The sequence below is a fragment of the Carcharhinus amblyrhynchos genome, unplaced genomic scaffold (assembly GCF_965287045.1).
Source record: "Carcharhinus amblyrhynchos unplaced genomic scaffold, sCarAmb.v2.hapA scaffold_45, whole genome shotgun sequence".
Lineage (NCBI taxonomy): Eukaryota > Metazoa > Chordata > Chondrichthyes > Carcharhiniformes > Carcharhinidae > Carcharhinus > Carcharhinus amblyrhynchos.
This window is the reverse complement of record NW_027649786.1, coordinates 888,668-1,032,846: the sequence shown is the minus strand read 5'-3', so window position 1 is coordinate 1,032,846 and position 144,179 is coordinate 888,668. Positions and strand designations below refer to the sequence as shown.

At 44.9% G+C, this 144,179-nt stretch overlaps 2 protein-coding genes across 2 annotated transcripts; both read left to right on the top strand.

Annotated features, from left to right (window-relative positions):
• Window positions 1–7,436: 7,436 nt before the first annotated feature.
• Window positions 7,437–32,247, top strand: LOC145337287 (zinc-binding protein A33-like). Its single transcript, XM_080182078.1, has 6 exons — window positions 7,437–7,811; window positions 10,225–10,320; window positions 20,245–20,478; window positions 28,718–28,740; window positions 28,834–28,949; window positions 31,659–32,247. The coding sequence occupies exons 1-6, from the start codon at window positions 7,437–7,439 to the stop codon at window positions 32,234–32,236; spliced, it is 1,422 nt and encodes a 473-aa protein (XP_080038204.1). The 3' UTR covers window positions 32,237–32,247.
• Window positions 32,248–64,364: 32,117 nt separating this feature from the next.
• On the top strand, window positions 64,365–142,122 carry LOC145337233 (butyrophilin subfamily 1 member A1-like). Its single transcript, XM_080182024.1, has 8 exons — window positions 64,365–64,430; window positions 69,219–69,282; window positions 83,720–84,064; window positions 88,395–88,676; window positions 103,501–103,623; window positions 105,037–105,069; window positions 120,712–120,738; window positions 141,545–142,122. The coding sequence occupies exons 1-8, from the start codon at window positions 64,365–64,367 to the stop codon at window positions 142,120–142,122; spliced, it is 1,518 nt and encodes a 505-aa protein (XP_080038150.1).
• The last annotated feature ends 2,057 nt before the right edge of the window (window positions 142,123–144,179 follow it).

The window sequence follows — 144,179 nt, the reverse complement described above, 5'->3', positions numbered from 1 at the left end:
TGAGTTTGTGTCTTTGTGTCCTGTTTATGATCAGAACTCCCAGCCACCTGATGAAGGGATAGGCTGTCCCGAAAACTTGTGGCTTTTGCTACAAATAAACCTGTTTGGACTTTAAGCTGGTGTTGTGGGATTTCTTTCTGGGATACCTGGTACTGGCAGCAATCCCAAAAACACAAAATGCTGAAACATTCGGCTGATCAGACAATTTAGCAGCACCTTTCTTCACAACTGAAAGAGAATTAGATCAGAAAGAAAGGAGGGAAAATAAACATGAGCCTGGACTTCCCAATTCCATGTTCCTGTCACACACCGAGTCCCTGTCGGGAAGTTCCACACTGCCAGTCTGGACAATGTTCAAAAAAGCCCAGGTTGGGAGAGTGAAATTCCCCAGTTTGGGATCTTGCTGTGTGTCAGGAAGTGAATTCAAAAATCTGGGCCTGTTTTCCGAGTACAGAAAAGATAAGAAAGTCCTCCTGGATTAATAACTGGGGGATTGGTGGATAGTTAGAATGTGAGAATGAAAGTGAAATCAGACAGAGCAACACCACCTCCCCCTGGCTCAGAATGGTATTGCAGCAATCAAATTCGATTTTTAAAATCCATGCAGCAGCTCCACCTAATGGCTTCCGGTGAAACTGCAACAACATGTTTCCTTGTTCAATTCACCCGCAGATCAAATTAATACCAAAAGTGCTGGAAAAATGCTCAGCCGGTCTCGTCTGTGGAGAGAGAAAAACAGAGTTAAACAGAGTGGAATATGAATCTTTTTCAGACGATTTCCACCATCAGCAGAATTTTGGTTTCATTATAACAGATGAAATTGTTTGTATAAATACAGTTGACATGATGCAACAACATTACTTGTCAACAAAATAGTAAATCTAAAACCACAAACTGTCTGTGGATTTATTTTTCACCCAGTAATTTCTCAGAATCTTTATGTTATTCAGGACCTCAAATTGATTTTAATATTCAATTCGTTCACACAACTTCATTTCCTGCCTGAAAGGCGATATCAGGATTTTAGTCAGTACTATCTGATTATATTTCTCCAAGGTTTTCTTTGTATTGATGTTTATTAAGGTAAATCAATAAAAACGCTTTTAACATAAAAATCCTATTTTACATGGAACAACACCGCCTCTTGCTGCCTGAGATCGGGACTCCACAGATTTATTTTTCCTGCATTACTGACTTTGGCCACCCGGTGGTGCTGGAACACCGTTGTTTCTTTACGGGAAGCTGATTCTGTAACTGGTTTACTAACTTACAATAACTAGTGAAGGGTGCATTACAGTTTGTGTCAGTGAATGGCTCCATTAGTCTGTGTAGATATTAGGGATGGGCAACAAATGCTGGCTTTGTTATTGACACCCCCTGTTCTGAGCTGTCACCATGTTCTGAGGTTGGGTTCTTGGGTTTGGACTTTGGGTCTGGAACTTGATTCTTAGGCAGACTGTCAACAGATTTTAGGATCTGCTTCAACACTTATTTATTAGAACTACTTCTAAGCAGATGGGAGGAAACAGGAGCACCCGGAGGAAACCTACGCTGACACAGAGAGAATATTCAAACTCCACACAGTCACCCAAGGCCAGAATTGAACCTGGGTCACTGACGCTGTGAGGCAGCAGTGCCACTGTGCTGCCGTGCCATCCATTTAGCTAATTTGCTGGAGTTGTTTGAAGAGGGACCAGAAAGGGTCGATGAGGACTTGGCAGAACCCTTAAGAGTATTGATAGGCAGAGGGATCTGGGTGTACAGATACACAGGTCACTGAAAGTGGCAATGCAGATGGAGAAGGTAGTCAAGAAGGCATACGGCATGCTTGCCTTCATCGGCCGGGGTATTAAGTTTCAAAATTGGCAAGCCACGTTGCAGTTTTATAGAACTTTAGTTAGGCTACACTTGGAATATCGTGTTCAATTCTGGTCGCCACAGTATCAGAAGGATGTGGAGGCTTTCGAGAGAATACAGAAAAGATTTACCTGAATGTTGCCTGGTATGGAGGTCATTAGCTATGAGGAGAGGTTGAAGAAACTTAGTTTGTTTTCACTGGAACGACAGACGTTGGGGGGTGACCGGATAGAAGTCTACAAGATTATGAGAGGCAGGGACAGAGTGGATAGTCAGAAACTTTTTCCCAGGGTGAAGAATCAATTACTAGGGGGCACAGGCTTAAGGTGCGAGGGGCAAGTTTTAAAGGAGACATACGAGGCAGATTTTTTACACAGAGGGTAATGGGTGTCTGGAACTCAATGCTGGGGGAGGTAATGGAAACGGATACAGTTGTGACTTTTAAGAAGCGTGTTGACAACTACATGAATAGGATGGGAATAGAGGGATATGGTCCCTGGAAGGGTAGGGGTTTTTGTTCAGTCGGGCAGCGTGGTCGGTGCAGGCTTGGAGGGGCGAAGGGCCTGTCCCTGTGCTGTAATTTTCTTTGTTCTTTGAAGCAAGGCTGCCGGGAGAGTCCAATCAATTCGCTCACTCTATGTGGTGAGTCGGTGGGTCACAAGGGTTGATGACATGGAGTGCGGTGACTTGGTGGCTCTGGGGATGATTTTGAGACCATTGCCAGTGAGACAGTGGATTCCCTCATTCCCTCACCATCAAGGAATTCTCAAAGTTTCCTGGGAGCTGCCAATATCACTGATAACTGTTAATCGTTGTTCTACCCACACCATCAAGACATTGAACAAAGGTAAGTCTGTTGAGCAGGTTGGGATGTGTCGGCTGATGTAGTTTCTCACTGAACTGCAATGGGAATGGAAGTCAGGTTCCAGTCCCACCCCACTATCACGTTAGGCAGAGGCTGCATTTGCTTCTACAACCACACTCAATATTAACAGGAGCAGAGAGATTGACAGCAGATTCAGACTTCAGACCTTTGGGAAGAGAAGTATGCAGTGTGTGTCCGTAAGGCAATGTATTATTTACCCTCTTGATGTCCAATCACTTTTTGACCATCTAATTGTTTCTGTATTTTCTGTACAGTGATTAATGTAAACCAGTTGGGGTGTAGTCCTGTGTGCGGAGTTTATCTCATGGTGGTAACATGGAACATTGAGGTAACATGGAAATATATCGCTGTTCCTTCACTGTCGCTGGGTCTGAATCCTGGAACTCCTGTGGTGTTTTTACAATCGTAACTTTTACAGGAAGCCAGTCGGATCCGGCTCATTGTGAAACTCACTTTCTCAACTTCAGTCAGAGGGAAGCAAACTCCAGGACGTGTAATTTGGGTCCACAGTGTCGAGCTATCTCTACACCCAAAGGAAGAAAGTCAGTCCAGAATGTTACCTTCCACCCAATAGCCTAAAATCCAACTGCATTCTTAGCTCGATTGTAATTTCCCGGATATTGTAAGGATCCGGAGGAGAACTCCTCAGAAATTATTTTCTCCCCAAGGAAATAGGAGTTGGGTCCGAGGAGTGTTTGATACAAAAGATTAAATGAGACAGTTTAAATTTTAAGTAAACAGATAAATTTAATATTATGAAGAAGCCTGTAACAGAGTGATTATACAGAGAATGTAAATTGCAACACTTAAATAATATTCCGAATAGATAGTTAATTCTAATATCTATCAGAGAATCCCAAATGTAAACTCTTACTTAATACAAATATTAGATTCTAAAAGAGGAATTGGACATCCATCAAATATCAGAGTAATTTTTCCCTGATCCCCGAGAGTGTGAGACTTGTTAGGATGGATCTCAAAGGGAGCTGATCGCTATCACACTCTCCCCTAACAAATCTGATCATTCAAATTTTGTGGAGATATTTACAATGAGTTTTTGGTGTTGTATAATTAAAAGGTGATGTGGAAGATGATCATTTGCTAAATAATAGACCACCCAACTCATTACCCCATATCAGGTGAGAAAACCCTCCTATTATAATTAAGTTGACCATCCAATTTCTGTTTTTCTGAATTTATTTATGAAAAACTCGGGCTGTGTTATGGTCATGTTGGTCAAACTGTTTGGTCAACATATCGCGTCCAATGAGACAATAAGACTTGGGGCCTCGTGTTCCTTTACCTGATTGTGGTTTTATTTCTCCCAGCTAACATTGTATTTTAGTGAGAGTTGACATTGTGACGACCCTAAGGACAGTGACTTGTAGATGTGTGTAATCTTTATTAGCAATGTCACATTGATGTGAAGGGAGTTGACCATGTATCTGCTCAGTCAGCTTTCACTCTTAGAAAATGCAGCTTGCTGTAGGTTTTACTGAAAAGTAATTTTGAAATGAATTTCTTGTATCTATTCCATATATTAGAGTCCCTATTCCTTTCCACCAGTGAAGAGAATGGAAGAAACCAGACCAATTCTAAATAGGTTTTTTATACTCCATCCCCTTGCATTAAAGACCAATAAAACCATGTTGACTCTGCCTGTGTGTGTGACTTATGAAATGTTTTGCTGCAATAAAAGTAGAAAGTAGAGGCTAACTCAACTCGGCTTTACTAGAATTCTGACTAGAGAGAGGCAAACTGACAAATGGACAAGTGGAGCACAGCTCTGAGCTCAGTTAGAAAGAAGTTGTGTGTGTCGTGGGACAGTTGGAGCAGAATGAACCAGTGAATAAGGATTGGGAGACTAGAGACGGGAGAAAGATTCATGAGGAGAGGAATTGAACTATTGAATAATAATTGAATAAATTCATCAGACCATTTCAGGTCAGTACAGTTCGAAATTTGATAAAATAATCAAAGACTGGATAAAACTTGAGGTTGGGTTGGAATCACATAAAAATACAGAAAAATTATTGTAAAAAAAAATTTAACACTCAAATTCTGCCAGAGATCCTGTGGCCAATGAACGTTATTCCTATATTTAAACCAGAAATAGATCAGGGTAAAAAAATCCATCCAGCAGGGAGCCGAGCATCAGTGTCAGGAAAGACACTGGGATCCTGACTCAGTAATGATTTTCTCCATTGCTCTTTCCTCTCAGTCTCTTATAGACTCGACTGTAAAATATATCTGACCGTCAGGAAATTGAGCAACAAAATTAAAGTGAAAGGGAGCAATGGGCTCAATATCGTATCAAGCCAGTTAAATCTCACCCACACGGGCTCAGTAAAATCGATTGCTTTTACTTGGCAGAGAAATGGTACATTGTCGATTATCCCTCTGGTTTCTATTGCAAATTAGATGGGAATGTTTCTCAGACGCAGCAGAATACTGGTTGTTGCTGGAACCACAGCTGCAGTTTCCTTAGTTCAATATTTTCATTTCTCCTTCTGACAACAAACAGCAACAAATTGATCAAAGGAGGAAGTGACGGTGAACCAAACAGAACAGTCTCTGGCTGCATAATTCAGGACAATGTCTCAGATGAGTCTCAGATGATTCTTTCCTCTCTATTAACTGCATTTCCAATTCGAATTTCATCCTCAAATTCTGATTTTCAGCTTCCTAACTCCTCATCATTGATTCAAATTATTAACAACTGTCGTCCCAGCCTTCATCCATGTGGAACATCACTTCGCACCTTCCACCAGTCTAAGTAAAGATTTTTAAAGTTTTGACAGCATGTCTCTTTATTCAGCAATGCTCATGTTTGTATTTATTAGAATCCTGGCCTGGTAATAGCAAATAAAAATTGACACTTTGAGTTTATAACACAGTAAAATGTGACGGATTGAGTTTATTAATTTCAGTTTAAGATTGTGCACCCAGATTTGGAAATGACTTTGAAGTACATTTAAAGATTCAGAGTCTTAGACCAGTCTTAACATTTCAAACCATTTTGTCCGAGTTTATTCTAAAATCAGCCCAGGCTCAGTGACAGTAGAAAGACAGAACAGCGATAAAAGATTGGGAATGGAATGGAAATGTAGGCTAGATAAATAATATCAAAGTGAAACATCCCCTTTGAACCAATCAGTGATTCCGGGTGAGACTCTGTCCAACCAAAGCTTCTTGTGTGGAGGATTCACTGTCGCTCTCCTCCAAAGAGTATAGAACTGGAGCCAATCTTTACACACTTTTATCTGCATTTATTTACAGAATTACACATTAAAAGCATGTGCCTCCGAACCCAACAGTGACAGTTTCAGTCTGTATCGATTTATTCCTCTTTTGAGAAATCTAAACAATGAAGTGTCCCATTTGAACGGGGCAGGAATAACCCACTGGAGCAAAGAGCCAAAACTTAACATTTGAACTTTAAGAAAGTTTAAAATTTTGAAACTTTAAAATTCAGATTACGGATACTTTACAAGGCTGATGTTGCACTGAATCACCACTCCTCCACATTGCCCCCACCACCCTCACAACCCCTCCACACCACATCCCCCTCCATCTCCCCCCCATTCCCCCCCTCCCCTCCACACCCCCATCTCCACCCCCGCTCTGTGGTCATGGAAGGCCACAAAGGGGTTAAAAACCATGCACTAACAGGGTATGAAAATGCCCTTTGAATCTTTCATTTTCCCGTGGTTTATGGGCCGGGGTGACGGAGCCTGGGTGACCTGATTGGTGCCATTTTGGAGCAGCCTGTTCCGTTACCTGAGATTCTGTCCCAGTCGCTGCTTCCCTGCCTGACTCTCCAGCTTGTTTTCCTTTCACCCATTTACTCCCTATTGCCCATCTTCCACTTAGCCCTCGCTCAGAGTGGAGGGGTTTGGAAAGGAAGCCATGATTGGGAGGGTCAGGATAGGGAAGCAGTGAGTGCAAGGATTGTGAGAGGGCGAGGGTCAGCAAATGAGAGAGTCAGTGAGTGAGAGAGAGTGAGTGAGGGAGCAAGGGAGGGTCAGCGAGTGAGGGAGAGTCAGCGAGTGAGGGAGAGTCAGCGAGTGAGGGAGATTCAGAGAGTGAGGGAGAGTCAGTGAGTGAGGGAGACTCAGCGAGAGAGAGAGTCAGCGAGTGAGGGGGGTCAGCGAGTGAGGGAGATTCAGAGAGTGAGGGAGAGTCAGTGAGTGAGGGAGACTCAGCGAGAGAGAGAGAGTCAGCGAGTGAGGGGGGTCAGCGAGTGAGGGGGGTCAGCAAGTGAGGGGGGTCAGCGGGTGAGGGGGGTTAGCGAGTGAGGGAGGGTCAGCGAGTGAGGGAGAGTCAGTGAGTGAGGGGGGTCAGCGAGTGACGGGGGTCAGCGAGTGAGAGAGTCAGCCAGTGTCATCAAGTAGAAATAGAGTTTGAATTTTTTGGCTCGATGTTGTAGGCTGACTTTTACATGAGATCGACAATTATGGTAATAAAAATCTACATTTTTACAAGAGCCGGCCTGTCAGGGTGGCAGATTCCCGAACACAATTTGTGACTAACTTGGGTTTATCTGATTTCTGTTACGTATTTTCCACACCCTTTTCTGGGTGTGGTTTATAATAATATTACTGCTGAAGTCAGGAAATGAAACTGAAAGTATTTCACTGAACGTTGATCACCATTTTACTCAGAGCAGAGACAAGGTGATCAGTCTGTCGAGATGGAAGATGAACTTTCCTGTGCTGTTTGCCACGATCTGTATAAAGATCCTGTTTTAATCGACTGTGATCACAACTTCTGTCGATCCTGTATAACCCAGTACTGGGAGGAAGCTGTCACTGCCTCCTGCCCCATCTGTAGAAAGGAAACTTCCTCCAGGGACCTGAGACCCAACCGCACTCTCTCCAACATGGTGGAACTGTTTGTAAAAAGTGACAAAGGTGATAAAATTCAGCTGGAATGCAGCCGTCACCAGGAGAAGCTGAAATTATTTTGTAAAACTGACAATCAGCCCATCTGTGTCGTTTGTCAGACTTCAAAAAATCATCAAAACCACGAGATGCTGCCAGTGGAAGAAGCTGCTGAAGAGTTTAAGGTGAGGAGATCCTGTGTAAAATAAAACACAGAAACAGATAACAGAATCCTCAACAGGGAACAGTCATAGATTTGGGTTTGAGTATCTCTCAATATTTATTATTTAATTCCTCAGGGTGCAAGTTTACAAAAGAATTCAAAGTTACAGGCAAGAAATGAGAGAGAATCATGATGGTTGTTTTCAGCGAGCTGCCAGTTGCAATCTTATGGCACTTAGTGCAAAAAAAAAGCCAGAATGCAGTTCTTGCCAGTAGCGGGTAGGAGATGGAGCCTGAGCTCGCTGGTAAAGCCAGCTGCAGAGATCTTGGCGTGCCATTATACAAGGTCCCCGATCTCCCAGTGCACTGGGAAATCTCCTGCCTCCCAAATTGGGGTGGCACGGCGGCACACAGTGGTTACACTGCTGCCTTGCACTGCCGGGAACCAGGGTCAATTCTTGAGGGACTGTGTGGAGTTTGCGCATTCTCTCCATGTCTGTGTGGGTTTTCTCCGATGCTTTGGTTTCCTCCCACATTCCAAAGATGTGCAGGTTAGGTTGGTTGGCCATTCTAAATTGCCACTTGGTATCCCCAAGATCTATATGTTAGGGGGATTAGCGGGGTTAATACGTGAGGTTACGGGGATAGAGGCTGGGGAAGATGCTCTGTCAGAGTGTCGGTGCAGGCTGATGGGTCAAATGGCTTCCCTCTGCATCGTAGGGAGTTTATGATTCTATGTGATAAGGGGATCTTACGATAGATGGTCAAAACTTTGGTCACAGAGGTAGTTTCTCTGGAATGTCTCTGAAGAAGAAAGACAGAGTTTTAAGGAGGAAGTTGCAGAGTTTGAGGCCTAGTCAAGTGAGGGCACTACTGTCAATAATAGAGCAGATTCAGAGATATTCAAAAGGCAAGAAATATACAAGCTGCTGGAGAAAAATAATGATCACATGAAAATATCAGGTACATCCAGTAAATTGGAATATTTTTGACTGGTTATATGTTTTAAAAAACGATTGGACTGCTTAAAGTCAGGGGCGGTTTGGATAGGTTAGTGCAGCTAGTGCTCGTACTTTTGATGAGACTAGCAACAGGTCAAACAGATGCTTTCCGAGGGCAAACTGGTAACAATGTGAAATCGAACATAAAGGGTCTGAAGATGTATTAGCATTTCAAAGGAGGAGACTTTGCATTTACATTCTAAAATGGAAACTCACGAAATGAAGGTAATTAAGTTTCACTTCTGAAGAATGGTGGCACAGTGGTTAGCACTGATGCTTCACAGCACCAGGGACACTGGTTCAATTCCCGGCTTGGGTCATTGTCTGTGTGGAGTTTACATGTTCTCCCTGGGTGGGCTTCCTCCAGGGGATCTGGTTTCCTCCCACAGTCTGAAAGAAATGCTGGTGAGGAGCATTGGCCTGAACAGGCGCCAAAGTGTGGTGACTAGGGGAATTTTACAGTAACTTCATTGCAGTGTTAATGTAAACCAACTTGTGACTAACAAATAAACTTTACTTTAAGAGGCTGGTTCAGATACGGGAAGATCGAAAAGGAAAAAAACTATATCAGAAGCATCCAACTGTAGATGTTTTGAGAACTCAGCCAACAGCAAGCTGCATCCACGAAGAAAGCCTGCCTTGTAAAACCAGTTGATTTGTTCTATTTCAGAAGCAACCCAAAATAGATAAAACTGCCTGGTATGGTAACTATTGCTGAATGTGTCACACTTTTTGAGATATGACCAACTCACTCGGTTAACATTTTATTACAAAAAACAGAACTTCTGTGGTAATCACTTCTTGACTTTATGATGTCGGCATCAGAGTTGTTTATTAGTAAGAGGCAGAAACAGAAAGGCAACAAGCTGAACAGTTGAATGAACACATTAACAGTAGAGATAATTTCTGAATACTACATAAGAACATAAGAAATAGGAGCAGGAGTAGGCCATCTAGCCCCTCGAGCCTGCCCTGCCATTCAATAAGGTCATGGCTGATCTGAAGTGGATCAGTTCCACTTACCCGCCTGCTCCCCATAACCCTTAATTCCCTTATCGATCAGAAATCTATCTACCTGTGACTTAATACTATTTTAAATCAGTTTCAGTTTAAATCACAATACTATTTTAAATCAGTTTAAGACATAAAAATCAAAGCATGGTTGAACTTCATACCTTGAGCAACATATTATTCTTTGATATTCCTAATTTCAATGTTTAGAAAGTCAGGTGGTGCCTAAATCTGGTGACTGATCCCAAACACCAGTTTTACACAGACAGCAAACTGAAAGTCGACATCAAACTGCTGCACGTGAAGAAACTGAAGCCTCATAAAAACCTGAGAGCTCAGAGAATTTTAATTTTAACCAAGTGTTATTTAATTTTTGGGTGTGTATTTCTGAAAATTGTACAAATTAACTGATGTTTTTGTTTAGGAAGAACTGCGAAACTCACTGAAGCCAGTCCAGGACAAGAAGGAGGAATGCTGCGCTGTAAAAAGTGATTACGAGAAAACATTAACCCACATTCAGGTATTTCTGATTTTATTTTACTTTCCATTCTATACACTTACAGAATTACAAGATGCAGGATCCTGTGTTCATATTATAGATATAAAGAGAGAGTGGAGATGGTGTATAAAATATTCACAAGGTTGATCCTGGAACTATGTGGGCGGCACGGTGACACAGAGGTTAGCACTGCTGCCTCAGAGCACTAGGGACCTGGATTCGATTCGTGGTTTGGGTCACTGACTGTGCAAAGTCTGCACGTTCTCCCCGTGTCATAGAGTCATAGATTCATAGAGATTTACAGCATGGAAACAGGCCCTTCGGCCCAACTTGTCCATGCCGCCCTTTTTTTTAAAACCCCTCAGCTAATCCCAATTGCCCACATTTGGCCCGTATCCATCGTACCCTTGTAACTATCTAAATGTTTTTTAAAAGATAAAATTGTATCCGCCTCTACTACTACCTCTGGCAGCTTCTTCCAGACACTCACCACCCTCTTTGTGAAAAAATTGCCCCTCTAAACACTTCTGTATCTCTCCCCTCTCACCCTAAACCTACGCCCTCTAGTTCTGGACTCCCCTACCTTTGGGAAAAGATATTGACTATCTAGCTGATCTGCACCCCTCATTATTTTATAGACCTCTATAAGGTCACCCCTCAGCCTCCTACGCTCCAGAGAAAAATGTCCCAGTCTATCCAGCCTCTCCTTATAACTCAAACCATCAAGTCCCGGTAGCATCCTAGTAAATCTTTTCTGCACTCTTTCTAGTTTAATAATATCCTTTCTGCATGGGTTTCCTCTGGGTGCTCCCATTTCCTCCACAGTTCGAAAGATGTGCTGACTAGATGCACCCTCAGTGTACCCGAAAAGGTGCCGGAGTGTGGCAACTAGAGGATTTTCAGAGTAACTGCATTGCAGTGTTAATGTAAGCTGACTTGTGACACTAACAAATAAACTTTAAAATTTAAAAGAGTTTAAATTGGAAAGATTGAACTGGCTGTGGCTCTTTTCTCTGAAAAAGATTATGGGGAATGGCGGGGGGGAGAGGGGGACCTGATAAGGGTCTTTCAAATGAAGAAAGGATTGATAATCTGGAAGTGGGCCAGAATTTTATGCTTGGATGTGTATCTGACCTGGTTCGAGAATAAAATTTCATGAAACGACATTGAGTACGATTTCCCGACATCACCACGCACGTGTAAAAATCGTATGCGGCCCACAGAGCAGCAACACTTTCTCTCATTGTGAGCTCATTGTTGTGTGAGTACAGAGTTGTTCCTGAGTTTCTCAGTAATTCTTTAGCTTTTATTAGCGTGCCCTTTCAGCATTTCGGGACTGCATCATCACAAGAAAATTTCCGTGAGGATTGGAGCAAGTGATCCCTCTGTATCTGCTCTAATGGGGAGAATGTATTCAGCTGGTGTGATCTCCTCTGAAGAGGAACAGGAGGGAGAGGAGGGAGAGGAGGCAAGGCGAGTGCAGGCAGGATCCCAGCCAGAGACCGTTGAGAGGCACAGGCTGAGTTGGTGGTGGGGCTCAGCAGGGAGACCAAGGCAGGTGGGGATGCCACAGACACCATTACTCATTGGTTAGAGTATACAAGCAGAGCACCAACCTGTAATAATGTCTGAGGTCCATGACATTGGAGGTTACGCCTCTCCAGGGATAGGGACTTATGCATCCTCGAGAGTGGTGGTGCAGAGGTCCAGTGGATTGCTCAAGATGCGCTTCTGATACTTTGACTGATCCAAAGGATTGCAAACACTATACAGTTACAAGCCCATGCAGCATCTGGCGACTGTTCAAAACACCTCAGCCCATTACAGTAAAGAAAATGCTTACATTAGCTTAGATTAACAGGAAAAGAACGTATACATTTGCCATCCCTAACACACACTTCAAAATGACAAATAATGTCACCCATGACACGTCCCTATTGTGCTGAAGGTGCCTTAGATTGACGCCTCTGGGTGCTGTGTCTTAGTGCACCCCTCACCATGACTTTCCCCTTCTCCCCTCTCTGGCAGTGACATTGGAGGCAGCCTGCTGACTTTGCTGTCCAGGTGTCTGTTGGTGGTAGTCCTCTGACTGGTGGAGCCTGAGTTGTCTCCGGCTGGGAGGGAGAATCCAGCCCCATGGCTGGCCATTCCGCAGGAACTGTGGCTTCATCACGGCAAAGAGTGGAGAAGCTGCTGCCCTCGTTCGGAATGCCCTGTGAGAACAAAGAACAAAATCAGCCTGGGAAACGGGCCCTTCGGCCCAACGAGCCCGCGCCGCCATCTCAACACCACCAGTCCCCCTCTCCACCTACGACCCCTGTCTATTGTTTTATGGCCATCCAGATTGAGGGAAACTGATTTCGGGACAATTTATTCCTGCCAACCAGCCGAATAGCACATCTTTGGGGTGTGGGAGGAAACCGGAGCACCCAGAGAAAACCCTCGCGAGCACGGGGAGAATGCGCAAACTCCCACAGACACCGGCCCAAATCCATGTGTCTGCACGGCAATCAGCGATAGTCACTGAGCTGTCGTCTTGCCCAGTATCTTGTCCAGTTTAGGCACACACTAACGACATGAAGCATGAGGCCAATCTCGAACAACCAAGAGCAGCCCCAGTACGATCCATCACGTGTATGTCCCTCGTTGGACACGAGGTGGACCGACTTAAAACCTGTGAATGAAAAGAGAAAAAACATTATCATACCATACCCATTTACATTACCAGGGACACCCCAATGCTAATGACCCTTATTTAAAACAATCTCCAATATCCACCCATCTCCAACCCAGTCATGTGCCTGTCCAAGTTACTCTTAAATGACTCTAGCGTGTTTGCCTCCACCACCTCACTTGGCAGAGCATTCCATACCCCCACTACCCTCTGTGTGAAAAACCTCCCTCTAATATCTGTGTTGTACGTCTCCCCCCTAACCTTAAGTCCATGGCCGCTTGTCCTACGTGTCTCTATCATAGGAAATAGCTTACCTCTGTTTACTCTATCTATACCCTTCATAATCTTATATACCTCTATTAGATCTGCCCTCAGTCGGCGTCTTTCAAGGGAAAAGAGCCCCAATTTCTTCAATCTTTCCTCATACCTGAGTCCTTCCATACCAGGCAACATCCTGGTAAACCTCCTCTGCACTCTCTCCAGAGTCTCCACGTCCTTCCGGTAGTAAGGCGACCAGAACTGGACGCAGTACTCCAAATGCGGCCTAACCAATGTTCTGTACAACTGCAACATTAGACTCCAGCTCTTATATTCTATACCCCTTCCTATAAAGGCTAACATACCATAGGCTTTCTTCACCACACTCTCCACTTGCACTGCCACCTTCAAAGACTTGTGCACTTGCACCCCTAGGTCTCACTGCGATTCTATACTCCTTACAGGTTTACCCTTTACCATATAACTCCCCCTACATTATTCCGGCCAAAATGCATCACCTCACATTTATCCGGATTAAACTCCATTTGCCATGTATCTGCCCAATCAACCAGCCTATCAATATCCCGCTGTATTGCCAGACACTGCTCCTCACTGCCCGCCAATCCAGCCATCTTGGTGTCATCAGCGAATCTGCTGATCACACCACCTACTCCCTCTTCCAAATCATTTATATACACTACAAAGAGAAGAGGTCCCAGTCCTGAGCCCTGCGGCACACCACTAGTGACAGACCTCCAGCTAGAAAAAGACCCCTCCACTACTACTCTCTGACTCCTCTTTGCAAGCCAGTTCTCTACCCATCTAGATACCTGACCACATATCCCATGAGCTTTAATCTTCTGTACCAACCTATCATGAGGGACTTTGTCAAATGCCTACTGAAATCCATATAGACGACATCAACGGCTCGTCCTTTGTCGACCGTTTTTGTCACCTCCTCAAAGAATTCTACCAGATTTGTAAGGCAAGCCTTTCCCTTGACAAAGCCATGCTGCGTATCCTTAATCAGATCGCAACGCTCTAAGTGCACAGACATCCTATCCCTAAGAGTCTTCTCCATCAACTTACCTACCTCTGACATTAAGCTCACCAGCCTATAGTTACCCGGGCTATCCCTCCTACCCTTTTTAAACAACGGTACCACGTTTGCTATCCTCCAGTCCTCTGGGACCTCACCTGTGTCCAAAGAAGAGACAAAGATTCGCGTCAGAGGCCCAGCAATCTCATCCCGCACCTCTCTAAGCAGCCTAGGATAAATGCAATCAGGCCCCGGAGATTTATCGGTTTTAATGCCATCTAAAAGCCCTAACACTTCTTCCCTCGTAATCGATAGATCTTTCAATTGGTCTACTGCTCCCTCAATGACCGTACTAGACATCAAGCCCCTCTCCTTCGTGAATTCCGACGCAAAGTATACATTCAGGATCTCCCCCATTCCCTCTGCCTCTAAGCACAATTCCCCACGTCTATCCCTGAGAGGACCGATTTTACCCCAGCCATCCTTTTGTTCTTAAGATAGGAGTAAAATGCCTTTGGATTCTCCTTAACCCTACCTGCCAAAGCCATCTCATGCCCCCTCTTTGCTCTCCTAACTCCCCGTTTGAGATCCCTCCTTCTCTCTCTGTATTCCTCCAACGCTCTCTCCGTTCCCAGCTGCTTAGACCTGACATATGCCTCTCGTTTCTTCCTAACCAGGTCTTCTATATCTCTAGTAATCCACGGTTCCCTAATCCTACCTTTCCCATCCTTTCTCCTAACTGGCACATGCCTTTCCTGCACCCTTTGCAGTTTTCCCTTGAAAGACTCCCACATGCCTAACGTGGTCTTGCCTTCCAACAGCCTATCCCAGTCTGTATCCCTAAGCTCCTGCCTAATCCGGCTGTATCTAGCCTTCCCCCAATTTAGCACCCTCCCCTGAGGACAGCTCTCGTCTTTTTCCATTCGTATCCTAAAGTAGACGGAGTTGTGGTCACTATTAGCCACATGTTCACCTACCGCAACCTCAACCACCTGACCCGGCTCATTTCCCAGAACTAAATCCAGTATCGCCCCCTCTCTAGTCGGGCTATCTACATACTGTTGCAAGGATCCTTCCAATACACATCTTACGAATTCCTCCCCATCAGACCCCCCAGCTCTAGGCACCTTCCAATCCATCCCAGGGAGATTAAAATCTCCCACTACAACAACCCTGTTCTTCCTACACTTATCCAAAATGTCCCTACGTATACCCTCTTCCACTGCCCGCGGGCTATCGGCCTATAGTACACTCCTAGCATAGTAATGGCCCCCTTCCTATTCCTCAACTCCACCCACAGAGACTCAATTTCCAGCCCCTCCATGTTATCCTCCCTCTGCACCGCTGTGATCTGCTCCCTAACTAAGAGTGCCACTCCCCCTCCTCTTTTCAACCCACCTCTATCACGCCTAAAACACTTATACCCTGGAATATTTAGCTGCCAGTCCTGCCCCTCCTTTAACCACGTCTCTGTCACTGCCACCACATCTAAATTCCTCGCGAACATCAAGGCCCGAAGTTCATCCGACTTTCCCGTCACACTCCTCGCATTAAAACAGATGCACCTAAGACCCTCAGGCCCTCTCGGATCCTTCTTCTCCTGGGGGATCTTCCTATCATCTAGACTTCCCCTGACCTCCAACTCACTCCCAGTGCCTGAGCTGTCTCTCTCCTCCCCACCCCACCGCCATACTAGTTTAAACCCTGCTTAAATACTCCAGCCAACCTCCCAGCTAAAATATGTGTCCCCTTCCCATTTAAGTGTTCCCTATCCCTCTTATACAAGTGCCCTTCCTTTGCAAAGACTTCCCAATGGTCAACAAAACTAAAACCCTCAGTCCTGCACCAATCCCTCAGCCACGCATTCAGCTGCAGGATCTCATTATTCTTATCCCTGCTATTGCTGGGCACTGGCAACAGCCCAGAGATCACCACCCTGGAGGCCCTGCACTTCAGCCTGGCTCCCAACTCCCTGAACTGCATACGTATTTCCCCCCTACTCTTCCTTCCTATGTCCTTCTCTCCTACATGTATAATTACATCCGCCTGGGTCCCTTGGCACTTCAACATTCCCTCTACCCTCTCCGACACATCCTGTACCCCTGCTCCAGGGAGGCAGACCACCATCCTGGAGTCCCGCTTTTGCCCACAGAACCGCCTATCAATTCCTCTAACCCTCCCGTCCCCCACCACTATCTCACATCCAGCCCCCTTCCTTCCCTCTGAGGCATTTTCCTCTTCCCCTTGTGCCCTTTCCACCTCAGTTGGTGCCTTACCCCTGCTATCTTGAGAGACTACCCCTGGGGTAGTCTTTGGAACATTACTCCTCTTCTTTTTCCCCTTCCTAACTGTAACCCACCCATCCCCCCTCCTTGGCTCTGGGATCCCCTCTTGAATCTGGTTCCTATTCATTAGTGCCTCATTTTCCCTCACTAAAAATAAATCCTCCAGCCTCAACTCCAGTTGCCTAACCCGGGCCCTCAAACGCTGCAACTCCAGACATTTGGTGCAGATGTGGACTCTCTGGAGATGCTGTGTCTCCAGGAACTCCCACATATTGCACCTTACACAGCTGACACGTCTCCCTGCCATTTATTTGACTACCCTTAGACCTATGGACACACTTTGAAAAATTTGACCGGTAACTCACCTTGCCTAACCCTGAGGAACCATAGAAACAACAGGAAGCTCAGCCAGCAGCGTGAATTGCATTTGGACCTCTCTGCTCATCAGTGATGGACAGCACTTAGCAGAGACACTTGGTTCCTCATCCATCACTCACACTGGCAGTGATCTCCTGAGGTCGCAGTCAGTGCGCTGGTTTGCAGGTTCAAACACTTCCCCTGGAATTCCTGAGGGTGTCCGTTAAGCTGTCTCTTCAGTCGTCACTCTGTCAATTGAGGAGGCTGTGCACTCAGTGCTCAGGGTTAACACAGTGCTCAGGTTCCACACAGATTCCTCAATGATGGAGACCATGGCATTCAGATCCTCGTGGATCTCTGCCCTTTCTGCCCACGCATCCCGCTGGATATGCAGCTTCAGAGGCTCACCATCTGCCCCGGACTCAGCATGGTCCTGGTCTTCAGCAGTGCTCCCAATGTCAGCATCCTGGGATCACTTTGCCTCTTCCACCTCCTCATGTGGGTGTGCTGGACCCTCACCACTGTGCACCACCTGTAAAGGTGATGACCTAACACCCACCAACATGTGAGTATCTGAACTGATGCCTGGCTCTGAGGTACAGCGTGACACAGGCGCCGGAGCAATGTTCCCTTGGCGCTTAGGGGGAGGTGCTTGGGGTGGACTGCGGCTGGTGCAGTTGGCTCATCTGTGGAAAGAAGCCACATCAGTCAATTCCATCATCAACGTCACTACACATGCAAGGCTGCCTGTTGAGACACTGGAGTGATGTTGTACTGTCTGTATTGGAGCTTCAGAGGCCACTCTGGCTGGGGCAGCTCACTTTCTAATGAGGGTCCCATGACATGTTCCTATGGCACACACATCTGGGACCTGCACTCTTACCTTCATCCCAGATCTCACCAGGACTGGAGGAATGAGCTGGCTGGTGGAAATTCAACTCGAGAGCATTTCTCTCACTCTGAGTGAGGACCAGCAGATTGGGGATTCCCCCACTGGCTCAGCGGCACTCTGCAGCTTTGTGACTTGTCTTCTCCTGACAGGGGAGACTTCCATCTTTCTTAAGGTTCATTCACAATGTCCCCTCCCTCACATTGGCAATTGGCAGACCATTAAACACTGGCACACCTTCGCCTGCAAAGCACCACAGCCTATTGTGCTGACAGTCCAGCCTTAGCAGGGCAGGTTTCAGTGCAGTTGATACACATACTCAGACCTCTGAGCACTGAGGAGACTGAACACCTAACTACACCTCTACACAGGTCCATGCCATCTCTGCACTAACCCTTATCAACCACAGAAGATTATCAAACCTTTTGCAGCACAGCAGCTAGGTACAGCACCACAACCTGGTGTCCACTGACCTGGGTGGTAGTCACCGACCAGGCCTTCTTTGTCAGGTGGGGCACTTTCTTTCCCTGAGCATCCAAATGTGCCACTTGGCACTGACATCCTGCACTAGCACATCCAGGCACGCATTGGTGAAACAGGGGGCAGGTAGCCCACCCAACTTGCCCACACGCTTTCCCTGCCTTCCTGGTGCCGATGGAGTGACTATACACAGCTATTTATAACTGTTAAATAAACCTCACTCAGCTTCCCCCACAACTCCAGCCAGTCTTCAGGGAATTGTCTCCTCCGAATTAAACCTCCTGCCCGTTCCTCATTGGACCCAGTGCCCGACACATTCACACCTGCGCACAGTGTTAGCCCAACTAGCAGACGCGTTACACTCTGGCCAGGCCTGAATTGGTCACCCAGTGTAATCTCACATTAACAACAGGAACAGTTTCACATCTGCTCCCACCCACACTGACTTCGGGTGCACCCCGAGAGGAACATCAGGCCATACAGGAGGTGTTTTTATTTGAGAAAGAATCTAAAACCTAGATTTTAAATCAAAAAATAGTCCCTACTAAAGCAAACAGAGAAATCAGCAACTCGATCCCCCAGTTAAAGCTCCCTCTCTTGAATAAGTGACCATCTGGTAATCATTTGTCTAAACATCTAATCGATTAACTAGATGTCACTACATTAAGGAATAATATTCTTTATATAAAATAAATCAGATAAACAGCCCCACTGGCTTGGTCATAGAAGACAGAGGGTAGCAGTGGAAGGGTGTGTTTCTGAATGGAAGGCTGTGACAAGTGGAGTTCCTCTGGGATCAGTGTTGGGACCTTTGCTGTTTGTAATATGTGTATAAATGATTTGGAGGAAAATATAACTGGTTTGACTAATAAGTTTGTGGGCGACACAAAGGTTGGTGGAATTGTGGATAGCGATGGAGACTGTCAGAGGATACAGCAAAATATAGATTGGTTGGACACTTGGACGGAGAGATGGCAGATGGAGTTTAATCCGGACAAATGTGAGGTAATGCATTTGGAAGGTCCAATACAGACGGGAAATATACAGTAAATGGCAGATTCCTTAAGAGTACTGATAGGCAGAGGGATCTGGGTGTGCAGGTACACAGGTCACTGAGAGTGACAATGCAGGTAGAGAAGGTAGTCAAGAAGGCACACGGCATGCTTACCTTCATCAGCCAGAGCACTGAGTTTAAAAATTGGCAAGTCATGTTGCAGCTTCACAGAATCTTAGTGAACCTGCCCTGCGAAGGCTGGACTGTCAGCACAATAGGCTGCAGTGCCCTTGGAATATAGTGTTCAGATCTGGTCGGCACACTACCAGAAGGATGTGAAGGTTTTAGAGAGGGTACAGAAAAAATTTACCAGGATGGTATGTAGAGCATTAGCTACAAGAATTAGCTTTGGAGAAACTTGGTTTGCTCTCACTGGAGCGACGGAGGTTGAGGGGAGACCTGATAGAAGTCTACAACATTATGACAGGCATGGACAGAATGGTTAGTCAGCAGCTTTTTCCGAGGGTCGAAGAATCAATTACTAGCGGGCGTAGGTTGAAAGTGCGAGGGACAAGGTTTAAAGGAGTGTAAGAGGCAAGTTTTTTATATAGAGGGTGGTGGGTGCCTGGAACTCGTTGCCAGGGGAGGTAGTGGAAGCAGATATGATGGTGAATTTTAAGGGGCATCTTGATAAATACATGAATAGGATGGGAATGGAGGGATATGGTCCCTGCAAGGGTAGGGGGTTTTAGTTCACTTGGGCAGCATGGTCGGTGCAGGCTTGGAGGGCCAAAGGACCTGTTCCTGTGCTGTAATTTTCTTTGTTCTTTGTCAAATTATCAGGATTGGAAATTAACAGGATTGGGAAGTTTTTCTCTCTAATATTCTGATATGGACAGAACTGCTCAGGCTGAACAACCTTTTAAACATCCTCATTTGATTTTTCAATCTCACTGATATTTTCTAAAGGATCAAAGTGTAAAGACAGAGAAACAGATTAAAGCTGAATTTGAAAAACTTCACCAGTTTCTCCGTGAGGAAGAGAGGATTGTGTTGGAAGATCTGAAACTTGAGAAAGAGAAAAAGAGTCAGGAGATGAAGGAGAGGATTGAGAAGATAACGGAGGAAATCTCATCGCTTTCAGTCACTGTTCAGAATATTGAACAAGAGCTGAGTGAACAGGACAACATCAAGTTTTTAACGGTAACTGTTTCTTTATTTTTCTCTGCTTCACCGTCTTGAAGAATGAGCAGGTTGTGTCATCAAAATCTAGAATATAAAACTCACTGACCAAAATTACCCCAATCACCTGTGACATTTGGATTTCTCTGTCTCACACTAAGATCACTAACGGCTGTCTTTAACATGGAAATGACGAAATCTGGAGCTTGTTTAGAGTAATATTATAGAGGGATAGTTTCATCAAATTAAACAATGAAGAAAATCAGCTTCATACAAAGTGAGAAACCCTCAGAATGATCAGACCATTCTCCCCTGAGTGTACATTTCCAGTACAGCTGTTGGTCTGAGACTGGGAACAACAATCCAGGATCCTGCCAGGCTTTGCTTTATGATTGCAAAAATATACTTTATTCATAAAATATCTTAAAGAACACGCCAAACATTTCAAAATGACCATCACACAAAGTGCAATTATTCAGCTTCTTTATCTACATTCTGTTAAACATTGAGCTACTTCAACACAAAGAAACATTATGGACATTTCAAAATGGCCCTTACAGATGGTGCTAAGGTATTGAAAGATTATCTGCAGAGATCAAGTTGCACCCTGAGTTGCATGAATACAATTGTGAGAAGGATAATATTTACTGTATACATTCAGTGACTCATTTGGTCCAAGAGGGTTCTGCTCCCTTCACTTTACTGTGGTTGAAAGGTCTTAGACAGTGACCTTCCCCAGTGGGATTCTGCAGCAGCTGCCCCAAGCTTCAGTGCGTCCCTCAGCACATCGTCCTGAGCTTTGGAATGTGCCAGTCTGCAGTTTCTTGCGCTGGAAGGCCAACAAGTTTCGGGCAGACCAAAGAGTGTCTTTCACGGCGTTGATGATTCTCCAGCAGCAGCTGATGATTATATTGGAGTGTATCCCTGGGAACAGCCCGTAGAGCACAGAGTCCTGTATCACGGAGCTGCTCATGATGAATCTTGACAAAACCACCTCATCTTTCTCCACACCTTCTTTGCAAAGGCTGATTTCACAAGAGGGTGGACAACAGTCTCTTCAAGGGCAATGTGCAGATGGGGTGAGACTCATGCCTGTAGGAAGGATCTGACGGGAGGGCCTTTCTCACTACCAGCCAAGTTAGGTTTTGGTACTTGTTTGAAATTTCTGGTGATGAGGTGTTCTGCCACATGACCTTAACAGTCTGCTCAGGGAACCATCCAACAGGATCCACCATCTCCTTTCCCTTCAGGGCCTCTAGGCATGCTGACCACTGCCAGATGGGCTTATCATCAAAGATGTTTCTCCACATAAACGTTTCCATGAAGGAAGGTGGTATGGCACAGTCTAAGTACTTGGAACGTTCTGTGGCAATGTGGCCAGACCCATTCTTTACAATACTGAGGACAGATAGAACCTCAGTACGTAGAGGCACCTAATGTTTGCGTACCGAGGATCTACGCACAGCTTCATGCAGCCAGACACAAAGGTGGCCATCAGGATTCGGACAATGTTTGGCATGCTTTTCTCCCCTTTATCTAGAGGTTTGTATATCACTACAAACATGGTCCATTTTTGACCCCCAAATGCAGCAGAAAATGGCTTGCGTGATTGCCACACACAGGAGTGGGGAACGAGTCTGACCTGTGCCATGTACACCAATACTGAGAGCACCTCACACCTGATGACCAGCTTCTTGCCTGCAATGGAGAGGGAGCATCATTCCCATATACCCAGGTTTTGGTTCATTATCGCTACTCGCTCTCTCCAGATTCTAATGCATGCCCTGATCCCTCCAAACCATATTTCCAGTATCCTCAAGCTGCCTGATTTGACAGTAAAGGAGACTAATTGTTGATCCACCCAGTTCCCAAAGAACATGGCCTCACTCTTCCCACGATTTACCATGGCTTCCCAGGCCTGTTTGAACTGGTTGCAGATGTTGATGTTTGTGCATCAACAGCGGATCCGAGCAAAAGACGGCAACATCATCCAAGCACAGTGCCTCTGCTGCCTGGGATTGTCACTGCTCTTATATTTGAATTCTTCCTGGTGGACTCAGCAAATGATTCTAAACAACACACAAACAGGAGAGAGGGGCAGCCCTGCCTGACTACAGATTTAATTGGAAAGCTTTCTGATTCTCACCCATTAACTGAAACTGCACTACTGGTGTTTGTGTCGAGCAGTTGGATTCAGATTCTCTCCCAAACCCCATTTTGGAGAGCACATCCATCATCTAGGTGTGCAATATTCTGTCAAAGACCTTCTCCTGCTCCAGTCTTATGACCTTTTACCTTCACCTGAACAGACAGCAGAGAGCTCGGTTTAACATCTCAGCTGAAAGCCGCTCCCTGTGACAATGGAGTTCCCACTCAGCTGGTTGCTCATTGAGCTCAGTGTGACTCACAGCAAGTGTAGCTGACATTAGAATTCATTCTGTATGCTTCAGCTTTCCAGCTTACACTAAGTGCTCTGACACTCTATCTGAACAAAAAACGAGGAACAGTACAGTACAGGAACAGGCCCTTCGACCCTCCAAGCCTGCACCAATCACGTCCTATCTAGACCAACTGTCTGTATCTCTCTATTCCCTGTCTGTTTATGTGTCAATCCAGATGAGTTTTAAATGTCGCAAATGTATCTGCCTCAATCAACACCCTTGGCGGTGCATTCCAGGCCAATACTGTCCTCTGTGTAAAAAACCTTCCCCCGCACGTCTCCACTGAACCTTTCCCCTCTTATCTTGAACTTGTGTCCCTTATAATTGTCATTTGTGTCCTGGGAAAAAGCTTCCAAAAATTCACCTTATCTATGCCCCTCATAATTTTATAAACTTCTTTCATGTCATCCCTCAGCCTCCGTCTTTCCAGGGAGAACAATCCCACTTTATTCAATCTCTCCTCATAGCTAATACCCTCCATACCAGGAAACATCCTGGTAAACCTTTTCTCTCTCCAAAGCCTCCACATCTTCCTGGTTGTGTGGTAACCAGAATTGGACACATATTACAAATCTGGGTGAACCAATGTTTTATATAACTAACATAATTTGCCAACTTTGATACTCGGTGCCCCAGCCAATGAAGGTAAGCATGCCATATGCTTTCTTCACCACCTTTTGCATCTTTGCTGACACTTTTAGGGATCTGTGGACCTGCACACCCAAACCTCTCTCTGTGTCTATGCTCCTGATTGTTCTGGAATTTATTTTACAGCTCCCACCTGAATTGGATCTACCAAGATGCATCACTTCGCATTTGTCCGGATTAAATTCCATCTGCCATTTCTCCACCCAATTGTCCATCCTATCTGTATCCTGCTGTACTCTCTAACAATCTTCATCACTATCCACAACTCCAGCAAACTTAGTATCATCCACAAACTTGCTAATCAGACCAGCTATGTTTTCTTCCAAGTCATTAATATAGATTACAAACAACAGAAGTCCCAACACTGATCCCTGCGGAACATACCAGTTACAGACCTCCATTTAGAAAAGCATCCTTCCACCGTTATCCTCTGTCTTCTATGGCCAAGCCAATTCTGAGTCCATCTAGCTAGTTCACCCTTGATCCCATGTGGTTAAATCTTTTGCACCAACCTGCCATGAGGGACCTTGTCAAATGCTTTACTAACGTCCATGTAGACAACATCCACACCCCTTCCCTCATCAATCATTTTTGTCACCTCGTCAAAAGACTCAATTAAATTAGTGAGAGATGACCTCCCTCATGCAAAACCTTGTGTCGGTCGCGAATAAGACCATTCAGTTCCAAATATGTATAGATCCTAAGAGTCTTCTCCAACAATTTCACTATCACTGACATCAAGCTCACTGAACCATAATTACACAGATTATCCTTGCTACTCTTCTTAAATAACAGGACAACATTGGCTATCCTCCAATCCTCTGGGACCTCACCTGTGGCCAACGAGGAAGCAAAGATTTATGTTAAAGGACCGGTAATTTCATCTCTTGTCTCCCTCAGTTAGCTGAGATAGATGCCATCTGGCCCTGGGGATTTGTCTACCTTAATGCTTTTTAATACAGCTAACATTTCCTCCCTCGTAATGACGACTTGTTCTAAAGGGTTTACATATCCCTCTGAGACACCACCGATCCATGTATCCCTCTCCTTTTGAACACCAATGCAAAGTACAAAATAGGATAACTGCAGACAAAGATTCAAATGCAAGTTTGATGAGCCCCAAGGCTGAACGTAAAACTAACTTTGGAGCTTTATCCATCTTTCTCGGATAGATAGTGATTTAAGAACATAAGAACATAAGAAATAGGAGCAGGAGTAGGCCATCTGGCCCTTCGAGCCTGCCCCGCCATTCAATAAGATCATGGCTGATCTGTCGTGGCTCAGTTCCACTTTCCCGCCCTCTCCCCATAACCCTTAATCCCCTCTCTTATCAAAAACCCATCAACCCGCTTCTTAAAAATATTTAGCGAGGCAGCCTCCACCACTTCAACGGGCAGAGAATTCCAGAGATTCACCACCCTTTGAGTGAAGAAGTTCCTCCTCAACTCCGTTCTGAACTGCCCCCCCTTTATCTTGAGGCTGTGCCCCCTAGTCCTACTGTCTTTTTTGAGCGGGAAGAGTCTTTCCACCTCTATCCTATCCATCCCATTCATCATCTTATACGTCTCAATGAGATCTCCCCTCATTCTTCTAAACTCTAACGAGTACAAGCCTAGTTTATTCAGCCTCTCCTCATAGCTCAACCCCCTCAACTCCGGTATCAGCCTAGTAAACCTCCTCTGCACTCCCTCCAAGGCCAAAATATCCTTGCGCAGGTGCGGCGCCCAAAACTGCACACAGTACTCCAGCTGCGGCCTCACCAATGCCCTATACAGCTGCAGCAAGACCTCCCTACTTTTATATTCAATCCCCCTCGCTATGAAGGCCAGCATCCCATTCGCCTTCCTGACCACCTGCTGCACCTGCAGGCTGGGTTTTTGCGACTCATGCACAAGGACCCCGAGGTCCCTCTGCACCGTCGCCTGCTGCAGTTTTTCGCCACGTAAGTAATAGTCCTTCCTACCATTCTTCCTACCAAAGTGGACCACCTCACACTTGCCAACATTAAATTCCATTTGCCATTTCCTGGCCCATTCGCCCAGCCTATCTAGATCCTTCTGCAGACTCTCCACACCCTCCGCACAATTTGCCTTTCCCCCAATCTTGGTGTCATCAGCAAATTTCGACACCCTACACTCGGTTCCCTCCTCCAGATCATCTATATAAATGGTAAATAGCTGAGGCCCCAGCACCGACCCCTGGGGCACCCCACTAGTCACCAACCGCCAATCCGAATAGCACCCATTGACCCCCACTCTCTGCCTCCTATTTGACAACCAATCCTCTATCCACGCTAACACCCTACCCCCAACTCCATGTCCTCTGACCTTCTGCAGTAACCTCTTGTGAGGTACCTTATCAAACGCCTTCTGAAAATCCAGAAAGACCACATCCACCGGCTCTCCTCTATCCACCGCCCTAGACACATCCTCATAGAACTCCAGTAAATTGGTCAGACACGACTTCCCTTTAATGAAACCGTGTTGCGTCTGCCCTATCAAGCAATTCCCTTCAAGATGCCTCGCAATTTCCTCCTTAATGACGGATTCTAACATTTTACCTACCACAGACGTTAAACTAACCGGCCTGTAATTCCCCGCCTTTTGCCTGGCACCCTTCTTAAACAACGGCGTAACATTAGCCGTTTTCCAATCCTCCGGCACTTCCCCGGAATCCAGCGACGTCTGGAAAATAACCACCAAGGCATCCACTATCACCTCCGCCATTTCTTTCAGAACCCTCGGATGCATTCCATCCGGTCCTGGGGACTTGTCCACAATCAGCCCCTCCAGTCTGTCGCGCACCACCTCTCTAGTAACAGTAATGTCATTAAGACCCTCCAGTCCTACCACCTTTCCATCGCTAACACCCGGCAAATTATTCACGTCCTCCTCCGTGAAGACAGAAACAAAAAAGTTATTCAAGACCTTAGCCATATCCCCATCCCCTACCACTAGGTCCCCTTTCTCATCCGCTAAGGGACCAACGTTCACCCTAGCCAGCCTCTTCCTTTTTATATATTTATAAAAACTCTTGCTATCCTTTTTTATATTAAGTGCTAGCCCAGCTTCATAGCTTCTTCTACCCTCCTTTATCAACTTTTTTGTCAATCTTTGTTGACATTTAAACCTTTCCCAATCCTCTTCTCGCCCACTGCTCTTAGCTACTCTAAATTCCTCCGCTTTTAATTTAACACTTTCCTTCACCTCCTTCGTTATCCACGGCTTATTACCTCTCTTCCTACTGTCCTTTTTAACCATCGGAATAAATTTCTGCTGAGCACCAAGAAAGATCTCCTTAAAGATCCTCCACTGCTCCTCAGCAGACCTACCTTCCAACGCGCTCCCCCAGTCCACATTCGCCAATTCTTCTCTCATCCTACCATACTCCCCTCTATTCAAACAAAGGACACGTGTCCGGGAACCCACTTTCTCCTCCTCCATCTGCAACAGAAACTCCACCATACAATGATCACTCTCTCCAAGAGGATCCTTCACCTCAAGGTCCCTAATTCTACCCGCCTCATTACATAGCACCAGATCCAAGATAGCTCGCTCCCTCGTCGGCTCCAACACACACTGTTCCAGGAAACTATCCCGGCAGCATTCCAAGAACTCCTCCTCGAGCCCACCTCGTCCAACATGGGTCGACCAATCAATATGCAGATTGAAATCCCCCATAACTACTGCCGTCCCATTCCTGCACGCCGCACTTATTTGCGCGTTAACAGCCCGCCCCACCTCCAGATCATTATTCGGGGGCCTATAGACGACACCCACCAGCGTCTTCCTCCCTTTGCTGTTCCTAATCTCCACCCACAACGATTCCACTTTCTGCTCTTTGGCTCCGATATCATCCCTTGCTACCACCTTGATGCTGTCCTTAATCAGCAGAGCTACGCCACCCCCTCTTTCCTCCTGCCTATCCTTCCTAAACACTTGATAGCCCTGTACATTCATCTCCCAGTCCCTGTCACCTTGCAGCCACGTCTCTGTAATGGCCACCAGATCGTATCCATTTGTGTCGATCTGCGCCACCAGCTCATCCACTTTATTCCGAATGCTTCGTGCATTCAGATAAAGCGCTTTCATCCCAGCCTTCTTCTGGACCCTATTTGCCGTAACGCCACCACTTGGGACATCCTCAGCCTCTTCCCTTACCTGTACCCTATCCTTAACTGTAGACCTCCTAACATCACCTACCCTCGCACCCTCCCCCCCCCTAATTAGTTTAAAGCCCTGTCTACAGTTCTCTTTACTCGATTCGCCAGCACTCTGGTCCCAGCACGATTCAGACCAACCCCATCCCGCCCGAACAAGTCCCACCTACCCCAATACTGGTGCCAATGCCCCATAAATTCGATCCCATTCCTCCCACACCAATCTCTGAGCCACCCATTCACTTCCTTTATCCTGTCAACCCTACGCCCGTCTGCACTCGGTTCAGGCAGTAGCCCAGAGAAGACCACCTTGTCGGTTCTACTTTTTAATTCCATTCCCAGCTTCTCATACTCCCTCCCCAGATCCTCAGTCCGCACTTTGCCTACGTCGCTGGCACCCACATGTACCACCACAACTGGGTTCTCACCCTCCCACTCCAGATTCCTCTGCAGCCCAGCTGCGACATCCTGTACCCGAGCACCAGGCAGACAACACACCCTTCTGTGCACTTTGTCATTGTGACAAAGGACAGTGATTTCTATTGGATAACACTGGGAAAGGTTCACAAAAACATTTGTGTCCAGGACACATACAAATTATAAAATGAAAACATTAAAGTGAATCTCTTCAAACAATCAATTAATTCCAGTTATTGGATATTGATCAGGACTTTACAATTGGATTGTAACTCTGCAGGGGAAAGGTTCACATCCTGCCCACCATGGGAATTGTAGTGGGTGGGGAGCAAATCATGCACAAGTCCGTTGACCTCGGGTGGGATTTTCTGGATGAGGGGTGAGTGCAGCTGGAAAATCCCACTCTGTGAGTCATGTTGAGCAGGAAGATCGACTCATTTGTAATATTGTGGAGTAACTCACGGTCCAGGAAGAGGCAGTCCCATAACTTTCTATATGTAAAATGTACTTTTCTGTGGAATCCAGTCTCTTACTTTACTTTTTGTGATAAAATGTTCTCCAAACATAAACAGTAATAATTGTTCTTGTTCCACAGAAATTTCCGGATATACAGAAAAGGTAAAATTTACACCCTTGATGTGATTTTTATTTCTAACATATTTCTCCCCCAGTCTGGAATGATCCAACACTGACCTTTATCTCCTGTTTCAGAGTGAAACAAACTCTCCCAGAGCCACAGAGGGTTTACCCTTTAATAAATGTGGGGAAGTACATTTGCTCACTGCAGTACAGAGTGTGGAAAAAGATGCTGACGGTGATTAATACAGGTGGGTGTGAGCTTCCTGACACCAGCTATTAGACAGCTCTCTCGATCATTAGTAGAAAGGACTGGTCTTTTTAAAATAAATATACAATTGTATTTGTAACGGATTAGATTTTACTTCAGTCAATTTTCTGTTAAAATACAGAATTGACAGATCAGAGAGTCACAGGACCAGCTCCACCTGCTGAACACACAGTATTGGGAAAGGATATTGTCCATTCAACCTCCCTTTGTGGATCATTAATCCAGCATTCTGTTTTTCTTTTTCCTTCTTCCACAAAACTAGAGCCATCAACATAAATATCTCATCCCTCAGGGTTAATTCCTGCCCTGAATCCTCCCCCAGTTTCCCAAACACCCTGTACAGTACAAGTATGGGCTTCTCCTGGATAGTTGAGATGAGCTGTGAGTTTAGGGTCATCCATTCTGTTTACTTTCATGTTTTTCCCACTTAGTAATAAAGTCCAGCTGGTTATTCTGACACTAGATCCTGTTCCTTCTGTGATTTTTGTGTCTCACAATAGTTGGATTGGATTGTGGTGGGTCAGTAATGTAAGAGACTGGGTGCGGGCGAAAACAGTAAAATGTTTCACTGTCCAACAGCTCACTAACAGATGTCCCTCACAGGTGGAAAATCCCTTTTCCAGGTCTGCTGGGACTCTGCTCACATCGGTTCCCGGTCACAAGTGACTGTTTGTTTCCTGCAGAAGGACTTCACTGAAACTGATGTCAGTGGCTGCAGCTTCCAGATAAAAGTCCTTGTCGGGGTCCACAGCTCCCAGAGCTGGGCCAGTCTGCAAGTCCATTTTCAGTTTAATGAAAGCCTTTTCACATTTGTCATCTCAGTCCCAATACTCCCTGTTCCACTCGAGAGGCTACTGCCTTTTCCAGCTCTTTCCCCACGACCTTAAGGAAAGTCTGTTGGTTTTGTGGCTGGGACACGGGGCGGGATGATTTTCCCCAAAAACTAAGCTCCCAACAGGCGGGAATACGGGAGATTTTCCCATCTGTGTTTTGGGCGAGTTTAGTTGAATGAATTTTCGGCACTGAGTGTATCACAGAGTCAAGGGATTTCCGTTGGTGGGGCGAGTGCACATGCATTGATTTCTCAGTCTGCCGGGAGATTGGTTGACAAGCGCATCCCCCCCTCACCTCCCCCGGTCGCCTGATGGTCAGACCCGGTATCTGTTGGCCTCCCGATGACCGGACCCGGCCTCTAATCGCCGATCCGGCCCCCCGATGGCCACCATCTCACTAAAACCCATGTCCACTTTGTCTGGAGGGGGTCCCACCCTAAAACCTAAAGGTTTGGATATCGCTCCAGCCCCTGTATCAGCTGTAAATCTTCCCAATATAATGGATCCTCCTGTAGATCATAGGAGAGGGTGAATCTACTCCCGTGTTGGACACTCCTGTCTCTACTACCTTTCTCTCCCTCCACTATAATATCTACACATTGTCTATCACACTCATCATACCTGAGTGGACAAGGATACTCAGGCTGGGTACAGTCCCTTCCTGCTGAATTTCCCGGGACACCCTCTCCCTGGGCCACATGGACCTGACCCTGGGGAGTGTTTTCGTGCTGACACCATTTCATTCATCTGTGGGATTTCCGGAAACTCGGGGTGTTTGTCTCGGGTGTCTCTTGACTCCGAGTCCCCTGACTCTGGCCCTTCATTGGTTTCCTCCACTCTCGGACAAACTGTCCACTTCCCCCACAATTGAAACAGGTCGGGATGATCTGCTTTTCCCCGGGTTTAAAGCGCTTCCCCTCTCGCTGCCCCCTCGGTGGGGCCCCGTCATCAGTGACTGGAGTTTCCCTCCGCTGTACAAGGGGAGCCACAGGTTTTGGTGGATCAGGGGCTTCTAACAGGGGCTGCCGGACTGTCCGGTTTCTAACTCACTATCCCTCAAACTGAGGAACACTCACTTCTCCAACCAGCCCCGGGGACACGGCACAGACTAAACCACCATTGACTTGACTCTCTCGCTCTTTAATCCGTCTCTTGTATTCAGCACGGTCCAAGTGTGGCTGCTTGTTTCTGTAACAACCTGATGTTGCTTCACTCCGTCTCTCTCTCTCTCTCTGTCTGTCTCTCTCTCTCTCTGTCTCTCTCTGTGTTTCATGTCCCTGTTCTCCCAGTCCAGCTTTCTCTCTCTTGCAGCCATTGGACAGGATGGCAGGTCCCTCCGGGTCGCATCAGGACACAGGAGGGGAGGCACCTTCAGGGGTCGCATTCGTGTCACCAGCAGACGAGCCCCCCTCTCTCTGCCTGTCGCTCTGTCTCTCTCTCTGTTTCTCTTCCATCGTTTTTACAGATCCCTCATTCAGTTCTCCTGGGCCCCGGCCCCGCCCCCCCACCCAGAGATATGACCCGCCCCTGGCAATGCCACACCCCCCATTCAGGCCCTGCCCCCGCCTAGTCCCGCCCCATCCTGGCTCCGCCCCCAGTCTGACCCCGCCCCCCCAGCCTGTCTCCATTTCTCTCTCTCTGTCACGGGGTTTCCTCAACCTCACTGCAGGGTGTGGTGTCCGGGTAAAACCTTCCCCCCGGGTAGTGTCTTCCCCTTTCCCCTGTGCGCTGTTTAAGCTCTTCCCCGGGGGATGAATTTCTAATTCTGGATCATTGCTGATTTTCCCAATCACTAACCGGCTGTGAAAGTTACAATGAGTCTGACTAACATTTTATCCGTGTCCATCTGTTCCCAGCTCCAGTCACCTTCGACCCTAATACAGCCCATCCTGAACTTCTCCTGTCTGAGGACCTGAGCACCGTGAGATACACCGGGAAACGGCAGCAGCTCCCTAACAATCCGGAGAGATTTAATTACTATCTCCGTGTCCTGGGATCAGAGGGATTCACATCAGGAAAACATTCCTGGGAGGTGGAGGTGGGAAACAAGACAAAGTGGAGTGTGGGTGTGGCCAAGGAATCCATCAATAGGAAAGGGAAAATCACCCTGTATCCAGGTTCCGGATACTGGGCAATGGCACTGAGAAAGAGGAATAAATACTGGGCTTGTGAGAAACCATGGAAACATTTAGATCTGAGTGTGAATCCGAGAAAGATTCGAGTCTGTCTGGATTATGAGGGAGGGAAGGTGTCCTTTTATAACTCGGATAACAAGTCCCATATCTACACTTTCACTGGTACATTCACTGAGAAACTCTATCCTTATTTCAGTCCATATCTCACTGATGGGGGTAAAAACACAGAACCCCTGAAAATCTGTCCCCGGACAGTAACAATCCAGGAGGATGAGGGTTTTAACCCTTCATCCAAATAAAGACAGTTTCATGTCGGTGGGGGTGGGGGTGGGGTTTGTTCCTCTGTGGAAGAGGGGTTGGTGTCCTTAGCAGATCCTGCCCCCCTCCCATTATCACACACTGTCAGCGGGGGTCGTCCATTCCTCGGGAGGGTGAGACGGATCCCTCCGGTCCGGCCTGTAACTCCCGGGGATGTGTGAGGACCCCTGCCTGAGGGAGGGCCGGAGGATCCACTCGATATAATCCAGTCACTCGTCACCAAGTCGGACACACTGGAGGCTGGGACGGGCGAGGTCGATGAGGCTGAGCCCACCCGGACACGGGCTGATATCCCCCAGGACCTGCTCGACCTGATCGAGGAATTGATTAAAAAGACCCCACACACTGGGTCACTGGGTGGGGGAGGGGAAGGCCCCACACACTGGGTCACTGGGTGGGGGAGGGGAAGGCCCCACACACTGGGTCACTGGGTGGGGGAGGGGAAGGCCCCACACACTGGGTCACTGGGTGGGGGAGGGGAAGACCCCACACACTGGATCACTGGGTGGGGGAGGGGAAGGTGCCACACACTGGGTCACTGGGTGGGGGAGGGGAAGGCCCCACACACTGGATCACTGGGTGGGGGAGGGGAAGGCCCCACACACTGGGTCACTGGGTGGGGGAGTGGAAGGCCCCACACACTGGATCACTGGGTGGGGGAGGGGAAGGTGCCACACACTGGGTCACTCGGTTGGGGGGGTGGGGTAGGGGGAAAGCCCCCTTTCTCCATCTCTGATTTTAAACCTGGGGTTGCTTGTTCTGGGGTTAGAGCTTTTCCCTCAGTCACTGTGTGACCCGGTGCCTGAGGTGGAGCGGAGCCCAGAACCACTGTCACTCTCTGACCCAGAACCTCCAGAGCAGCCCAGGGAGCGGCTCTCTGCCCTCGATCCTGGGAGGGGGATGGTGACAGAGGCTGGTATGACTGGGGTGAGGGCTGGTGGTCACTGATAGTGAGAAGACTGAGGAGGACTGGGACTTAGTGGAGGGCACCGAGGAGGATTTAGAGTCCATCGTCAGTGGGGGACTCCCCTTCATCTCCCTCAGGGAATTCTGGGAATTCCGAGCTGACAGCTCGTGGCAAAGTCCAGCTGACCCTCAACCGATGGTTGGAGCTGACGTCTCGCAGAAGGTTCACATCTTCTGTCGGGAGACTGTGAGGGGTTCAATGAGGGGACAGAAGACCAGGATCGAGGGGTGGGAGCAGGAGGTGCTCGACCTGGAGTTCACTCTGAGTTGAGGACTGAGGGGGAATAGTACCCATACTAATAATTATAGAAGTGAAGAGTAGCCATATTAATAACTGTGTCAAGTGAAAGGTTAAACCACAAAAAAGCCTGCACACAGTTTAACAGCAGAGACATGCATATCAGGATAGTAAGCTGCTATTGCCAGGCAAAGGCCGAGTGTCTGAGTTACAGACCTTTCATATAAACAGAAGGGGAGGAAGATGCCTTTGTCTGGGACAGGCCATTGAAGCAGACATTTGGAATAGGAGGATTGATTTGTGTTCTCACACTCAGACACAGCTGGAGTGTCCAAAGATAGTTGGAACAATAACCTACAATCAAAACTCAACTCTGATTGGATATTACAATTAAGCAAGCGTAATGTGATTGTGATTTGTTTCAATATCTGTATCTTATGAATGATGTAACCTTAATCTATAACTGTGAGTGGATAGAGATAACTCCTGTACATTGATTGGTATATGTTAATTACTTGTAATCAAATTTGAAACTATAACTGCTTGTGTATTTCTAAATTCTGAACTCTGTCTGGCCTTTATGGTCTAAAGAGGGTCCGATCGCTACAGTCTTCAATAAATCATTTTGAACCATTCTGTGACTTTGTCTGGCTATTTAAGGGGAATGGTGATTATAAGTACATTAACGAGCAAAGCATCCTAGAAGCCCCACAACAAGGATCCGGCCCCGTGGAAGGTGTACGGAGAGAACAAGGGCGCTCTGAGGGAGCAGCAGATTATCGACTTCTGTGATGTGTTTGTGAGATCACAGATCCGGTTCCTTCAGAACCTGGACCTTGTCTCCCCATCTTCTACTCACTGGAAAAAAGGCAGCGACTCCGTAAGCAGCTCCTGAGGCTGCTTCATGATGACGGATCCCTGGTCTTGAATCAGAGAGTATCAGCGTTGAGGCCCCAGCCTATTCCCGAGCTCTCTTCTCTCTGGACCTGTCCAGTGATGATGCTGACAGAGGTTTGTGGGAGGATCTGTTGAGGGTCAGTGCAGAGGGTACCCCTTAGCCTGACTGAGCTGACCAGTGTCCCTGACCGGCTCTCGAGGGGCAAGTCCCCGGGGCTGGACAAGCTGACCATAGAGCAGGTTCTGGGATGTCCTGGGGGGTGGGCGGGGAGATTACACACTGGTCCTAAGGGAAAATCTAGTGACCGGAGAAATGTTCCTCTCCATTATTGTCCTCCTGCCCAAGAGGGGCGATCTCCTCCTGTTTATGAAGTGGTGCCCAGTCTCCCTCCTCAGCACGGATGACAGGATATTTGTCAGGACCATGTCTGCTCACCTTGGCACTGTGCTGGCCCACAGGATCCACCCTGACCAATCCCACCTGGAAAGAGTTTGACGGTGGATGATCAATATTGTGGACATCAGATTCAGGGCACATTTTGTTGGCTAATCCAGCTCCTGTCCATGGTTCCGGAGTGTCTGATTGAGGGTAAATCCCCTCTCTGCCATTCCACTCTATCCGGAGGGGTTTCCTGTACGGGCTCTTGCACAGCTTCCACTCCCTCGATCTCATCGCCCATCCAGACACTCTGTGAGGTTCTGTCCTGTTGTCCGGAGGAGGCAGAGTCTCCCAGTGGGATGCTGTCCATGTGGGATCCTCCTTCTGTCCATCGGGGATTTGGGGTGAAGGGTGTTACACACGGCAGTCCCGTGCAATGGAGAGTGAAATCAATTCACTGATTCCCAGGCTGCCTGTAATTTCTGTAACCTGGAGGAGTCTGTGTTTAATATTTCTATCGAGTGTGAGAGATTCCAGCTCCTCTTCCATTATCTGAAGGGGCTGCTGCTCAATTTCTGGCTGCACTTCAGCCCCACTCTCCTGATCTTTGAGCAGACGGTGCTGAGGAGAGCGGGCAGAGGATCTCCTTATTGGTCTGTTCCTGGGCCTGGTAAAGGTGACCATTAACAGGTCCAGGCAGTGAGCAGTCAATGGGATCATTTGGTGTAACTGCCTGCCTCTCTTCCACAGCTACACCTGGGTGTCCCTCAAGGATGAGGTGCACACCTACCCACTGGTACACTTGAGGCCTTCCATGACCACAGAGTGGGGGTGGAGGTGGGGGTGTGGAGGGGAGGGAGGGAAGGGGGGGGAAGGGCGAGGAGATGGAGGGGGATGTGGTGTGGAGGGCTTGTGAGGGTGGTGGGGGCAATGTGGAGGAGTGGTGATTCAGTGCAACATCAGCCTTGTAAAGTAACCGTAATTTGAACTGTAAAGTTTCAAAATTTTAAACTCTCTTAAAGTTCAAATGTTAAGTTTTGGATCTTTGCTCCAGTGGGTTATTCCTGCCCTGTTCAAATGGGACACTTCATTGTTGAGATTTGCTCAAAAGAGGAATAAATAGATACAGACTGAAACTGTCACTGTTGGGTTCGGGGGCACATGCTTTTAATGTGAAATTCTGTAAGTAAATGCAGATAAAAGTGTGTAAAGATTGGCTCCAGTTCTATCCTTCACCACTGTCTTTCTGAAATATCACTCTTTGGAGGAGAGTGACAGTGAATCCTCCACACAAGACTGGCCTAAGACTCTGAATCATTAAATGTAATTCAAAATTATTTCCAAATCTGGGTGCACAATCTTCAACTGAAATTAATAAACTCAATCAGTCACATTTTATTGTGTTATGAACTCAAAGTGTCGATTTTTATTCGATATTACCAGGCCAGGATTCCAAGAAATACATACATGAACACTGCTGAATAAAGTCACATGCTATCAAAGCTTTTCATCTTGCACTCATCAGGATAAATGTAAGAGTATCAAATTTCAAAAGGGAGCAGCAATTTGTGCTGCAAAAGAGAAAGTTTTGCTGATTGGTTGGCAAAGAAACTCTGATTGGTTGAGGCATTGCCATGGAGAATACACCAGGGAAGTTACAGTTTTTGCTAAAATTCAAAAAAGGCGAGTATTTGTGACATTCTTGTGTTGTCTTGATGAGTGCAAAATGAAAATGTTCAGCAGTATGGGTACAAACTTACCAAAAATATTCTAAGTGCCTTAGTGGTGAGAAAACGGGAGTTATTTGCTCTGGTTTTTTCGGCTCGCCCTGCACTGCAATCTTTCCTCATTTAGTGGAATGGAAGACCCTCCGTGTGATTCTCGCTGGCATGGACTGTCCGTGTACGTGATTCACCCAAAGTGGCTGCAGCTGAGTGCCGTTAACAAGGTGAGCTGCATATAAGCATTAACGATGGGACTGATAGTCACGACAGGAAGATGGCAAAGATTTTAAGGTTTTGAATGATCAGATATGAATGAACCCATTCTGCTCCAAGCAGGATGGATTTTCTGTGGCAGCGAACTCCAAATGGAACAAGATTTGCAGCAGCTTCAAGATATTTGAGAATTTAATTTTAGAGTTCCAATATTGTACCAATCATCAGCCCGATTTCAAATCTGGAAAAAAGTTGGGGAGGGCATCTGGTAAGGAGTTACAGAAGACAGAATGGGTGGGGGAGTGCAAGGTTTGCATTCACTTCTATTAAACAATGTCTAGCAACATCCCCAGCTCTGGGATTACCAGACCTGACTCACCATTCCACATATATTGTCACAATAATGGGAATTACTACACTGCTGTAGTAACCCAGCAGCATGGAGACCAAAAGCGACCCGTAGCATACTATTCAAATAAACAATCAGCAGGTGCCACAGGGGTTTACCAGATGTATTCAAGCCCCTGGATTATTCAGCACGGGCAGTCAGAGTAGGCAAACCAATTTGCTCAATGTTGGGGGAAGTATCTTTGCACACAGAACACACTCTGGTGTAAATTCTGAATATGGGAAGGTTGAAAACCGTGTCGGATGTGAAGCAGACTCAAGAGGAAAGCCTGCTCCTGCCAGCAAATAGGTGAATTACTATAGTCAGGGATGAGGAAAGTAACCCAGTGAGATAGATGAACATTGAAGGACCATGTGTGTGGTGTGCAGATGAGATGTGAGGAAGTGAACAGGCTCATAGGGGAGCTGATGTGACCCTGTTTGTCGACAGGTTACAGTACAGTGAATGGAAAGCCAAGGGCAGGGTGAGCAATGGTTGAACAGGTCGGACAGAATTAAAGGTGGGATTTATTTGATGGATAATGAGACTAACTGGTGATTAAAAAAACATTTCAAGTTATTTTAAGGAAACATACACACTTTATGTGGTATCTATGGATGTCGGAACAAAGATTTTTTTGAAGATGAGATCAGATAGGTATTAATGGACATTTGAAAGGCAACAACACTGTTTGAATTTGGGAGAATTCTGACATATACACTGTTAACAAGCTAACTTAAAAATGATGCTATTTAAGACAAAAAGGAATCAAAATGGTAACTGCCTGGAATCAAATAGAAATGTTTGATTTCTGTTTTTAAAATGTTGTGAAGCAAACTGGATAGGATTAGGGTAGAAGATAGAGATTGGAAATTAAACAGCAAATGGGTGTTGGGAGATTGAGTGCAATTCAATTCAATGGAACATTTTGATCTGGCACTGATGTGTATTCCAGCGAAAGGAAAGTATAAATTGGCTCGTAACTTGGTAGCCTTCTCTTGGCGATATTTGTGTCCTTGTCTATGTTTTTTAAGAGAACAGAATTTGATACTCTGACCAATACCTGAGGTATCCGGACGACATTTGCAGAGATGAGGAAAGACTTCGACAAGATCACCTGAGAGTCAGGAAGGTGTTGGTATGATATTGAGATACTGAATAAGTGTGCAGATGAGTTACATACTAAGTTACTAATATACAGGAAACCAGTCCAAAATAAACCCATTCAAGGGTTTGGAAGTTCTTGTATCTATACACTTAAGAGCAGGTCACAGGCATGCACACTACTTGACAAACAACATGACATGAAATGGTTAATGGGGCCAAAGTGATCAAGGCACTGACACACACTCCATAGAGAAACCAATTTCAAAACAATTGGGGCAGAATTAAATGCATCAGTACCTGTCAAAAATGAACAAGGACCAAAATTATCCTGAAAGGATAAATAATTCGGACAAAAACAACGGAGGGCCGGGTAGCTAATAAATTTGGCAAGGAATATCCATCAGATAGATACAGATAAATGGAGAGCTGGAGAATATTTGAAGTCCATGTTGTTATTTTGAATGATATTGAGTGAGGTGATCTGCAGGTGGGGAGTGTCAGGGAGAAAAGAGCATCAAGAGACCACATTCCAGTTAATATTAATGGAATTGAACACAAATCATGTGAAGATGAAGCTGGAGTTTACAAAAAGGGTGGATTGTCTTGTTGCACAGATTGCCCCACTGGAGGGTGAGAGAAGAGAAAGAAGTGATTGAGAATAATAATGAGACAAGAGTGGAAAGAGTTGCGGGGGCATCCCCAGATAGTGAAGGAGTGTGGAGGAAAGAAGGGGAAAGTGGTTGCCCCAAGAAGCATCAGAAGACTCTGAATGGGGATTTACATCCGGACAGGACAATATATTAGATTTAATGGACATAATATATTAGATGTATAATATATTCGATTAATATATTCGATTGGATATAATATATTAGATTTAATTTCAATTGTTTTGAAATTGGTTTCTCTATGGAGTATGTGGTATTGGAAGGGAATAGGAGGGGAAACTGCACAATTTTGCCAGCAATGCACTTTGTGTCCCCAGTACAACCTTGCAAAGACAATAAAAATTAAACTCGATCACCAGCCTCGTCCCAGAGGACCTTGGGATCAGATACAGATTGAGTTTACAGGTCCACTACCCTCATCAAAAGGGAAGTGATCTTGCCTAGTAATTATAGATCAATTTACCAGGTGGGTGGAAGAATTCCCCATGAGAGATTCCTCCGCTTTAACAAATCATAGAGGGTGGGAGCAATGCAGGGCCACTTAGAGGCAGGATCCGAGAGAACGTGAGAGAATTAAACAACTATATTTGATTCAGAAGTTAGAGACTGACAGGCAATGCAGGATTTGGAGACACATCAGCAAGTTGAAAAATGAAGAATATCTCTCAAGGGTGATGGTAAAGGTGGGGCGTGAGGGCAGCGGTCTCCAACCGTGGTGGCATGGACTGGACAAACTAATTCTAACAGGTGATACGTACAGATTTGTAGATACAAAGAGAGGAAGTCAGTGGAAGCATTATACTCTGCTAAAAATGTACGAGGACCCGAACAAACCTGATGACCACCCGTCTGGTGGGGACCAGCATTAATGTTTTCACAGGTTCCAGTTTACTCTGATGACTATCGTGGAATGGTGTACGTTCAGCTACTCACCGGAGGAACAGGAGAGTGGATAAAGAAACTCAATATCTGGATATTGCATCAAGCCACCCCCACCAATCATCGAACACAAGTAATCGAGCCATCATGGGGAGGAACTGACAGAGCATGAGGTTTTTGTACCCTGAGGAAAACCAGGCATGCCAATTCGAATTGCTGACCCAGGGGGTGGATGGGTTAAAAAAGGATGGGGCAGGAGTATAGTGTTCACCCTCGTAGGATGGAGTTTTGAAAAAGGTTTAAGGGGAGCATATTCATCAAACCCTGTGAGTTGGGATGATCAGTTGAGATAGACTCAGAGGGTAATTTAGTTATCAAAAGGATATAATATGATTCAAATACTGGATTTGTGGAGATATTTATTCAATGTCACAGAACCTGGCCAACATTGTCAAGAACTATGTAAACAAGTAATAGATAAGACGTGATTGTAGAGATATTAGATATTACCAGCTTAATACTTGTGGATATCAAAAACCTACCCAATGTCCAAACATGGTCGAGCCTCCCCCTGATGGGTTAGTTAGGACTGGGAAAGCTAAAACTTTATTACATGATGTGACAATGGTGTCTCCAGGGGTAACCAACAATACTTACAGAATTGCTCCTGAATCACAGATATGAGATGTACTGGGCGATATTGGGGGATTGGTTGGGAGTGAAAACTCGGTACTTAATTCAGTACAACTGTCTGAACTGAATGACTATTCCTCCTGGGTTGCCATGGAAAGGGATGACAGTGTGGAGGCTATGGAACCGAGAATGCACTCACTGCCACAGACCTACAGGGTGATGGGCTCATAAAAACATTGAATCAGGTAACTGAAGGGTTAACTAAGACCACTGGGGCCTCAGTCAAAGGGTGGATGAAGGGTGAGATTCTTGCCAGAGATCTGATAGATGAGGTTAGGTCTGAAACTAAAGATTCGAGATTTGGAACCAGTCCTCAACCTTGATTTGAACTCTGCGATTTGGTCTGGTTATTTGAAGGGTACAAATTAAAAGGCCTTCAACAATTAATAATCTTTCCACCTTGTTGTATTTAATTGTGGTAACAATATGGGTTATTAAATGGAAGACGGAGGTAACCAAACAGTTAAATGCAGAGTTATAGTGGTGTAAACAGGAATGCTTTATGTAATATATTAAGTGATGTATGTGATATAACACTGATACTGTGTAATTTGAATGAATTTATTTGATTGTCTTGCGGTTTGATTTTCACTTCCATGTTGATTTGGTCATGGGTAAGTGATCCATTTTGCCTGTGGCTTCAGGGATCAAGAGGAACGACTGTAGCCGAATAACTTTCAGAGATTCAACTTCAATCAAGCAAAGCAGGTTTTTGGTCAATGTTGTAAGCACGCTAGGATTTCCTGTGGCCAAGCTGGCCTGAGACTTATTCCAACGAAAGAGCTGAAGGCGGGGAGCCAGTGTCTCCTTATCTGGGCACTGGAATGCGGGCTACATGCAGTAAGGCATAAACATGATGGGGTCTGGTGGGTCCTGGCCCTCTGTGCTGGGTCTATCTGATTGGCTTCATCAAACAGTTTTTGATCAATTCATTGGCTGGCGGCCAAAGACCCATTGAGGCGTAGGAATGCTAACAAAGAGCTTGTGTTCAGGCAAAATCTGGACCAACATTCACAGAAAACAACAAAAGAAGACTGATAGTTACGTGGCAAAATCCTGGCCAGGTTTCGTATGCAAGTGGAAATCAGCCTCAATTTCAGTAACGGATAGAGAGTATTTATGCATTGCAGGAAATGACTAGTTTCTAAGTAGCTAAAAAATAAAGAAACAAAAACAGAAAAATGCTGGAAAATCTCAGTGGGTCTGACAGATCTGTGGAGAGAGTTAGAGCGAACATTTTGAGTCTGGATGAACCTGTGTTAGAGACCAGAATAATGAAAGTTGTGTTTAAACATTCAAAGACGACTTAGTGTTTTCATTCGCTATTAGAGGTTAAAACACACAAGTTTGAAGGACAAAATAAATTAAATATCTTGTGTCTCTCCTTCCTTCATTTACTCCCTGCTTCAGTCAGTCAAACCACCCAGTCCCATCCTCCATCTCTTCCTCTGTTTCCCAGTCTGTAGCTGGGATTTCTTCCCCGTTTCCATTCCTCACTCTGCTCCCACACTTGACTCCAACGCCTGTTTTGTGAGCGGTGATCACAGTGACCATTCAGCCCACAGTGTTGAACTTTCCCTTGTAGTTCATTGTAGTGCCGATTTCAGCCAGAAGATGGGGATGTCGAGCTGTTCAAAGATCAGTGAAGTTTAACAGTGCAATGTCGCCTCCTGCTGCTGGATACCTGGTACTGGCAGCAATCCCAAAAACACAAAATGCTAAAACACTCGGCTGATCAGACAGTTCAGCAGCACCTTTCTTCACAACTGAAAGAGAATTAGATCAGAAAGAAAGGAGGGAAAATAAACATGAGCCTGGACTTCCCAATTCCATGTTCCTGTCACACACCGAGTCCCTATCGGGAAATTCCACACTGCCAGTCTGGACAATGTTCAAAAATGTGGATATGCCGGCGTTGGACTGGCGTAAACACAGTAAAAAGTCTGACAACACCAGGTTTTAGGTTGGACGAAAACCTGGTGTTGTCAGACTTTTTACAATGTTCAAAAGCCCAGGTTGGGAGAGTGAAATTCCCCAGTTTGGGATCTTGCTGTGTGTCAGGAGGTGAATTCAAAAATCTGGGCCTGTTTTCCGAGTACAGAGAAGATAAAAAAGTCCTCCTGGATTAATAACTGGGGGATTGGTGGATAGTTAGAATGTGAAAATGAAAGTGAAATCAGACAGAGCAACACCACCTCCCTCTGGCTCAGAATGGTATTGCAGCAATCAAATTAGATTTTTAAAATCCATGCAGCAGCTCCACCTAATGGCTTCCGGAGATACTGCAACAACATGTTTCTGTGTTCAATTCACCCGCAGATCAAATTAATACCAAAAGTGCTGGAAAAATGCTCAGCCGGTCTCGTCTGTGGAGAGAGAAAAACAGAGTTAACATCTCGAGTGGAATATGAATCTTTTTCAGACGATTCCCACCATCAGCAGAATTTTGCTTTCATTACAACAGATGAATTTTTTTGATTGCATCAATACAGTTGACCTGATGCAACAACATCACTTGTCAACAAAATAGCAAATCTAAAACTACAAACTATGGATTTATTTTTAACCCAGTAACTTCTCAGAATCTTTATGTTACTCAGGACCTCAAATTGATTTCAATATTCAATTCGTTCACACAATTTGATTTCCTGCCTGAAAGGCGATATGAGGATTTTAGTCCGTACTATCTGATTATATTTCTCCAAGGTTTTCTTTGTATTGATGTTTATGAGGCTAAATCAGTAAAAACACTTTTAACATCAAAATCCTATTTTACATGGAACAACACCGCCTCCTGCTGCCTGAGATCGGGACTCCACAGATTTATTTCTCCAGCATTACTGACTTTGGCCACCTGGTGGTGGTAGAACACCGTTGTTTCTTCACGGGAAGCTGATTCTGTAACTGGTTTGCTAACTGACAATAACTAGTGAAGGGTGCATTACAGTTTGTGTCAGTGAATGGCTCCATTAGTCTGTGTAGATATTAGGGATGGGCAACAAATGCTGCCTTTGTTATTGACACCCCCCCTGTTCTGAGCTGTCACCATGTTCTGAGATTGGGTTCTTGGGTTTGGACTCTGGGTCTGGAACTTGGTTCTTAGGCAGACTGTCGACAGATTTTAGTATCTGCTTCAACACTTATTTATTAGAACTTCTTCTTAGCAGATTGGAGGAAACAGGAGCACCCGGAGGAAACCTTTGCTGACACAGAGAGAATGTTCAAACTCCACACAGTCACCCAAGGCCAGAATTGAACCTGGGTCACTGACGCTGTGAGGCAGCAGTGCCACTGTGTTGCCGTGACACCCATTTAACTAATTTGCTGGAGTTGTTTGAAGAGGTACCAGAAAGGGTCGATGAGGACTTGGCAGAACCCTTAAGAGTATTGATAGGCAGAGGGATCTGGGTGTAGAGATACACAGGTCACTGAAAGTGGCAACGCAGGTGGAGAAGGTCAAGAAGGCATACGGCATGCTTGCCTTCATCGGCCAGGGTATTGAGTTTAAAAATTGACAAGTCATGTTGCAACTTTATAGAACCTTAGTGAGGCCACACTTGGAATATCGTGTTCAATTCTGGTTGCCATACTACCAGAAAGCTTTCGAGAGAATACAGAAAAGATTTACCAGAATGTTGCCCTGGTATGGAGGGCATTAGCTATGAGGAGAGGTTGAAGAAACTTAGTTTGTTTTCACTGGAATGACGGAGCTTGAGAGGCGACCTGATAGAATCTACAAGATTAGGAGAGGCAGGGACAGAGTGGATAGTCAGAAACTTTTTCCCAGGGTGGAAGAGTCAATTACTAGGGGGCACAGGTTTGAGGTGCGAGGGGCAAGATTTAAAGGAGATGTATGAGGCAGATTTTTTACACAGAGGGTAATGGGTGCCTGGAACTCGTTGCCGGGGGAGGTAATGGAAATGGATACGGTAGTGACTTTTAAGGAGCTTCTTGACATCTACATGAATAGGATGGGAACAGAGGGATATGGTCCCCGGAAGGGTAGGGGGTTTTAGTTGAGTCAGGCAGGATGGTCGGTGCAGGCTTGGAGGGGCGAAGGGCCTGTCCCTGTGCTGTAATTTTCTTTGTTCTTTGAAGCAAGGCTGCTGGGAGAGTCCAATCAACTCGCTCACTCTATGTGGTGAGTCGGTGGGTCACAAGGGTTGATGACATGGAGTGCGGTGACTTGGTGGCTCTGGGGATGATTTTGAGACCATTGCCAGTGAGACAGTGGATTCCCTCATTCCCTCACCATCAAGGAATTCCCAAAGTTTCCTGGGAGCTGCCAATATCACTGCTGACTGTTAAACTATTTCTTCTGTTCTTATGTTCTTACTATCATTGTTTTGCCCACATACCATCAAGATATTGAACGAAGGTAAGTTGAGCAGGTTGGGAAGTGTCGGCTGATGTAGTTTCTCACTGAACTGCAATGGGAATGGAAGTCAGGTTCCAGTCCCACTCCACTATCACATTAGGCAGAGGCTGCATTCGCTTCTACAACAACCCTCAATATTAACAGGAGCAGGGGAGTCTACCTGACACTGGGAAGAGGTTTATGCACTGGCCCAGTGACCTCCCTGTCAGTTAGATCCCTGGGAAGGTCAGAGTTTATCTCAGTTATGAATCTGGGACAGTTTCATGTTACAACGCAGACACCAAGTCCCATCTCCACACCTTCACTGGGAAAAAATTCACCCAGAAACTTTATCCTTTCTTCTGGACTGGGGATGAAAACCAGTTTCTGAGAATCTGCTCTGGTTCTGATCCAGATCTGGAAAATGGGTGGGTCCTTGAGGTGGTCACACCATCCCTGACAGCACAATGACTTGACCCAGTGATTTGGGTCAGGGGCAGAGGTCAGGGGTTGGGTGTCAGAAACCACCATTGACAACAGGTTGTTACTAAATGTGATATTTAATTTCCAAATTGTAAAATCCCCATCAGACTGTAAACAAAAACAATACAAATAGAAATGTCAGAGGATTTAGATATAAAGTACATTAAATATCTTGTGTCTCTCCTTCCTTCATTTACTCCCTGCTTCAGTCAATCAAACAACCAGTCCCATCCTCCATCTCTTCCTCTGTTTCCCAGTCTGTAGCTGGGATTTCTTCCCCGTTTCCATTTCTCACTCTGCTCCCACACTTGACTCCAACGCCTGTTTTGTGAGCGGTGATCACAGTGACCATTCAGCCCACAGTGTTGAACTTTCCCTTGCAGTTCATTGTAGTGCCGATTTCAGCCAGAAGATGGTGATGTCGAGCTGTTCAAAGATCAGTAAAGTTTAACAGTGCAATGTCGCCTCCTGCTGCTGGATACCTGGTACTGGCAGCAATCCCAAAAACACAAAATGCTGAAACACTCGGCTGATCAGATTTGATTTGATAGTTAATTTCATTTATTGCTGTCATATGTATTAGTGGAAGGTGAAAAGTATTGTTTCTTGCACGCCATACAAAGCATACCATACATAGAGAAGGAAAGCAGAGAATGCAGTCTGTAGTGTTACAGTCACAGCGAGTGTGGAGAGAAAGATCAATTTAATGCAAGGTAGGTCCTGATGGCAGCAGGGAAGAAGGTGTTCTTGAGTCGGTTGGTACGTGACCTCAGCCTTTTGATCTTTTTCTCCACGGAAGAAGGTGGAAGAGAGCATGCCAGGGTGCCTGGGGTACTTGATTATGCTGGCGGCTTTTCCGAGGCAGCAGGAAGTGTAGACAGAGTCAATGGATGGGAGGTTGTGTGATGGACTGGTCTTCGTTCATAACCCTTTGTAGTACCTTGTGTCTTGGACAGAGCAGGAGCCATACTAAGCTGTGATACAACCAGACAGAATGCTTTCTATATTGCATCTGTAAAAGTTGGTTAGAGACGTAGCAGATATGCCAAATTTCCTTTGCCTGCTGAGAAAGTAGAGGTTTTGGTGGGGCTTTATTAACTATAGTGTCGGTCTGGAGGGACAGGGCAGGTTGTTGGTGATATGGACACCTAGAAACTTGAAGCTCTCGACCATTTCCACTTCATCCCTGTTGATGTATTCAGGGGCATGCCCTCCATTACGCTTCCTGAAGTTGATGGCTATCTCCTTCGTTTTACTGATGTTGACAGAGAGATTGTCATCGCATCAATTCACCGGATTCATAGAATCCCATCAGTGCAGGAGGTGGCCATTCGGCCCATCGAGCCTGCACTGACAACAATCCCACCCAGACCCTATCCTCATAAACCCAAGTATTTGCCCTACTAATTCCCCCGATACTAAAGGGCAATTTAGCATGACCAATCCACCTAATCTGCACTTGTTCTTTCCTGTACTCCTTCTCATTGTTGTTTAAGATCTGTACCACTGTGGTGGTGTCATCAACAAACTTGAGAACTGAGTTGGAGGGGAATTTGGCCACACAGTCATATTTGATTTATTATTGTCACATGTATTAGTACAGTGAAAAGCATTGTTTCTTGTTTGCTATACAAAGCATACTGTTCATAGAAAAGGGAAGGAGAGAATGTAGTGTTACAATCATAGCTGGGGTGTGGAGAAAGATCAACTTAATGGAAAGTAGGTCCATTCAAAAGTTTGATGGCAGCAGGGAAGAAGCTGTTCTTGAGTTGGTTGGTCCGTGTCCTCAGCCTTTTGTATTTTTTTCCCTATGGATGAAAGTGGAAGAGAGAATGTCCGAGGTGCATGGGGTCCTTGATGATACTGCTGCTTTTCTGAGGCAGTGGGAAGTGTAGACACAATAGATGGGAGGCTGGTTTGCGTGATGGACTGGGCTTTGTTCATGACCCTTTGTAGTTCCTTGCAGTCTTGGACAGAACAGGAGCCATACCAAACTGTGATACAACCAGAAAGAATGTTTTCTATGGTGAATCTGTAAAAGTTGGAATGAGTCGTAGCGGACATGCCAAATATCCTTAGTCTCCTGAGAAACTGGAGGTATTGGTGGGCTTTCTTAACTACAGTGACATTGAGGGAGAGGTTAGTGCCGTCGCACCAGTTCACCAGATTCTCCATCTCTTTCCTGTACTCTATCTCATCATCGCTTGAACCCAACCTACTAAGGTGGTGTCATAAAGAAACTTGAAAATCAAGTTGGAGGGGAATTTGGCCACACAGTCAGAGGTGTGTAAGGAGTATAGTAAGGGGCTGAGGACACAGCCTTGTAGGGCACTGGTGTGGAGGAGGTGTTGTTGCCTGTCCTTATTGATTGCGGTCATAGAACAGAATCATAGAATCCCTGCAGTGCATAAGGAGGCCATTCTGCCCATTGAGTCTGCAGGAACCACAATCCCACACAGGCTCTATCCCCATAACCTCATGCATTTACCCTAACTAGTCCCCCTGACAATAAGGGGCAATTCAGCATGGCCAATTCACCGAACCTGCACATCTTCAGGCTATGGGAGGAAACTGGAGCATCCGGAGGAAACCCATGCAGACACAGGGAGAATGTGCAAACTCCACACAGATAGTCACCCAAGCTGGGAATCAAACCCAGGCCCCTGGAGCTGTGAGGCAGCAGTGCTAACCACTGTGCCACCGTGCCGCCTGTGGATTAGAAGTTTAGGATCCAGTTGCAGAGGGAGGAGCCGAGCCCCAGGCCATGGAGTTTGGAGGTGAGTATTGTAGGAATAGTGGTGTTAAGGCTGACCTATAGTCAATAAATGGGAGACTGACAGGACTGTTCTTGTTATCCAGGGTTGAAGGTAAGGCCAGGGATATGATGTCTGCTGTGGACCTGTTGTGGTGAACTATAGTGAATCCAGGCAATATGGATCATTTAATTCAGAGAAGCATAGCATCGCTACAGTACAGGAGGCCATTCGGCCCATCGACCCTGCACTGATAACAATCCTACCAGGTCCTATCCCTGTTACCCCATGTACTTGCCCTGCTAATTCTACCGACACTAAGAGGCAATTTAACATGGCCAATCCACCCAACCCCCACATCTTTGGACTGCGGGAAGAAATCAGAGAACCCAGAAGAAACCCAAGCAGACACAGAAAGAACATGGAAACTCCACAGGGATAGTCACCCAAGGCCGGAATTGAAATCGGGATCTGTGAGGCAGCAGTGCTAACCACTGTGCCCCTCCACAGGACCTTTCTTCACAACTGAAAGAAAATTGGATCAGAAACAAAGAGGGAAAATAAACATGAGCCTGGACTTCCCAATTCCATGTTCCTGTCACACACCGAGTCCCTATCGGGAAATTCCACACTGCCAGTCTGGACAATGTTCAAAAAAACCCAGGTTGGGAGAGTGAAATTCCCCAGTTTGGGATCTTGCTGTGTGTCAGGCGCTGAATTCAAAAATCTGGGCCTGTTTTCCGAGTACAGAGAGGAGATTAATTGGTCGGAAAGGTTTAAAAATATAGATCAGTTGGAGACTTGAGCAGAGAAATGGCAGATGGAGTTTAATCCGGACAAATGTGAGGTAACACATTTTGGAAGGTCGAACACAAATAGGAAATGTATTTCTTCACTTTGGAAATGTTTATTTACAATTAGATTCCTGATCTTAAACAAGGAATTAAAAAGTGACCCGGCAAAAAAAAATCAGCAATTCCCCCAAAGTCAGCAGCAGTCAGCAGCCCAGAACCAAACTGGCAGCATCCAAATGCATCAGGGAAGCTGCTCCCTCCCTCCAGAGGCAGTTCACAGAGACACTGAAACATCCAACTCAGTCCCCAGCCTGGAAATGGGAGTGGAAAATGCTACAAAGACACAACTCACTCGCTATCAGCTGTGGAGAGAGAGAGAATCCAGGTTAACATTGCGGCTCGAAAGCCTGTCTGTGAACTGGGAGCTGAGAGATCAGCAACGATCAGTGCAGAGCTGGGGAAAAGGAGGAGGGGGAGTGACACCGTTTAAAATCACACACATCTGATCAGAAAAGGGGCAGCAGGGAAATGGAAAAGCGGAGGGGGTTTGGTCGGGGAGAGCTTCAGCTTCACCCCTCACTCTGACATTTCACTCACATCATTCAGGGAAATGTCTGAATCCAGCAACAAAACTCCACCGCAGCCCTTTCCCATCGCTCCCCCATTCATTTCTATTCAAACAGCAGATACAAGTTGTCTTCCCTCAGAGAACCCCGACAGTACAGGAGGAGGCCATTGGGCCCATCCAGTCTGCACCCACTCTCCCAAAGAGCATCTTAGCCAGGCTGATGAAGATGTGACATTTATTCCTGGGGGCTGCCTGGGGGAGACTTCAGGTCAAAGTGAGTGGAAACAGTTAGTGAATGATCAGAGACAGTGCCCGAGGTTTGTGTCAGACTCTTACTTCAGCCCTTGGCCCAGGATTTGACTCAAAACAACAACAATTTCCATTTGGACGGCAGCTTCAGCAGAGTGAAATGTGCCAAGGTGCTTCACGAGATGATTATCAAACACAATGTGACACTGAGACACGATGTGGGTATGCCGGCGTTGGACTGGCGTAAACACAGTAAAAAGTCTGACAACACCAGGTTTTAGTCCAACCTATTTATTTGACAATATACTCACAAGCTTTCGGGGTTAGTCCCTTCGTCAGGTGAATGGAGAGTTCTCCATTCACCTGACGAAGGGACTAACCCCGAAAGCTTGTGAGTATATTGTCAAATAAATAGGTTGGACTAAAACCTGGTGTTGTCAGACTTTTTACACTGAGACACATCAGGGCTGTGGGTCGGGTGCAGGAAGGTGGGATTAGGAAGGGCACCTGGGTGTCCTCAGACTGGCACGGACAAGATGGGTCGAATGGCCTCCTCCTGTGCTGTAACTTTTCAAAGGTTCTGAAGTGACCACAACACAACACCTAGAAAGTGACACGGCCTAATTCAGTTCGCTTTCTCTTTGTTTATAAACCTTTGATCTTCAGTAAAAGAAATTTATTGTCCTATTTGACAGAACAATAACTTACACTCTCTCCTGTTCTGATCAAAAGTCTGTGTGAACAGTTTAAATTAATTCTGTCCAGATTAACTTCTGTCTTTGTTCTGTGAGAATAATGTAAAAATATATCTACATATTACAGGAACACAAGCCTGTCACAGTCGTGAATCCCTGAACAAAATTAGTGCATCAAATTTGTTTATAAGCAATTTATTTGTATTGCTCATTCCCCCACCCCGCCCTTTCTGGGTATGGTTTATAATACTGTGGGAAAGTATTTCACTGAACATTTCACCCCTTTTACTCAGAGCACAGAACAAGGTGATCAGTCTGTCGAGATGGAAGATGAACTTTCCTGTGCTGTTTGCCATGATCTGTATAAAGATCCTGTTTTAATGGACTGTGATCACAGCTTCTGTCGATCCTGTATAACCCAGTACTGGGAGAAAGCTGTCACTGCCTCCTGCCCCGTCTGTGGAAAGGAAACTTCCTCCAGGGATCTGAGACCCAACCGCACTCTCTCCAACATGGTGGAACTGTTTGTAAAAAGTGATAAAATTCAGCCGGAATGCAGCCGTCACCAGGAGAAGCTGAAAGTTTTCTGTAAAACTGACAATCAGCCCATCTGTGTCATTTGTCAGATTTCAAAAAATCATCAAAACCACGAGATGCTGCCAGTGGAAGAAGCTGCTGAAGAGTTTAAGGTGAGGAGATCCTGTGTAAAATAAAACACAGAAACAGATAACAGAATCCTCAACAGGGAACAGTCATAGATTTGGGTTTAAGTATCTCTCAATATTTATTCTTTTAATTGCTCAGGCTGCAATTCTCCTATCCTGTGACTATTTTAGCAGAGCAGGCCAGGAGAATCCCATGGAGGTTGATTCGTGGGGTTTGCAGAAATGTTTGCGCCCTTTACAGATAAAGATCTGTATAAGATCTTTACACAGATTGTGGCACACAGCACAGGAAAGTTCATCTTCCATCTCGACAGACTGATCACCTTGTTCTGTGCTCTGAGTAAAAGGGGGATCCATGCATCCTCCTCCGCTGGATTTCCAACTGGTCTGCTCCACATCGGAAATCAGTGGTGAGAAGCAGGAATGATTTAAATAATACAATTTAAATGAGATTAGCGGTCCCGGGACTACAGTCTCTAGGCCCACTAGCTGCTCCCACCCCAGAGTGTTTCACTCCAGTGGGGATTACACTTGCTCCCCATTTCCGGGGAACTAGCAGCTCCAGTCTGCTGGAGTGAAGTGGGGTGTAATTGGGGTACACCCCGGGATCAGGCGGCTGGGTGGTGACCCCTGGGCATGGACACCCTGGCAGTGCCAGCCTCTGCCACTGGTACTGCTGAAGGGGCAAAGTGAAAATGCCCAGGTGACACTGTGTCTTTGCCCTGGGCATCAGGCAGTGCCAAGGGACCAGGGCGTATCGGGGGGTCGGGTGGAGGGAGGGGTCTGATGGAGTGAGGCCTACGGGGCAATCGCTGGGAGTTGGGGTTCCCACTGCCACTCTGCCTCGGTATCGATCGGGGAAGGAGGGAGGTGAATGATCAGGGCGGGCTGGGGGTGTGGGCTCAGCCTGCTGGGGAGGCCTGAACTGCAGAGAGGGCACCGGGGCTGTGGGTGTAACTGTCAGGGGGAGAAATGGGGGTCGGGGGGGGAAGGTGGAGAGATCGGGGGATGGGCCGGAAGGGCAGGGCTCAGGGCTGGGCCTGGGAATTGTTGGGTGGCCAGTGATCGGGGGTGCGTTGCAGGGCTGGCCAGCAAAGAGATTGTCAGTGTGGGGCCACTGCGCATGCGGCAATCTTGGTGCTGACGGATCAGCGCGTGTGCAATGGTCTGCTCAGCGCACTGAGTCCTCACCCTTCACTCCTAACCTGGGCAGCTCGATGACAGGGTAGTAATGTCCGAGTCCATAACAATTTTTCTGGTGTCATGGTGACCATGGTGGCACTGTGGTTGGCACTACTGCCTCACAGCACCAGGACCTGGGTCCTGCCTTGGGTCACTGTCTATGTGGAGTTTACATGTTCTCACTGTGTCTGCGTGTGTTTCCTCCGGGTGTTCCAGTTTCCTCCCACACTCCAAAGATGTGCAGGTTACGTGGATTGGCCATGCTAAATTACTCCTTAGTGTTCAAAGATATGCAGGTTGGGTGGATTGGAGATAATCAACGCGCAGGATTATGAGGGTGGGGCAGGGAGTGGGCCTGGTTAAGATGCTCATTTGGAGGGTTGGGGACGACTCAATGGGCCCAATGCCTTCCTTCTGAATGGATTTGAGGGGAATAGTGAGTCATAGTTTGGACTTGGGAACTTTTTGAAAGTTTATTTCAAACTGTCGAACCCAGTAACCCGAACACCAGTTTTTCACAGACTGCAAACTGAACATCTACCTCAATCTGCTGAATAATAGAAGGATATTTAATTTTGTGGTTTCTATTTCTGAAAATTGTACAAATTAATTGATGTTTTTGTTCAGGAGGAACTGTGAGACTCACTGAAGCCAGTCCAGGTCAAGAAGGAGGAATGCAGCACTGTAAGAAGTGATTATGAGAGAACATTAACCCGCATTTAGGTTTTTTCTGATTTTGTTTTGTTCTACATTTTTACACACTGTCGAATTCTACTGATCTCTCTGTAATGAGAACTAGAAAGAGGCAGTGGAGTAAGTTAAAAAATAACCACAAAGATGATTCTAGAAATAAGACCTTAAACCTATTGGGAGAGATTAAGTCGACTGGATCTTTTCTCTGTAAAAGACAAGCTGAGTTATTTATCATTGTGACAGGGTTTGATAATGTAGATACAGAGAAAATGTTTCTACTTGACCTGGAATTTAAAATCCAAGAGAGAGTCACCAATAAGCTAAATAGAGAAATCGATCCCCAGTTAGAGATCCCTCCATTGAATAAATGATTACCTGGTCACCTTTAATAACCAATCTTATTGACAAGATTTCACTGTATTAAGGAACAGTTTTCTCTGTATATAAATTACACATTCCAATAAATTATCAGGATTGGGAATTAACAGGATTGGGAATGTTTTTCTCTCTAATATTCTGATATGGACAGAACTTTTCAGGCTGAACAACCTTTTAAACATCCTCATTTGATTTTTCAATCTCACTGATATTTTCTAAAGGATCAAAGTGTAAAGACAGAGAAACAGATTAAAGCTGAATTTGAAAAACCTCACCAGTTTCTCCGTGAGGAAGAGAGGATTGTGTTGGAAGATCTGAAACTTGAGAAAGAGAAAAAGAGTCAGGAGATGAAGGAGAGGATTGAGAAGATAACGGAGGAAATCTCACCTCTTTCAGTCACTGTTCAGGATATTGAACAAGAGCTGAGTGAACAGGACAACATCAAATTTTTAACAGTAACTGTTTATTTGTTTTTCCTTCACCGTCTTGAAGAAGGAGCAGGTTCTGTCATCAAAATCTAGAATATAAAACTCACTGACCAAAATTACCCCAATCACCTGTGACATTTGGATTTCTCTGTCTCACACTAAGATCACTAACGGTTGTCTTTAACATGGAAATGACTAAATCTGGAGCTTGTTTAGTGTAATATTATAGACAGATAGTTTCATCAAATTAAACAATGAAGAAAATCAGCTTTATACAGAATGAGAAACCCTCAGAATGGTCAGACCATTCTCCTCTGAGTGTACATTTCCAGTACAGCTGTTGGTCTGAGACTGGGAACAACAATCCAGGATCCTGCCAGGAAGTAGCTTTGTGTTTGCAAAAATATACTTTATTCATATCTGAAAGAACATTCCAAACATTTCAAAATGACCATCACACAAAGTGCAATAATATTCACCTTCTTTATCTACGTTCTGTTAAACATTGCGCTGCTTCAACACAGTCAAAGAAACATTACAGACATTTCAAAATGGTCCTTACAGATGGGGCAAAGGTATTGAAAGATTATCTACAGAGATCAAGTTGCACTCTGAGTTGCATGAATACAATTGTGATAAGGATAATATTTACTGTATACATTCAGTGACTCATTCGGCCCAAGGGGGTTCTGCTCCCCTCAGTTTACTGTGGTTGAAAGGTCTTTAACAGCAACCTCCTCCAATGGGACTCTACAGCAGCTTGATGGGGGTTAGTTTAGAATTCTAGTATTAGACCCTTCATTTTAGTTTTACCACAGTAAGTAGGCTATGTTAAGGTAATTACAAAGTGCCTTATATATATAGTAAGAATTCACAATGCACCTGGAACAATATAGGCCAATGTATTATAAACTGTACATCCACAAATTAATCAGGTATTATAAGCTTAAACCATGTTTCCAACCTCTCTTGTGTGCCTTGGCCAACTTTGTTCTGAATGCAGCATGATGGGAAACACAGTGTAGACAGACCAACTTCTTGAATACAATGGAGCACAGAAAAGCAGCTTCTGTTATCTGTTTTTAGATATGCGAAAGGCAAGTTTATTCACAAGCTTGGTCTGTAAGGGAGTTGTTTTGTTCATGGGTAGCGAGGCTGGAGCAGTCTCTGAAGCTGATAAAGGAGGCCCAGGTTCCAGCGAGAGAGTGACTCCTTTCACCAATGAAAAACTACAGATGTTAATAATGGCCGTGGTTACTGGTAGTGACGTGGGTTAGGTTTCCTGAGTAAAGGGGAAGGAACCTACATGGGCAATAAGCTAATAATCTCCTATTCCTGTAGAACGTTATCGGCTAAGGTAATAATATTGAATGTTGTGATTGGACCCTGCAGTCTGATTGACAAGATTAGGTGGGATATTGAAATGTGCAGAATAATATAATAATTCTATGGGCAATATTAGGTCAGAGAGCACAGTTAACCCTCAATGACTGTGTCTGTCCCCTGATGCATGCATTAGCAAATAAATTCCTTTTCGTTCTTTAAATATATGCTGTATTTCACAATCTATGTATTGGTTGAGTGAGGTTCAACAAATACAGGGCACCTGAAGGGGAACACCCTTCAGAAAATTCCTCCTACAATGTCTGCCTTGATCTTGTTTTCTCCTGAATATCTCCTTATCTGGCTCAGTGTCAAATTTAGTTTGATATTGTTCTTGTGAACGTCTTTGGGACAATTTACTGCAGTAAAGGCTCTGTATAAATGTAAATTGTTGTTGTTTGATTCAAATCCAAGATCTAGGGTTGAAGTAACAGTTTAACACATACTGAGGGCACTGCCCTGGATAATCCAGTAATAACATCTGCTCCAGGATAATCCAGTATCAATGTCTCCACTCACTTTTAACCAGAGTGTCTCTCAGACATGTCCAGAAATAGATTCTATATCTTCACACCCACTTCACTGATTTTTAAACCTTTTCCACCTACTCATCTCCTCTCTGTACATGGAATACAGGCCCTGGTTTATGTCCTCTTTCTCCACCTCTGACTGCATGGCCTAATTCCCTTCCAACTCGATCTTCTGGTTTGCTGATGACACCACTGTAGTGGGTCGGATCTCAAATAATGACGAGACAGAGTACGGGATAGACGTTCTGGTACAGGGTAGAGAATCTGGCGAACTGGTGAGATGACAATAATAAGATGACAATCTGCCTCAATGTCAACAAAACAAAGGAGATAGTCATTGACTTCATGGTGAAGCATAGTGGAGGACATGTCCCTGTTCACAGCAGTGGCTGAATTAGAAATGGTCGAGATTTTAGGTGTCCAGATCACCAACAACCTGTCCTGGATCCCCCCATGCCGATACTACAGTGGAGAAAGCCCACCAACGCCTCTACTTTCTCAGAAGACTAAGGAAATTTGGCATGACTGCTATGACTCTCACCAACTTTTAGAGATGCACCATAGAAAGCATTCTTTCTGTTTATATCACAGCTTGGTACGTCTCCTGCTTGGTATGTCTCCTGCTTGGTATGTCTCCTGACCACAAGAAACTACAAAGGGTCGTGAATGAAGTCCAGTCCATCACACAGACCAGCCTCCCACCTATTGACACTGTCTACACTTCCAGCTGCCTCGAAAAAGAAGCCAGCATAATCAAGAACCCCTCGTACCCCGGACATTCTCCCTTCCACCTTCTTCCATCAGGAAAAGATACAGAAGTCTGAGGACACATGCCAACTGACTCAAGAACAGCCTCTTCCCTGCTGCCAGACCTCGCATTAAGTTGACCTTTCTCCATACCCTTGATATGACTATAACACTACATTCTGCACTCTCTCTTTTCCTTCTCGATGAAAATATGCTTTGTCTGTACAGCATGCAAGAAACAATACTTTTCATTGTATCCCCATACATATGGCAATAATAAAATCAAATCAAAAAAAATATTCCTGGACAAGTGATCACCCTCTGTTTTTCTGCCCCACAATGCCAGGAGGATTAGTGCCCACTCTCCTTGCCACCTGCTCAGTGCTGTGGATACCTGTTTCCCATTGGCTGAATGCTCTGTCCCTTTCATGTCACCCTTTCTGTGATTTAGGTAATTTTCTGGGTGAATCATGACTGTCTCCCTACTGCGTATTCACCTCCAGTCAGCTGATGTATCCCAGACAGTATGTGCACTCCATGTGCCCTTGTGAAATCTCAACACTCCCTGTTACAATCTCTTAACAATTCATTAATAACTTTAATTGGACTTATTTGGGGATCAGACAGGATTGTGTTTCTGGCCTCACCTTATGAATGTTGCTGGAAGCACGAACAGTGTCATAAAACCAACATACCAGCCCTCCTGATGCTTGGGATTCTGCCCTTTCTGCAGAAGATGTTGCTCATCACCAGTCAAGGCTTCTTCTGTGGAAGGTTCGCTGTAGCTCTCCTCCAAGGCCAATTGGTGAGTGATAGAACTGGAGCCAATATTTAGACATTTTATGTACATTCATTTACAGAGTGACACATGAGAAGCAAGCCTCTCTCAACCTAACAGCCACAGTTTCAGACTCTTTGGGTGCCCATTACCAATTAGGAGGGTGGGGGAAATTTTTACCCAACTGTATCAAAAATGAAATCAAAATATATGTCCAGGGTTGATGGTTCAGTCCGGGAATCCCAATGCCCACCAGTCTCAGGAGAACCTCAAATGTAATGGTGGACACTGTGTGCCCCCTCTCCAGGGTCACCCAGAGGGACATATCTGCAGAAGAGAGGCAGCCAGCCAAGTGAAATGATGCCTTGATCTGCCCACTGCCTAGATCTGTTCATGGCCATCATCACTAGGCCCTGAAACAGACCAACAAGAAGGTCCACAGCATTGGGTGGCCAATGATCAAGAGTGTGGAGCTGAATGACAACCAGAAATTGAGGAGCAGTCCCTTCAGATAATGGAAAAACAGTCTCGCAAACTCCATATAAATATTAAACACCGATTCTTCGAGGCTACAGAAATTACAGCCTATGAATTGGCCTAATACTCCATTGTATGGGACTGCCATGTCCCAACACCCTCCATTCCAAATCCCTAATGGGCAGAGGGCAGCCTCCCACATGGACAGCATTTCACCAGGAATCTGCCTGCTTGAGATAGCAGGACAGAAGGTCAGGGCAAACTGGAACAACTAATGGTGATGTGCCTGAAGATTGGATGGTGACAAATGTTGTGCCTTTCTTTAAAAAAGGGCTGTAGGGAAATGCCTACGAACTATAGGCCGGTGAGCCTCATATCTGTGATGGGTAAGTTGTTAGAAAGTATTCTGAGAGCAAGGTCTGCAGGCATTTAGAGATGCAAGGACTGATTAGGGACAGTCAGCATGGCTTTGTGAGTGGACGATCATGTCTCACAAATTTGATTGAGTTTTTTGAAAGAGTAACCAAGAAGTTGGACGAGGGCAGTGCAGTTGATATTGTCTACATGGACTTTAGCAAGGCCTTTGACCAGGTACTGTGTGGTAGGTTATTGCATAAGGTTAAATCTCATGGGATCCAGGGTGAGGTAGCAAAATGGATACAAAATTGGCTTGATGACAGAAGCTAGAGGGTGGTTGAAGAGGGTTGTTTTTCTGGAGGCGTGTGACCAGCAGTGTGCCTCAGGGATCAGTGCTGAGTCCACTGTTATTTGTTATTTATATTAATGATTTTGATGAGAATTTAGGAGGATGATTAGTAAGTTTGAAGAAGACACCAGGATTGGTGGTACAGTGTACGGTGAAGAAGTTGTCTAGGATTGCAACGGGATCTTGATCAGTTGGGCCAGTGGGCTGACAAATGGCAGTTGGAGTTTAATTTGGATAAATGCAAGGCGATGCATTTTGTAGATCAAACCAGGGCAGAAGTTACCCAGTTAATGGTAGGTCGTTGGGGAGAGTTATAGAATAAAGAGATCTAGGTGGTACAAGTTCATAGCTCCTTGAAAGTGGAGTCATAGGTGGACAGAATGGTGAAGAAGGTATTCAGTATGTTTGGTTTCATCAGTCAGAACATTGAATACAGGAGTTGGGATGTCTTGTTGAGGTTGTACAAGACATTGGTAGGCCACACTTAGAATACTGTGTTCAGTTCTGGTCACCCTATTATAGAAAGGATATTATTAAACTAGAAACAGTGCAGAAAAGATTTATTAGGATGCTGAATGGGACTTGATGGTTTGAGTTATAAGGAGAGGCTAGATAGACTGAGACTTTTTTCTCTGGGTGATAGGAGACTTTGGGGTGATCTTATAGAGGTCTATAAAATAATGAGGGGCATAGATCAGCTAGATAGTCAACATATTTTCTCAAAGGTAGGGGAGTCTGAAACTAAAGGGCATAGGTTTACAGTGAGAGGGAAGAGATACTATAGTTGAGAATTCTGATTAATTCTAAATACCCAACATGAGGATAATTAGCGGCTAATGTTTTAATGTGGTCTGAGAATAATAAAAAATATTTAAATAACAACTTAATAATGTCTCTAAGAAATGAATTTGTAACATGCCAGTAAAATTAAAGATGTATTCATGAAAGATACCAGCACAAATCAGACACAAGTTATGCCACAAAGTAAATTACCCAGGCTGGGAGATAATGTCAAAAGATAAAGGTGTCTTCATTTAGTATTGGAGCTGATTTAACTGTTTAGAGAATTGCTGAATCATTAACCATTTTTGGGAGAGAACTTCTGTAAAACAGACAGATAAATGACAGATCAATATTTGAAGGTGTCAAAATATAATTGAAGGGCATGCCATTATTAGATTGACAGAAAAGTGAATGAATGAAATTGCTTTTAATTAATTGCTGGACTGATTAATCTAATGACAAAAACTATAACCATTCTGATTTTTGGCATGAAATTTAAGATCTTTTGAGAATGCCTCATAGCACATTTGCTGTGTAGATGAAATCAGAGATCTTCTGAAAGAAATTTGTCATGTTTTAATTGTGTGGTTGTCTGAACATTCTTAATTTGTAATGTTTTTGATTCTAACATTTCAATGCTTTAATAAAAACTAGTTTAATTGAAGAATTTCGTTGAACTGAATAAACTTTTCTTGCCTTTGTGAAATGAAATGTTTAATGAAAAGATTTAGTCTTTCAATTAATCAGGCCACCTAGAAGAATTTCCCCCTACAGATATCAAAGGGTCCAGAGGGGCAATTTTTTCCACAGAGGGTGGTGAGTGTCTGGAACAAGCTTCCAGAGGTAATAGTAGAGACGGGTACAATTTTGTCTTTTAAAAAGCATTTAGAAAGTTACATGGGCAAGATGAGCATAGAGGGATATGGGCCAAACGTGGGCAATTGGGACTAGCTTAGTTGTTAAAAAAAAAGGGGGCAGCATGCACAAGTTGGACTGAAGGGCTTGTTTCCATGCTGTAAACCTCTATGACTCTAGAAATTGGAGGATGTGTAGAGGAAACCGGGGGAATAAATTTAAGACAAAAACGGAAAATCTCAGCAGGTCTGACAGCATTTGTGGAGACAAAATAGAGCCAACATTGAGTCTGGATGACCCTTCATCAGAGCCAAAGATGCTGTCAGACCTGCTGAGACTTTCCAGCATTTTCTGTTTTTGTTCCAGATTCCAGCGCCTGCAGTATTTTGCCTTTCTCTTAGAAATAAACTTAAGGTCGGAGCAGGAGATTTAGAGGGGATTTGAGGAACATCTATTTCCCCAGAGGGCGGTGGGAATCAGGAACTCACTGTCTGAAAGGGTGATAAAGATGGGAACCCTCAGAACATTTACGAAGCATTTAGATGAATGCTTTAAATGCCATAGCATACAAGGTTGTGGAACAAGTGCTGGGAAATGAGGTTGGAATACATTGGCGTTTGATGGCTGGTGCAGACACAATGGAACAATATTGAGCCCGCAGTCTATCTGCAGGAATGGCAGCGAGCACTCAAAATCCAGAAAATGCAAGTTTGCGCTGGTGTGTTTTTGAATTCTTATCTTTCCACTCCCTCACCTGCAGAAAAGTGTGAAATAAGCCTGGGACCACAGAAAGCTCATTTTAATACATCATGCCAGCACCATTCACAACAGCTCGACATAAGTATGAACCAAGGGGGATTTTGGAGCTGAGCTCTCAGGCAGCCAGCACCCCCAGGGGCATTCATTGCACAGGAGACATCGGACAGGACTCGGAGGACACAGATAAATGACACCTGAGTGGGAATGAGAGTCTCACAATCTCCATTTCAGGGAGAGGGGTGGGAAAGGGTCACCTACAGGCCTTACTTCCCCTTCATGTCGATGCGCCCCTGGTTTTAAAGGGGTTATGGAGGCTGGTGTGCAGGCAATGCTCCCCATGATGTCCATCCTGGGTTCCTATCCATATCGCAATTAGGGAGTACCTTTTCTTAGTAATGGTTGGCAAGAGGGTAGATGGGCTTGAAAACAAGAGGCTCAGCACAGGGGCAACTGTGAGTTACCTGGGGTGGGGTGTCCCATAAGAGCCCAGGCTGTCAGGGCACAGATTCAGCAATGGGCTGCGTCTCCCCTCTTATGACCTGAAAGGCCTCACACTCAGGGGAGGATGACTGCATTGTGATTGGAACCCACACTCAGGAGACAGTGTGAGGACAAAGGGAGAGGCTGCTCAGAAGATCAAAATTATCAGGGATGTGCTGATGTGCAGGGTAGATCTCAATAGGTCATGGAAAGCTGCTCATCTTTGCACCTCTTGTGGCCTGGGAGAAAAAGGGTCCCCTCTGGGAATGAGCTGGATTTGCTCATTGCTGGCCTCGCACCATTTAACTGTGCCTGATCTGTCACAAGAGACAGACACTTGGCTGAACAGTCACTCTAACCTCCCTTCACTGGTGATTATTGCCAGTAAATGTGTGCAGCCAGACAGCCCAGCTGTTTAGTGGAAGCCAATTGTTAACGCTTTTTAATCCGATGTCCCAGGCATTGAGCTGACATCCGCAGAAAGGTTACAAAATCGCACAGGTAACACTGATGTGCCCCCCCCTTATGCAAGGTGTGATGGTGATGTCTATCACCAAACATCCCAGTCAAGGTCACGACAGGATGTATTGGTGAGGCCCCTCTTCAGGATGCAAACACTGGTCATGTGCAGCCACTTGATTGCCCTCTAACATGACGGCAGGTTTCTTTGCGCCAGGGATGGTGTTTGGGGAATGCGGACACATTTGGTGCCACTGAGACCCTGGTGAGTCGATGCGCTGCATCCTGAAGTTGACAGGGACCAATGTGACTATAGTGCCCGAGTGGAGGGTGTTGAGGCACCTACTGAGTGTGCTGCGATTGGATGTTAGTCCCAGACGAATTGAGGGAGGAGGGTCGGGACTCTCTCAAGAACCTTCATAGCCCACTGTGTGATTCTTTTCTTTAAGGTGAACAGTCTGGGGGATCATGGAGCCTGTCGAGTTGCTGTCTTACTTACTGACACAGAGCAGCAGCAGACACATCAATGTGCTGTGGCACCAGGTCAGGACCAGTGCCTTACAGAGGAGGGAGAGACTGAGCCTCTCAGTGTTCCAGGAACGGCATCACAGATGCGTAGATACAGGCCGAAGGTATTCTGCTGTTGGGAATCATGTCGGCAGATGTCAGAGATGTCGTGTCGTAGAAAGCTCTCTGTCTCAGGGGACGGTGGAATACATCTGCCAGACTCTGCAAAAGCTGTCTTAGATACACTCAATAACCTGGCCTTTCATAGCCCTCTGTGGCAATGAATTCCATAGATTCACCACCCTCTGGCTGAAGAAATTCCTCCTCATCTCAGCCCTACTCTGAGGCTTTGCCCTGGGATCTTAGTCTCTCGTATTATCAGTGATATGCCTGAAAGAGCCATCAAATAAGCTTATCACAGGTCTCACACTCCAGGGATGCGCAGCATCAGCTATTATAGGGCCCACCAACATCAGGGATCCTGGTTCACATCCATCTTACATCTGAGGTGGGCAGTCTGGCAGCACCTCGACGGCCCTTGGCCTTTTGATCACTAGACAGCACTGTTAGACATTAGTGGGGTGAGCTTTGATGGAGGGAGGTGGGGGAGGATTCCAACAACAAAGAACAAAACAGCCTGGGAAACAGGCCCTTCGGCCCAACGAGCCTGCGCCGCTATTTTAACACCACCAGTTCCCCCCTCCATCCATGACCCTTACCTATTGTTTTATGGCCATCCACATTGAGGGAAACTAATTTAGGGACAATTTATTACTGCCAATCAGCCTAGTAGCGCATCTTTGGGGTGTGGGAGGAAACACCCCTATCATGGATGGAGTTTGGGGGGGGGGTGGACTTGAGGGGGTGGGGGTGGCATGCCAGCAGCAATGCCTCCTTATTGAGTTGCTGGAGTGGGAGGGACATTACACTGCCATTCTCACATTCCATAGGGATGAGGTGCCAGATGAGCATGTTGGTTCCCAAGCTTGGTGCACTATCAGACAGGATAGTGGCTCTGTGGTTGAACAAGGTGACATTTATTTCAAAACATTCAATACAAAATGGTGATCTACCTAGACTAGTGCCTATATTCACCTGCACCCACTGAGATCCTGCATTCAAGACTTGAGGAATAACAGCCTGATAACTTTGACCTTCTGACCCCTTTGTCCTCACATTGCCTCCTGAGTGTGGGTTCCAATCACTCTGTTTCTTAATCTTCCTCACTCTCACGCTATGTCTAGGTGTATCCCCAGGATCCATAGCTGAAGTTGAGGCAGCTTGCTGACTTCCATGCCCTGTTGCCTGAGATGACCTTGGTGGGCATCCTCTGGGGGAGCCAGGCCTTTGCCAACACCAGCCATCAGATCACCCCTCCCCCACCCTTCCTTCCCCATCACCATGCTCCCCCCAGGAGCTGCTATGCACCTCACACTCCGGTTCCCACTCAAGTTCCATGCCTGCAACACTTCATCACTATCGTAAATGTCAACACTCCATTGCAGGACAAACTCAGATACAACGGGTGGCAGTGAGCACAGCCATCTGGAATTATATGGCAAATCCTCACACATTTTGAGGAACAAGCCCTCAAGCAGATCGGGGTGGAGGAAAACCGTGCCTGTGCTGCTGTTGAAGTGGAATCCTCAACACGTATGCTGTTATTCCTCAGTCTTGAGTGAATAATCAATGTTCCCTCAGTATCCCCTGTAACGCATGGATGATGCCATCTCCCTTCTTTTGCAGGCCAACCAGTAGAACAACGGAGTCCAGCAACTCAGAGGGGGACTTCTCCAACCCCACCATTGAAGTGTCCCAGCTGTCAGCCACACCAGCGCAGATACTCACATCTCAGTGGGATAATGAAGCAGGCAGGCTCCTGAGTCACTCATTGGTGAGCACCACACACCTGATTATCTACAGCAGGTGGAAGCAGGGATGTCCCAGGAGAGCGGCAATCAGAGGATTGCTGGAGGCCAGGACTCTGCCGAGCCCCACTGCTGATGATGTGCCCCTGGGTCCAATCATCCCACAGCTGCTGAAGCTGCAAAGGCAGACTCATGAGTATCAGGAAGGGATGTCAGCATTCCTTCTCGGACTGCAAGGCCAACTGGAGCAGTCCCATCATCATCTATCTGAGGGGATGGTGCTGTCACTTCAGCACAGAGAGACCGACACTGCAAGAGTGGCGTCTGTGGTGGAGACCTTAGTGCAGGAACAGCGTTCCATGGCAGGAGATTCCTGAACCATGGCTCAGCTCAATACCTCTATGGCTGAGCCTGTGAGCTCTGTGATGCTGGTCTTCAGCTGCATGGTACAAGTGTGGACCCACCAGTGTCAGCACCAGAGGATGGTGGGGCTACTGGATGTCATTCCAGCTGCTCCTTTATCCCACGATTTCTTAAGACAAGCAACCTGGTTCACTGATGTCCTTTAGGGAAGGAAGTCTCTCATCCTCACAGGGTCTGACCTACATGTGACCCCAGAGCCACAGCAATGGCCTCTGAAGTAGCATATCACTCAGTTGTCTCAGGGTAATTGTAATTTGTCACAAATGCCAGTGGTGCCCACATTCAATGAGAGGGTAAACAAAGTGAAAATATAAATAATACTGTGAATTAATTTGCTAAGTTTGTTTTCTTTTGTATAAGTTAGGTTTTATTAACTGTATTTCTTGAAAATTACGTCTTTAGGTTTTTTTTAAGTTGATAATGATGATGTTCGATTGATGTGAAGTGTGCCCTTAAAGAGTTAATGAGAACAGAACACGAGACCAGCCAAACACTTTAGCGAGTGACTCACTTCGAAAGTGAAAGCTTTCTGGGATTAACTGATGCGAATTCTTTTACGCCTTATAGATCTGGTAAAAAAAATCGATTAGATAGTCAGAAAGTAAGAGGTAAGTACCAAATATTCTTTATTTTCAGGGAAGGATGTACCTGTATCAGGGGAAAGGAGACAGAGGGTGTTTTATTACAGAAAACCATCAGAGTCAAACACAGTCCGGAAAAAGGCCGAAGCAGGAAGTCCCTTCGTGACAACTCGTAAATGAAACTTTTAAAATGAAATAATTTAGCCCTGTAGATAATTGCTCGATCTCCTGTTTAAGAAAAAAGCCATTTTATACAGTAGTCCATGTTGAGGAATTGCTACACTTGTTTCAGACAGTGATCCTGAACACTGAAGGGTGATCCGAGCAGCTCCTCTCTGACACTGCACGACAGCTCCGTCAATATTAACAAAAACACAGTATTACAGATCGGTGTAAATCGGAAACATATACTGTATTAAAAAAACCCAGGAACAGGCAGCAGTTCAAACAACATCCGCATTAAAAAGAATTTGTTGTATACCTTGAACCGAAGGAGGGAATTAGACAGTTTAAAGTGCTCGAACATGGTAACTCTCTGGGAACTTTTACAAACTGTTATCCAACTTATTTAAAGTCTTTGAACTTGAACAGGAAATAAACAACAAGTAAAAGTGAAGGTGGAGGCACAGACTAAAATCTATACCTCGGGGACCGTGCCTGGTATAGACGTTTTATGAATTGTGGTCTTGTTCCCGTTCCACATTACCCTCCTCGCACTGATTTAAAAACTCTCATCTCATTTGGATTTTTAAGAACATAAGAAATAGGAGCAGGAATAGGCCACCTAGCCCCTCGAGCCTGCCCCACCATTCACTAAGATCATGGCTGATCTGAAAATGGTTCAATTCCACTTACCCGCCTGCTCCCCATAACCCTTAATTCCCTTATTGATCAGAAATCTATCTACCTGTGATTTAAACATGTTCAACGATGTAGCCTCCACCACTTCAATGGGCAGAGAATTCCAGAGATTCACTACCCTGAGAGAAGTTCCTCCTCAACTCTGTTCTAAACTGATTCCCCCTTATTTTGAGGCTGTGTCCTCCAGTTCTTGTTTCCTTTCTAAGTGGAAAGAATCTCTCTGCCTGTACTTTATCCAGCCTCTTCATTATCTTATGTCTCTATAAGATCACCCCTCGGCCTTCTAAACTCCAACGAGTACAGGCCCAATCTCTCCTCATAATCTAACCCCCTCGTCTCCGGTAAGAACCTGGTGAACCTTCTTTGTACTCCCTCCAAGGCCAATATATCCTTTCGCAAATAAGGGGACCAAAATTGCACACAGTACTCTAGTAGCAGCCTCACCAGTGCCTTGTCCAATTGCAGCAAGACCTCCCTGCTTTTATATTCTATCCCCCTCGCTATAAAGGCCAACATTCCATTTGCCTTCTTGATCACCTGCAGACTGAGTTTTTGCGATTCATGCACAAGGACCCCCAGGTCCCTCTGCACAGTAGCAAATTGTAATTTTTCACCATTTAAATAATAGTCCATTTTACTATTATTCCTTCCAAAGTGGATAACCTCACACTTTCATAGTTCCAATCACTGAGGTTGGCCCAGAAAATTCCAGATATGCAGGGTAATTTTCAACCACAAAAATCTATCAGCTCAGACACCAGACGGACTATCTGTGAGCACAGTGAGTTGTCTAAGCTCTTATTTTCCCAAGACTCTTGGCAGTTCAGTGTTCTTCATATTAGCATTAACCATAGCTGTGATTTCCCCTCTGGCTGTAAGTGCTATATATGAGGTGGGTGTGCTGGTAGTTACTGGATCCCTGCCAGGACAGTATTACCAGGTGATCTATATCCTTTTTCCCCCAAACTCCTAAAGTACTGGAATTTAATCTACTTTGCTGATTGTTAATGTTTTCCCTTCCATCAATATTCTCATTATTCACACATTTTGTTTTAGATTTCTATTTTTATTTCTTTGATCTTGTTCCACATTCTGTTCCATGTGGCTGATCACTTTTGCAATTTCATCGTGCTGTTTTGCAGGCAATGCAGAGGTCATTCTGTGTCTTTTCCTGTGTCCCTGTTTTCTTTCCTTGTTCCTTTTTAAATATTGTTCATCTGTAACATCTTCCTGTCCTGCAAAGGTTCTGACACGGAAACCAATGCTTGAATTTTTAAAATGCAGAGTACATCCAGACTCTAGGTTGCAACATTTGTTTCAAAAGGATTAAGCATCAGAGTTGACTTGGTAACAGACTTTTGCATTCTGTCAGCCTAGCCATTTTAAAAGGACAATCAACTATTAAGAGGCTATCAGATTTGAATTTGATCGAGTTGCCAGGATCAAACCAATCCTGGTGTAAGAAAATTAAGATTGTCGCAGGTATAAAGGCCAGAGTGACGGCCATCTTAAAGCGAATATCTCCAGCGGCCAGGGCAGCCAGCATTCATCTCCATCCCCAGTTTAAATATCCCTTAAGAGAAGGATCCAGCTATCTAACAGAAGGATACCAAGTCAGACAGCAGACAACTACCAAGGAACTCCAAAAGCTTCTGAATTCCATCAAGCCTCAATATAAAATTTCTATGTGACTAAAATTCCATTATTACTGTTTTTCATTTCTGGTAATACATTTATTGCTTGATGGCATGATGGCACAGTGATTAGCACTGCTGCCTCACAGTGCCATGGTATTCCAGTCTTGGGTGACTGTGTAGAGTTTGCATGTTCATCATTGCGTGGGTTTCTGTCTGGGTGCTGTGATTTCCTCCCACAGTTCAAAGATGTGCAGATTGGGTGGATTGGCCATGCTAAATTACCCCTTAGTGTCCCAAGATATGTAGATTATTGGGGTAAACGCACATAGATGGGAAGAGGGGGGTGGTGGACCTGGATAAGAAGCCCTGTCAGTGTCAGTGCAGATTCAGAGGGCTGAATGGCCTCCTTCTGCCCAGTAGGAACATCAGAACATAAGAAATAGGAGCAGGAGTAGGCCATCTGGCCCTTCGAGCCTGCCCCGCCATTCAGTAAGATCATGGCTGATCTGTCGTGGCTCAGTTCCACATTCCCGCCCTCTCCCCATAACCCTTAATCCCCTCGCTTATCAAAAACCCATCAACCCGCGTCTTAAAAATATTTAGCGAGGCAGCCTCCACCACTTCAACGGGCAGAGAATTCCAGAGATTCACCACCCTTTGAGTGAAGAAGTTCCTCCTCAACTCTGTTCTAAACCGCCCCCCCTTTATCTTGAGGCTGTGCCCCCTAGTCCTACTGTCCTTTCTGAGCAGGAAGAGTCTCTCCACCTCTATCCTATCCATCCCATTCTTCATCTTATATGTCTCAATGAGATCTCCCCTCATTCTTCTAAACTCTAACGAGTACAAGCCTAGTTTATTCAGCCTCTCGTCATAGCTCAACCCCCTCAACTCCAGTATCAGCCTAGTAAACCTCCTCTGCACTCCCTCCAAGGCCAAAATATCCTTGTGTAAGTGCGGCTACCAAAACTGCACACAGTACTCCAGCTGCGGCCTCACCAGTGTCCTATACAGCTGCAGCAAGACCTCCCTACTTTTATATTCAATCCCCCTCGCTATGAAGGCCAGCATCCCATTCGCCTTCCTGACCACCTGCTGCACCTGCAAGCTGGGTTTTTGCGACTCATGCACAAGGACCCCGAGGTCCCTCTGCACCGTCGCCTGCTGCAGTTTTTCGCCCCGTAAGTAATAGTCCTTCCTACCATTATTCCTACCAAAGTGGACCACCTCACACTTGCCAACATTAAATTCCATTTGCCAGTTCCTGGCCCATTCGCCCAGCCTATCTAGATCCTTCTGCAGACTCTCCACACCCTCCGCGCAATTTGCCGTTCCACCAATCTTGGTGTCATCAGCAAATTTCGACACCATACACTCGGTTCCCTCCTCCAGATCATCTATATAAATGGTAAATAGCTGAGGGGTCCTATAGTTCTTGCTCTTCTACCTTGTCTCTGCTCTTTGATTTACTGCATCTTCCAAAGTATTTAAAAAGGAGGTAGGCAAAAGGCAGGTAACTATAGACCAGTTAGTTTAACTTCTATAGCAGGTAAAATGCTTGGATCTATCATCAAGGAAGAAATAGCGAGACATCGGGATATAAATTATCCCATTGGGAAGCATAGGTTCATGAAGGGCAGCTCATGTTTGACTAATTTGGTAGAGTTATTTGAGAGCGTTGTGTGCACAGTGGACAATGGAGAACCTTTTGGATGTGGTGTTTTTGGATTTCCAGAGGACATTTGACAAGCTGTTGCACCAAAGGCTGCTGCAGAAGATAATGGTGCAAGGTATTACAGGTATTGTATTGGCATGGAAAGAGGACTGGTTAACTAACAGAAAGCAAAGAGTAGGGGTAAATGTGTGTTTTTCTGGTTAGCGATCAGTGACGAGTGGTGTGCCTCAGGGATCAGTGTTAGGACTGCAGTTGTTTATGATTTACATAGATGATTTGGAGTTGGGGACCAAACGTAGTGTCAAAATTCTCAGATGACACGAAGATAAGTGGCAGAGCAAAGTGTACAGAGGAAACTGAAATTCTGCAAAGGGATATAGATATTCTAAATGAGTGGGCGAGAGTCTGGCAGATGGAGTACAATGTTGGTAAATGTGAGGTCATCCATTTTGGTAGGAATAACAGCAAAATAGACTATTATTTAAATGGAAAAAGATTGTAGCATGCTGTTATGCAGAGGGACCTAGGTGTCCTTGTGCATGAATCACAAAGAGTTGGTTTGTAGGTGCAGCAGGTAATTAAGAAGGCAAATGGAATTTTGTCCAAGATTGTGAGAGGGATGGAGTTTAAAAACAGTCAGGTTATGGTGCAGCTGTATAAGGTGCTGGTGAGGTCACACCTGGAGTACTGTGTACAGTTTTGCCCTCCTTACTTGAGAAAGGATATACTGGCACTGGAGGGGGTGCAGAGGAGATTCACTAGGTTGATTCCATGGTTGAGGGTTGACTTATGAGGAGAGACTGAGTGGACTAGGGCTATACTCATTGGAATTAAGAATGAGGGGAGACCTTATAGAAACATAAGATTATGAAGGGAAGAGATGAGATGAAGCAGGGAAATTGTTTCCACTGGCGGGTGAAACTAGAACCAGGGGGCACGGCCTCAAAATAAGGGGGAGCAGATTTAGGTCGGAGTTAAGGATGAACTTCTTCGCACAAAAGGTTGTGAATCTGTGGAATTCTCTGCCCAGTGAAGCAGTTGAGGCTACCTCATTGAATGTTTTTAAAGATAGATACATTTTTGAAAAGTAAAGGAATTAAGGGTTATGTTGAGCGGGTGGGTATGTGTCGCTGAGTCCACGAAAAGATCAGCCTTGATCTTATTGAATGGCGGAGCAGGCTGAAGGTTCTGCACACGAGGACGGCCTCAACCAGGATCTTGGGTTCATGTCACACTATCTGTAACCCCCATGACTTGCCTGGGCTTGCAACATCTCACTTATTGTCCTGTCTGGAGACAATACACATCTCTTTAACCTGTGCTTAACCCCCTCTCCAGTCACATTGTCTGCACCTTTAAGACTTGATTAGCTGGAAAGACTCGCATTCTAATCAGTATTCTGTAAACTGTGTGTGCTTTTATATGCTTGTTTCTGATCAGAACTCCCACTCACCTGACAAAGGGGCAAACCCCAAAAGCTAGTGGCGTTACTACCAAGTAAACCTGTTGGACTTTAACCTGGTGTGGAGACTTCTTGCTGTGTTTACCCCAGTCCAACACCAGCATCTCCACATTAAAACACACTCAGCAGGAGTATTGTGTCCAGTTCTGGGCATGAGCAGAGAATATGAAGGCATCATGTTTTTGAATCCCACTATCAAAGCTTCTCTTCTCCAGGCAAAACAGCCCCAACCTATCTTTGTAATTCCATATCCCTAAAATATTCCTCCAAAGCTTTTCTGCACTCACTCTAATGCCTTCACACCCTCTGCTCGTGCCCAGAACCGGACACAATACCCCTGCTGAAAGTGTTTTTATATCGGGTTAGCATAACATCTTTGCTTTTGTGCTCCATGTCCTCATTAATAAATCTGTGGGTCCAGAATTGCAGGATCTTAGTGCAGAAGGAGGCATTTCAGCCCATCGAGCCTGTGCTATTTCACTGAAAGAACATTCTATCCACTCGTCTGCCTTATTCACGTAACCTTACATGTTGTTTCTTTTCAGAAAAGCAATTCAATTCCCTTTTGAATACATTGATCCCAATCACCTTTTTGAGCGAAATATAAAAGCAAAATGCTGGATCTGAAACAAATCTCAACAGGTCTGACAGCATCTGTGGACAGAGTAGGGAGACATTGGTGAAAAGATCAAGAAGACAGCGCAGATTAAAGGTAATTAGCAAAAAATAAAATAAAAGATGAGGTAAATGAAAGCATTTTCACATAATGACCAGATAGCATCTGGACTGCCCTGTGTGTGTGTGGGTGGAGGCAGATTCAATGAAGGCATTCAAAAGAAATTGGATTATTAAAGGAAGAAAAATGTGGAGGGAAAGGCAGGAGAGTGGTGCTTGGTGAATTGCTCCTTCAGAGAGCCAGTACAGGCACATAGGACCAAATAGCCTCCTCCTATGCTATAACTATTCTATGATTCTGTACTTTCTTACATGAGAAAGATCCCAGGCACTATTTCTAAGAACCATAAGTTGATATCTGGCCTGTGATGTCCCACTCTCCTGCCTTTTCCTCAGAGCCAAGCAAATCTTACTTTCCAGTGTTTATCCAAATCTCTTAAATTTGCCTCCACTAGGGCCTCAGGCAATGCATTTCAGATTCTAATTACACAGTGCTTAAAACAAGGTTTTCTACATGTCATACAGACATACGAACAAAAAACCGGAGTAGGCTACTGAACCCCTCAAACCTGCTCCTCTATTTAGTAAGATCAAGGACCTGATAATAACCTAAAATCTGCATCCCATCTACCTCGATAATCTATCACACTTTTTGCCAACCAAGCACCTATCCACTCCTGCCTGAGATATTCAAAGACTCCCCCCATAACCTTCTCAGGAAGAGAGTTCCAAATTTATTTTTAAACAGTGACCCCCCACCCCCCAGTTCCAGGGGGAAATATCCTCTCCACATCCACTCTGTCAGTACAACTCAGGATCTTGTATGTTTCAAACAAGTCTCCTGTTCCTCTTCTGAATTTCTGCAGACACAATCCTAGCCTGTCCAACCTTTCTAAATAAGACAACCTGCCCATTCCTGGTAGTAGTGTCATCAACCTTCTATGAACTGCTGCTAACACATTTTACATCATTCTTAAATAAGTAGACCAATACTGTCCACAATACCCCAGATATGTTCACACCAATGTCCTGTAGAATTGAAGCATAACCTCCTTATTTTTGCAATCAATTCTATTCACAATAAATGATAACATTCTATTATCTTTCCTAATTTTTGCTAGACCTGTACACTAGCCCTTTGTGATTCATGCACTAGGACGCTCAGATCCCTCTGCAATCTCTTGCTATTTTCTCACTCTTTTATTCTTCCTGCCAAAATGGACAATTTCACATTGTCCCACATTACATTTCATTTGACAGGCTTTTGGTTCTTTGTCCATTCACCTTAAACCAGTTTCTCTGCCTCTCGTGGCATTGTAGAAGGCAGCTCACTATCGCCTCAAAAGTTAATTTGGGATCAGCAATCGTGCTACCTTGCAGCAAAGCTCACATTCCAGGAAAAGAATAAGAAAGAGGACTGACTGATCATCATGCAAGAGCATCTTCAGATGAACACCTTGCATCATATTTTGTGAATGGTTTCAGAGAAAGACAAAACAATACAGAGGTAAAAAAATATGATGCACAAATGTTCATAAGATATGTTCAGGATCTTCAGGCCCACAGTGTCTTGATTTCACCAAAATCACTTAATGTTGCACAGCCTATTTAACAATGGTATGTGAACACTGTACATAGAAGATTGATGAGAAATTACAACACAAATAATGAAACTGTTACTTCTCTCTGTCTCTCACAGGTGATGGTTCTTCTGATAAGATCCCAAGATGAGAGAGGTTCAGCACATTGTGTTGCTGCTGTTTATGATTCTGGTCTCGGTACATGGTATGAATCATTATAGCTTCTTTAGTTTTATTAAAAGTAATTCAATGATATTGTTTACAATACATCATAAGATTCACTCTTCTATAATATTACCAATGTTTATTGAATTTATAGTAGTTTATTCTTAGTTTATACTGAGAATGTTGTTCACAGATTTAATTGTGTTCTGACACACTCCTGCTATAGCTCTAGTGTAATCCACAGGAAACTGGAGAAGACCTGGTGATAAACAATCCAACTGATCCCAGGATTTCTTGACAGGCCTCATTAATAATCACAGAATTGTTATGGCACAGGAGGCCTTTGGCTCATCATGTCTGCACTAGCTCTCCCAATGAGCAGCTAACCTAGGCCTATTCCCCAGTCGTTCCCCTTAACAATGAACATTCCTCTCTTCAGATAACAAGGAGCAGAGTCTCTATCCACCAGTGACAGTGGGTATTCCCTGTGCAGGAATTCCCTTATCCCAGTTTCTGGAGAAGGGATTTAATTGGAAGAAAATCTCGATAGGTGTGTCCAAGTGGGGATCCTAAATCTCTTGGTGTCTATGGGCAGCTTTAGGCTGCACAAAGCAGATTTATGAAGATGTTAGCAGGAAAAAAAACAGCACCATTGAGCTGGGAACAATGAGCAGGTCAGGCAGCGTTTGTGGGGAGAAAAACACAGAAACTTTCAGACCTGATTTGATTTTGATTTATTATTGTCACATGTATTAACATGCAGTGAAAAGTATTGTTTCTTGTGTACTACACAGACAAAACATACCGTTCATAGAGAAGGAAAGGAGAGCGTGCAGAATGTAGTGTTACAGTTGTAATTAGGGTGGAGAGAAAGATCAGATTAGTGCAAGATAATGCCCATGACTTCAATCAGAACTGAAGAAAACTAGAAAGCAAATAGGTTTGAACATGTGAGAGGATTGAGGGAAGTAAGGGTGAAGGGCAGGATGGGTGAAATGAAAATAGGTTCTATTTCTAACATTGTCAATGATGGCCATTGCAAAGACATGGTGGTGGTGGGGGGGCGGGGGGGGGGGGGGGGTGGGTAGGGGGAGGGTGTGATCTTACCAAAATTCTAAGTGCCAAACTAGCGTGAAAGCCCCCCTCCCCCTTGGGTGAGCTCTCAGTTGTAATCGTACGGCACTGAGCCAAAAATAATATCCCAGCAGGAGTTGGGATGGAGACTAATCTTGCTGATGAAGCCAGCTGCTGAGTTTGTTTCACAGGCGCCCTGATCTCCCGTATACTGTGGACACTTTGTTGATCACGTCCCCCTGCAGAGCTCCACTGCCCTCCACACTCGGCCCCACACCCCTTGGCACAAACCCGATTTCTCACCTCTCGCCCAAACTTACCACCTCGCCGAATGATGGGTGGGATGAGGTCGTGAAAATGCACCTTTGAGTTTTTTTTCATAAGATTGCACCCTTAGCGTCTGTTTGGCTGGAGCTAACTAGAACAACTAACCAAGGAAAGAATTCAGTGATGGAACTAGTTTACAGGCCTCTAACTATAGTCACACTCTAGGGCAGCGTATAAATCATGAAATAACAGAGACTCGTTTTAAAAAAAAGCTCTATCAATAGTCATGGGAGATTTTAAACTTCTTGTAGATCGGATGAGTAAAATTGGCAAAGTAGCCTGAGGATGAGTTTATAGGAGGTATTGGAGACAGTTTCTTAGAATGCTGTACTGGAATTAACCATGGAGCAATCTATTTTACACCTGGAATTGTGTAATGACAGTAAGAAGTCTCACAACACCAGGTTAAAGTCCAACAGGTTTATTTGGTAGTAAACACCACTAGCTTTCGGGGTTTGCCCCTTTGTCAGGTGAGTGGGGAGTTCTGATCAGAAACAGAGCTTATAAAGGCACACACAGTTTACAGAATACTGATTAGAATGTGAGTCTTTACATCTAATCAAGTCTTAAAGGTGCAGACAATGTGAGTGGTGATAGTATTAAGCACAGGATAAAGAAATGTGTATTGTCTCCAGACAGGACAGTAAGTGAGATGTTGCAAGTTCAGGCAAGTCATGGGGGTTACAGATAGTGTGACATGAACCCAAGATCCCAGTTGAGGCCGTCCTCATGTGATATCGCCAAGTTCTGCACACGTGATCAGAACTCCCCACTCACCTGACGAAGGGGTAAACCCTGAAAGCTAGTGACGTTTACTACCAAATAAACCTATTGGACTTTAATCTGGTGTTGTGAGACTTCTTACTGTGTTTACTCCAGTCCATTGCTGACATCTCCATATTGTGTAATGAGGCAGGGTTATAAAATGGAGATGATTTAGACTGAACCTTCTGAAGCCCCACTCATCCCCGTGATGATGTCGGATTTTTGGGTTACTGAAAGCTTTTAAACATATTTTGTTTTAATGCCCTAAACAAAGCATCTCTCTGGACTGCATTCCTTTGCAGGCAGTGTAGACATTACTGGCATGATTCTCCCTAAAATATTTCAATACAAACTCGGCTGCCTGACTGTTGGCGAGGCGAGCTGGTAAGATTGGGCGGGAAGCAAAAGATCCTGTTCACGCCTGATTTTTCACCTCCCTGGATCATACCAGCCCTGTTTTGATGGAGAAGAGCACAAAGCCAATTTAAATATTAATGACATGCTTTGCATGTTATTAATAGTCCTGGATGCCATCATCCGGCCTCACTTACCTTAATCACCTCACTGGCTGAGGTTCTCCATGACGAGAATCAGGTATGGTCCAGGCATGGTGGCCTCACTGGGAGGGATTGAAGACCACTGAAGCCCCTGGCCAGTCGGGCAGCGAGACCAGGCATTGCTCACTTGGCATCCTGGCAGAGCCCACTGGACACCATTGCTTTGCTAGGGCCGGAGGAAGAGTGGGGGTGGAGTGAGTCGGGACGGTGCCTGAGGGCAGAGCCATGGCAGGGTGGGGCAGGCAAGCAGGGAACCCCGCAGGGGTGGGGGGGCCACACTTAGGCCGGAATTCTCCAGTCATTCACGCCCTGCAGCCACCAGTGAGAATGGAGAAGTCAGCACTTCGCCAAATTTCCATTCACTGTAGCAGCCCTGAAGAATCCCAGCTGCAGGTGAGGTTGGAGAATCCGGCCCATGAATTTTTTTTGGAGCCTGGGGAGATTCTCACTGCGTTCACCCACACTTCGGCTGAAATCTTATGGCTGCTCGTGTGGGGATTTCCTGGTCCCGGTGCGGTGAACAAAGATTTGTCTGACCGTCAATTTCTCCATCCTGGCTGCAGCAGCAGCAGAGCGTGACGGCTGCTCAGATCGTGCACTTAGAATTCTTTTTGGAGTGGGGACCTAAAGACGTCAGCGAGCCCGGCTCCTCGAAGGCCAAGACTTTTTTTTTAAAAGCGTGCCCCAATCTCCAGACAACTCTCTGCCTGCTGCCTCCACTCCTTGTTGGATGAGAACACCCCCTCCTATTCACTAGTACCCCTTTTAGCAATGCCAGCCTGCACCCTGGGTGGGCATTGCGAGGGTGTCGAGGACAGTGTCAAGACAGTAGCCAGCCATTTCCATGACCACCCCACGGGCTTCAATTGCCTCCAAACTGCCAGCATGGCCATCATGACTGGTCTCCATTTACAGAGACCAGTCGTTATTTGCACCAGGTTGCTGCTGTGCCCAAGGGTCAGAGATTTGCAGAAGCCAGAAGAATTCAGCTCCAAATTGACCCTGCATGTTTAATTGAATATTTAAATATTAATCTGGTTCACGACCCTCACTGCACGTGAACCAAATTATGTTGGGGTGCAGGAGCTGGGATCATCCAAAAAGGGATTCTCACCAACTCTAACCTAATCTTCTCAGAAATAAACATTCCCTCCAAAATACTAGCGTGAGCCATCAACTAGGTTATTCGCAACAGACCTCACAATATATATTTCCTCAAGATAAAAGTGATAACACAATGGAGTCTCATGAAAGAAATGTGGGTTTAAAATTAGTGACAAACTTAAATTATAAAAGAGCCTGAAAATAGAGTTGACTACAGTGCACTGGGAAAACAGGTTAAAAGATAACAGGGTACAAAAGCAATAATAGACTTTAAACAAATATTTCACAACTCTCAACTAAGAATTCCACTGAGAAAAACACCCAGTGAGAAAGATGCAGCATCCATGGTTAAATAAGAATGTTAACAATGATATCAAATTGAAAGAAAATGTGCACGATGCTGTGAACATTAATGATTGGTCAGAAGATTGAGGAAAATTTTAGAAACCAGCAAAGGATGAATATAAAATTATAAAGGGGGAGAAATTCTGGAATTAGAAAAAAGGAAGAAATACAAAAACTACTATAAGTTTATGAAAATGAACAGTGGCTAAACTAAATATGGGTTCTTTAGAGGATGAAACTGAGAAAAAGAACATGGCAAAGACTTTGAACAAGTGATTTTATCTTTCTTTAAATTAGAAGACACAGAAAGCTCCAAGTGTAGGAGAAAATCAGGGGCAAAAGAGAAGAGAGAACTTAATCTCGTACAATCCCAACAGTGCAGAATGGGGCCATTCAGCCCATTGAGTCTACATCGACTCTCCAAAAGATAATCTTACCTAGATCCACCCCAAATTCCCAAAGCACCACGCATACACCATGGCAAATCCACTAATCTCTGCAGACTAATGGGAAAATGTACTGTGGCCAATACACCAAATCTGCACATCTGTGGACTTAAAACAATTTTAAAGCAGACTTAAAACAATTTTAAAGCAAACTTAAAGTAATAACAATAGTGTTGGGAAAACTAATGGGATCAAAGGTTGACAAGTCTCTAAACCTGATGGCTTGCATCCTATGGTCTTAAAAGAAATAGGAACAGGAGTAGGCCATTCAACCCTTCGAGCCTGCTCCGCCATTTAATAAGATCATGGCTAAACTAACACTCGCTAAGTTCACTTTCCTCCCTCATCTCTGTATTCCTTAAATTCCCTAGTGATTAAAAATCTATCGACCTCAGCCTTGAAAATGCTCAAGGACTTGACCTCCACAGCTTCCGGAGATGATAAATTCCAAAGATTCCCAACTCGGAAGAAATTATTCGTCCAATTCATCTTGAATGAGCACCTCCTTATTCTGTGACTATGTCTTCTGGTCCTAATCTTCCCCCATGAGTGGAAACATCCTCCCAACATTTTTCCTGTTTAACCCCCTAAGAATCTTGTATGTTTCAATCTTAACACCTCTCATTCTTCTGAACTCCAAGACCCAAGCTTTTTCCTCAATGGGATTATCCTGGAAAACCTCTGTACTGCCTCCAGTGATATATTTTCCCTTAAGGGGATGAAAACCGTACACAGTATGATAAATGTGGCCTCACTAGATCCTTGTACAGTTGCAGCAACACCTCTTTACTTTTATACTTCAGCTCCCTTGAAATAAAAAGAAACAGAATTCCTTTTACCTCCCCTATTACCTCCTGCACATGTATGTGAACTTTCTAGGTTTCATGAACAAGGACCCCCAAGTCCCTTTTGTGCTACAGCTTTCTGCAATCTCTACATTTAAATATAATCTGCCTTCTCATTGTTCATTTTGGAAAAAATAAGCTCACGTTTTCCCAAATTGAATTCCATTTGCCAATTTTCTGCCCATTCACTGAACCTGTCAATATCTCTGTGTAAACTATTTATATCTTCCTTGTATCCTGTCTTTCTCTCCCACCTTTGTATCATCTGCCAATTTAACCACAGTACACTTTGTTCCTTCTTCCAAGTCATTATTATACATTGTGCAGAGCTGCAGTCCCAGCACTAATCCCTGTGGCATTTCACTGATTACTGCTCTCCAACCTGAGAAAGATGCCCTTAACACTGCTTCCTGTTAGTTAGTGAGAAGTCTCACAACACCAGGTTAAAGTCCAACAGGTTTATTTGGTTGCACAAGCCACTAGCTTTCGGAGTGCTGCTCCTTCATCAGGTGAGTGGGGTTTCAGTTCACAAACAGGGCATATAAAGATACAAATTAAATTTACAAAATTTTTGTACCAGGAGTATTATGAATCCATCACCTCTTGAAGTCCATCTGGTAGATTTGCATGTGAAGTATCACTAAACACAACCATTTCATATCTTCCAGTTTTCTAAGTGCTGGGAATTTAATTACACGCTCCTCTAATTTTAATGTTTTTAATGTTTTATTAGCCTGCAAGATCACTCTGTGGTGCATTTCAACATATTACCGAGCTCTAGGACATTACAGCTCCCATCTGGTCTTGTCTGCGTGCTTAGCCAATTTAGCTGTCCTATCATACTCCTCACTCTTTTTCATTGGCCCATTCCCCTTTTTCCATTGACCTTTCTCTGGTGATGGGAATGGGATCAATACTGTTTTAGATATCCCTGTTGACTCATTGTTACACCAGATGTATTTTGTCGGATATCAAGACAAGATATCGAAAAGCACCAGCTGCTTGACTCCCAACTTTAAATTCTGTTTTCAGCTTCTCGATTACCCTTTCTTCAAATTCTTCTGTGCCATCCCATTACATTACATTTGAGCAAATGCGTATATAGGTTAAGTGATACATAGTATTTCTCTGAAGTCTGGCTGTACCCAGTTAAAAGCAAATCCAGCATGTTTTACTGGAAGGCTAAAGGAAAATTAGCTGGAATTTTTATAATGCATGTGGATGATAGGCTTGCACTCGTTAGAGTTTAGAAGAATGAGGGGAGATCTCATTGAGACGTATAAGATGATGAATGGGATGGATAGGATAGAGGTGGAGAGACTCTTCCCACTCAGAAAGGATGTTAGGACTAGGGGGCACAGCCTCAAGATAAAGGGGGGGCGGTTTAGAACGGAGTTGAGGAGGAACTTCTTCACTCAAAGGGTGGTGAATCTCTGGAATTCTCTGCCCGTTGAAGTGGTGGAGGCTGCCTCGCTAAATATTTTTAAGACGCGGGTTGATGGGTTTTTGATAAGAGAGGGGATTAACGGTTATGGGGAGAGGGCGGGAATGTGGAACTGAGCCACGACAGATCAGCCATGATCTTATTGAATGGCGGGGCAGGCTCGAAGGGCTAGATGGCCTACTCCTGCTCCTCTTTCTTATGTTCTTATGTTCTAACTCTACTTTCCCAATATTTTTCTATCTGGTTATGATAACCCACAGGACTTGCATGGGGAATCACTGATCTCCCTGTAGGAGTCATTGAATATGCGTTTTCAGGGGATTGGTAGTTAACTTACCAGGTGGAGCTTGTATATGAGCCCTGTATAAAACAGGTCCCTGAGTGGGTCTATTATTACATTGTCCTGGTTGGAATCGGTTTGTTTTCACCACAGGCTTGAGGTTTTGTTTTACTTTATGCAATAAAGCACTGTCTCTTTACTGCCAACTCCTGGAGTTTTTATTCTGGCAGGCATGTTTTAGACAGGGTGATCAATTATCCTGTATTTTAAAATATTGTCCCTTATTTTGATTTGTTGACTCAGGACACCTTTTTACCCATATTTATGGAATAGTCAGTGGGCCTGGGAATCTGAATGATTGGTAAATGCATTTCTCCTTCTGCAGATTCATGAATATCTATTTTATTTTCAATGTTATTTTTCACTAGGTAAGTTCATCATACTAGGACCTGATTATCCAGTTGTAACTGCTGCAGGTGAAGATGCTGTATTGGAATGTCAACTTGTACCAGATCTATCTGTCAGAAACATGGTGGTGAGATGGATGAAATTGGGTCTTGCTGAACCAGTACATGTGTACAGAAACGGAGGAGATGATTTTACTGTTCAGCACAGTGATTACAGAGGAAGGACTGAACTGTTTAAAGATGAACTGACCCAAGGAAACATTTCTCTTCGAATAAAAAACACAATAGCATTTGATCAAGGAGAATATACTTGTTCGGTTGATGACAAAACCGATTCTGAAAGATTTACAGTTGTACTGGAAGTTGTAGGTTAGTAAATCTCTACTCGCGTGTTAAGATTTGGAGAAGTTATAGCTTCGTCTTTTTTTAAACCCCCCTGTTTAAATTATAACTAATTTAAAATAGATTTATTCAGCAGTCGGTGTAATATATGATATACTTGATAATTCTAAATGCCCATGCTCCCTGTGGTGCTGTCATGCTGTTGCCTGTTAGCGACACTAATACTTCAAGAATCCTTTGGTCTGATCCTTTCGATTCACTTAAAGAAAGACAATAATGGCCAGACTTTAAAAAAAAGTCGCTCCACAGTTTTCCCAAATACCGCAGCTTTATCCTGTTTCAAATTGATGGTCATCTGAGGTTTCTTCATCGCTGACCTGCTTAGTAACAATGGCATCACTGGAAACTATATCTGTACTTATAAATAAACTGATTCCTGCGATCCTACAGAAATGTATCACCATTTGAGGATGTTAGAGTGTTGTCATCTCTAAATCTAAAGCAGGTGGAACTATCATGTTCTTTTACTTCCTTTACTTTCTAGAGTCTTTATAATCAAGAGACTCTAGATAATAACGTAGCCAATCTTGGCCACAGACAGTGGACGTACATCCACTATATAAAACAGCACAGTTGAAAGAGTTTATCAGGATGCTCATTATGGGACTCAACTTTTCTGCCACCAAAACAAAGCCTTCCTGATCCTTATCCTTACCACACTGTCGATTTCCATGTATTCTGTGTCACATGTGGTTTCAAAGACATGATTTCTTCTTTTTGGACAGTTTACATTGCAGTGGTATGGGGAAATTGCACTGGAAACAGCGATTCACAATCCCTTGATTTAAAGTCTTTTATCAGTATCCCATATGCGTCTTCTTTCCCCATTTTTAAATCAGTTATAACCGTTTGATGCTATATGTTATTAACGTAACTGTCTCAGTTTAAAGGTCTTCATGTCCCATTTGGTCTGGCACATGGTTGAGTCACCATTGACTCCTCTATTCTGGGCACTATGGCATTCTGGTCTGTATTGAACAAGGTAGCAGGGAAGGATTGTTTCCCAAAAAACATTTTTAATGATGCTGCCATCTGATCAAAGAGGGGTCCTGTTCCCCTTAATTGTATCCCAGCCATTACCAAAAGAGTATCCATTTGTGACAGTCATGTACAATCCAACAACTTAAAAGCCAATACTGTATCTGGAATCTCCAAATTAAATTTCATTAGCCTGTTATGGCCCCTCTCAGAATCCATGATATACTTTTGCATGGATTGGGTGTCTTGTCTCCTAATCCTGTCAAATATCACCTATCCTTCATAATTCTCCAAGAAGTCCTCTTTCTGGTAAAACTCATCTGAGTATTGTAGTAGGAGCTGCAGCTCCTCTTCACTATTCAGGGCTGTCCAATCGGAAAATACTTTGCTTCTTATCTTGCTCCTATTTGGAAGTGACAAAGCTAATGCCATACCTTGCTTTTTTTTGTATTGTGGTAACAAGGGTCCACATTTCCATTTCTGCCTTCCATTGCTGATATGGTTCAGCATTTGAAAAGATAGAGGGAACAATCGAATCCCACTGGTTTACTTCTACCTCCTACCATTGTAGCACTTCTTCAAAAACAAACACCAAGTTACGATGGGTTTTCCTCTGCTACCAATGTTTCTTCAGAAGGAACTCTTTAAAAAATGCAGATATAAAAATACAACAAAACTTACTCCAACTTATAAATCCAAGAAAGGGTTTAGTAAAGAAACATCATTACTCCAAAACTGGGGCCTCACCTTGGGCCAGTCCGAGTCCTCCACAATTCTACACAGGTTCCTATTTATAATGAACCAGCTGGTCAGTTAACTATTATATACTGTGTAATTGGTTCCATGGTTTGCTGGGTCAGCTGTCCCTTGCATCTTGTTCCAGTTGGTCACATTACATCCAATGCAAAGTTGTCACTGGTTCCATTCTAACACACTTTGCATGAATCTCCATGTTGGAGATTTTATCCGACCATCTGATGTTGTAATAGATCTCGGGCAGTGAAGATGGAAAGCTTCTAGTGCTTAATGTGATATCAGTAGGTTGAATAAACAGCCATAAAGAAATGAAGTAAGAGCCATTGCCTGCTCAGATTTTATTCTGAGACAAACTCCAGGCTTCTTCCAAAGTCTGAAGCTGCCAAATTCTGAACTTGCTTTTTCCAGGCGACGGTTGGCTTTGTCATCCAGCTGGTGTTGATGGAGGTGTCAACGCTACTTTCTCGATATTTTTCTATCTGACTATGATGACCCACAGGACTTGCATGGGGAATCATTGATCTCCCTGTGGGATTCATTGAATGAGTTTTCAGGGGATTGGTAATTAACTTACCAGGTGGAATTGTATATGAGCCCTGTATAAAACAGGTCCTTGAGTGTGTCTATTATTACATTGTCCTGGTTGGAATCGGTTTGTTTTCACCACAGGCTTGAGGTTTTGTTTTACTTTACTTTATGCAATAAAGCACTGTCTCTTTACTGCCAACTCCTGGAGATTTTATTCTGGCAGGCATATTCTGGACAGGGTGATCAATTATCCTGTATTTTAAAATATTGTCTCTTATTTTGATTTGTTGACTCAGGACACCTTTTTACCCATATTTATGGAATAGTCAGTGGGCCTGGGAATCTGAATGATTGGTAAATGCATTTCTCCTTCTGCAGATTCATGAATATCTATTTTATTTTCAATGTTATTGTTCACTAGATGAGTTCATCATACTAGGACCTGAGTATCCAGTTGTAACTGCAGGTGAAGATGCTGTATTGGAATGTCAGCTTGTACCAGATCTATTCGTCAGAAACATGGTGGTGAGATGGATAAAATTGGGTCTTGCTGAACCAGTACATGTGTACAGAAACGGAGGAGATGATTTTACTGCTCAGCACAATGATTACAGAGGAAGGACCGAACTGTTTAAAGATGAACTGACCCAAGGAAACATTTCTCTTCGAATAAAAAACACAACAGTATTTGATCAAGGAGAATATACTTGTTCGGTTGATGACAAAACCAATTCTGAAAGATTTACAGTTGAACTGGAAGTTGTAGGTTAGTAAATCTCTACTTGCATGTTAAGATTTGGAGAAGTTATATCTTTGTCTTTTTTAAACCTCCTGTTTAAATTATAACTAATTTAAAATAGATTTATTCAGCAGTCGGTGTAATATATGATACACCTGATAATTCTACATGCCCGTGCTCCCTGTGGTGAAGCTACAATTGTAGACTAAAACCTGGTGTTGTCAGACTTTTTACTGAAGCTACAATTAACAGGGATGTGAGCGATGGGGCAATAACATTCTCAGGATGATGAAATTTGTCCTGCAGTAAAAGCTGATTTATGTCAGTAAATTTCATGAAGAATATATTATCAACACTGGCTTGTTAAAGAAAATATTCAGAATAACAAACTAAAGGATGTTTAAGTTGAGGATAAAAGCTAAGTTTACCCAGTATTTTCTGTTTTTATTTAAATTGTTTGTTTACTATGGCTTAATTAAGAACACACTGGTAATAACATTCATTTTCTATTTCTGACTGAATTCTGAAATTTAAATCAATGCAGAAGAATAATATTGGATCTATTTCACCCTCACATATATTCCGTGATGGAGTAGCATCAATCCTCTGGGGTGGAGATTTCCAAAGATTCACAACCCTTTAAGTGAAGAAATTTCTCTTCATCTTGGTTCTAAATGATCAGCCCCTTATCCTGAAACTATGCCCCTATGTTTTTGTTTGCACACTGGTCAGGGAAACTATCTTTCAGCATCCACACTGACCAGCCTCTTCAGAATTCTGTATGTTTAAAGGAAATCACCTCTCATATTTCTAAACTCCAGAGAATAGAGGTACAATTTACGCAGGCTGTCATCACAGGATTGATCCCTCCCAGGGATGAATCCAGTGAAACATCCTTATATTGTCTCCAATGCAAGTAAATTGTTACGTGCCTCTTGGGACCAAAATTACACACGGTATTACAGGTGTAGCCTCAGCAAAGCTCTGTAGAATTGGAGCAGGAGAGTTTTATTCTTGTATGACAATCACCTTACAATAAAGGCCAATATACCTTTTGGCTTCCTAATTCCTTGCTCTACCTGCACGCGAGCTTCCTATGTTCCTTCTATAAATGTGACATTCCAAACTCTGGCCTATCTGACTTCAATACCCAGTCTGCAATATCTGCAGCCAGTTTTCTCACTTGAATTCACATTGTGTTGATTGATATGAGTTGGCACAAACTTGGTACAAAAGTCATTCGGAGGTATGAGGATGTGTGGGAAGTTGGCATGGAGAGTATAAGAGTCGTTGGAGGTGGTAGAGGGAAGGGGTTTGCATGAACGGGCCTATGGGGTCTGGGTAGAGAAGTGAGGGGTGCTGGGGTTTTCGTTGCCTCCTTAAATGATCCCTGGGCTTTAGGATTTATAAAAGAACAACATTTCACATATTGGCTTAACCAAGATGTTGATGTTTATTAAATCCCACTAATAACCCTAACAGGGATACTTCTGTGATTAAAAAGCCACAGTATCCCAAAATTTAAAACAAATCAACACCAAGTCCCCACAGCTGGACTTAAACTTAAATAAAACACACACCGCCAAAACACACTGTCTCAAAGCTCCGGTTTCACCCACTGTGATTCCCAACCTTGATCCTCCATCTGACTGCAACTCCAATACTCTGATGCGCTCTTCTTTTATAATAATACAACTTCCCAAAACGTATCTCCTGATCTTCCAGTGTCCAGTTAGCTGATTCCAGGTAAGTTCCAGTTAGATTTCTTCAGCTCCTGCTGGGTGAAACAATCCAGGGTTTTCAATGGAAGGTATATCCAAATGAATATCATCAGTTCTTATTGTGTGAGCAACTCTCCTGCTGTCTGAGGTGACCCAGTAACAGCACCTGGCTCCAAGGTTAATGAGGGTTTGAATGATCCAATCCCAGTATTGCTGTCTGTGTACACACCAGATTTGCATAATTCCTTGAGCGTAAATGGTATTGATTTGTTCTCTGTGTCGTTGTATTGGGGAATCTGACTTCTGGATTACATTAGTCAATGGAAGGTAATTGCATTTTCATGATACTATAATGTCCTGACTGATTCTGACCTATGTGTGAATTCTTTGGATCAATCACTGATTTTACCAGATATTTGAATGGTGCGGTGGCACAGTGGTTAGCACTGCTGCCTCACAACGCCAGGGACCTCAGTTCGATTCCTGGCTTGGGTTGCTGTCTGTGCGGAGTCTGCATGTTTTCCCCGTGTCTGCATGGGTTTCCTTCCGCAGTCCAAAGATGTAATGGTTGGGTGCATTGACCAAGCTGAATTCTCCCTCAGTATACCCAAACAGGCACCAGAGAGTGGCGACTGGGGCATTTTCACAGTATCTTCAATGCAGTGTTAATGTGAGCCCACTTGTGACTAATCAATTAACTTTAACCCCTTGCTGCCTAACCCTGTACGAGCTGCAGTCGGTTCCAATCCTCAGATCAAAGCATTTCTGTAGATTTGAAATTTATATACCATAAATTTCACAGTTGGACGGGATTCCCATTCTGCAGGAAGTGAGAGGGGTGAGGGATAAATGCTTAATGTTTGACATAACAACTGGAACAAAATCAGCATGTTGGTGTGAGTCTTTTAAACAGATCTCCTCAGTGCTCAGCAGCCCCTGTGGTTGCCTGCGATTAGCTTCCAGAGGTGACGGCCTGACTGCATTCCTAATCCCCTAATCCCCTCCGGAGTTGGATTTGCACCACTTGGGGCACCGTTTTTTCCAAGGCGGTTGTACAGAGTCAGGGAGCATCCCACTATTGGGTTCTCGGGTGGAACTCTAACCTGTTAGATTTTTTGCTGAAAACCTGGAGCTTGAACCCTCAGCTCTGTAAGAAATTTAGACACCTGGACCCAGATACCTGTGCCCCAATGGAGCTGCTCATTTTCAACTGGGAATTCAGCTGCAGCTGAAATGAGCCTGCACGGCTTCTCCAGGATAAGCCCAGGGTAAACTCAGTGAGTGCAGGAGAGGCAAAGGGGATGGGCAGGCAGTTTGATTTTCAATTTGTGAAGGACTGAGTTCAACTAGGTATTAACCAGCATAACATTTCCTGGGTAAGGATCCAGATAAGTCCCACATTTCTGATCCAAGTCTCTGACACTCAGCTCAGTGGTGGAGACATCATGTAGCACGAATGAGCTCACTGGAGATTAAACTTCTGGACAATTACCATGTGTACACAAGCCAGAAATTCCAGAGTCCCAACACGTAACACAGACTCCAGTTTTTGCTGCTTTGGACATTGGAAGATGTGGCTGTACTTTTAATCAGCAACAATCTTCAGCTCAGATTTTTCTGTCTTTAATATCTTTTCCTCTGGTGAATTGAGATGATGGCCAGGGATTTTAATCTGTGGTTGGATCCTGGTAAAATCTGGCAGGATGTGCACTGTGCTATCTGACTGAACCATTGCTAACCCTGGTGAAATTTCCCAAGAGAAGATTATCCAGGATTCCTGCCAGTGTCTGGGAGTTCTCCATGGGGGTGTAGTCATGAGAAATGACAGCTAATGCTGTTAGAGATAGAGGCCCCGGAATCTTCCGAGAGGGGCAGTCACTGACAGCTGAACAACATTTACCTGGCACCAATAAATTTACAAAATGGTCCAACACTGTACAGCCAGTCAGTCATGTCTATATTCCAGTATCGTCCAATATCTTAACAATGTGTTTTAACTCCATTATTGCCAATGCTGGTGAAAAATCAGGCTTTGGCATATGCTAATGCCACTTTGATTCAAACATTCTCAATTAATACCCCAAGAAGAAAAATCTGCAGGGTGGGCAAGATCTTGATCCTAATTTATAAATAACCTCATTCCTACAGCTTAGAATATAAGGGAGAATATGAGAGAGAGAGGATGACAAGAGAACTTTGAAAATCCATTAACATGACCAGGATTATTGCTCTGGGTCTATCATTGTCACCTCCCATGTATATTTCTATGTACTTGGTCAGTAATAAATGGATTTTTTTGGTTTTAGCTATTTCCTCCCTCCCCTCCAAGTTGATTACATCTGCCATGGGTATTGGTGTCCTCTGCTACCTCGCATAAATTGAAATTAATTAGTCTGAAGAACCTACATCTAATTTGCATTAATCACCCGTGTCTACAAGAACATATTTAGATCATACTCGCACCAAAGTCATGTTATTACCAGACTGTATTTAGATATTAATACTATTAAATGGATACTTCTCACTGACCACAGGAAGTGTTCTTGGGGGATACATTAATGGCGCTATATCAATGAATGTTCTTGCTGTTGCTCCGAACAATTGCCTATTTTGAACCTGTTCATTGTTTATTGCAGGGTTTGGGTGTGAGCCCTGGATTCAGATGAAGGGATATGTTGGTAATGGAATTGAGCTAGTGTGTAAATCCAGTGGATGGTTTCCTCAGCCGGAGATACAGTGGACCAGTGCGGATGGACATAATGTAATACAATCTGAAACAAGTTACCAGCAGGATTCCAGAGGTCTAATGGATGTCCAGAGCAACATTGTAATAACAAGAGAATCATTAAACAGGCTCAAGTGTCATCTACGCAATGGGGAATTGAAAACAGAACAAGAAGTCTCAATCAAGATATCAGGTTTGTAAATTAAAACACTTGATCAATAAAGGAAGAGGTGATTTTTAAACTCCACAAATCGAATGTAAGGTTTAGGGTTTGAGAAATTCTGAATTTCTAACATTAGGGCCCTCAGCTTTGCTTCACCAACAAGGTACGAATAACCAGTATTTATGAATCAAGGAGAATTTATGAAGGAAAATCTTACATATACTTATAAGGAAACTGAGAAGACAGCATAGCCATTTCTCATCACTCAAGATCCTAGGAGTTCTTGGTACAGCCAACGCAGGCGATGTCTCTCTCTCTCCTTTTCCTTTTGAAGTGATATTGAATTGTGTCCAGAACAGCCAAAGCCCAGAAGCCAAGACTTCTCAACTTCTCTCCCTCAGTCTCTCATTATTCAGGGTTTCTCTTATTTGAAATAGTCCAAATTCACTTCTTCAATTGGCTGTGGAGTGCAATTCATCTTGTGTCACCCGCATCTGTAACTAAAGCCATATAGACGAAGGACAAATATTCATCCCTTTTCCCCTGGGCCCCTCCGAGTTTACATTCCATTACAAATACATTCTCTTCAGATACAGAGAAGCCTTTAATAAAGCCACATACTCTTGTTAACAACGTTTTAACCATAATATTTGAAAAGTGTCCCTCTAATACAGAGCAACACATGGGTTTGAAGTTTCATCCTAAGTTCAAACTACTTTAGCCATTCCTTCAAACTGATTTTTAAAAAACACCTGAACATACTATGGGCAATGAAGACAGTGTACAGCTGCTCTGTGCAGGATGCAAAGGAACTGAAAGCTGTAAATCAATAAAATGATTCTGTTTCTCACAAACAACTGCCTTCCTGTAAAGAATTCAAACTAGCAGAAATTCAAACTGAATCATTTAGAAGATTTAAGGAATAAGTTACACAGATGTTACAGACCCTAAAAATAATAGAATAATCAAATTCTTACACAAACAACAATCTTAACTGTCCTCAAGATGCCATACTCTGATAGTCCAAGACTAGAACAAAGGAACAAAGAAAATTACAACTCAGGAACAGGCTCTTTGGCCCTCCAAGCCTGCACCGACCATGCTGCCCGACTGAACTAATGCCCCCTACCCTTCCACATAGGGGACCACATCCCTCTATTCCCATCTTCCTCATACATTTGTCAAGATGCCCCTTAAAAGTCACTATCATATCTGCTTCCACTACCTCCCCTGGCAGTGAGTTCCAGGCACCCATCTCCCTCTGTGTTTTTAAAAAAAAACTTGCCTTGTACATCTCCTTTAAACATTGCCCCTCGCACCTTAAACATACGCCCCCAAGTAATTGACTCTTCCATCATGGGAAAATGCTTCTGACTATCCACTCTGTCCATGCGTCTCATAATCTTGTACACTTCTATCAGGTCGCCCCTCAATCTGTCGTTCCATTGAGAACAAATCAAGTTTTTCCCACCTCACCTCATAGCTAATGCCCTCCATGCCAGGCAACGTCCTCGTAAATCTTTTCTGTACCTCTCCAAAGCCTCCACATGCTTCTGATAGTGTGACAACCAGAGTTGAACACTATATTCCAAGTGTGGCCTAACTGAGGTTCTATAAAGCTGCAACATGGCTTGCCAAATTTTAAACTCAATGCCCCCACCAATGAAGGCAAGCATGCCGTAATGCTTTCTTGACTACTTTCTCCACCTGCATTGCCACTTTCAGTGACCTGTGTGTCTGTACACCCAGATCCCTCTGTCTATCAATACTCTTAAGGGTTCTGCCATTTACTATCTCCCATCTGTATTAGACCTTCCAAAATGCATTATCTCACATTTTGTCTGGATTAAATTCCATCTGCCAGGGAAGATCTGGCAATGGGATTTTGGTCAACTGGACAATTGGGGTGAGGAACAGCAGGTGGAGTTTAATTCAGATAAACATGAAGTGTTGGATTTTGGTAAGACAAACCAGGGAGGACTTAAACAGTTAATGGTAGGGCCTTGGGGAGTATTGTCGAACAGAGAGACCTGGGGTGCAGGTACATAGTTCCTTGAAAGTGGCGTCACAGGTAGACAGGGTGGTGAAGAAGACATTTGGCACACATGCCTTCATTGGTCATAGCATTAAGTACAGGAGTCGGGATGCTATGTTAGAACTGTACAAGACATTGGTAAGGCCACATCTGGAGTATTGCAAAAAAATTCTAGTTGCCCTGCTATTGATTTATTATTGTCACAGGTATTAGTATGTGGTGAAAAGTATTGTTTCTTGCTCGCAAAGCACACCATTTACTGAAAAGGAAAAGGTGCAGAATGTAGTGTTATAGTCATAGCTAGGGTGCAGAGAAAGATCAACTTAATATACGGTAGGTCCATTCAAAAGTCTGATGGCAGCAAGGAAGAAGCTGTTCTTGAGTCAGTTGGTACGTGACCTCAGATTTTAGTATCTTTTTCCTGACAGAAGAAGGTGTGAGAGTGTATGTCCGGCGTGCGTGGGGTCCTTGATTATACTGGCTGCTTTGCTGAGGCAGCGGGAAGTGTAGACAGAGTCAATGGATGGGAGGCTGTTTTGCGTGATGGACTGGGTTTCATTCACAATCCTTTGTAGTTTCTTACGGTCTTGGACAGTGCAGGGTCATACCAGGCTGTGATACAATGGGAAAGAACGTTATCTGTGATGCTTCTGTAGAAGTTGGTGAGAGTTGATGTGCCAAATTTCCTTAGCCCCCTGAGAAAGTAAAGGTATTGGTGGGCTTTCTTAACTATAGTGTCGGCATGGGGGGACCAGGACAGGTTGCTGGTGATCTGGACACCTAGAAACTTGAAGCTCTTGACCATTTTCACTTCATCCCCACTAACGTAGACAGAGGCGTGTTCTCCATTATGCTTCCTGAAGTTGATGATTATCTCTTGTTTCATTGACATTGAGGGAGAGATCAGTTCACCAGATTATCTATCTCTTTCTTATAATCTGTCTCATCTTTGTTTGAGATCTGATCCACCACATGGTGTCGTCAGCAAACTTGAAAATGGAGTTGGAGGGGAACTTGGCCACACAGTCATAGGTGTATAAGGAGTAGTTCAGGAGAGGGGGCTCTGATATCCCAATGCCTGCGATGATGGGGAAGGTGGGCTTTAAGTTTGGTTTGAGATAAGGATGCTCCAATCCCTATGGAGCTGGCCTTGCCGGCATCTTTAGGTCCCACCCCTCAAAATAATGGCACAAAACATAACCACTGCTACTTTTTGCAGAAGTGTGGGACAATCTGGAGAGAAAACTTGCCTGTTCCTCTGGGGAGAAAGACACTGGTTTTCATTCAGTACCTGACACTTTAGCTGGAATTTTCCGGCTGTTTATTCCCTGTCGCCGCTGCCGGCAAAAATGGAGAATTTGGTGCTCGGCCAAATCTCCATTCACTGCAGCGGGATTGGAGAATCCCAGCTGTGAGCGAGTTCAGAGAATCCAGCCCTTTGCCATTTTTTGGGAAAATTCCCCCCAAGCTCTTTCTCGCATCACTTCTGCATTTTGTGTTCAAAGTGTTAACATCGTGTCCGAGTCCTTGCACAATCAACCCATGAAAAAAATGTCTACTCATTGTCTACATTATCCATACCTGTCTAATTTTGTATATTCTTATCAAATCTTTCCTCAATCTCCCAAATTAAACAATCCCAGCTTCTCCAACCTTGCCTTGCAGTTAAAATCATCTGGTAAACCTCCTCTACAAACTCTTGAGGACCCTCACAACCTTCTCAAACTGTTGGGAACCAGAGCTTTAGAAATGTTCAGCATAACTTTTTTATTCAGTACCTCAATATATGAAGCTCAAGATCCCAAATCCTTTTCTCACAGCTCTCTTATTTGTCCTGCTACTTTCAAAGATCCAAACACATCAACTCCCCTTTCCCTCTGTCCCTGTGCAATCTTTAGAGTTGCCTCTCTTTATCCTTCTGCCAAAATACAACACTTCATACTTTTCTGAATTCCAACTGCTAGTCATTTGCCAGTCTGTTAGCCTGTTTATGTCCCAGTCCAATGGATTGATATTAGCCTCACTGTCAGACACACCTCTGAATTTGATAAAATCCACAAATTTTGAAAATTTACTCTGCATTGGTATTCCAATTTCTAAATCATATACATCAAAAAACCAATGGTTATATTACTGAGCAAAACCACTGCCTATCCTCCAATCTGAAAAGGAACCATGGGCCTGATTTTACCATTGCATTGCACCCATTTTCAGATGTGAAAACATGGTAAAATCGGGTGTAAGACGAATAGCGTAATCCGTGCCTGCCTCCATGCCGGTTCCCCCTTTATCACGGCCTGACAATTCACATACATTTAAATTGATTAATGAGCTGCACTTCCCCCTTTACCAACGTGTTCACCCATCGGTGTGAAACAGACCTGCTTCATATAAATCCGATTCGGGTGCTCCAGTTAGTGAGGAGGTCAGTGCCGAACGTGCAGCGGCTCTCTGTGATCAGCTGGGAGGGAGGAGCAGCTGCCACTCTGCCTGAGATCAGTGGAAGGGGGGGGGGTCCGCTGCCACACTGCCTGAGATCAGTGGGAGGGAAGGGGGGGTCCGCTGCCACTCTGCCTGAGATCAGTGGAAGGGAAGGGGGGGGGTCCGCTGCCACTCTGCCTGAGGTTGGTGGAAGGGAAGGGGGGGGGTCCGCTGCCACACTGCCTGAGATCAGTGGGAGGGAAGGGGGGGGGTCCGCTGCCACTCTGCCTGAGATTGATGGGGGTGGGGGAGGGGTAAAGAGGAGGAGAGACCTGAGATCGGTCTGGGGGAGGGTGGGTGGAGAAGGGGTTCAGTAATGTTGTGGGGTGGGCAATGTCTGTGGCGGCCGGGGGGGAGGTATTATCCAGCCCGGGAGGGATGTGGCAGGGGAGCATTGGAGGAAATGATATTCTATCGTTTTTGTTTTCTGCGCAGTTGGAGGTGCCGATCGGAACTGTAGGGTTTCAGGTGGGTTCAGCCCCACCCACAGGCTTCTACAGTGAGATATTTTTGTAGGCAGAGTGTGTATAGGGGCGCCTCAGAACGGGTCTAAAAGTCAATTTGAAACGCTTCCTGTTTCAAGTCCACCCAACACTTAGAATCAAAATGGTAAAATAAGGCCCCCGTATCCCACCACTCACTGGTTTCTGTCCTGAAGCCATTTATAAAAATCCAAGCTGAGACTTGCTGTCCAATTCTGTGTTGCTCAGTTTTGTTAACCAGCCTTTAGGGTCCTCCCCAGTGACCATGTCTGTAGTAAGTGCAGGTTGCTGGAGGAGCTCCAGCTCAAGGTAGATGAGCTGGCCTCTGAGCTACAGACACTGAGGCTCATCAGGGGGAGAGAGGGTGCCATTGACAATGGGGTGCAAGAGACATCCACCCCCCCGGACTGGCTAACTCTAAGGGTCAGGAACAAGAGGGGGCTGCTAAGAGGAGGAAGGAGGGTGGGGAGCGGAGGCCTCAGCCTCTCAATCTGCATAACAGGTTTGAGGCTCTGGCTTCCAGTCTGGACGAGGACGAGGGAAGTGAGGTCGGTGAGCAAACTGCACACGGTACAGTGATGCAGCAGGACATAGGCAAAGAGAAGGGGAAAAGGAACGTAGTTGTGATTGGGGATAGTGGGGTGAAGGGTATTGACACTGTCCTTTGTCACAATGACAAAGTGCACAGAAGGGTGTGTTGTCTGCCTGGTGCTCGGGTCCGGGATGTCGCATCTGGGCTGCAGAGGAACCTGGAGTGGGAGGGTGAGAATCCGGTCGTTGTGGTTCATGTGGGTGCCGACAACGTAGGCAAACTGCGGACTGAGGATCTGGGGAGGGAGTATGAAAAGCTGGGAATGGAATTAAAAAGTAGAACCGACAAGGTGGTTATCTCTGGGCTACTGCCTGAACCGAGTGCAGACGGGCGTAGGGTTGATAGGATTAAGGAAGTGAATGGGTGGCTCAGGGATTGGTGTGGGAGGAATGGGTTTGAATTTATGGGGCATTGGTACCAGTATTGGGGTAGGTGGGACCTGTTCGGGCGGGATGGGGTGGGTCTGAACCGTGCTGGGACCAGAGTCCTGGCGAATCGTGTAAAGAGGACTGTAGACAGGGCTTTAAACTAATTGGGGGGGGAGGGTGTGAGGGTAGGTGACATTATGGGGTCTAAAGTTAAGGAGACGGTACAGGTAAGGTTGGAGGCCGAGGATGTCCCAATAATAGAGGGAGTGAGGGGCATGAGTAAGGTTGGTGGCGTTCCGGCAAATAAGGTCCAGGTGAAGGCTGGGATGAAGGTGCTTTATCTGAATGCACGAAGCATTAGGAATAAAGTGGATGAGTTGGTGGCGCAGATCGACACAAATGGATATGATCTGGTGGACATTCCAGAGACGTGGCTGCAAGGTGACAGGGACTGGGAGCTGAATGTCCAGGGGTATCAAGTGTTTAGGAAGGATAGGCGGGAGGGAAAAGTGGGGGGCGTAGCTCTGCTGATTAAGGATAGCATCAGGGTGGTAGCAAGGGATGATATTGGAGCCAAGGAGCAGAACGTGGAATCGTTGTGGGTAGAGATTAGGAACAGCAAAGGGAGGAAGACGCTGGTGGGTGTCGTCCGTAGGCCTCCGAATAATGATCTGGAGGTGGGGCGGGCTGTTAACGCGCAAATAAGTGCGGCGTGCAGGAATGGGACGGCCGTAGTTATGGGGGATTTCAATCTGCACATTGATTGGTCGACCCATGTTGGACGTGGTGGGCTCGAGGAGGAGTTCTTGGAATGCTGCCAGGATAGTTTCCTGGAACAGTGTGTGTTGGAGCCGACAAGGGAGCGAGCTTTCTTGGATCTGGTGCTATGTAATGAGGCGGGTAGAATTAGGGAACTTGTGGTGAAGGATCCTCTTGGGGAGAGTGATCATTGTATGGTGGAGTTTCTGGTGCAGATGGAGGAGGAGAAAGTGGGTTCCCGGACACGCGTCCTTTGTTTGAACAGAGGGGAGTACGGTAGGATGAGAGAAGAATTGGCGAATGTGGACTGGGGGAGCGCGTTGGAAGGTAGGTCTGCTGAGGAGCAGTGGAGGATCTTTAAGGAGATCTTTCTTGGTGCTCAGCGGAAATTTATTCCAATGGTCAAAAAGGACCGTAGGAGGAGAGGTAATAAGCCGTGGATAACAAAGGAGGTGAAGGAAAGTGTTAAATTAAAAGCGGAGGTGTTTAGAGTAGCTAAGAGTAGTGGGCGAGAAGAGGATTGGGAGAGGTTTAAATGTCAACAGAGATTGACAAATAAGTTGATAAAGAAGGGTAGGAGAAACTATGAAGCTGGGCTAGCGCTTAATATAAAAAAGGATAGCAAGAGTTTTTATAAATATATAAAAAGGAAGAGGCTGGCTAGGGTGAACGTTGGTCCCTTAGAGGATGAGAAGGGGGACTTAGTGGTAGGGGATGGGGAGATGGCTGAGGTCTTGAATAACTTTTTTGTTTCGGTCTTCACGGAGGAGGACGTGAATAATTTGCCGGATGTTAGAGATGGAAAGGTGGTAGGACTGGAGGGTCTCGATGACATTACTGTTACTAGAGAGGTGGTGCTCGACAGACTGGAGGGGCTGATTGTGGACAAGTCCCCAGGACCGGATGGAATGCATCCAAGGGTCCTGAAAGAAATGGCGGAGGTGATAGTGGATGCCTTGGTGGTTATTTTCCAGACGTCGCTGGATTCCGGGGAAGTGCCGGAAGATTGGAAAACGGCTAACGTTATGCCGTTGTTTAAGAAGGGTGCCAGGCAAAAGGCGGGGAATTATAGGCCGGTTAGTTTAACGTCTGTTGTAGGTAAAATGTTAGAATCCGTCATCAAGGAGGAAATAGCGAGGCATCTTGAGGGGAACTGCTTGATAGAGCAGACGCAGCACGGTTTCGTTAAAGGGAAGTCGTGTCTGACAAATTTACTGGAGTTCTATGAGGATGTGTCTAGGGCGATGGATAGAGGAGAGCCGGTGGATGTGGTCTTTCTGGATTTTCAGAAGGCGTTTGACAAGGTACCTCACAAGAGGTTATTGCAGAAGGTAAGGGGGCATGGAGTTGGGGGTAGGGTGTTAGCGTGGATAGAGGACTGGTTGTCAAATAGGAGGCAGAGAGTGGGGGTTAATGGGTGCTATTCGGATTGGTGGATGGTGACTAGTGGAGTGCCCCAGGGGTCAGTGCTGGGGCCTCAGCTATTTACCATTTATATAGATGATCTGGAGGAGGGAACCGAGTGTAGGGTATCGAAATTTGCTGATGACACCAAAATTGGTGGAAAGGCAAATCGTACGGAGGGTGGGGAGAGTCTACAGAAGGATCTAGATAGGCTGGGCGAATGGGCCAGGAACTGGCAAATGGAATTTAATGTTGGCAAGTGCGAGGTGGTCCACTTTGGTAGGAATAATGGTAGGAAGGATTATTACTTACGTGGAGAAAAACTGCAGCAGGCGAAGGTGCAGAGGGACCTCGGGATCCTTGTGCATGAGTCGCAAAAACCCAGCTTGCAGGTGCAGCAGGTGGTCAGGAAGGCGAATGGGATGCTGGCCTTCATAGTGAGGGGGATTGAATATAAAAGTAGGGAGGTCTTGCTGCGGCTGTATAGGGCATTGGTGAGGCCGCAGCTGGAGTACTGTGTGCAGTTTTGGGCGCCGTACTTACGCAAGGATATTTTGGCCTTGGAGGGAGTGCAGAGGAGGTTTACTAGGCTGATGCCGGAGTTGAGGGGGTTGAGCTATGAGGAGAGGCTGAATAAATTAGGCTTGTACTCATTAGAGTTTAGAAGAATGAGGGGAGATCTCATTGAGACGTATAAGATGACGAATGGGATGGATAGGATAGAGGTGGAGAGACTCTTCCCACTCAGAAAGGATAGTAGGACTAGGGGGCACAGCCTCAAGATAAAGGGGGAGGCGGTTTAGAACGGAGTTGAGGAAGAACTTCTTCACTCAAAGGGAGGTGAATCTCTGGAATTCTCTGCCCATTGAAGTGGTGGAGGCTGCCTCGCTAAATATTTTTAAGACGCGGGTTGATGGGTTCTTGATAAGAGAGGGGATTAAGGGTTATGGGGAGAGGGCGGGAATGTGGAACTGAGCCACGACAGATCAGCCATGATCTTATTGAATGGCGGGGCAGGCTCGAAGGGCTAGTTGGCCTACTCCTGCTCCTATTTCTTATGTTCTTACAGGTGACATCTATTGCTTTCCCTTCATTAAGGTTGTTTGTTAATGCATCAAGAAATTCAATTAGATTGATCAAGCTTAACCTGTCCTTTACAAAACCATGCTATCTTTCTTTATTTCACTCAAACCTTTCCGTGTCTGATCATTTTTTCCTGATTATTCACCAAAATCTTGCTGCCGTTTACCCTGGCAGGATCTTCCAGTCCTGCCGATCGCGCACACCCCCACTGTGGGTCTCCCAGCGACAAGGGATGCATTAATCGGGAAAACCCTTTGACGACAGTGGGGCCAGAAGATCCCACCCCAGCAGTGACCGGTGCACTGCCTCCCACTGCCATGGAACACACCCCGGGGGAGGAAAATCCTGCCCATTGTTTCTAAAACCTGATCCACCATAAATATTAAAGTGATCAGTCTGTAATTCCAAACACTGTCTGTCATCCTTCCCTGAACCAGGCTGTTATATTTGTCACTCTCTATTCCTCTGGCACTTTCACTGTATCTTGAAGAGTTTATGAAAAATATTTCGACTACCTCCACCCCGACTTCCTCCAGCAGCCGCAGTTTCAAGCGATCCGAATCAGGTAACTCATCCATTTGACCATAGTCAGCCTTTCCAGTCCACTCCTCCTATCAATTTTCACCCCATCCATTACCTCTTTCTCAGTAAACACTGATACTCATCAAGTAGAACATAGAACATAGAACATTACAGCGCAGAACAGGCCCTTCGGCCCACGATGTTGCGCCGACCAGTTTTAAAAAAAAACACTGACCCACTAATCTAAACCAATCCCTTTTCGTCCATAAACCTATCCATAGATCTCTTAAACGCCCCCAAACTAGGCTCATTTACAACTGCAGCAGGCAGGGCATTCCAGTCCCTCACCACCCTCTGGGTAAAGAACCTACCCCTGACATCCGTCCTATAACTACCCCCCCTTAATTTAAAGCCATGCCCCCTCATGCTAGCTTTCTCCATCCGAGGAAAAAGGCTATCACTATCCACCCTGTCTAAACCTCTAATCATCTTATATGTTTCAATAAGATCCCCTCTTAGCCGCCTTCTTTCCAGTGAAAACAACTCCAAATCCCTCAGTCTCTCCTCATAGGACCTCCCCTCCATACCAGGCAACATCCTGGTAAACCTCCTCTGCACCCTCTCCAAAGCCTCCACATCCTTCCTGTAATGTGGGGACCAGAACTGCACACAATACTCCAAGTGCGGCTGCACCAGAGTTGTGTACAGTTGCAACATGACGCTGCGACTCCTAAATTCAATCCCCCTACCAATAAACGCCAAGACACCGTATGCCTTCTTAACAACCTTATCTACTTGATTCCCAACTTTCAGGGATCTATGTACACATACACCTAGATCCCTCTGCTCCTCCACACTATTCAAAGTCCTCCCGTTAGCCCTATACTCAACACATCTGTTATTCCTACCAAAATGAATTACCTCACACTTCTCTGCATTAAACTCCATCCGCCACCTCGCGGCCCAGCTCTGCAACCTGTCTAAGTCACCCTGCAAACTACGACACCCTTCCTCACAATCTACCCTTCCTCACAATCTACCACACCTCCGACTTTGGTGTCATCAGCAAACTTACTAATCCACCCAACTATACCCTCATCCAGATCATTAATAAAAATTACAAACAGCAGTGGCCCCAAAACAGATCCCTGAGGCACACCACTCGTAATCGAACTCCATGACGAATATTTACCATCAACCACCACCCTCTGTCTCCTATCTGCTAGCCAATTCCTGATCCAAGTACCTAGATTACCCCCAATCCCATACATCTGCATTTTCTGCAGAAGCCTACCATGGTGAACCTTATCAAACGCCTTACTAAAATCCATATATACCACGTCAACTGCCTTACCCCTATCCACCTCTTTGGTCACTTTCTCAAAGAACTCAATAAGGTTAGTAAGGCACGACCTACCCGCTACAAAACCATGCTGACTGTCTCTAATCAATTCATTACTCTCCAAATAACTATAAATCCTATCCCTAATAATTCTTTCTAAAACCTTGCCCACAACAGAAGTAAGACTCACCGGTCTATAATTCCCGGGGAAGTCTCTGTTCCCCTTCTTAAACAATGGGACAACATTTGCTGTCCTCCAATCTTCCGGTACTATACCAGAGACCAACGATGACCTGAAGATCAGAGCCAGAGGCTCTGCAATCACCTCTCTTGCCTCCCAGAGAATCCTAGGGTAAATCCCATCCGGACCAGGGGACTTATCTATTTTCAAACCTTCTAGAATATCCAGCACATCCCCGGTATCAACTGCAATACTGTCTATTTTACACCCCTGCACCCCAGTGTCCTCCTCAGCTACATTCATGTCCCCCTGCGTGAACACCGAAGAGAAATATTGGTTCAATGCCTCTCCAATCTCTTCCGGTTCCACACACAACTTCCCTCTACTGTCTGTAACTGGCCCTAATTTTGCCCTAACCAACCTTCTGTTCTTGACATACCTATAGAATGCCTTAGGATTCTCCTTAATCCTATCAGCCAAAGTCATCTCATGTCCTCTTTTAGCCCTTCTTAACTCCCTCTTCAACTCCCTCCTAGCCAATCTAAAGCTTTCTAATGCACTACCTGAGCCCTCAAGCCTCATCCGAACATAAGCCTCCTTTTTCTTCCTAACCAACGAATCAACTTTTTTAGTGCACCACGGTTCCCTAGCCCTACCAAATCCTCCTTGCCTGACAGGGACATACCTATCACAGACCCGCAGTAGCTGCTCCTTGAAAAAACTCCACATTTCGGACGTTCCCAGTCCCTGTAATCTCCTAGTCCAACCTATGCTTCCTAATTCTCTCCTAATAGCGTCATAATTACCCTTCCCCCAGCTGAAACTACTGACCCGAGGTTCATGCCTATCCCTTTCCATCACTAAGGTGAACGTAACCGAATTGTGGTCACTATCACCAAAATGCACACCAACTTCCAAGTCTAGCACCTGGTCTGGCTCATTTCCCAGCACCAAATCCAATATAGCCTCACCTCTAGTTGGCCTATCTACATACTGAGTCAAAAAACCTTCCTGCACACTTTGAACAAAAACTGACCCCTCTAACGAGCTAGAGCTATAGCAATTCCAATCAATATTAGTAAAGTTAAAGTCCCCCATAACAATTACCCTATTACTTTCACTCCTAATCAGGATCGTCTCCGCAATCCTTTCCTCAACCTCTCTAGAACTTTTTGGAGGTCTATAAAAGACTCCCAACAGGGCGACCTCTCCTCTCCTATTTCTAATCTCAGCCCATACTACCTCAACAGACAAGTCCTCATCAAAGTTCCTCTCTGACACTGTGATACAGTCCTTGACCAATAATGCTACCCCACCCCCCCTTCTACCTCCTTCTCTACTCCGACTAAAGCATTTGTACCCTGGGACCTGCAACATCCATTCCTGACCCTGCTCTATTTTCACTTTGCCCTGTATCTCTGTGCGTGTGTCACCCTCTTTGACCCGAATAGGCCCCACATTTTCCTCTTCCTCCCTGTTTACTATTTATATGCCTGTCAAAGATTTTTGGTTCCCTTTTGGGTTAACTGATATTCTATTCTCATATTCTGTCTTTGCCAGTCTTATTTTCCTCATCAATTCCTCTCTCAGCTTTATATTTGGCCTGGCCCTCGCCTGAAGAGTTCACCTGAACCTCTTTGATTTTGGTCCAGCAGCTTCTCAAACTCTCTCCTCATCTTTGGCCCCTTTAAAGATTCCCCATTATTCTGTTTGAGATTTTCCTGACTGTCTTTGATTCTATTTTACTCGGGCGAGCTCCCTTCTCATCCTATTCAAATAACCCTCTTCCTAGGAGTTTCACTTTAGTTTGTTTCTTGCTCTTCTCCATCACAAATCTAAACCTTTTGTTACAATGGTCACTTTCACACAAATGTAAAGACATTTGGTCCACTTGTGCCACCTCACTCCCCAGCACCAGATCCAGCAATCCCACCTTTCCGGTTGGACTGAGAAATACCGATTTAAGGAAGTTTTCCTGAACACATTTCAGAAATTCCTCCACCTGCTTTCTCCTTTATGTTTGTATAACTCCGATGGATATTTTGGGTAATAAAATCTCCCAAATCACTGCTCCCTAGTTTTAACATCCTTCTGAATTATTTTTTACTTTAGCTTTGCATTCATCAATGCCTGATTACAGCTTTGTGAAACATCTTTTAAAGTTTCAACAAAGGGTCATCTGGACTCGAAATGTTGGCTCTTTTCTCTCCTTCCAGATGCTGCCAGGGCTGCTGAGATTTTCCAGCATTTTCACGCTTGGTTTCAGATTCTAGCATCTGCAGTAATTTGCTTTGACCTTTTAAAGTTGTAGTAGTGGTACAAATATATTTTACAAACTTAGGCACCAAACACTCAGACTGCCATGTTTCTGTTCAGTGATGCACCAGCCTTTGAACAAGAACAACAAAGAACAGCACAGCTCAGGAACAGGCCCTTCAGCCCATCAATCCTGTGTCAATCATGTTGTCCTATCCAGGCCAACTGCCTGTATCCTTCTATACCCCACCTGTTCATGTGTCTATCCAGATAAGCCTTAAATGTCACTAATGTGTCTATCTCAGCCACTTCATTTGGCAGTGCATTCCAGGCCCCCACCACCCTCTGTGTAAAACCCTCCCCGCACATCTCCACTGAACCTTTCCCCCCCTCCCTTACCTTGAACTTGTGTCCCCTTGTAATTGTCATTTCTGCCCTGGGTAAAAAGCTTCCAACTGTTCATCTTATCTATGCCCCTCATAATTTTATAAACTTCTATCATGTCACCCCTCAGCCTCCATCTTTCCAGGGTGAACAATCCCAGTTTATTCAACCTGTCCTCACAGCTAATACGTTCCATGCCAGGCAACATCCTGGTAAACCTTTCTTCCAAAGCCTCCACATCCTTCTGGTAGTGTGGTGACCAGAATTGGTCACCACATATTCCAACTGTGGCCTAACCAACGTTTTATGTAACTGTAACATAATTTGCCAATGTTTATACTCGATGCCCTGGCCGATGAAGGCAAGCACACCAGATGCTTTCTTCACCACCTTTTCCCTTGACATCACTAAAACTCAGCAAGAAGTCTCACAACACCAGGTTAAAGTCCAACAAGTTTATTTGATAGTAAACTCAGTAGCTTTTGGGGTTTGCCCCTTCGTCAGGTGAGTCACTTGACTCGGGTTACTCACTTGATGAAGGGGCAAACTCCGAAAGCTAGTGGGTTAACTATCAAATAAACTTGTTGGACTTTAACCTGGTATTGTGAAACTTCTTACTGAGTTTATCCCAGTCCAACGCCGGCATCTCCACATCATCACTAAAACTAGCAGGGGAGGGCCCAGTTTAACAAAGAGGCCCAGGCCCTAGACAATGAGAACATCAGTGACAGTGATTGAAATGGGCAGAGGCTCCATTCACATCAAATCATTTAGTAACTTTAATCTGTTAGCTAGTTTCTGGCAGTTCCAGTGGACTTCTGCTGAAGTTACATCAGATGCTGTCCAAATAACCATGAGCTTTCCATTTCATGAACATTTGCTACTGCTGAATACTTTAAAAGGACAGTTTTTGTGGTATATGTTGTGGATAATATCATTATGTAATTCTGGTGTTTACTTCACAGGTGATATCTTCCCTGTTGTTCCTGTTTGGCTGGCGCCTTTGCTTGTCACCATTTGCCTTCTAACTGTAGCCATTTCTGGTATGATTTATTGGAGTGTGAAACACATAAAGCCACGCATAAAAGGTACTTTCTCAGTGTAACAATGTTTAAATACAGTCCTAGAAATCCCCTGGGGATTCTCTAATGTCCAGCTGTAGATTCAGTGGAAAGGGCAGAAAAACCGTGTTTCAGTGGGAGCTCAGCTGGTCTTCCATCGAGATAAGAACAGCTCCGTGGAATGACAGGATTATACCCGTACCCTATAAAATTTAGGATAGGTCAGGAGAGGATTGTGAAAAGATCATCTGGGTAATTTTAGTCTTACCCCTCCCAACCTGCCAGAGGGATCCCGTTAAATTCTTTCCTGGGTTTGTTTCAGTGTTAAATGTTTGGGCTCAGTGGTGGAGTGAACATTAATGTGGAAAATGGAGGAATAGTTCAACTCAATTTGTCAGGTGGTTATAAATACTAATACTTGTATTTTAATAACTTTTGAATACTGTTAGGTTGCCTATTTGATATTCTACCAGCATGGAAACATTGAGAATAGGAACACGAGTTTGAGACACTTTGAACCTGTTGTGAGATTTAATATGACCACGGCTGATCCTGTATCTCAATGCCATACTCCAGCACTCTCCCCATAGCCTTTGGTGTTTCATCTTTCCCGAATCAACCTTTGCAAGTAAATTTCTACTTGTCGTTAATTTTGTTCAAAACTAGCCCACAATTGCACAACTTATTGTAAAATAAGATCTAGTCATGTTTTCTATTGATGTGTATTTTTCCTTGTCTTTATCTACATTAAAATCACTTAGACTATTGACAAGATAATTGTTTTACACTGTATTCAGAACATGACATCAAGTAAAGTGTCTTCTGGTTTTAGAATAGAATAAAGACTAGGGAAATAGTTGTGAACACTTTAAATTGTCATGTATTATTACTGCTGTTACCTATTAATCTTTTCTATTCCTGAAACTCCCAAAAGTATTAATTAGCTCTTCATCTATTTTGCTGTTTATTTCCCTGTTAACTACAAGATGTACCACCTCAGCTCTGGTATTAGATTCTTTGGGTCTGGGATTTGCCCATAGTCTTTACCTATAGGGGGATAGGGTCAATGCACACATCATGCCTTTGATTTTCTGATACTCCATAATATCCATCTATCTATCCTGTAAAGAACTTGTCTGGAGTTTATATAATTTCACCAAAACTGAAGTTTATTCAGACCTGTTACCCTCACTTGAATTTGGTTCTTTCCTCCCTGCGCCCTTTCTCTGTCTCTGTTTAAAACCTGTTAAATCTGTATTATTTCCAGCTCTGATGAAAGGACATCAACGTGTTTCTTTCTCCAGACTCCACCTGACTTGCTGAGTATTTGCAGCAGTTTCTGTTTTTATTTCTGGTTTCCAGCGTCTGCAGTACTTTGCTTTTGATTAATGAAGTTTGTTTCTATCATTCAAAATAATGGTTTTCTTATTTTTTTTACAGAGCTCGAACTTTGGAACTTTATTGTCGAACTTGGTAAGAGTTCAATGTTGAAATATTCACATTTTGCAAAGTATATTTGTTTTGGGTGAATTGCAAGTTTAATTAAATATATTGATATTTATCTGTTAGGATTAGCTAATTATACATAATGATGATATGACTGTTTTAACTCAAAGCTGAACAAACTATTCACCTTACAAATCTTAACGAACATTTCAATAATGATTGACATTTGTTTGAAATATATTGGACAGCAATTTCCAGGATCTTGTGCATCAGAAAGACCAAACAGACAATAAGAAAAATGTGTATGATTCTGATCTAACCATATAAAAGCACGGTGCTCACTAACTTCATATCTGTGTTTCCCACAGACTGAATTGTTTTGACCATTCTGAATTACATTGATAATATAATTTGTGAAAACCTGTGGGTACATAATATTGTACACACACTAGACACAAGATAGAGTTTGGCCCAACATTGTTTCACACAGGCCCATGTTAGCCCAGCAGAGGATGGAGAATTACATCATTAATCTGATTTGATTTGATTTATTATTGTCACATGTATTAGTATGCAGTGAAAATTATTGTTTCTTGTGCACCACACAGACAAAGCATACCGTACATCAAGGAAAGGAGAGCAGCAGAATGTAGCGCTACAGTCATAGCTAGGGTGTAGAGAAAGATCAATTTAATACAAGGTAGGTCCAGTCAAAAGTCTGATGGCAGCAGGAAAGAAGCTGTTCTTGAGTCGGTTGGTACGTGACTCAGACTTTTGTATCTTTTTCTCGACAAAAGAAGGTGGAAGGGAATATCTCTGGGGTGTGTGGAGTCCTTGATTCTGCTGACTGCTTTGCCAAGGCAACGGGAAGTGTAGACAGAGTCAATGGATGAGAGGCTGGTTTGCGTGATAGATTGGGCTTTGTGGAACTGAGACATGACAGATCAGCCATGATCTTATTGAATGGCGGGGCAGGCTCGAAGGGCTAGATGGCCTACTCCTGCTCCTATTTCTTATGTTCTTATGTTCACAACCCTTTATAGTTTTTTTGCAGTCTTGTGCAGAGCAGGAGCCGTACCAAGCTGTGAAACAACCAGAAAGAATGCTTTTAATGGTGCATCTGTAAAAGTTAGTGAGAGTCGTAGCTGACATGCCAAATTTCTTTGCATCTTGAGAAGGAGAGGCGTTGGTGGGCTTTCTTAACTATAGCATTGGTGTGGAGGGACCAGGACAGGTTGTTGATGACCTTTCCCTTTGTTCTCCTTTTGTTTTGTTGACATTGAGGGAGAAATTATTGTCGTTGCACCAGTTCGTCAAATTCTCTATCTCTTTCTCGTACTGTGTCTCATCATTGTTTAAGATCCAACCCATAACAGTGGTTTCATCAGCAAACTTGAAAATTGAGTTGATGGGGAATTTGGCCATTCAGGCAAAGATATATAAGGAGTATAGTAAGGGGCTGAGGACATAGCCTTGTGGGGGACCGGTGTTGAGGATGATTGTGGAGGAGCTGTTATTGCCTACCCTTACTGATTGTGATCTGTAGGTTAGGAAGTCTAGGATCCAGTCGCAGGTGGAGGAGCCGAGCACCAGGCCATGGAGTTTGGAGATGAGCCCCGTAGGAATAATGGTGTTAAAGACTGAGCTGTAGTCTCCAAAAAGGAACCTGACATGGGTGCTTTTTGTTATCTAGTTGTTCCAGGATTGAGTGTAGCGCCAGGGAGATGGCATCTGCTCAGCATAGAACCATAGAACCCTACAGTGCAGAAAGAGGCCCTTCGGCCCATCGAGTCTGCACAGAACACAATCCCACCCAGGCCCTACCCCCATATCCCTACATATTATATCCACTAATCCCTCTAACCTATGCATCCCTGGACACTAAGGGGCAATTTCTTAGCATGGCCAGTCAACCTAACCCGCACATCTTTGGACCTGATGCAGAGATAGGCTGTCTGGGAGGCCGGGATTGATTTGTGCCATGACTTATCCAGCTGAAAATCTCCGCCAGATCCCAGGTTTAAAGGAGAATGTATTGGGCCACCCATTGTAACAAGTATTCAGATTGCTGTAATGCAATTTAATTATTGAATACCTTTTGATTCAATCTTCTTTACAGCTGCACTGCCTTTTTTCTAATGTTTAGTGAGTTTATAAAGTAGAGAAAGTACTTCTATTTATGCAGGATCTTGTATGTCCACAACACATCCCGAAACACTCCATGTGTGTGTAATCATGACAGACAATGGCTGAATTCTCCGGCCGTTTATGTTGGTGGGATCATACGGTCCCGCAGACAGTGCACCCCTGCCATGGGTTTCCCGGCAGTGTGGGATGGATTCAGTGGGAAATACCATCGACAGCAGCAGAACCAGAAGATCCCACTGCCGGCAAATGGCACAGCAGCTCCTGCTCTGACAGGGAGGCCAGAGAATCCCATCCAATTTTTTGATGTCATGGTCCCACAAAAAGCAATGCGGTAATGTCTGGTTAATCTGTTTTTACTGGTGCTGATTGAGAGATAAATAAATATTTTCCAGAACACTGGCAGAACTCCCCTGCCGTTCTTTGAATAGTACCATGGAATCTGTTATAGAAACTAGAAGCAAGCGTAGGCCATTCAGCCCTTCGAGCCTGCTCTGCCATTTGTTATGATCGTGGCTGATCATCAAATCCAATATCCTGATTCCCCCGCCCAACTTTCCCCCCATATCCCTCGATCCCTTTAACTCCAAGAGCTATATCTAATTTCTTCTTGAAATCAGGCAATGTTTTAGTCTGAACTACATTGTGGAAATGAATTCCACATTTGCCACAGTTGAATTTGGAAATGCCAGCTTTTTGTGGTTGGCATAAAATCTCATCTAAAAGCTGGTATTTCCAAAAATGTAATGCTGCATCAACACTGCAGTGAAATTTCAACTTGGATTATGCTCTAGATTATGTCCTCAAGTTTTACAGCACAGAAAGAGGCCCTTCGGCCCATTTGGGTCTCTGCCAGCCATCAAATACCAATCTGTCCGAATCCCATTATCCAACACTTGGTCCGTAGCCTTGTAAGCTAAGATGTTTCAAGAGCTCATCTAAATGTTAAGGGGTCCCGCTTCTTCCACTGTTTCAGGTTCCAGATTCCCAACACCCTCTGGGTGAAAAGCTTTCCCTCCAATCTCCTCTAAATCTCCAGCTCCTTACCTTATCTATGCCCCCTTGTTACTAACCCCTTTACTGAGGGGAAAAGCATTGTCCTATCTATTTTGTATCTACCCTATCGATATCCCTCATAATTTTGTACACCTCGATAAGGTCCCCCACTTTGCTCTAAGGAAAACAACCACAGCCTATCCAGCCCCTCTTCATAGCTGAAATGCTCCAGCCCAGGCAACATCCTGGTGAATCTTCTCTGCACCCTCTCCAGTGAAATCAAATCCTTCCTCTAGTAAGGTGGCCAGAACTGTACACCGTACTCTAGCTATGGCCTAACCAGTGTTTTATACAGCTCTATCATATTGCTCTTATATTCTGTGCCTCAGATAATAAAGGGAAGTATCCCATATGCCTTCTTAATCACATTATCTACCTGTCCTCTTGACTTTACTGATCTTTGGACTTGATGCAGAGCATTTTGATTTTAGAGTGCAACCACACAGACAAATTACTCCTGTTGTAAATTAAATATATCCATTTTACAGTGAACTCTGTCCATTGTGCTGTGGAACCCTGTTGGAATTGTTAGTAAATTTAGAAAGGTTTTCTGTGGAAAACAGAAGAAAAAGAGTTCTATGTCAGATGTTTTGACTGACAGTACTAAAAGGTGATAAGATGCCACAATGTGGGTTTTGAACCAGTTCAATGCAGATTTATTTTAAGAGCCATTGCCAGGATGAAGTCTAACACAGAGATAAGAACCTGTGAATGACTCTGGTGATATCATGTGACCCATGACACAGATGAATTGCTTTACAATACATAACATCCCTCACCCTTTACTTCACTAGTCCGACAACAAACTTTTAAACGTTAATGATAATCGCCGATGAACGTTGCCAAGTGCTATTGTCTACATACGTACAATTAATCTGAGAGTCTTTTTGGTGGGCATTGATTCCACTTTGGTGAGATACAACATTCTGGAATCTGATCTTTGACATCTTCGCTGGTCTGTTCCTCTCAATTATCAGGTACTTCATCTTGTGAAGTTGCTTCCAGAGATTTTGGCTGTTCTACTGGAGTAGAATCTGAACTTGGTTCTGTAGTAATCTTTGGTTCAGAAATTTCTCAACCTTGGGTTTCTGACGTACTGATACCGTCTCCGCTAATTCACTTATTGAATCGAGGATTAGATTTGTGTGTCTCCGTCATATTCTCTCATCATCAAATTGCATTGAATAAGAAATCAGCCCTGTCTTCGCTGGGATGATTGCAGGTGCTACTTCTCACTTGCCAAGTAGTTTAAGAACATAAGAATATAAGAAATAGGAGCAGGAGTAGGCCATCTAGCCCTTCGAGCCTGCCCCGCCATTCAATAAGATCATGGCTGATCTGTTGTGGCTCAGTTCCACTTTCCCGCCCTCTCCCCATAACCCTTAATCCCCTCTCTTATCAAGAACCCATCAATCCGCTTCTTAAAAATATTTAGCGAGGCAGCCTCCACCACTTCAACGGGCAGAGAATTCCAGAGATTCACCACCCTTTGAGTGAAGAAGTTCCTCCTCAACTCCGTTCTAAACCGCCTCCCCTTTATCTTGAGGCTGTGCCCCCTAGTCCTACTGTCTTTTTTGAGCGGGAAGAGTCTCTCCACCTCTATCCTATCCATCCCATTCATCATCTTATACGTCTCAATGAGATCTCCCCTCATTCTTCTAAACTCTAACGAGTACAAGCCTAGTTTATTCAGCCTCTCCTCATAGCTCAATCCCCTCAACTCCGGTATCAGCCTAGTAAACCTCCTCTGCACTCCCTCCAGGGCCAAAATATCCTTGCGCAGGTGCGGCGCCCAAAACTGCACACAGTACTCCAGCTGCGGCCTCACCAATGCCCTATACAGCTGCAGCAAGACCTCCCTACTTTTATATTCACTCCCCCTCGCTATGAAGGCCAGCATCCCATTCGCCTTCCTGACCACCTGCTGCACCTGCAGGCTGGGTTTTTGCGACTCATGCACAAGGACCTTGTTTCTTCTCCTTGTTTTAAAATTATAAACATTTTGTTTTGATGTTTGTTCACAGTGAATAACTTGTGCTTGTTGTTGCTCTATTCCTGTAGAATCAGTAGATCAAATCCAGTTCTCAGTTTCCTTCTCAGGAATTTCTGGTGAATTTTGTGTGGTGAGATGAGCTGTGTTCCAATGGGACATGAGAAGCTTGTTTCCTCTCATGGATAATGGACCTTCTTCTTTGAAACATGACATGAAAGAATCCAGTGAGTGTACTAGCCTTTCTGCCAATCCGTGAGTGGATGGATGATATGTGTTGCATACCATTACCTTCAGGTAATCCACAAATTCCTGGGATGTGAAATGTGTCTCATTATCACTGACTAGTTGTTCGGTTTCCAAATCTTGCTAACAATGCACTCAACCTCTATATGGTTCTTTCCATCATGATGGATTTCATTTTCCTGCATTTGGGCTGCTTTGAATGCAGATCCACCAGGACAAGTAAAATGTAGCCTTCAGTGGATCCCACGGAGTGATATATTTCCTCTATCAAGGTTGTTTTAGCCTGTCCCATGGGAGAAACGGTTGTAAGAGGTGGAGTATTCCATATTCTAGTGCATGACTGACATTGCCCCACTTTTTCTTCTATTTGTGAGTAAAGCCCAACCACTAAAAATAAACTTGTGCTAACTCTTTCATCTGCACTTTTCCTGGATTCAGCTTTGTAAGCACGGAGGGATATCTCCCTGATAGCAATACTCCATTTTGGACAGTTAATTCAAGTTCTTTCAGTATATAAGGACTGAATTCAGGATTCTTCTTTTGTTTGTTCAGTGACGTTCCTCTTAATATCATGTCTATGACCCTACTAATTACCAGGTTATTCCTTGTGTGCCTTTGCAACTGGGACATTCTCTACCTGGGAGAAATAAAATTTGCTGATGTAGCTGTCTCTTGGTTTTGGTTTTGTCTTGTCGTGGAAATACATTAGCTTGCTGTTCTGATCTCTAATACTTGATTTTGTAATTATGCGCTGATAGTATCAATGCCCAACATTATAGACAACTTGTGGGTAATAATGGAATGGAGCAAAAATAGTTGTCAATATCCTGGGGTCAGTTAATGAAGTAACTTGTTGGCCAGACAGGTACTGGTGAAATTGTTTAATGCCAAAAATAAGGGATTCTTTCTCAAGTTGTGCAAAATTTCGTTCTGTGCTTAATAACGTTCCTGATACAAATGCTATTGACAATGCCTCCTCAGTGGCCATAATGTGAGATGCAGTAGTCCCCACCCCGTAGGGTGGTGCATCACATAGAAACATAGAAGGTAGGAGTAGGAGAGGCCATTTGGCCCTTCGAGCCTGCTCCGCCATTCATTACGATCATGGCGAATCGTCCAACTCTTTAGCCTAATCCTGCTTTTTCCCTATAACCTTTGATCCCATTCACCCTTAGTGCCACCTCTTGAATACATTCAGTGTTTTGGCATCAACTACTTCCTGTGGTAATAAATTCCACAGGTTCATCACTCTTTGGTGCAGAAATGTCTCCTCGCTGCCATCCTAAATGGTCTACCTGAATCCTCAGACTGTGACCCCCCTGGTTCTGGACTCCCCCACCATTGGGAACATCCTTCCTGCATCTACCCTTTCTAGTCCTGTTAGAATTTTATAATTCTCTGAGATACCCGTTCATTCCTCTGAACTCCAGCGGAAACAATCCTAATCTAGTCAATCTCTCCTCATACATCAGTTCTGCCATCGCCAGAATCAGCCTGTAAACCTTTGCTGCACTCCCTCGAGAGCAAGAACCTCCTTCCTCAGGAAAGGAGACCAAAACTGCACACAATAGTCTAGGTATGACTTCGCCAAGGCCCCGTATAGCTGCAACAACACATCCCTGCTCCTGTACTCGAAACTTCTCTCAATGAAGGCCAACATACAATTTCCCTTCTTTACTGCCTGCTGCATTTGCATGCTTATCTTCAGTGACTGGTGCACAAGGACACCCAGGACCCAGCCATTCAGGTAGTAATCTGTTTTTGCTTCCAGAGCAAATAACCTCACACTTATCCAAATTATACTGCATCTGCCACTGATTTATCCACTCACCCAACCTGTCCAGATCATTCTGAAGGGTCTCTGCATCCTCGTCACAGTTCACTCTCCCACCCAACTTGGTATCATCTGCAAACTTTGAGATGTTACATTTTGTTCCCTCATCCAAATCATTAATATATATTGTGAATAGCTGGGGTCCCAGCACCGATCCCTGTGGCACCCCATTAGTTACTGCCTGTCAATTTGAAAAGCACACATTAATTCCTACTCTTTGTTTCCTCTCTGCCAACCAGTTTTCAGTCCATCTCAATATACTTCCCCCAGTCCCATGCGCTTTTATCTTGCACAATAATCTCTTATGCAGGACTTTGTCAAACTCTTTCTGAAAGTCCAAATATACTATATCAACTGGCTCCCTCTTGTCAACTCTACTGGTTACATCTTCAAAGAATTGCAACAGATTTGTCAAGCATGACATTCCTCTTTATAAATCCATCCTCTGTCTGATCCTGCCACTGCTTTCTAAATGCTCCGCTATAGAGTCCTTGAAATGGATTTGAGAATTTTCCTCACTACTGATGTTAAGCTTACTGGCCTATAATTCCCTGTTTTCTCTCTACTTCCCTTTTTGAATATTGGAGTAACATTAGCTACCCTCCAATCTGCAGGGACTGTTCCAGAGTCTATACATTCCTGGAAGATAATCACCAATGCATCCACTATTTCTAGAGCCACTTCCTTAAGTACTCTGGGATGTAGATTATCAGGTTCTGGGGATTTATCTGCTTTTAATCCCATCAATTTTCCCAGCACTACTTCTCTACTAAATTTTGCATTCTCCGATGTGTCTGGATCTGATTTGTGTCCTCTTTTGTGGAGAGTCTGCAGAAGATTCTAGATAGGCTGGGCGAATGGGCCAGGAAATGGCAAATGGAATTTAATGTTGGCAAGTGTGAGGTGGTCCACTTTGGTAGGAAGAATGGTAGGAAGGACTATTACTTACGTGGCGAAAAACTGCAGCAGGCGACGGTGCAGAGGGACCTCGGGGTCCTTGTGCATGAGTCGCAAAAACCCAGCTTGCAGGTGCAGCAGGTGGTCAGGAAGGCGAATGGGATGCTGGCCTTCATAGCGAGGGGGATTGAATATAAAAGTAGGGAGGTCTTGCTGCAGCTGTATAGGGCATTGGTGAGACCGCAGCTGGAGTACTGTGTGCAGTTTTGGGCGCCGCACCTGCGCAAGGATATTTTGGCCCTGGAGGGAGTGCAGAGGAGGTTTACTAGGCTGATACCGGAGTTGAGGGGATTGAGCTATGAGGAGAGGCTGAATAAACTAGGCTTGTACTCGTTAGAGTTTAGAAGAATGAGGGGAGATCTCATTGAGACGTATAAGATGATGAATGGGATGGATAGGATAGAGGTGGAGAGACTCTTCCCGCTCAAAAAAGACAGTAGGACTAGGGGGCACAGCCTCAAGATAAAGGGGAGGCGGTTTAGAACGGAGTTGAGGAGGAACTTCTTCACTCAAAGGGTGGTGAATCTCTGGAATTCTCTGCCCGTTGAAGTGGTGGAGGCTGCCTCGCTAAATATTTTTAAGAAGCGGGTTGATGGGTTTTTGATAAGAGAGGGGATTAAGGGTTATGGGGAGAGGGCGGGAAAGTGGAACTGAGCCACAACAGATCAGCCATGATCTTATTGAATGGCGGGGCAGGCTCGAAGGGCTAGATGGCCTACTCCTGCTCCTATTTCTTATGTTCTTATGTTCTTATGACAGAAACAAAGTATGGATTCAGTGACTCAGCCATTTCTTTGTCCCCTATTATACATTCCCCTGTTTCTGCCTGTAGGGGACCTACATTTGTCTTTACCAACCTCTTTCTCTTCACAAGCTGGTTAAATATTCAACTCTGGGTTACAGTGAACCAATATTGTTGTTTGCATGAGCATCCTTTAATCCTTTGTATGCACTTTCACATTTCTTTATCAATTGCATTGCTGGTTAGCACACAATAAATTATGAAGTGGCTTTGGTGCTATTGCAAGGTTTGGGATGAAATTTCTGCAATAATTGGTTAGTCCTTAAAATGATCACAACTGTGACATGTTCTGTGGTCTTGGCACATCGAGCATCACTGTCATTTTCTTAGCTTCTTTGTGGAGGCCATCTGTGTCTATTACCTGACCAAAATAACTGATAGATGATTTGAAATATTCACATTTTTCTTTCTTTAGGCGGAGATAGTTTAAGTTTATTTATTAGTGTCACAAGTAGGCTTACATTAACACTGTAATGAAGTTACTGTGGAAATCCCCTATTCGCCATAATCCAGCGCCTGTTCAGGTACACTGAGGGAGAATTTAGCATGGCCAATGCACCGAACCAGCACATCTTTCGGACTGTGAGAAGAAACCAGAGAACCCAGAAGAGAACATGCAGACTCCGCACAGTCACCCAGTTGGGAATCGAACCCGGGTTCCTGGCGCTATAAGGCAGCAGTGCTAACCACTGTTCCACGCCACCCAAGACGCTCCAGTATTTCCTCTAAGATTTGTGAATGTTCTTGTTCAGTCCTACATGTGAGTAGAATGTCATCCAAATAATTCTGGAGACCGTTGCGGTCACTTAAGATTTAGTCCATTGATCTCTGGAATATGGCTGGTGCTGATGTTATTCTGAATGGTAGGTGCTTATACTGGAATAATCCCTTGTGGGTAACAATCATTGAGACTCAGTTACCACCCTCGTCTGGAGGCATGCTTGGCACAATCTGTCTTACTCAACAGCTAACCACCAGCCAGTCCAGAGAATAAGTGTTTGGTTAGTGGTAAGGGATACTGATCAACACACAGTACTGGACTTATCGTCACCTTAAAGTCCCCATTGATTCATACAGAATCCTCCGATTTAATGACTGGGTGATTTGGGTTTTCATTGTTACAGGTTCAATCACTCTGTCCTTGATCTATTTTTTGGTTCCACTTCTGCCTTCAGTTTAATTGTATAAGGCACAGGTCTTACCTTGAAGCATTTAGGGTTGCTATCAGGTTTGATTTTGAGCTTTGCTTCCACTCTCAGTCATTGATCCTCAGGTATTCTCAAATATCTTCCTATAGTTCTCCAGAAGTTTTTGTAGTGTGTTCTTGCTGTCAACGTCCAGTTTCGTTTGATTTTGTGTAACCATGCTCTTCCAAAGAGTGCTGGGAATTTCCCATATGCAGGGGTAATTCTGCTGATTGACCTTTAGCTTCTAGTTGAACCATGATATATCCCTACGGTGGAACTACCTCCTCAGGATGAATTGTATTTAAAGGTTTTAGTGGTAAATGTTTAAGCTTGTGATTGTATGTGCTTTCTGGGAGAAGTGTTACAGCAGCTCCCATATCTATTTCCATCTTCTTTTCTGTTTAACTATGGATAAACCCAGAGCCTTTACAAATACCTTTTGTGGATTGGGCACCTAATTTAAGTTCTTGGATCTTTTCTAATCTTGTATCATCTTGGAAATTTTTGTCCTGATCAAATATTTTGTAGACCTATGTTTTTGGATCTTGATATGTTCTTGCATTTGCACACCTTTGAGGTTTGAGAAGTCTGTTATGTCCAAAATATCTTCATTGCATGCCACAGTTTTTGCATCTATTTTCTCTACTCCAACATTCATGTGACAAGTGTCCTGCCCGAGCACACCTATGGCATCCCTGCATTTTAAGACATTTCTTCTTGTCCATTTCCATCTTGTGCATTTTGGCTCCAATTTGGGAAGTTTCTTTCATGGCCAATTCCATGGACAATGTAATCTCAACAGCAAGCTTTACTGTTAAAGAACCTTTGATGAGCAATCACTTTGAATTGTTTCATTTCAAAGTCCACAAACAAGTCTGTCTCACAACAGTGTCTTTGAGGGTCGAGCCAACCTTGCAATTCTTCATTAACTTTCTCAGAGCTACAATGAATTGCAGTATTTTTTGCCGCCTTCTTGGCTGCATCAATGAAATTGGAATCTCTCAGCAATTATTAGTGATTTAGATGAAAAATTACTTTTGAGAATCTTGGTCAGTTCCTTGTAAGATTTTTCTGTAGGCTTCTCAAAATGTAAAGGGTTTACATGCTACTACACATAGGAAAATGACTACTTTAAGTTCATCCAATAGCTTGATAAATTTGAAATCTCTCTTTGTAAGCAATCCATGTTTCCGCATTTTCTTCGAAAGCCTCTATGTACCCTTTGGCCTTTGCCCACCATTGCAGTTACTGGTTATTAAATTGTACTTTCTTTGACTTCCTCACACTTTTTTTGTTGGACTTGTAGTTTTTTAGAAAATTTCAACTGCTTCCTTTAGGCAATAAATCTCCACTTCACTAAGCAAAGAAGGTTTTGCTTATAATTATTCCTTTTTTTGGAGTAGTAACTCCCCTTTAAGAGTACAGAGACTCTCTCTCTTTGAGTGCCTCTGTTGCTGCAGCCCATCATGTGCAAGGGCCCCACAGCCTGGAAGTCTGTCCAATTTCAAAGTGGTAAGTAAATGTTCTCTTTCATCTGCTGACAATTTTTTTTTCAACAATGTTGAAAATAACTCTGGTGATGTCACAGCACACCAAGTGACCAACCACACAAAGATGCATTTCTTTACAACATATAACAAAGGAATATCTCAAAGGAATCATCAACTCGCCCAGTGTTAAAGACCAGATCAGAAACTCCAAGGCATTTTATGAAATTAGCCGAGGCCCTATCTTTTACATTTGATTTTAGTATTAGGGTGAGCATAGGATGCTTCACACCAGGTATGATTCAAGTGATCCACTAGTAAGCTTTTATCAAACTTTAGTTAAGAACACAGTTGGAACATAACAAAGGGAATTAGCATAACTTTTACAAATTAAAATACCAAAACATGACAAAGTATAATTCTTTACTGCTAGCTATCTATTTTGTTCCAATTTAACAATTTCCCACATAGGCATAAATCCCTTCTTTAGAACGAGTTAGCACTGAAACCAAAGCTATGTATATAGGTACTAGATTTCTAGCCTTTTGCCACTTATGCAGAGTGATCCAGACAAACTTCTGTCTTATAATTCTCATGTAGCAACTTTCAGACAAAGCTCCACCACAGACAGTAGAATCTCAGAGAAAGAGATTAATTTCTTAGCAGATTCCGGTCTCCAGACCTCAGAGAGCAAGAGATACAGAGAAAGTGATCTCTCTCTAAAGATTCCAAAATGTAGACTGCCTTGAGTTCTCTGAAAACCTAGCTGTACCCAGTCATAAGATCTTTCCTGTCAATCAAGCTCTACTCAGAATTATCTCAGCGGAAAACACAAAATAACAGAACCCTGCATTAGTCTAGATTAGAACAAAGATTGTAGCAATTAAGATCAATTATGCTGCTGCAATATCAATATAGTGCTGCTGGATCCAGATAAAATGGCTCTGAATGATTGGAACAAACCCTGCACAAGAAATATGACTAAAATATACTTCCTTCAGCATCAATATGCAAAAATGGCTACAAAACCTTTGTTTTCTACTTTATACACATGCACATGCACTGTCTGAGAATCCATCCTTTTCAGATGTTTAACTGAGGCTCCATCCACCCTCTCGGGTGAGTGCTAAATAGATCAAGCACTATTTTGGAAAGGAATGGAGCGTTTCTGCTCAATGTCTTGGTCAATAGTTAATTCTGAAGCAACATCACTAAACTATATCATCTTTGATTTATTACTGTCACATGTATTAGTTTACAGTGAAAAGTATTATTCCTTGTGCACTATACAGACAAAGCATATGGCTCATAGAGAAGGAGAGAGTGCAGAATGTGGTGGTACAGTCATAGCTAGGGTGTAGAGAAAGATCAACTTAATATAAGGTAGGTCCATTCAAAAGTCTGACGATCTTAATTATTGATTGTTATTTGTGGAACATTTCTGTGCATAAATTATCAGTAAAACATTCAGGGACATCTTGAGGATATCAAAAGTACTGAATAAAGGTAGTTTAGCTCAGTTGGCTGGATGGCTGGTTCATGACACAGAACAAGGCCAACAGTGTGGGTTCACTGTCCGTACTGGCTGAGGTTATTCATGAAGGTCTGCCTTCTCAACCTTACCCCTCACCTGAGGTACGGCTATCCTCAGGCTAAACTCACCACCAGTCAGCACTCCCATTTGAGGCTCTGGTCATCTGAGACATGGTGACTTTACCTTGCCTTGTACAATTGCTCAGAAATTATTATAAGGTTTGACTTTGATTGAAAACAGTATTCAAAGCATTATAAATCTGAGGAATGGGACAACATTTAATCAGACAAGTAAAATATTTTACTAAATTCCCTTTTATTTTATAGATCAGTGGAAGCTTCTTGTTGAATCAGAAATGAAAGTATTTTACATAAACTGTTATGTATTAATTAACAAATCTCCGAGGGCTTATCATTGTTATTCAGAACTGTAATAGGATCAAGGTGTTTTGTCAAATAATACCAGGGACAATGACTAATTGGCATTGAGGTATCACTGGGTTGGAGGGCACTAAGGAGAGTGTCTGGGACAGCATGGGATCCAGTCTCCAGATGCAGAATTTTGAAAAGTTCCAAGGAATGTTCTGAGAATAATGACAAGACCCGTGATGAAGGGTCAAGGAGTGGGGTCCAAGGATTTGGGATGGAAGTCTGTGTCTTGCTGTATTCTTTGCCTGGGGACTAGGGATCTGTGATCACTGAGACAGTTCCAGGTTCTGGAAGTTTGGGGGTGGGTAACGAGAAGCTACAGAAAAGATGCTATGACATTCGCGAGACTGGGAGGAGATTTGACAATGTTCAGAGTAGTCATTGTTATGGAGATTGCTGGGATCTGTTAACACAGTGGGAAGGTGCGGAAGTTTCAGACTAGTTTGGAGGTGAGAATTACGCCACCAGTTTTCATCGATACCTTGTGTCCACAACCTTGTTACGTCCTCAGAGCTCCCTCAACACCCCCCATTCCCCCCCACTCCCCCCCACCTCCGCAAACCGATTTGACATTATTAGTTGTTCTTGTCTTTACATTTCTGCCTTAAAACATTGAGTAATAAATGATCAGCTTCAAGCACCTCAAGACCAGGATACAATATCATGGGGTTGAATTACACCCTTTGAGTATTTCTCCCTCTGGGAGGGTGGGATTGATGGATTAGTGCCGTGTTGGTTAGACTCATTTCCTGAGGATATTTACTGTCAAACACATTTACTTCCAGATTCTCTGGATGGTGATAGTGCATTGACTCTGTCAGCTAAGCTCAGATATTTCTTAACACAGGCAGCTATCCTGATTTATCAGGGAGTCTCCTCTGGTACAGAAACTACAATAGGATATCCAACAAAACATTGAAACAAGAGCAGACCTGTGCCTTGTTTCATCTATGTTTTAGGAGCTATTGTGTAACTATTTCCTGCTAACTCCAATGACAGGTCTAATTCGGACTCCAAAACTATTCAGGCTGATCCTGAGAATCCTTTAAGATTGGTTCAACTAAACTCTGACAAGACGCTGTGACTGAACACAGACACATCCGAGCAATCCCGAATACTATCAGATACTGACTCTGCATTGGGTTAACCCGAATGCTCCCAACACTCAGAAACCTCCTCACTCCAACAAGTGAACAGTTTTCCTCACAAGGCCTCGGTGTTATATTTACACAGTCTATTTCACCTGTCATTCTGAACAGTATATTTCAGATTCTCACATTCAGAGCTCAGGCACGGGAGCACTGCCGAGCTGAATGGGCTGATGGTGAAATTTGGACACAAGCTGCCCACAATTTGTCAATGAAGTTTCATTTATGGAAGAATCTGTGACCGACACTCCCATCAGGCAAAACTCTTGTGTTTGGCCCCTCATGGGGCCATCTGGGCAAACCTAACTTCCACTTTAAAATGAGTAAAGCCACAGGAGGTCCATGAGGAGGACCTACAGAATTCTGAAGGGATTTGATAGGGTGGATACTGAGAGATAGATTCCGCAACCAGCGGAAACAAAAATGAAGGGGCACAGTCTCAGGATAAGGGGCCGATCATTTAGGACTGAGATGAGAAGAAATTTCTTCACTCAAAGAGTTCTGAATCTTTGTAATTCTCAATCCCAGAGGTTGTAGTGCTTCATTTGAGAACTTTTTAGACTGGGATAGATAGATTTATAGTTTCTCAGGGAATTAAGGAGTATGGAGAGGAGGGGATAATGGATTTCAAAACCTAAGACTATCCGTGATCATACTGAATGGCAGAGCAGTTTCAACAGGCCATCTGGTCTAGTCCTGCTCCTATTTCTTGTGTTCCTGTATCAATTGCATTTAAAATGTCTGTAAAACACTTGCTATGACGTTATTTACAGATTAAGTCATGGAGAAAGACTGAGAGAAAGAACATTTCGGACAGAGTGAATTAATTCCTGTCTAATTTGTTTGTATTTTCAGAGTGGAAGCGAATTTGTGAATGTGAAGGTAAGACCTTTATTATTGTAAAACACAATAAGAAAGAATAAATCAATACAAAACCTGAAACTGTTTCAAAAAACTGACAGCTTAAAAAATAAACCAGACCAGGCCCAACAATCTTCAGCTTCTTCATCAATTACCTTCCCTACATCATAAGATCAGAAGTAGGGATGTTTGCCAATCTTTCACAATGTTCAGCACCATTCGTGACTCCCCAGATACTGAAGCAGACCATGTTCAAATGCGACAAGATCTGGGCTTGGGCTGGTAAATGGCAAGTAAGTGCCACACAAATGCCAGGCAATGATCACCACCAATAAAAGACACTCTAACCACTGCCCCTTGACATTCAATGGTGTAACCATCACTGAAACCCCTACTGTCAACATCCTTGGGGTTACCATTGACAGAAACTGAACTGGACTCACCACATAAATACAATGGCTACAACAGCAGGTCAGAGGCTCGGAATACTGCGGTGAGTAACTCACCTCCTGACTCCCCAGTGCATATCCACCATCTACAAGGCACAACTCAGGAGTGTGATGGAACACTCCCCACTTGCAAGGATGGCCAGTTCCAACAACACTCAAATAGCTTGACATCATCCAGGACAAAGCAGCCTGCTTGATTGGCACCACATTTACTAACATTCAATCCCTCTACCACTGATGCTCAGTAACATCAGTGTGTACTATCTACAAGATGCATTGCAGAAATTCACCAAAGATCTTTAGACAGCACCTTCCAAACCCACGACCACTTCCATCTAGAAGGACAAGGGTAGTAGATAAATGGGAACACCACCACATGCAAGTTCCCCTCTAAGCCACTTACCATCCTGACTTGGAAATATGTCATTGGGTCAAAATCCTGGAATTCCCTCCCGAACGGCAACCCACAGAACATGGACTGCAGCAATTCAAGAAGGCAGCTCACCACCACCTTCTCAAGGCAACTAGAGATGGACAATGGAACCAAAAGAGAAAATGCTGGAAAATCTCAGCAGGTCTGGCAGCATCTATACTCCTTACATATGCTTCCTGACCTGCTGAGATTTTCCAGCATTTTCTTTTTTGGTTTTCAGATTCCAGCATCCACAGTAATTTGCTTTTATATACAGATGGTCAATAAATGCTGGCCAGCCAGCGATGCCCATGACCCACAAATCAATAAAAAAAAAGGCTGGAAAATTGTCTTCAGTAAAGATCGAACATAAAGGCCACAGTTTCAGTGTGACCAAACAAGTGAAATTCATTTTGCATTGAATTTCAGAACTTTTAATTGTTGTTTTGAGGTCTGATTCCACATTTTAGTTTGTTTGAATTCTCTCCCATATGAAATTGAAAAAGAATTAGTTACAATGGGAGAGCAGTGGGACAGACATTAACTTGTTCTGAATGATGCAGCTTCCATGTCCAATGTTGTAATTTAAAGGAAACAGGGTGGATGCTGAAAGGATGTTTCCCCTTGTGGGAGAGACTGGAACTCGGTGACACAGTTTAAAAATAGGGGGTTTCCCATTTCAACCAGAATGAGGAGTTATTTTCTCTCCCCCAGAATGCAGAAGAGACAAGATCATTGAATATTTTTAAGGCAATGTTAGATTCTTCACTAGAACCAAAGAACCATAGAAAATTTACAGCTCAGAAACAGACCTTTTTGGCCCTTCTTGTCTGTGCCGAACCATTTTTTTGCCAAGTTCCACTGACCTGCACTTGGACCATATCCCTCCACACCCCTCTCATCCATGTACCTGTCCAAGTTTTTCTTGAATGTTAAAAGTAACCCCGCATTTACTTTATCCGGCAGCTCATTCCACACTCCCACCACTCTCTGCGTGAAGAAGCCCCCACTAATATTCCCTTTAAACTTTTCTCCTTTCACCCTTAATCTATGCCCTCTGGTTTTTAGCTCCCCCAGCCTCAGTGGAAAAAGCCTGTTTGCATTCAGTCTGTCTACACCCATCAAAATCTTATACACCTCTATCAAATCTCCCCTCATTCTTCTATGCTCTAGGGAATAAAGTCCTAACCCATTTAATCTCTCTCTGTAACTCAGCAAAGCAAAACTAACAAAGATTATCGGGGGTGGGTGGGCAGGAATGTGGAGCTGAGACCATAATCAGATCAACAATGATCTTATTGAATAGCAGAGCAAGTTCGAGGGGCTGAATGGCCTCCTGTTCCTAATCCGTATGTTTGTTTGTTCAGAACACCATTCCATTACATTTACCAACATTTTGAAGCATATTGTGATCCTTTGCTTTTCTCTGTATTTTTCTGTTTTTTATTTTATAGAACATAAGAAATAGGAGCAGGAGTAGGCCATCTAGCCCTTGAGCCTGCTCCGCCATTCAACAAGATCATGGCTGATCTGAAGTGGATCAGTTCCACTTTCCCGCTTTCTCCCCATAACCCTTAATTCCCTTGTCTATCAGAAACCTATCTACCCGAGACTTAAATATATTCAGCGAGGTAGCCTGCACCACTTCAATGGGCAGAGAATTCCAGAGACTCACCACCCTTTGAGTGAAGAAGTTCCTCCTCAACTCTGTTCTAAACTGCTCCCCCGCCTGCCCCCGCTTATTTTGAGGCTGTGCCCTCTAGTTCTGCTATCCTTTCTAAGTGGGAAGAATCTCTCTACCTCTACCCTATCCATCCCCTTGATTATCTTATATGTCTCTATAAGATCCCCCCTCAGCCTTCTAAACTCCAACGAGTACAGACCCAGTCTATTCAATCTCTCCTCATAAGCTAACCCCGTCATCTCCGGTATCAGCCCAGTGAACCTTCTCTGCACTCCCTCCAAGGCCAATATATCCTTCCACAAGTGCAGCGACCAAAACTGCACACAGTACTCCAGTTGTGGCCTCACCAGTACCCTGTACAGTTGCAGCAAGACCTCTCTACTTTTATATTCTATCCCCCTTGCTATAAAGGCCAACATTCCATTCGCCTTCTTGATCACCTGCTGCACCTGCAGACTGGGTTTTTGCGATTCATGCACAAGGACCCCCAGGTCCCTCTGCACCGTAGCATGCTGCAGCTTTTCACCCTTTAAATAGTAATCCCTCCTCCTATTATTTCTACCAAAGTGGATAACCTCACACTTGCTAACATTATACTCCATCTGCCAGGTCCTCGCCCACTCGCTCAGCCTATCCAGATCTTTCTGCAGACTTTCCGCGCTTCCACGCAATTTGCTTTTCCACTCATCTTCGTGCCATCAGCAAATTTCGTTCCCCTACACTCAGCCCCCTCCTCCAGATCATCTATGTAAATGGTAAACAGTTGAGGCCCCAGCACCAAACCCTGCAGCACTCCACTAGTCACCAACTGCCAACCAGAATAGCACCCATTGATTCCAACTCTCTGCTTTCTATTAGACAGCCAATCCTCTATCCACGCTAACACCTTACCCCCAACTCCCTGCACCCTAACCTTTTGCAGCAACTTTTGTGACGCACCTCAACAAACGCCTTTTGGAAATCTAAAAACACCACATCCACCAGTTCCCCTCTGTCTACTGCACTAGTCACATCCTCATAGAAATCCAATAAATTCGTTAAACACGACTTCCCCTTCACGAATCCGTGCTGCGTCTGCTTGATCAAACTGTTCTTTTCTAGGTGCCTCGCTATTTCTTCTTTGATGACGGATTCTAGCATTTTTCCAACTACGGACATTAAACTAACCAGCCTATAATTCCCTGCCTTTTGTCTGCTACCTTTTTTTAAACAGCAGCGTAACATTAGCCATTTTCCAATCTTCTGGCACTTCCCCGGAGTCATGATGTGGGTATGCCGGCGTTGGACTGGCGTTGGACTGGGAACTCTCCATTCACCTGACGAAGAGGCTGTCCCCTCGAAAGCTTGTGAGAATATTATCAAATAAATAGGTTGGACTAAAACCTGGTGTTGTCAGACTTTTTACTGTACTTCCCCGGAGTCCAGTGAATAGTTACTAATGCGTCCGTATCACCTCTGCCATTTCTTTCAGAACCCTGGGATGCATTCCATCCGGTCCCGGGGACTTGTCTACCTTCAGTCCCATTCGTCTATCAAGCACTACCTCTCTAGTGACAGTAATCACATTAAGGACCTTATCTCCTACCATCCTTTAATATCCGGCAAGCTATTTGTGTCCTCCTCCGTGAAGACCGACACAAAAAAACTTATTTAAAGCCTCAGCCATTTCCTCATCACCCACCGCTAAATCCCCCCCTCTTGTCCTCCAAGGGTCCAACATTCACTCTAGCCAGTCTCCTCCTCTTTATATATTTGTAAAAACTTTCACTTTTTTTTTATATTTAGAGCTAGTTTAGCTTCATATTCTATCTTTCCTTTCTTTATCGCTTTCTTAGTCATTCTTTGTTGTTTTTTAAATCTTTCCCAATCTTCTAATTGCCCACTATTTTTAGCCGCTCTGTACGCATTGGCTTTTAATTTAATGCTCTCCTTTATTTCCTTCGATAACCACGGCTGGTTATCCCTTCTCCTCCAGTCCTTCTTTACCATCTGAATATATTTCTGCTGAGAACCGAAAAAGATCTCCTTAAAAATCCTCCCCTGTTCCACAGCCGTCCTACCAACCAATCTGTGCCCCCAATCTACATTCACCAATTCCGCTCTCATCCTATCATATTCCCCTCTGTTCAAACAGAGGACACAGGTTCGGGATCCTACTTTCTCATCCTCCATCTGCATCAGAAATTCAACCATACTATGATCACTCGTCCCAAGAGGATCCCTCACAAGAAGATCCCTAATTCTACCTGCCTCGTTACACAGTACCAGATCTAAGATAGCTCACTCCCTCGTAGGTTCCGTGACAAACTGTTCAAGGAAATTATCCCCACAGCGTTCCAAGGACTCTTCCTCAAGCCCACCGCATCCAACTTGGGTCATCCAATCAATATGCAGATTAAAATCCCCCTAAATTATAGCCGCTCTGTTTCTGCACGCATCAATTATTTGTTTGTTTATAGCCCGCTCCACCTCAAAGTTGTTATTTGGGGGCCTATAGACCACACCCACCAGTGTCTTCCTCCCCTTACTATCCCTTATCTCCACCCACAACGATTCCACATTTTGCTCTTTGGAGCCGATATCTTCTCTTACTACCGCCCTGATATTATCCTTTATTAACAGAGCTACCCCACCCGCTTTTTCCTCCCGTCTATCCTTCCTAAACACCTGATACCCCTGGATATTCAGTTCCCAGTCCCTGTCACCCTGCAACCACGTTTCCGTAATGGCCACTAGCTCATATCCATTTGTGCTGATTTGCGCCATCAGCTCATTGACTTTGTTCTGAATGCTTCGTGCATTCAGGTAAAGTGTCTTTATACCAGCCTTTATCTGAACCTTATTTATAGAAACGTTACTAACCTCTCTCTCATGCCCCCTACTCCTTTAATTAGCGGAACATCCTCAACATTTACCTGCTCCCGTACCCTCCCCTTTAGATTTTGTAATTCCCCCCTCCCGCCCCGCCACCTCCCCCAATTAGTTTAAAGCCCTATCTACAGTCCTAGTTATACGATTTGCCAAGACTCTGGTCCCAGCATGATTCGGACGAAGACCATCCCATCTGAACAGGTCCCATCTGCCCCAATACTGGTGCCAAAGCCCCCTAAATTCAAACCCATTCCTCCCAAACCAATCCTTGAGCCACACATTCATCTCCTTAATCCTATTTACCCTGCGCCAATTTGTGCGTGGTTCAGGTAGTAATCCACAGATAACCACCTTGTCGGTTCTGCTTTTTAATTTGGTTCCCAGATTATCATACTCCCTCTGCAGATCCTTAGTTCCTATTTTGCCTGTGTCATTGGCACCCACATGAACCATGATGACCGGATTCTCACCCTCCCACTCCAGGTTCTTCTGCAGCCCAGCTGAGACATCCTGGACCCGAGCACCAGGCAGACAACACACCCTTCGGTATTCTTTATCATTGTCACAAAGGACTGTGTCTATGCTCCTAACTACACTATCCCCAATTACCACTAATTCCTCTTTACTTCTTCTGCTTTGACCTCTGTCTGCACCACTGTACCGTGGGCAGTTTGCTCGTCCACCTTGCAGTCCTCATTCTTGTCCACACTGGGAGCAAGAATCTCAAACCTGTTGTGCAGATTCAGGGGCTGAGGCTTTTGGGTCCCCCCCTCCTTCCTCCCCTCAGCAACCCCCCTCCCTCCCTTCAGCAACCCCCTCTTGTTCCTGACTCTCAGAGTTTATCAGTTTAGAGGGTGAGACTTTCTCTTGTAACCCATTATCCAGGTTACACTCCCCCTCCCTGATGAGCCTCAGTGTCTGAAGCTCAGAGTTCAGCTTGTCTACTTTGAGCTGGAGCTCTTCAAGCAACCAGCACTTACTGCAGACATGGTCACTGGGAAGGACCTTGGGGTCCACCAGCTCCCACATCATACAGAAACAGCACATCACATTTCCCTCCATCTCAGTCACCGAGTGTATTCTAAACCCAAAGAATTTAAACTTACCTTGCCCTTTTCGCCCAAGCCCTGTGAGCCAAAGCCCTTACAGCTCACTCTGCTCCCTTCTCACTCCGCTGACCTGTAACTACCCTGCCCTCTGAAGTAGGCGAGCAAACCGCTCTGTTAGATAAAACTGCTTAAAAAAAAGTTTCAAAGCTTTGAAACTGGACGGATTACCCAGCATCGACTGGGCACCAGAACCAGAAATGATAACACTGTCAACCCTGCAAAGTCCTCACAAACATCTGGGATTAGTGTGAGAATTGCGAGAGCTGTCTCACAGACTGGTCAAGCAACAGTCATACTTATGGAACCATACGTTACTGACAATGTCCCAGACACTGGGGAGGCAGTGGTATAGTGACATTATCACAGGACTGGTAATCCAGAAACCCAGGGGGATCTGGGTTCAAACCATGGCAGAGAGTGATATTTAAATTCAAACAAAAAATCTGGAATTAAAAGTCTAACGATGACCATGAAATCATTGTCGATTCTTGGAAAAACCCATTTGGTTCACTCCTGTCCTTAAGGGAAAGAGATCTGCCGTCCTTACCCGCTCTGGCCTACATGTGACTTCAGAGCCATAGCAATGTAGTTGACTCTTAACTGCCTCTCCAAAATGGCCAAGCAAGCCACTCAGTTCAAGGGCAGTTAAGGATGGGCCACAAATGTTGTCCCAGCCAGTGACGTCCTCTTCCCATAAATTAATTTAAAATACAATCCCCATCCCTGGATATGTCCTGTTCCACTGGCAGGACAGACCCGGCAAAGGTAACACATTCAGGAGGAATTTGCACTGACAATCCTCAACATTGACTCTGAGCCCCATGTAGTCTCATAGCATCAGGTCACACACAGGAAAGAAAATCTCTTGTGCAAGGAAACTTGTGCTCCAAATGTACCACCCCAGCCCACCCCTCTCAGCTGGTGAATCAGTACTCCCCCATGTTGAACACCACTTGGGGTAGCACTGAAAGTGGCAAGGGGCAAAATGTACTCTGGGTGGGCTCTTCAATGTCCATCACCAAGTGGCTCTGTGGTACCACCACAGTCCAGGCTAGCCTGGTCCTAAGGGGCAAAGCTGCTAGACTGGGACAGGTGGTGAGGGAACCAACAAAAGGGAAAAACTTATTAACCTCACCCTCATCAACCTGCCTGTCGCAGCTCCAGGCATACCTGAAAGTGAGGTGTCATCCTGGTGAAACTGCAACACAGGATGACTTGCATATTAAACATCATAAGAACATAAGAAATAGGAGCAGGAGTAGGCCATCTGGCCCTTCGAGCCTGCCCCGCCATTCAATAAGATCATGGCTGATCTGAAGTGGCTCAGTTCCACATTCCCGCCCTCTCCCCATAACCGCCCTCTCCCCATAACCCTTAATCCCCTTGCCTATCAAAAACCTATCAACCCGCGTCTTAAAAATTCCAGAGATTCACCACCCTTTGAGTGAAGAAGTTCCTCCTCAACTCCGTTCTAAACTGTCCGCTCCTTATCTTGAGGCTGTGTCCTCTAGTCCTGCTGTCCTTTCTGAGCGGGAAGAATCTCTCTACCTTTACCCTATCCATCCCCTTCATTATCTTATACGTCTCTATAAGATCCCCCCTCATCCTTCTAAACTCCAACAAGTACAAACCCAGTCGATTCAACCTCTCTTCATAGTTCAACCCCCTCAACTCCGGTATCAGCCTAAGTGAACCTCCTCTGCACTCCTTCCAAGGCCAAAATATCCTTGCGCAAGTGCGGCGACCAAAACTGCATACAGTACTCCAGCTGCGGCCTCACCAGTGCCCTGTACAGTTGCAGCAAGACCTCCCTGCTTTTATATTCTATCCCCCTCCAGTTTAATTGGAATCCAATCTGCAAACACTCACTCCCTCCACCACCAACAAACAAATTTCAGCCAAGTTTACCATCTACAAGATGCACTGCAGAAACTCAGCAAGGTTCCATAGGCAACACCTTGCAAACTTCCAAAAATGAGAGGTCTCTCTTTTAAAATCGAGATAAGGAGATTATTTTTCTGAGAGTCAGTCGTCTGTATTATTTTTTCCAGAATGCATTGGAGGCTGGGTCATTGAATTTATTCTAAGCTGAATTTGATAGATTTCTGATTGACAAGGGAGTCATTATGGGGGTGGGGGTGCAGACATGAAAATAGAGTTGAGACCACAATCAGATCAGTGAGAATGTTGTTGAATGATGGAGGTGCCTCGAGGGGCTGAATGGCCTACTCCTGCTCCGGGGTCCTATACCAACTTATGTTACTTTATAGCCCTGTGTACCCATCCACAGAGTGTACAATATGTACTGAATTGATGAGACAGATAATAACAATGGCATGTGTGGAGTTGCTAACACAAAACACACATTCACAAATCTTCTTTTGAAAAAATATTATTGTTTTTACAACACTATAAAGGCTTCAGACAGGCCAGTAAAGAATCAAACACAACAGCTTCAGCACCTCTTAAATTGTGCAAATGAACACAATCACTGAAAGAATAATTTATTGTAACCACTTAAGGATGTCAATCAAGAAAAGTCAACCTTTTTGTCCAGGTGGGAAAACAGAACCCCACTGAGATAATCCTTTTGAGAGTCTGGGCTCTCAACCACTTGGACTGTAGAAACCATAATATTTTTTGAAAAGACGATTAGTGAATAGGTGTTTTATTTCTGAGCAGTTCCACTAATGTCATTGCTACTGTATGGCTCATTGATTCTGTACATAGTCTACACTGGGTTAATGGGCATTGAAGGGCCATTGAGTTCACATGGGTGGATGGGAGGAGTGAGTTGGCACTGAGATGGAATGGAGTGAGGGGTGAATGGTGGGTGCATGGAAGGATCATGGGGGCACAGCTAAGACTCTTTTACTTTATCTGTCCCCAAATCCTGACTGTAACAGGGGCCGTGGACCATAAGTGATGGAGAGACTGGCCCAACTCAACAAAAATTAGGGAGGGCTATGAGATGCCTGACTCCACAATGGATCTGGCAAGATGCAACTCGCAACCTTATCTTGTATCAGCAAAGAATTGGGGGGCCTGGGGGTTGGGCGGGGGGATGCTGTGAATGGGGCAGGAATCCCAGCATCAAATCAATGTTTTAGTTTCTTCTCAGTTCCCCTGTTGCTCTGTGTCTAGTAACTTTACCAATCTCTTAATTTATTCTGTGCATCTTTACCCAGTGATTGGGCTTTCTACAAAGTCCGCAGTTTGATCCTCAGGTGGGACATTTCCTTCTGCCAGTGAACTCATGTGGACATTCACAGCTCTTATCTTTCTGTCTGGTTTGCAACCTTTTGTAGATGTTTCACTGCTGCCTTTCCCGTAATTTAACTGAATACCAGCTGTTTGGATAGTCAGCGTCTTCATATCTCTGCTCCTGTTTCCATGTACTCTGGCAATATCTACACTCTCTGATATTCTGAACTTGTTCTTTCTAATCAGATCTTTTTATACATCAGGCTGTGTAGAATCGCAAATGAGCTGATCTCCCAACTTTCATCGCTTTCTCTGAATTTACATTTTCTGGCCACGTTTCTCAGTCTCATTCAGAAATTATCAACAGGTTCACCTCAAGATTTGAAATTCACATTGGTGAATCCATTCGTTTGACTTTGGCTGAAGATGAGTGCTGAATTGTTTTTAAGGTGAAAAGTTCTTAGCTGTGTCCCCATGCTCCTTCCATGCACCCATCATTTCCCCCCATCACTCCATTCCATCTCATGGAACATAGAACACTACAGCACAAACAGGCCCTTCGGCCCATGAGTTGCGCCGATCACATCAACACCTACCAATCTATAGACCTATCTATAACCCCCAATCCCATTAAACCCCATATACTCATCCAGAAGTCTTTTAAAAGACCCCAGCGAGTTCGCCTCCACCACCCTCCAGGCGCTCCGGTTTCCTCCCACACCCTAAAGATGCGCTCTTAGGCTGATTGGTTTTACCAAATTGGCACTATTCTCCCCTGAATCTGGCTAAGTTAGAGGTTCCATTCGTAGACACGCAGGGTAGAATAGGTGTAGGGTGATGCGGCGGCGCGGGCTCGTTGGGCCGAAGGGCCTGTTTCCCGTGCTGGGTTGTTCTTTGTTCTTTGTACCACTGACGGCACCCGATTCCATTCACTCACCACCCTCTGAGTGAAAAACTTAACCCTAACATCACTTCTGTACTTTCCTCCCCGCACCTTAAATCTGTGTCCTCTCGTCGTGACCATTTCAGCCCTGGGAAATAGCCTCTGAGAATCCACCCTATCTATTCCTCTCAACATTTTATAAACTTCTATCAGGTCGCCTCTCAACCTTCGTCTCTCCAGGGAAAAGAGTCCCAGCTCCCTCAACCTAACTTCATTAGGGATGCCTCCCAGTCCAGGCAACATCCTTGTAAATCTCCTCCGTACCCTTTCAATAGCTTCTACGTCTTTCCTATAGTGAGGCGACCAGAACTGTGCACAGTCCTCCAAATGAGGCCTGACTAGGGTCTTATAAAGTTGCAGCATTACCTCCCGACTCCTAAACTCAATCCCTCGATTAATGAAGGCCAGTGCACCATACGCCTTCTCAATGCCAAGTCACTCCTCCCATCCACCCATGTGAACTCAATGGCCCTTCAATGCCCATTAACCCAGTGTAGACTATGTACAGAATCAATGAGCCATACAGTAGCAATGACAGACAGGGAACTCCTCACTCATCTTCCAGTTGCTGGGAAGATGAATCCTTTCTGTCCTGCCCATAAAGGATGTAGCTGACCCTTTCCTCTTCACTATAGTGTCTTTTAGAAACTTACTGCATGTCAATCTGCACAAAACAAAATTTCACAAAGGTCTCCAACAACATCATCAGCCTCCCATTTCATCCTGATCTGAAGCTGTGAGCTCATTGCTGTGGCAGTAATCATTTCATTCTCCTGCACTTCAGTCAGTTTGTTCTCTCTGCTATGAATTCAAGTTGATTTTTCTCAATCTAATTCAACATTCATTTTGTTTATACTGATTGAGTTTTACTCACACACTCTGGCTGCCATCTTATGGTTCCCAGAATCTGAAAGAATTACACTTTGTCTCAGCTCCAATATTTGAGTTTAAAAGTGTATTTCTCCTGATCTCTGTGTGTGTCACTGTCACTTTGGTACACTGACTGTCAGACAGTAGTGAGTGACGTGGTATTCTGGATAAGCATGTTTACCGAGGTGTTAAAATATAAGAACATCAGAAATAGAAGCAGGAGTAGGCCATCTAGCCCCTTGAGCCTGCTCTGCCATTCAGTAAGATCATGGCTGTTCTGATAGTGGGTTCAGTTCCACTTACCCACCTGCTCCCCATAACCCTTAAATCCCTTATTGGATAAAAATCTGTCTGTGACTTAAATACATTTAACGAGGTAGCCTCTACTGGAGTTCTATGAGGATGTGTCTAGGGCGGTGGATAGAGGAGAGCCGGTGGATGTGGTCTTTCTGGATTTTCAGAAGGCGTTTGATAAGGTACCTCACAAGAGGTTACTGCAGAAGGTCAGAGGACATGGAGTTGGGGGTAGGGTGTTAGCGTGGATAGAGGATTGGTTGTCAAATAGGAGGCAGAGAGTGGGGGTCAATGGGTGCTATTCGGATTGGCGAATGGTGACTAGTGGAGTGCCCCAGGGGTCGGTGCTGGGGCCTCAGCTATTTACCATTTATATAGATGATCTGGAGGAGGGAACCGAGTGTAGGGTGTCGAAATTTGCTGATGACACCAAGATTGGGGGAAAGGCAAATTGTGCGGAGGGTGTGGAGAGTCTGCAGAAGGATCTAGATAGGCTGGGCGAATGGGCCAGGAAATGGCAAATGGAATTTAATGTTGGCAAGTGTGAGGTGGTCCACTTTGGTAGGAAGAATGGTAGGAAGGACTATTACTTACGTGGCGAAAAACTGCAGCAGGTGACGGTGCAGAGGGACCTCGGGGTCCTTGTGCATGAGTCGCAAAAACCCAGCCTGCAGGTGCAGCAGGTAGTCAGGAAGGCGAATGGGATGCTGGCCTTCATAGTGAGGGGGATTGAATATAAAAGTAGGGAGGTCTTGCTGCAGCTGTATAGGGCATTGGTGAGGCCGCAGCTGGAGTACTGTGTGCAGTTTTGGGCGCCGCACCTGCGCAAGGATATTTTGGCCTTGGAGGGAGTGCAGAGGAGGTTTACTAGGCTGATACCGGAGTTGAGGGGGTTGAGCTATGAGGAGAGGCTGAATAAACTAGGCTTGTACTCGTTAGAGTTTAGAAGAATGAGGGGAGATCTCATTGAGACGTATAAGATGATGAATGGGATGGATAGGATAGAGGTGGAGAGACTCTTCCCGCTCAAAAAAGACAGTAGGACTAGGGGGCACAGCCTCAAGATAAAGGGGGGGCGGTTTAGAACGGAGTTGAGGAGGAACTTCTTCACTCAAAGGGTGGTGAATATCTGGAATTCTCTGCCCGTTGAAGTGGTGGAGGCTGCCTCGCTAAATATTTTTAAGAAGCGGGTTGATGGGTTTTTGATAAGAGAGGGGATTAAGGGTTATGGGGAGAGGGCGGGAAAGTGGAACTGAGCCACGACAGATCAGCCATGATCTTATTGAATGGCGGGGCAGGCTCGAAGGGCCAGATGGCCTACTCCTGCTCCTATTTCTTATGTTCTTACTGCTTCACTGGGCAGAGAATTCCAAAGATTCACTACCCTCTGAGAGAAGAAGTTCCTCCTCAACTCTGTTCTAAATTAACTCCCCTGTATTTTGAGGCTATGTCCCCTAGGTCTTGTTTCCATTGTAAGTGGAAATAACCTCATTGCTTCTACCCTGTCTAGCCCCTTCATTATCTTATATGTCTCTATAAGATCTCCCCTGAACCTTCTAAACTCCAAAGAGTACAAGCCCAGACTACTCAATCTCTCCACATAAGCTAACACCCTCATCTCCGGAATCAACCTGGTGAACCTTCTCTTTACTCTCTGCAAAGCTAATATATCCTTTCTTAAATAAGGGGACCAAAATTATACACAATACTCGAAGTGCGGCCTCACCAGTGCCCTGTACAGCTGCAGCATGACCTCCCTGCTTTTATATTCTATCCCCCTCGAGATAAAGGCCAAAATTCCATTCGCCTTCTTGATCACCTGCTGCACCTGCAAACTGAGTTTTTATGATTCATGCACAAGGACCCCCAGGTCCCTCTGCACAGTAGCATGTTGTAATTTTTCACTATTTAAATAATAGTCCATTTTACGATTATTCCTTCCAAAGTGGATAACCTCACACTTACCAACATTATACTCCGTCTGCCAGATCCTTGCCCACTCACTTAGCCTATCCAAATCTCTCTGCAGACTTTGTGTCTTCCACGCAATTTGCTTTCCCACTCATCTTTGTATCATTTGCAAACTTTGTTACCCTACACTCGGTCCCCTCCTCCAGATTGTCTGTGTATATGGTAAATAGTTGAGGCCCCAGCACTGATCCCTGCGGAATGCCACTAGTCACTGCCAACCAGAAAAGCACCTATTTATTCCAACTCTCTGCTTTCTGGTAGATAGCCGATCCTCAATCCACGCTAACACTTTACCCCCAACTCCGTGTACCTTTATCTTATGCAGCAACCTTTTATGAGGCACCTTATCGAATGCCTTCTGGAAATCTAACTACACCACGTTCACCGGTTTCCCTCAGTCAACTGCACTCGTTATATCCTCAAAAAATTCCAGTAAATTACTCAAACATGACTTTCCCTTCATGAATCCATGCTGCGTCTGCTTGATTGAACCATTTTTTTCCAGGTGTCCTGCTATTTCTGCCTTAATGATAGATTCCAGCATTTCCCCAACTACAGATGTTAAGCTAACCCGCCTGTAGTTACCTGCCTTTTGTCTACCTCCTTTTTTAAACAGTGGCGTTACATTCGCTGTTTTCCAATCAGCTGGCACCTCCCCAGAGTCCAGTGAATTTTGATAAATTACAACTCATGCATTTGCTATTACTTCTGCCATTTCTTTTAATACCCTGGGATGCATTCCATCCAGACCAGGGGACTTGTCTACCTTTTGTCCCATTAGCCTACCGAGCACTACCTCTTTAGTAATAGTGATTGTTTTAAGGTCCTCACCTCCCTACAGTCCCATGACCATCAATTATTGGTATGTTATTTGTGTCCTCCGCTGTGAAGACCGATACAAAAAACTTCTTTAAGGCCTCGGCCATTTCCTCGTTTCCCATTATTAAATCTCGTCTTCTAAGGGACCAACATTTACTTTAGCCACTCTTTTCCGTTTTATATATTTGTAAAACCTTTTACTATCAGTTTTTATATTTTGTGCTACTTTCCTTTCATAATCTATCTTTCCTTTCTTTATTGATTAGTAATTCTTTGTTGTTTTTTAAAGCTTTCCCAATCTTCTAGTTCCCCACTAATTTTGGCCACTCTGTATGCATTGGTTTTTAATTTGATACTTTCCTTTATTTCCTTAGTTATCCATGGCTGGTTATCCCTTTTTATACATTCCTTTTTCACTGGAATATATTTTTGCTAGCTACTGAGAAAAATCTCCTTAAAAATCCTCCACTGTTCCTCAACTGTCCCACCAATTAGTCTGTGTTCCCAGTCTACATTAGCCAACTCCGCCCTCATCCTATTGTAATCCCCCTTGTTCAAGCAGAGGACACTGGTTTGGGACGCTACTTTCTCACCCTCCATCTGTATTAGAAATATTGTGATCACTCATTCCAAGAGGATCCCTCACAAGGAGATCATTAATTTTACCTGTCTCATTACACAGGACCAGATCCAAGATAGCTTGCTCCCTCGTAAGTTCTGTAACATACTGTTCGAGGAAACTATCGCGACAGCATTCTAAGAACTCTTCCTCAAGTCCACCGCATCTGACTTGAGTTGACCAACCAACATGGAGGTTAAAATCCCCCATGGTTGTTGCTGTTCCATTTTTACATGCGTCTGTTATTTGTTTGTTTATAGCCCGCCCCACCTTGAAGTTATTATTTGGGGATTATACACTACGTCCACCAGTGACTTTTTCCCCTTACTATTCCTTATCTTCACCCACACTGATTCCACATTTTGCTCCTTAGAGCTTATATCGTCTCTCACTGCTGCCCTGATGTTATCCTTAATTAACAGAGCTACCCCACCTCCTTTTCCTTCCTGTCTGTCCTTCCGAATTGTCTGATACCCCTGGATTCCCAGTCCTGGTCACCCTGCAACCATGTTTCGTAATGGCCACTGATTTGTGCTGTCAACTCATTCACTTTGTTTCGAATGCTGCGTACATTCAGGTAAAGTGTCTTTATGTTAGTCTTTCTTACCTGGACCCGATTTGTTAGTGCATTCCTTTGTTTGCACGCTCTGTCCCTTCCTGTCACAGACTGGTTATTCTTCCCCAGACCATCTCCCTGCACTGTGTTGACACCTTCCTTCTCCTGCCTGTCACCTTTTTGACTCTGCCTGAGGTTAGATTCCTGCCACCTTCTATACTCTCTGTTCTACTACGTGCTCTGGAAACTTTACAAACCTCTCCTGAGCCCTCGGCTCCTTTAACTAGTTGAAAGTCCTCATCATTAACCTGCATTCCTACCCTCTCCTTTACCTTTGATTTTCTAATTCTCCAAACAACTGAACTCTCCCCCCCACTATTTAGTTTAAAGCCTTATCTACAGCCCTAGTTATACGATTCGCCAGGACTCTGGTCCCAGCACGATTCAGATGAAGACCATCCCATCGGAACAGGTCCCCTCTTCCCCAGTACTGGTGCCAATGTCCCATGAATTCAAACCCATTCCTCCCACACCAATCTTTGAGCCACGTATTTACCTCCTTAATCTTATTGACCTTGTGCCAATTCGCTCGTGGCTCAGGTAGCAATCCAGAGATTATTACCATTTTGGTTCTGCTTTTTAATTTTGCTCCTTGCTTTTCATATTCCCTCAGTAGAACCTCTGTTCCTGTTCTACCTGTGTCGTTGGTACCTATGTGGACCACAACTGGATTTTTACCCTCCCACTCCAAGTTCCTCTGCAGCCCAGATGAGATATCCTGAACCCAAGCACCAGGCAAGCAACACAACCTTCGGGATTCTCGATCCTGGTCACAGAGAACTGTGTCAATGCCCCGAACTATACTATCCCCAATTACAACTACATTTCTTTTTTCTCCCCCCACTTGAACGGCTCCCTGTACCACGATGCTGTGGTCAGTTTGCTCATCCTCCCTGCAGTCCCCGTTCCTGTCCACACAGACAGCAAGAATCTCAAACCTGTTGGACAGGTTCAGGGACTGAGTTTCCTGGAACTCTACCTCCTGGATCCCTCTACCTGCCTCATTCGCAGCCACACCCTCTTGTCCCTGACCACTGGCTGAATTCAAGTTATTTAGTCTAAGGGGTGTGACTGCTTCCTGAAACACAGCGTCCAGGTAACTCTCCCCCTCCCTGATGTGTCGCAGTGTCCGAAGCTCAGAATCCAGCTCATCAACCCTGAGCCGGAGTTCCTCACACAACCAACACTTACTGCAGACATGCTCACTGGGAACCACAATGGGGTCCGCCAGCTCCCACATCATGCAGGAACAACACATCACCTGACCCTCCATCCTTATTTTATTTACTTAGTTTTTAAGTTTAACTAAGAACTAAACCTACCCTGCCTCACCCGTTTCTGCCTAAGCCCATTGAACCAAAGCCCTTCAGCCCTCACTCTGCTATCTGCTCACTCCACTGTCCGCTAACGATGCTGCCCGCTGGATAGTGCGGTCTGCTTTTTAAACCTCCCGCGTGCTTAAAAAAGTTTTAAAATCTTTCCCAGGTCACCCCGCGGCTGGCCTACTTCCGCTTTTCACTTAAACCAGCGGAAAAAGAAACCCCGCGATAAAGTAAGGAAAAAAAGTCAATCCCTTCCCCTTTTTACTCCAGCCACACATCGCTCCTCTCTGCCTTGCTCCGGTCAAACAATGAGAATCAAAATCATTTTGGAATAAAGTAACAATATAACAACATCCTGACAGTCTTTAACATGAAGAAGGGGACAGAATCTTTCCAATATCTCCTTCATCCTCTCTCTCCCTTCAGCCGGTTTTCAGTTTCTGATGTTTATCACTGAACCTCATTTGGAGAAAGTCAGAAATGTCTTTAATCTGATATCTGTCATAAACGGTCACAGTTTTCTTTATATAAACACCGTGAATGCAATGAAAGCAAAGTGTTCTGAGAAATTCAAAACTGAATTTTGACCGAATATCTTCAAAGCTTCACAACTGAAGCTTATCTTTTATAAAAACAAACTCTCTGGTACATTTCACAACAGCAAAACTAAATTCAAGCTCTGAAAAATAACAAATTTTAAATTGGCAGCATTAAAGGAAATGAAAGAAAGAGTTAATGACTTATAGCTGTGCAGAGCAGGGTGTATACTGCCAACACACAGAGAATTTTCTGGAGACAGACTTTCATTCTGCAGACAGAAACTTTCCATCCATTCTCACACACACACACACTGAAAACAAAATCTAATTGCCTTTCGTATGAGCTTCTCCCGGATAGTTGAGATGAGCTGTGAGTTTCGGGTCATCCATTCTGTTTACCTTAATGTTTTTCCCACATTGCAGTAAAGTCCAGCTGGTTATTCTGACACTCGATCCTGTTCCTTCTGTGGTTTTTGTGTCTAACAATAGTTGGATTGGATTGTGGTGGGTCAGTAATGTAAGAGACTGGGTGTGGGTGAAAACAGTAAAATGTTTCATTGTCCAACAGCTCACTAACAGATGTCCCTCACAGGTGGAAAATCCCTTTTCCAGGTCTGCTGGGACTCTGCTCACATCGGTTCCCGGTCACAAGTGACTGTTTGTTTCCTGCAGAAGGACTTCACTGAAACTGATGTCAGTGGCTGCAGCTTCCAGATAAAAGTCCTTGTCGGGGTCCACAGCTCCCAGAGCTGGGCCAGTCTGCAAGTCCATTTTCAGTTTAATGAAAGCCTTTTCACATTTGTCATCTCAGTCCCAATACTCCCTGTTCCACTAGAGAGGCTACTGCCTTTTCCAGCTCTTTCTCCACGACCTTAAGGAAAGTCGGTTGGTTTAGCGGCTGGGACACGGGGGTGGGATGATTTTCCGCAAAAACGAAGCTCCCAACAGGCGGGAATACGGGAGATTTTCCCATCTGTTTTTTGGGCGAGTTTAGTTGAATGAATTTCCGGCACTGAGTGTATCACAGAGTCAAGGGATTTCCGTTGGTGGGGCGAGTGCACATGCACTGATTTCTCAGTCTGCCGGGAGATTGGTTGACAAGCGCATCCCCCCCTCACCTCCCCCGGTCGCCTGATGGTCAGACCCGGTATCTGTTGGCCTCCCGATGACCGGACCCGGCCTCTGATCGCCGATCCGGCACCCCGATGGCCGCCATCTCACTAAAACCCATGTCCACTTTGTCTGGAGGGGGTCCCACCCTAAAACCTAAGGGTTTGGATATCGCTCCAGCCCCTGTATCAGCTGTAAATCTTCCCAATATAGTGGATCCTCCTGTTGATCATAGGAGAGGGTGAATCTACTCCCGTGTTAGACACTCCTGTCTCAACTACCTTTCTCTCCCTCCACTATAATATCTACACATTGTCTATCACACTCATCATACCTGAGTGGACAAGGATACTCAGGCTGGGTACAGTCCCTTCCTGCTGAATTTCCCGGGACACCCTCTCCCTGGGCCACATGGACCTGACCCTGGGGAGTGTTTTCGTGCTGACACCATTTCATTCATCTGTGGGATTTCTGGAAACTCGGGGTGTTTGTCTCGGGTGTCTCTTGACTCCGAGTCCCCTGACTCTGGCCCTTCATTGGTTTCCTCCACTCTCGGACAAACTGTCCACTTCCCCCACAATTGAAACAGGTCGGGATGATCTGCTTTTCCCCGGGTTTAAAGCGCTTCCCCTCTCGCTGCCCCCTCGGTGGGGCCCCGTCATCAGTGACTGGAGTTTCCCTCCGCTGTACAAGGGGAGCCACAGGTTTTGGTGGATCAGGGGCTTCTAACAGGGGCTGCCGGACTGTCCGGTTTCTAACTCACTATCCCTCAAACTGAGGAACACTCACTTCTCCAACCAGCCCCGGGGACACGGTACAGACTAAACCACCATTGACTTGACTCTCTCGCTCTTTAATCCGTCTCTTGTATTCAGCACGGTCCAAGTGTGGCTGCTTGTTTCTGTAACAACCTGATGTTGCCTTCACTCCATCTCTCTCTCTCTGTCTCTCTCTCTGTCTCTCTCTCTGTCTCTCTCTCTGTCTCTCTCTCTCTCTGTCTCCCACTCTGTCTCTCTCTGTCTCTCTCTGTCTCTCTCTGTCTCTGTCTCTCTGTCTCAATCTGTCTCTCTCTCTGTCTCTCTCTGTCTCTCTCTCTGTCTCAATCTGTCTCTCTCTCTCTCTCTGTCTCCCACTCTGTTTCTCTGTCTGTCTCTCTCTCTGTCTGTCTCTGTCTCTGTCTGTCTCTGTCTCTGTCTGTCTCTGTCTCTCTCTCTGTCTCTCTCTCTCTCTCTGTCTCTCTCTCTCTCTGTCTCTCTCTGTGTTTCATGTCCCTGTTCTCCCAGTCCAGCTTTCTCTCTCTTGCAGCCATTGGACAGGATGGCAGGTCCCTCCGGGTCGCATCAGGACACAGGAGGGGAGGCACCTTCAGGGGTCGCATTCGTGTCACCAGCAGACGAGCCCCCCTCTCTCTGCCTGTCGCTCTGTCTCTCTCTCTGTTTCTCTTCCATTGTTTTTACAGATCCCTCATTCAGTTCTCCTGGGGCCTGGCCCCGCCCCCAATCTGACCCCGCCCCCAACCTGGCCCCGCCCCCAATCTGACCCCCGCCCCCAACCTGGCCCCGCCCCCAATCTGACCCCGCCCCCAACCTGGCCCCGCCCCCAATCTGACCCCCGCCCCCAGACTCCCTCCGGCTCCGGCCCCACCCCCAGCATTGACCCGCCCCTGACCATGCCACGCCCCCCCATTGAGGCCCTGCCCCCAGCCTGCACCCGCCCCCGAGTAGCCCCGCCCCTTACCGTGGCTCCGCCCCCAGCCGGTCTCCATTTCTCTCTCTCTCTGTAACGGGGTTTCCTCAGCCTCACTGCAGGGTGTGGTGTCCGGGTAAAACCTTCCCCCCGGGCAGTGTCTTCCCCTTTCCCCTGTGCGCTGTTTAAACTCTTCCCCGGGGGATGAATTTCTAATTCTGGATCATTGCTGATTTTCCCAATCACTAACCGGCTGTGAAAGTTACAGTGAGTCTGACTAACATTTTATCCGTGTCCATCTGTTCCCAGCTCCAGTCACCTTCGACCCTAATACAGCCCATCCTAAACTTCTCCTGTCTGAGGACCTGAGCACCGTGAGATACACCGGGAAACGGCAGCAGCTCCCCGACAATCCGGAGAGATTTGATCGCTATCTCTATGTCCTGGGATCAGAGGGATTCACATCAGGAAAACATTCCTGGGAGGTGGAGGTGGGAAACAAGACAAAGTGGAATGTGGGTGTGGCCAAGGAATCCATCAATAGGAAGGGGGACATCACCCTGAATCCAGATAACGGATACTGGACAATGAGACTGAAAGAGGGGAATAAATACTGGGCTTGTGATAAAACATGGAAACGTTTAGATCTGAGTGTGAATCCGAGAAAGATTCGAGTCTGTCTGGATTATGAGGGAGGGAAGGTGTCCTTTTATAACTCGGATAACAAGTCCCATATCTACACTTTCACTGGTACATTCACTGAGAAACTCTATCCTTATTTCTATTTAGGTAACACTGATGGGGGTAAAAACACAGAACCCCTGAAAATCTGTCCCCGGACAGTAACAATCCAGGAGGATGAGGGTTTTAACCCTTCATCCAAATAAAGACAGTTTCATGTCGGTGGGGGTGGGGGTGGGGTTTGTCCCTCTGTGGAAGAGGGGTTGGGGTCCTTCGCAGATCCTGCCCCCCTCCCATTATCACACACTGTCAGCGGGGATCGTCCATTCCTCGGGAGGGTGAGACGGATCCCTCCGGTCCGGCCTGTACCTCCCGGGGATGTGTGAGGACCCCTGCCTGAGGGAGGGCCGGAGGATCCACTCGATATAATCCAGTCACTCATCACCAAGTCGGACACACTGGAGGCTGGGACGGGCGAGGTCGATGAGGCTGATCCCACCCGGACACGGGCTGATATCCCCCAGGACCTGCTCGACCTGATCGAGGAATCGATTAAAAAGACCCCACACACTGGGTCACTGGGTGGGGGAGGGGAAGGCCCCACACACTGGGTCACTGGGTGGGGGAGGGGAAGGCCCCACACACTGGGTCACTGGGTGGGGGAGGGGAAGGCGCCACACACTGGGTCACTGGGTGGGGGAGGGGAAGGCCCCACACACTGGGTCACTGGGTGGGGGAGGGGAAGGCCCCACACACTGGGTCACTGGGTGGGGGAGGGGAAGGCGCCACACACTGGGTCACTGGGTGGGGGAGGGGAAGGCCCCACACACTGGGTCACTGGGTGGGGGAGGGGAAGGCGCCACACACTGGGTCACTGGGTGGGGGAGGGGAAGGCCTCACACACTGGGTCACTTGGTTTGCGGGGGGGTGGGGGGGTGGGGTAGGGGGAAAGCCCCCATTCTCCATCTCTGATTTTAAACCTGGGGTTGCTTGTTCTGGGGTTAGAGCTTTTCCCTCAGTCACTGTGTGACCCGGTGCCTGAGGTGGAGCGGAGCCCAGAACCACTGTCACTCTCTGACCCAGAACCTCCAGAGCAGCCCAGGGAGGGGCTCTCTGCCCTCGATCCTGGGGGTGGGATGGTGACAGAGGCTGGTATGACTGGGGTGAGGGCTGGTGGTCACTGATAGTGAGAAGACTGAGGAGGACTGGGACTTAGTGGAGGGCACCGAGGAGGATTTAGAGTCCATCGTCAGTGGGGGACTCCCCCTCATCTCCCTCAGGGGATTCTGGGAATTCCGAGCTGACAGCTCGTGGCAAAGTTCAGCTGACCCTCAACCGATGGTTGGAGCTGACGTCTCGCAGAAGGTTCACATCTTCTGTCGGGAGACTGTGAGGGGTTCAATGCGGGGACAGAAGACCAGGATCGAGGGGTGGGAGCAGGAGGTGCTCGACCTGGAGTTCACTCTGAGTTGAGGACTGAGGGGGAATAGTACCCATACTAATAATTATAGAAGTGAATAGTAGCCATATTAATAACTGTGTCAAGTGAAAGGTTAAACCACAAAAAAGCCTGCACACAGTTTAACAGCAGAGACATGCATATCAGGATAGTAAGCTGCTATTGCCAGGCAAAGGCCGAGTGTCTGAGTTACAGACCTTTCATATAAACAGAAGGGGAGGAAGATGCCTTTGTCTGGGAGAGGCCATTGAAGCAGATATTTGGAATGGGAGGATTGATTTGTGTTCTCACATTCAGACACAGCTGGAGTGTCCAAAGATAGTTGGAACAATAACCTACAATCAAAACTCAACTCTGATTGGATATTACAATTAAGCAAGCGGAATGTGATTGTGATTTGTTTCAATATCTGTATCTTATGAATGATGTAACCTTAATCTATAACTGTGAGTGGATAGAGATAACTCCTGTACATTGATTGGTATATGTTAATTACTTGTAATCAAATTTGAAACTCTAACTGCTTGTGTATTTCTAAATTCTGAACTCTGTGTCGCCTTTATCGTCTCAAGAGGGTCCAATTGCTATAGTCGTCAATAAATCATTTTGAACCATTCTGTGACTTTGTCTGGCTATTTAAGGGGAATGGTGATTATAAGTACATTAACGAGCAAAGCATCCTAGAAGCCCCACAACAAGGATCCGGCCCCGTGGAAGGTGTATGGAGAGAAGAACGGCGCTCTGAGAGAGCAGCAGATTATCGAGTTCTGTGGTGTGTTTGTGAGATCACAGATCCGGTTCCTT

Bases quoted from the DNA above. Each gene is read 5' to 3' on its own strand.
- LOC145337233 (XM_080182024.1), top strand. From the start codon at position 64,365: ATGGCTCAGCTCAATACCTCTATGGCTGAGCCTGTGAGCTCTGTGATG. The intron at 64,431-69,218 runs GTACAAGTGTGG...TTGGATTTCCAG, and splicing joins TGCTGGTCTTCAGCTGCATG to AGGACATTTGACAAGCTGTT. The intron at 103,624-105,036 runs GTACTTTCTCAG...TTTTTTTTACAG, and splicing joins CATAAAGCCACGCATAAAAG to AGCTCGAACTTTGGAACTTT.
- LOC145337287 (XM_080182078.1), top strand. From the start codon at position 7,437: ATGGAAGATGAACTTTCCTGTGCTGTTTGCCACGATCTGTATAAAGAT. The intron at 10,321-20,244 runs GTATTTCTGATT...TATTTTCTAAAG, and splicing joins AAACATTAACCCACATTCAG to GATCAAAGTGTAAAGACAGA. The intron at 20,479-28,717 runs GTAACTGTTTCT...CTTGTTCCACAG, and splicing joins ACAACATCAAGTTTTTAACG to AAATTTCCGGATATACAGAA.